General features: G+C 53.8%; 2 protein-coding genes and 1 long non-coding RNA gene across 4 annotated transcripts; 2 read left to right on the top strand and 1 right to left on the bottom strand.

Moving 5' to 3' along the window:
- The first annotated feature begins 25,447 nt into the window (after positions 1–25,447).
- Positions 25,448–78,772, top strand: CDH22 (cadherin 22). 2 transcript variants are annotated; one of them, XM_035344015.1, is made up of 11 exons: positions 26,156–26,383; positions 31,484–31,778; positions 40,444–40,563; positions 51,072–51,239; positions 52,271–52,458; positions 53,289–53,542; positions 60,519–60,655; positions 68,112–68,233; positions 68,535–68,652; positions 76,181–76,432; positions 77,737–78,772. In XM_035344015.1, exons 1-11 carry the CDS (start codon positions 26,156–26,158, stop codon positions 78,273–78,275), a joined length of 2,421 nt encoding a protein of 806 aa, XP_035199906.1. In that variant the 3' UTR covers positions 78,276–78,772. The 2 variants fall into 2 exon arrangements, with proteins under 2 accessions (XP_035199907.1, XP_035199906.1); XM_035344016.1 differs by lacking the exon at positions 40,444–40,563 and having other exon boundaries at positions 25,448–26,383.
- A 2,558-nt stretch (positions 78,773–81,330) lies between these two features.
- LOC118176785 lies at positions 81,331–89,798 on the top strand. Its single transcript, XR_004755517.1, has 2 exons — positions 81,331–84,450; positions 84,526–89,798. It is a non-coding gene; the product is annotated as an uncharacterized LOC118176785 (long non-coding RNA).
- A 23,009-nt stretch (positions 89,799–112,807) lies between these two features.
- Positions 112,808–118,065, bottom strand: CD40 (CD40 molecule). Its single transcript, XM_035344219.1, has 9 exons — positions 117,994–118,065; positions 116,319–116,400; positions 115,620–115,745; positions 115,374–115,517; positions 115,053–115,152; positions 114,091–114,152; positions 113,852–113,950; positions 113,406–113,431; positions 112,808–113,152 (listed from the first exon to the last, which is right to left on the bottom strand). The coding sequence occupies exons 1-9, from the start codon at positions 118,039–118,041 to the stop codon at positions 113,000–113,002; spliced, it is 840 nt and encodes a 279-aa protein (XP_035200110.1). The 5' UTR covers positions 118,042–118,065; the 3' UTR covers positions 112,808–112,999.
- Positions 118,066–119,825: the final 1,760 nt, after the last annotated feature.

Genomic DNA, 119,825 nt, shown 5'->3' with positions numbered 1-119,825 from the left:
GGCGGGGCTCGGCGGGCGGCCGGGCGGGCACCGCGGGGGCGCCCAACTTCCCCGTCCCTCGCCGCGCCGCAAACTTTGGTGCCTCTCGGCGGGGCTGCGGCGGGCGCTCCCCGCAGGTGAGTGCGGGCTCGGCCCTGCCCCCGGCGGCCCGGGACCGCGGGCTGCGGCCGGGGGTCCGCCACCTCGGGCCGCACGGCGCCGGCACCCCGGGGCTGCCCCGAGGCTCGTGCTGGGACGGTAGCGTTGGCTTCAGCTTCGGAGGTCAGTCGAAGCCGTGGATCTTAGGCGCCTTGGGGCATCCCTGCCGGGGTGGTTAACGCGTGGTACCCGGAGCTCTGGCACCAGCTCCGTCAGCTGCATGGCTCAGCATACCTTTCGATAAAGGGCTCGGGAGCTTAAAGCGCTGCGGCTCTTTTTTTTTTTTTTTTTTTTTTTTTTTTTTTTTTTTTTTTTAAACCGGCGGTATCTTAAAACGGCCTCTCTGGGCTCGTTCCTAGCCAAGAATGATCTCCACATTTTTTCTTAGTGAGACCAAGCCCTCCATGCTAGTTTCCACAGTGGCTTTGCTCAGAGATGTATGTGAACATGCAGCTGAGATGCTTGAAGAGTCCTGCCCAAGTCCTTTTAGCAAGCAGGGTAACACCTCTCTTTGCGGAGCACCCCCCCCCCCCCCCTTTTTTTTTTTCTAACAACAAACTCAAAATAACTGTGCTAAAACTGGCACTTTTCTAATTTAAACAGTTCCCAAATGGCTGTGCACAGGCCTTCTGGGGGCAAGTGCTGCAGCCACGTCTGCTCCTCCACAGTATTTCGCCCAGGCCCAGAGCTGCCAGTACTAAATGCTTCTTACTGAGTGTCCTAGGAGCACATCCTGTGGCAGTCAGGCTCCCACAGTCACTCTCTTTGCCAGCAGGGGAAGGAAAGATAGAGTAGACGCCTCCATTCTCCTTTTGTGTGATTTCTGACATCTGTAACATTCAGTTGTACAATCTGGGGAGATCTGTGTTGTCTTTTCGTCTAACCTCATTTTATGCATGAACAATACCAGTTACAGGGATGATGGTGTAGATAGCAGCAAGGAGAGGCAGGCTCAGAGTTCAGACATAACTTCCTAAGACAACACAATGCATCTCAGGGAAGGCTTTAGACCTGAGAAGGCTAAGAAGAATGGCTCCACCAAAGCTCTGGTTCTCCAGAGCTTGTTTGCATGGCTTGAGGAATGAGATGTGCCTCCCTCTGTCCCTGCTGCTGGTTCAGTACTGTGCTGTTAAAATACCATACGTTCCAACAACAGCCAGTACTATAGTCTTACATGCCACCAAGGAAATCTCAGGTGATGACTGTTACTTTGGGACCTGTTTCTATCCCTTCAGAGGACATAAGTTTCAGATAATGGCTGAAGCCTGCAGACTGCACTGGCAGATCTTTTGCCCAGCTCAGAGAACAGGCTTTGCCAGGTTTTCCCTTACAAGGCTGGTGAATGCTGGCCACCTTTTTTCATGAGCACTGGGTAAGGAGAATGTGCAGTGAACACTTATCAGGGTTGGAGATCATGATCCTGGCACATCAGTTTTCAAAGGATGAGAATAAATTGCTTCTCTGGCTTTGCGTATCACATAGCAGGGGAAAATGGAAACGAGTCTGAAATGGTTTTGTGTAGTGATACTGTGTTTACTTGTGTTCAAGGCCAAAAGGTGGTTCTGCTGTTCATTGATGAAATCCCTGAAAATGTTGACAGGACCCTGAGAGTAGCACAGGGTAGAGTCTACTAAAATCTGAATAAGCTGGCCCAGATTCTGTACTGACTTCTGTACTACATACATCTCTCTGCTCCAGTGAGGTGGGGGGGGTTAGAGTAAGTAAGACTTGGACTCTGAAATGCTGATTGCTGAATAAATATAACATCAAACTTGGTGGGCTTGTGAAAGAAAATGGTATGTGCTATTTCATAGGCAAAAAAGAACCAGCTTTGTTCCTGTCAAAAAAAAAAAAAAAAAAAAAAAAAAAAGAACACTTTTTTGGTGCATTGACACCTTATGATATGATACAGTGATTTCATGCCTAGAACAGACAAGTGGCTACTGAAACAATGTCAATTTTAAAACTCTTTTTAAAAAGAAGCTAGCAGGTCTCCAGGAAAAAAAATAATAAAATAAAATAAAATAAAATAAAAGACTGTTGTTAGATTAAAAATAATGTAAAATTCTATTTTTTCCTATCTCTTTATCAAATAGCATGATATTTTCATGCTTTAGAATGTAATAACATCTAAAAATCCATAGTTCCTTGCTCATGTGTAAGGATCCTCAGAATGGGGGCATAATTTACTGCATATTTTGTGTATGTTGTCTTATGAGACTTTTTCTCCTTTCACTTTTACAATGATATTAAGATATCAGGCTTTTTTTCCTAGCAATTTTTACTTTCATGTTCTTCAGCACTAGCCCATAGTAGCAAAATTTGGTTACAAAGACATTGGGGAATGTTTGTTTGAAATCCCTTTTGCTACCCATGGACTTTACTTTATTAGAAGGATTAGATTGTTCATAAAAGCTTTGAAACAAAACTGAACTTTAGATGTATTCAATCTGACATTATTCCTTTGAAATATAATTACATAATTTTCAAATAATTATTTTTATATTTTGAAAGCCCATATTTGAAGACTAAAGTAAAACACACTGAAGAAGAAATAGTGTGGTGATGCTTGTTTTCTTTTGCCATCAGGTCACTAAGCAGCATCTGTATGTAGAGTACAACCATGTATGAATGTGTCAATATCTTTTAACCATGTGGTTATGCAACTGTATTTAGGTTTACAAGGAATGACGCTTCTCTGCAGATAAGTCCACATATGTCCTGAGGCACAGGCCATTTTGAACGATCTGCTTTTTTGTAAATTTGCATGTAGAAATTTGGTAGGTGTGAGTCCCAACAAGACTCCTTGCCTGAGGTAGTAGGTGGACGTAGTGTACAGCACCTTGCTGTTCCCGGGATCACTTTTGTCTCTACCGCCACTTTATTCCACGGCATGTCCATTACAGAGAAGGGTGACTGACAAGGAGGGATGTTACCAATTTTGCCTTGGACCCAGCTTGTAGCCCCAAGGGTATCTTGCCCTGCACCCTTGGCACCTGCCAGTTTCTGCTCTCCATCCAGAGGGCTCCCCTCACGTTACCTTGTCCTTGGTGATGTCTGTGTAGCTGTGCCCTGGGCTGCAGGCAGGGGCGCACAGCTCTGCCCCTTGCATTGGGCTACTCTAGCATTTGCAGGGCTCTGTCTTTGCATGCCTGCTTGTCCCTGTGAGCCCTGTTGCTTGTGAAGCTCCACTTCAGCAGAAAAGCTGAGTCTTCCTGGGAGGGTTTGGTCAGCAACATTCTGCCTATCATTTACCCCTGATCTTGTGCAGACCTGGGGTATGGACAGCTCATTTCAGGGATTTGGACTGGGACCCACCCATTCACTTGGCATGAGTTGGGTGCCCACTACCTGCTCAGCTCTAAGGGATGCCTGTGTCTGCAGCTACATCCTGTTTGAATGTTGGTTTCCACTTTAGAGAGCTGTGGAAAGGCAGCAAGAGACCCTCTCATCCCACCAGTAGCCACTGCAGAGACCATTCCACCAGAATCACTGTTTTTGCGGGTTCTGTGGTGCAATGTCTGGATATCTTTTTTCAGCAATATTTGCCTTCACCAATCCCACACGGCTGTCTGGGATGCCTGCAGAGAGTGTAGGTTCTCTCTTTAACTGTGGAAGCTGTGGGTCTTTGTGATGTTGTTCCTGTGATGCCCTTGCAGTGTGGTTTGAGTTCTCCCTTCAAACGGACGTCTCCAGCTCTTTGATAGCATTATAGAACCTTCCTCTGAGGGCCTGTGGGACACCATTAACATGTGGGAGCTGGCAGCTGGATGTGGAGCCTGCTGATGCTGCAGCAGAGCTCCCTTTGCTGTTAATGTTGCCTGGTGCATGAAGTCATACGGGGACAGATTACACTACTGGAAGGTGGGAGCATGAGGAGGCTGTTCAGAGTGCTAAGGTTGGTCTGAGGATGCCTGTTCCTCAGCGGATTGGGCTTGGCTTTTATCTCCAAACTTCAGGTTTTGGAGTGCCTGCTCTGCCAGTGCCCCTCTGCCTCATAGTAGTGCGGAGAGCTGCTGTGGTGGTGGGTGAGCACAGTGGTATCAGATGGGGAGAGAGGCAGCCCTAGTGCTGTCAGGCAGTCTTTCCCAGAGATCCTATAAGGCTTCTTTGAACAAAAAAGTGGAGGACAGACCCTGCTAAAGTGTGGCCCCTGCAATTTTCCTCTTGAGACTGGGATAGCTTAGCCCTGGCTGCACAGGAAAGGCAGCTAGCTGAAACCTGGTCTATCCGCACTGCAACCCAAGGGCTAGGTTTGGACTGCATCACTACTGCTAAACCTACTAGCAGCGCTGAAAATCAAGGTGCTTTCCAGAAAGTGTCTCCTTTCTCCTGGGTGCCCAATCTTAGGATAGCTCACTAAGCACAAGTGAAGGCTATAAAATTCATTTAAAGCTAATGTCACTTTTTCAGAAAGAGGCAGAACTTCTCTGGATTCACAATCCTGCCCTGCTTCCTTTGCCTGTGAGAAATCTGCCCTTGTGTCCTCACTCTCTCTCTGCATGCTGTGCCCCTTACTCCTGCCCTGCTTTTACTAATTTTCTTGCCCCTCACATTGGCTGTGGCAGTGCCAGCAAGGAGATGAGGAAAATAAACCCAGCAGAGCTCATTTAGTTTTGACTGTACTCTGTACTTCACCTTCTAATTTGGGATCACTTGTAAGAGACCTGTGGCTTAGTTCACATGCTGCAGGACTGATATTCTGGGCAAAGTGCCTATTAACACTATTGTCAAACTGTTGTGTGCAGGGTCTGCTGTACATACGGGGCCTTGCTTGTCCCCCATGCTGAATTTGGCACTGACTGGCTGATAATGGGAAGGAAGCTGTGGGTATGATGGAGGTGATGCTGGGCCTGGTGCTTGTCAGCAACAGCCACAAGTCTGTGGCTGCTCTGTAGAAGCATTTAGCCAGGTGCTCACTGAACAGAACTGAGAACATCCTGGCCATGGACAGGGGAGCAGTGTGTCAGGGCCAGCCACTGTACAGGGTGAAGTGGCCCTGTGCTCCAACGCTACAGCAGTTGTGCAAAACTTGCTGAGTAGGAAATACTTCAAGGAATCACAAAAGCAGAACTGTTTGTCCAGCTCCCTTTTGTCCAGACACCCCCATCCCTCTTTTCTGCTCTTCCCTGCTACAGTACTCCAGAAGACAACGAAGGAAAACAAATGCAGGACCACTCCTCTTTACTCACAACATTACATCACTCACCATTGCTGCTACATCAGGTGGGGTTTTGTTAATTTTTTCCTAACTAGCTGTAGCTAATAGCAATAACAACTGCTGGTGATGTGAAGCTTGAGGCCCTCACCTGAAGCTGCTGATGGCCAGAAGCCTTTTTCAGCCAATGATGGGAGTCTCCATAGAAACATCCTGGGCAATAAATAGGGAGTCTCAAAAGCAGTAAGCTCCCTTTAGCAGAAGCCCATGCACAAAAAGAGGCACAGACACACAGTAGTGTGTGCATGGATATGGAAAGGTATATATACCCTGTAAAACAAGGATGTGGGACATTTGGGAACAGCAGCTGCATGAGCAAGTATAGGGTTTAAACACTGCTTTGGAAAGTCAACATTTCCATGAGATTCTGACTGCAAAACTGAGTTAGAGCAGGAATGTGTGATACAGTCCTGGTATCAGCACAGCAGGAGAGGCTCATCCTGCCTAGCCAACTGCACCTGCTACTTCACAGGATGTGGCCCTTCCCCTGTGTGATGGGCAGCAGGGAAAGCCCTGACCTGCGGTGCTCTGTGCTGCAGCACCTGGGAGCTCAGCATGGTTCCTGTGGGAGCCCTATCTGTCCCCGGTCCTTTCTTGCCCCCTGCTGCTCTTCCTTGTGGCTTTGCTTTCAGGAGCTGGGCACAGACAGACCCCAGCTGATGTGAGCTCCAAGGGCCCTGTGCCCACCTGCAAAGCCCTGCAGTTGGGTTCTGTGGGGGGGAAGTATCCTGTGTCTGTTCCCTCCTGTCCCCTCAGTGCCCCCCTTCTGCCATCCCAGAAGAGCCTGGATTCCCCTGGCTGCCTGCTTGCTGGCAGGTTGCTGGTGGGCTGCGAGCCGGGTAGGGGCTCTTGCTATCAGTTGGCAGGCTTGGGGGCAGCAGGCTCCTGAGACGTCTCCTTTGGGACTGAGTTCCCACATTAGCCAGGGTCAGGAAGGAACAGATGAGGGCTTGGCTGCTCCAGAGGCATGGAAACCCTCATGGTCTGGCCATCCCAGGACAGAAAATGTGCTGGGAGTCCTGGGCCAGGCCCTTGTTCTGTCCACTTCTTATGGCTATGGGGAGGTTGTTCCCTCAGACTGGGATTCACAGGGTCTAACACATGGTTTCTCTGTGCCTGAGGATGCTGCACTGCCTTTCCTGATCCCACTTCCTTGCATCTCTGTCACACTGGGATTATCTCCCTCTGCTCATGCTGCATCTGCTTCCTGGAATCTGAAATCCCCAAAATGCTGTTTCTCCAGTAATCCTTGTGATCAAAAGTGGCTCCTAAACTGAGCACCTCCTCCTCTCCCCAGCCAACACCTTGTCATCCTTTTGAGAGAGGCACAATTTGAGTTGGGCATGTACTAAGTGTGAGCAAATTAGATTTATATTCTGATACAGGATGCTACCACCTCCTCATCCTCAGCAACCAACCTCTAGTTATCCTCGGCTTTGGATTCCTTTGGATTCTTACTATTCATTTTTTGAAGTGTGACAATACTTTCTCTTCCCTCTTGTCATGGTCTTGGAAAGACGCATGGCTGTGGGTGACCGCTGTGTGTGTGGGAGAGGGCCTTCTCTCCCTTCGTTGGAGTCTGGAAGGTCGAGGACGTACAGGTGAGTGGTTCCTTCAGGAGCTGGATGTTGCCAACTCTCAGAGCTTGGCTGGTTTCACACTTGTGAAATACAGCAGAACCTTTTGATAGCAGGCAGGTAGGAATAGCTGAGCATCAGCAGAGTCCTTAGGAAGTTCCATCCCTGCTCAAACTTCTACAAGTCAGCTAAACACCCCTTTGCAGGGGTCCTCCTCGGCTGTTCCCCTGGGGCACGCTCTTTCCAGGACAGAACTCCAGCAGCACAGCCCGAAGGCAGGGTGCCGGAGCCGAGGCTGGGATCCCGAGGCGCCGCCGGGCCCGCGGCCGGGGGTTGGGGGCTGGCGGCGATCGGGGCCCGGGGCCGGCGCTTCCTCGGCTTTTGGGGAAGAGAGGGCGTGGGGCGCCGCGTGCCGGCAGAGGGAGCCATGCATCCTCCTTTCATATGCACAGCCTGACACGCCAATTAACGAATTAATTTAAAAGGTGCTGCGAGAGATGAAATTAGGAGCAGGATCCTCCACTGGGCAATGGTTGAGCTAGGCATGTTGAGGCTGGGAAGTGACTGTGCTGTCCCCAAATCTCTCCTCTCTGTGTCACCACCTGAGTTTGGACCAGGTAAATCTTTGGGTGGGTTTGATCTGGCACAGTTTCTTGGGGCTGTGCAAGGCATAAACGCCCTTCATGGCAGGTACAGATTGCACTGATGCTGGTACCTTGGTCAGCTAGATGTGCTGTAGGCAAGCCACACACACCTACTGCACTAGGGCTGCAACTGTGAGCCACGAGGGACTGTGGCTGACCCTGCAGGAGTAGACGAGGCCTTACTTTGCCTTGCCCAGGACTTGGCAAGGGTTTAGCAAAGGCAGACAAAAGTTTATGAGCTGGATCTGCGGTTGTGAAGTCTGATGTTAATCCTGCCTAGTCCTGGGTGCTGTGCTGGCAGACAATGCTGCTTCGTTCCTTGGTACCACAAAGTGATCAAGGCGTGAAGTGAAATGAAAGCACTGAACCATTCCCAAGTGGGGTAGCAACCATAGGTGAACATTTATGGAATTTCAAAAAGCTGATAACATTTTTGTGGCATGGGGGGACTCATGTCTGACTGCAAAGGATGCTGGAACCATCAGTTCAAGCTGGACCTGGTTTTTCATCCAGAATGCCCATGCGTTTTGGTGAAGTACAGATATGGGGGGTGGGTACTGCACTGGAAGGTGACTACAGCTGGATGAGCTGGTGGTGCTGAGCTGCTCCTCAACAGATGCAAGCTCTGACTACAGGATTGAGAGGCTCAAAGCATTGTACAAGAATAATTGTGAATTCATACTATGACATGGTTGCTGCTTTCTGGTTAATGCACTGGAAACAGGGTTGATCTGGCTTCTTCTGCTCTGGCAGTGAGCATAGCCAGTTGTGATGCTGCAGTGTGTTTTGAGACTCAAATACTTATTGCATACTATTTTGGGGTACATGCACTGTAGGAAGTTGCTTGGTGACCTTTGCCAAGGAGCCCTTTTTATACCTGTGGGAGATACAGCCTCTGCCATGGGGATCTGAAGGCAAAGGCATGCCAGTGCCTGTGATGCTGTCAGTCACATTTCTGTTGCGATTAACAAATTGAGAGAAAACTGAGCACCAGAAAACAAGCCTCAGAGCAGGGCAGCATACATGCAGTGAGTTGCTACCTCAGCTGTTGCAAATTAGCCTCAGTTAATCACAGTGGTGGAGCTGGGATGGATAGTACCTGATCTGTGACCACTCTCAGGGGTCCATGGCCACTGCTGAATCTCTCTCTCTCTTCAGTTCCTGGGCACAGTCCATCTTCATGCTGCTGAGGGGGTCTTTTCTGAACTTTCTACTGTCCCAGAACCAGGAAATCCTGCAGCTAAGGTCTGTATTAATTATGCCAAGAACTGTCATGGTTGTAAAAAGCTATCTGCTGCAAAATATAAATGAGAGGGAGGGACTGTGAAGAACTAGGCTGGAGGGCCTTTGTTTTAAAGCACAGCAGAGTTGGGCAGGGGTGGGATGTGCTGTCTCATCCTGGCTTCCACAAGGCAGCATGTGTGTTTTCCTTGTGAGTGCTCAAAGGATGGTACTAAGACTTATCTTTTTTTCTATCTGGTGCCTCCCAAGTATATTTAGAAAGAGTAATGATAGTTTTTCTTTCTCCTTTATTATCTGTTGGGTAAAGTGATAAGTTCATAAAGTTTTATGTTTCTGTTTTTGAGGTCTGTCTGTCTCTCTGTGCACCAAGATGAGGAAAATTGACTTGTGAGGCAGTGCTTTTGGTGTGCCCCACCATAAGGAGCTGAGGACTGGACAGATCTAGTGTTTGTATCTGGTTCAGTCCTGAAACTCTTGAAAGTGTAGTATCGGTGCTGCTCAAGGCAGCTGTGACTAGTTGCTTTATTCTTGAATCACAGCTACTTCACATTCAGGTGTGAATATTGGTGTCAATTCACCGTGAGATCTGATGGCAGGGAAGGGTGGCAGGAGACATGTACAGCTCCCAACTCCTCCGTGGAGGAGAATGCCTTTTATCTGGACTCTGCTTGGCTTTGGATTCCCAAAACTCCGTCAGAGGCTGCTGCCAGCCCAGCAACCTGAGAAGGGTTGTTATTTGGAGAGGAGAACACAAGCACATTTTTCTGTGTTGTAGTACTCCTAGTTGACTTCAGCCAGCTTTTACAGAGCTTGATGCTTACCTCCGCTTGTGTTAGGAGTGATGGAGGTTTGGGGACTACTGTTCTCCTGTGCATGCAGGAGAGTAGTGCAGCATGGCTGGTGTAGGGGTGTGTCATGATTTTGGCTGTGATGGAGTTAATTTTCTTCACAGAGACTCAAAGGATGCTATTTTTTGGGTTTTTCATGAAAACAGTGGTGATAACACACTGATGCTCTTAGTTGTTGCAGAGCAGTGCTTACAGAGATTCAAGGACTCTTCAGCTTCTCATGCTGCCCTGCCAGCAAGGAGGCTGGGGGTGCAATTCAGGATTTCAGTACTTTTGCATCTGACTGCTTGTGTTGGAGATGCTGGGCTCTGGGTGTCCCTATTCTTGTTTAGGCACAAACTAGGGGCTTGGGGACTTTATGCATGATTTCTACCACGACTGTCATCAAACAAGCTAAAGAGGAGCGTGGGGAAGGAGGAGGAAGTGAAACAGCTAAGGCAATAAGGGGGGGGGAGAGAGAACAAGGGTCTGCGATGTAATGATAAAGACAGCAGAATGCAAACAATGTGTGAGAATAACAAAGCCAGAGAAAGCCAAGTCTTCATTTGGGCAAGCAGAAGTGTCTGCATACATGTATGCTGGTAGTTCTCCCCCTTTCAAGCATGTCACTGCTTTGGGGAGGGGTAGGCGCTCCTGGTGAGGGTACACAGTCAGCTTTTCCTGGTTTTTGGCTGTGAAGATTTTTTCTGTCGCTGGTACAGGGTGGCTACTGGGATGTGTGCTGGATGGGGCAAAGTGGGTTGCAGGCGTCCTGTATATGCACGGGGGGGAAGCTCTACCACCAGCTCCAGGGGAGGACCCTTGCCTAAGCAGTGCAAGGCTACTAATGCGCAGTAGGTCTGAAGGACTCAGAGTGCAAATGACTGCATCTGCCCACGTGGGTTTCTGTGCCCCCTCCTGAGTGCATGTATACTCACGTGTTCCAACACGATCCTGCCTGCTCACGTGTATGCTTATCTCTCCTTGGCTCTATTCTTTCACATGCACTTTGTCCATTTGCTTTTCTGTCTTCCCCATTGCTACTGTAACGTCTTTCTCTTTCTCCCTTTGTTCCCTGGGCTGCTTTGCTGCTTCTCACCTCACCATGTCCTTCTTTATTTCTTTTGATAATAATAACATCAGAACCTACATACAAGGCCTCAAGGTCCCTGCTTTGTGCAGACACATCAGGAAAGACCCTTCAAAGCCTGTGTGCTGGAGAGAGCAGATTCCCATAGTCTTGCTGTTGCCAGGACTGGCAGAGGCAAAGAGTTTGATTGTGAAATTTAACCTGTGCAAAACCCCACACTGTGTCCTGTGTCCATCCTGGAATATCAGAAGTGAAGATGCAGGTCTCCTGTTTGATGGAGTTCAACACTAAAGCCCTGAACCCTTATGCCTGTTTGATGAATCGGCCAATTAATCTCCCTTTATCACTTGTACTGAGCAGAGTGGTTGTTCCCAGAGCTTCCATTTTGTTCCTTCCTCATTGTGACTTTGGTTTGGTAGTGACATAAAACTGAAACTACTTGTGGATTCTGTTCTAATCTGCTGTGTTCACATGTGTTGAGCTTTCAGAAATGTTCACCTTTTCAATTGCAATTTGCACATTTGGCCTCTGCTGAGAGCTGATACTTCAATGGGATGCTGAAGTCTGGCAGATGGAAAGCAGCATTTCTAGTGACACGCTGTGGCTGTCTTGTTTTGTATATGTGGTGCCCGCTATACCTCCTCTACAGAAATGTCCTATGTGACTGCTGGATGTTGGTCCACAGTCTGCAAATACAATGCTGGAAAGGGTGAAAATTTTATTTTTCACCTGACAAAGTTGTCAGAGTTCCTTGCAGAGGAAAGGCCAGTACTGTATCTGTTTTGCTGAATCCCAAAGAAAACCCAAGGTGTTTCTGTTGATTTCTCAGATGTAATGGCTCTGCTGAGCTAGTCCATCATGATATATCAATGATTTAGACTTAAGCTAGGAAAGGACTCTGAAATCAGGAAACGGCACGTCACTCTTCTCCTTTCTTTGGGCAAAGTGGCGTAGACAGCCTGAACACTCTTCAAATGAGAAACTTGGTTTCCCTTCTGAACCACCTGGGCCATGATGTCACCTGCTGATGCAGTGGCATTGGTAACTCTGCATGGGTCCTATGCCTGAAGGTTTCAGGAATCTGCAGTAGGAACATGTATGCCAGTGCTGGCAGCAGACAGCAAAGCAAGCTGCTTCCAGAGCAGGTGGCAAAGACCTCTTGATGAGGTCTCTAGTCCATCCCAGGCTCATCAACCTGTGAGAAGGGAGTGGGTGACTTGCCTTTCTCCAGTTGCTGACCTTAGATCTGTCCATGGCAATTAGAACTCTCATCAGCCCTGTGCTGATGTGCACCTTCCTGCAGCTATCTGAGAGCCCCCTAATTGCTGAGGGCAGAGGGTGGAGAGTGATTCCTCCCTAGACAAGGCATGCTAGTGGAAAAAGACTGGTGGGTCTGGAAAGGTGAAGTCTTTGTACCTGTAAGTGCTGACAGGGCTGTTCTGGAGTGGCTGCCTCTCCATGGGTCTGTGTCCCTTTGACCTTGGCCAGGAGCTGCATGCAATGAGGAGAGCAAAAGGTGTCATTCTGTTTGGAGGGGTACGTACAAAGTGTGGTGGAGCAGGGGAACCTTAGCATTCCTGCCAGTGTAGGTAGGGCATTCTCCCCAGGCAGACTATCTGGAAATGGAGTGGGCTCTTGTGACCTGTTATGGGGTTTACTGGTGTGTTTTGGAAGCACTAGGATCTTCCCTTGCTTAGGGGGAAGCAAGAGGCTGAGCGCTTCTCACCCCCGTGCGCAGCGGAAGGCAGTGGGGCTGGCGTGCCTGTCTTCAAACTGTCCTCTTGCTCCTGCTCTGTGAACTCTCCTCCTCTTGCTAGTTAATATTAGTATTCAGTTTGTGGAACGGGCTATGCAATTAACAAAAAGGTACAGTCATTCATTCTGACTAGAGGACTCATGGGATCAGATGTACTGGGGATAGGAAGCGGAGGCTTTCTGCTGGGAAAGAATGTCACAGCACAGCGGACACAGAAATGAAAAGCTATTAATAATGATCCCGGAACTTCACTTCCATCAGCTGTTTATTTAAAGGTGCTCCGTATTCAAAGCCTCCTGATTTATGTGGGCAATAACACTCACAGTCCTGGGATCACTTTTTTAAGCAAGGCTAATGGGGTGAAACCATCATACTGCGACAGTAGAGATCAAGCTGGGAAAATGATACTGGAGAGAAAAATAAACTATTGCCTCGATTATCCAGGAGCTACACTGGGCTGGGAGTCGGTGTGAGCTCCCTGCTCTTCCAGCATTTATCAAGGCTTTTATTTCCTTTTCTTTTCCCCTTGTTCTTTGTGAACAGAATTTATTGGGCATGGAAGGATATAAAAATTTGATTTTACTGGACAGGATGCTAAAAGCTTCTGGTTTTGTAGTTTTGCATTAGTGTGATTTTTTTATTTTTGTTGGCGGGGGGGGGGGGGGTTGGTCCTGTAGTGTGACCATGTCTCCTTCCTGACTCAAACTCATGCCTGTGGGACTGGTTCCTCCAAGGAAAGGGCTTTTCTCATTTCTGTTCATTGCCTGCTGTTGTTTACGCAGTGGTGGTATTGGGGCACCTCTACCTTTGTCTGGGTGCCTGGAGGGGTGGAGAGGAAAAGTCCAGGGCTGTGGCAGTGTTGGGCAGAAGGGGTCAGTGCCCCACAGCGGGCTGTTTCCCACGTGCTCTCTCTTCTCTGGGATGCGAGCCCCCAGTGTCACCAAGCCCTGCTTGGCAAGGCTGCACGAGCACTGGGCCAATGCTGACCTGGCCAATGGATTTGGCATAACCTCCTGATGTTTCCATCTTCTTGCAGCAGAGAAGTTGAGTTATGGGTGCAAGTAGGGTTTGGGTGGGGAGTGGAATGCAAGAGGGAGCTGTGTCAATCTTTTCTGAATCTGGCAAGTGAGCTTTTGGGGGCCAATAGGTGGTTTTACTAGCTCCCTCTGGACATCTGGCAGTGTGCAGGAGTGCCAAATGTCATCCATTCAGAGTGTACGTGACCTTATGGTATCTGCATGGCAGTGAACAGCCTTTGGCTAACCTTGCCTCTTTTTCCTGGGGAAGTGAAATAGCACTTACCCTGCCGAGCTGTGGTGCTGGCAGTTGCAGCTGATGTTACTCTGGAAAGGGTCTTACTCCAAGTGGTGCACATCCTCAGAAGCTGGTAATGGTGATGTAATTAAGAGACTGAAGCAATGATTCCAAATAAATAATACATCTATCATTAATGATTGAACGTAAAGTTTAGCCTATTGCTGTTTTCTGTATGTTGTTTACACAGAGGTAGTAACCTTTTAGTCTGTTAGAGATTGGAGAAAGCCTTTATTTACTGGTGAGCAGTGTGCTGTGAGGATTGCCTGCTTAGAGACCTGGGCCATTTGCTCCAGCTTGTAGGTCCCCAACAAGAGGGTCAAACTCCTCCTACCTGTGTTTTTGAGGGTGAGGTAGGCTTTGCTTTGAGTGAGTCCTTGGTGGCAATTCAGAGCCCCTTTGGAATCTGTGAGGCTCTCGTGGCCCTTGTCAGGAACACCTTGTTACTGGCCTGGTTCTGCTTGAAGTGCAAGCTGAGGCATCTCAGAGGGCTCCAGTTGCTCTGTGGTGCGCAACTGTGGTGGCTCAGTTCCCACTGGAATTCCTCCTCCGTCTTGGAGAAGCCAACTCTCAGATTTACTTTTCCAGTCCAGTCCTGATAGCTAATACGTGCTTCTCATGTATTAGATTCAGCTACCAGGGTTATCTGCCAACTGCAGTGGATTTTTCTGAGCAATGCTGTGTCTTAACAAAGCATATTTGCTTCCTGTTTGGGGTTTAAGACTGTACAATGTTCAACTTCAGGTTCCTGAACTTCTGTGGTACAAAGATTCCTTCTCTTTCCCCATTGTGGTAATTTCTCAGTAATTTCTGGAGAGCTGAAAAGTCTAGGCCTGGAGCTGCCTCTTCAACATACCAGCAAAGCCTGTGTTTAGGCAAGACAGCACTGCTCAGGTGGTGGTGGTTTGATGGCAATGGTAGTGCAGTTTGGAGTGACCCGTGGTGGTGTCAGCCCAGCTGAGCGTGGATGTTCCAGGGGCAGGTCTGGTAGATCAGGAGCCTGAGGAGTGTAGATGCGGAGCAGTGGATTTTGGCAAGTTATTGTTGCAGTAACAATTTTCCTATCTGTTCTATCATCTTGTTTCTAATTCTTATTTAATGAGCTCCTCTGAAAATAAGAAAAGCATTGGAACAGTTTTCTTAAGTGTGAAAGATCAGGGTGAAATTGGCATTGAAGAGACTAATTACTCTAATTCTTCCACCTTCCTGACAGCTGTTTACTGCTGTGGAGCTTGTCCTGAGGTGCTGAGGAAGTCCCTTACATCTTTGCAGGCTGCTTTTGGCCGGAGGTACCAGCAACAGAAAGTCAGTGCCTGCTTCTGATTTAGGCTGTGTATGACTTAATTGTCCTGTTATACTGGCAGAAAGCACTGTTAAAGGTGCAGGTGTGAGACCTGTAGTGCAAATCCCCCAAGCCTTGTTCTGCTTTTCACTGCCCTTGTTCTCTCCCTGTGACTTCCCGAATTCAATGTAGATTAGAAAGGGCAACATGCTGCTGAAGGAAGAAACTTCCCTTGTCTCATACACACTAGAAAGAAAGATCACATCTCTTATCATAAAGACTGATAGATTCCAGGGACAAAATTGCCGAAAGCATTAAAATATATAGGGAAGAAGAATGATCAGCAGCAAGACCTTCCCAAGAGTGATGGGTATCTGCCATAGTATTTATTTAACCAAAGTATTGAGTCTGAGCCTGACCTCGGACCCCAAGCAGTAAATTGAAGGAAGTTGCTTTGAACCCTTTTGGCTCAAATAATACACACTTGTTATCCTCTGTAGGAATTTGGGGAGACTTGCAGGGGAGGTGGAAAGTTGCAGACAAGAAAACTGTGAACATCTTCAATTTTCCATTTAAGCACACAATATTGAGTGATAAATAATTCATACATCTGCCAAACATTTGATTGAAAGAACCCAATTCCTTCCACATTTTTCAAAGTCTAAGAATTCCACTTAGTGTCTTTTATTTTAATTTGTCCTTTAACTCCTATCCAGATGCCCACTTGTCTGGGCTGTCAGCCTTGATTCCACTCACCCTGCTTCAGGCAGCCCGGTGCTTGCGCCTTCACTTTCTCATCACTTCTGCTGGCTTACAGGGGGTGAAGAAGTGGCAATAAGTGGGGTGTAGTGATGCTGACAGAAAGCACTCTCGCCTGAGGCAAGGGGAGTGAAGGTAGTTTCTACCTGTCTTTGGACTGTGCTTGGGAGATCAGCTCTGGTGGTGGCAATGGAGGCTTGTGGCTGTTCTCTGCCCTGCTGTATGGGAGCACTGCTGGCTCCTCATGAAGTGTAGTGGGTCATAAAAGATGGGAATGCAAGCTCTGACTCTGTACAGGGCATTTGTTAGGGGGTAAATTTCAGATGTGCCTATGATCCAGATCCTAAAATCAAAGACCTGTGCTGACCTCTGAAGATTTCTCCCCATGGTGGAAAGTAGTCCACTCCAGCAGCTGTTACAGAGATGCTGCCAGTGGCTGCAGATGTTTTCCCCGCAGCTAGCACCGCTCCTCCTTGGTCTTTGGAAGCAAAGGATCTCTGATGCCCTTTCTGCCTTTGGTGGCATGCCTAGGGCAGGGATGTGCAGGAAGCGTGGTGGCTGAGTTGATGTTCAGTGCTACAGGCAGGCATTGGAGGATCAGCAACATCACCTTGTCTTGCCCAGCTAGGGATGGTGTCTCCTTCTTGTACTCTTTCAGCTACGCCTCGGTGATAATGCCAGTTTGGCACTGGCTGTCAGTTGCTGTTTGGCCAGTCCCCTGGCTCAGTACTGTCCTTCACAAGTTTCTTGCAATAGCCTTGGCTAGGATATAGTCTTCTGTCTTTTATGGATTTTGCTTCCTACATGGGCCCCCTTGGCATTTTCTGGCAGATCATGATTGAACTAATTGCTTGTTTTTCACTTTCAATCTTTGTCAGATTTGGGCTTGTGGCAATGGGACTTTTTTTTTTTTTTTAGTGGTCGTTTGTTTTTGTGTTTACCCTCTTGGTTTCATCTGCACTCAGCCCATGAGAACTGATTCTTCTGTTCCCTCTGCTAATGATTCTGCTCCACCAGCCTTTGAGAACCTGAACAGATATGTTGTGTTTCCTTTCTCTTCTGCAGCAAATCAGTGGGTCCTAGCACACAGCTTTGCTATGCAAAGGAAAGAGTAGCTGTGCCCTGTCATAGCTGAGTGCTCAAGTGCTTTGTTTTGCTTTTTTGTTAGTACTTCAGGCAGTTTGTCAGGTTCACGGGAAAGAGTGCCTGGCCTGTGATTCCCTGAATCATCCTTTGGGATCAGCCTTCTCTCTCTCATTGGATCAGAGATACACGGCGCTTGGCAGGGTGGCAGCAGCAGCAGTGTGTGCTGCATGTGTTTTGCTCTATGCCAGTGCATGTGTGTTACACTAACGACAGCCCAGCTGTGCTGGTGCTCGATGGGTGCTCCCCGAGCTGCTGTATGCTCAGGCTTTAGGACTGCACTGAACTGGCAGAGGGATGTGGAGGCAGGGCCTGTTGGGGCTGCGTTGTTGCTCTGGTGTCAGAGGCTGCTGCTGCTGGAGCTGACTGGGGATTTGTGAGGTGGGGGAGACCTCCTCTCTGGGACGTGAGAGTGAAACACCTCTGACTGCTCTCTTCGGAATCTGTGCTAGGTGTTGTGTGCGTGACTGCAGCAAGCAGGATCCCGAGGGGAGTGTAGGAAGGTCTGGGGAGTGGGGGGACTGGTGGGGAGTTAGCAGAGCTGTGTGTAACAGATGGGCAGTGCAAGCACTTGCAGTATGCGTGCTGAATGGGGCACAGGGAGCATCTGGTGTGCTCTAGGGCTTTGGGGGTAGTGGCTGCCATTCCTGGGGTCAGACAGTTTCTAGGATCTGGATGTGGACAGCAATACTCTCTGGTGCTATGGTTTCTCCCATCCAACCTGCCTCCTTGGCAGCCAGAGGCAGAGCTTTTGCATGCTCAGCTGGGGCAGCAATTTGTTTTGGAGACTGACTGCTCTGCCTGGTTAGTCAGAGCTGGCTCTGGCTGGCTCCTTGCCCTTGGGAACTGGTGGGTGCAGCTTGCTCTGCCCAGAGTGGCAGCTGGGCTGCAGGTGCATCAGGCACAGAGCTGCTCCACACCTTCTTTTCATTCTTGGCTTAGAGGTGGTTTCTCTCAGGCCTGGGCAGAGCGAATTGTGTATGTAGTCAGGGCAACAGGAAGCTGTCTTTTGCTTTCTCCTCCTCTGAGTTTGTTTTTAAAGGCAAATTAAAAGCATTGTATTCACGTAGACAAGGCATGAAAATTCCATTTTAGAAAAGAATCGCTGCAGAGCGAGACCGTTATGGCTGTAAAACCGTCTTCCCTAAGGCAGACTTTGAGATTTTCTTTGCAATTAAAATTTCTTTGAAACTTGGACTGAAGAAGACATAGAGGAAAAAATCTCCTGAACTTTGAAAATACTTTTTTTTTTTTTTTTTCTCCAAAGACTGCATGTGTGAGAACAAACATTTAACGAATACTGTTCCTCCCAGTGTGTCTTATAGCAGAAAGTGACCGAGCATGAGCAGTCAAAGGTCATGAATAGGTCCTGCTCTGACAGTTGTTGTGCCATTTTATTGGAATTTCAAAAGGCAGCATCAAAGGGGACAATAATTAAACTTAAAGCAACTTAAAAAGAAGGGAGAAAATGGATGTTTAGTCATACGGTCCTGAGCATTGTGTAAGTAGAAATTCTTCTGGAAAAGGAGCTTTACCTGAACTGTGTGCAAGATCATCTGAGAAAAAAAGCAGAGGAAGAAGTCTCTTCAAAAGCCTCTATGGTTATTTGAATTTCTTGACCACTTATCTTTAGCATTTTTACTCAGTGCCATCCAGATCAATATCTCCAGCCATTTCTATATTACTTGATAGGTAAATATGTTGAGATTATGGAAAGGGCACTGAATTAGACTGTGCCTTGGGCATGAATTTCAGCAGAGGGGATGCTATGGGGGGTTCCAGAGCTTGCAGTGATGGCAACCTGTCTAGCCTGTAGTTCTCCCTGGTACCACATTATTCAGACATGATGTCCAGCTTTTTTTCACCAAAGTATTGGACCTTAAGTACTGTGTCACTGATGGGATCTGCGATGGAATGGGAACTTGCAGTGCAGTGGCTATGATCATATGATCATAACCACTCTTGATGTGAGTGGGCATTCTGTACCTTTTCTGTCACTAGTGTTGATGTCACTTATGGAATTTGTGATGCAAAATAATGTATTCAAGCCAAAAACACTTATTTATGGTGGCTGTAATGGTGCAGAGGGAATGGTGGTGATGTTGGTCCATAGTGTATTAAATGTGCAGAGCTGATAGGGCTGAAAATCTGTAAATCTGTAAAAATCTGTAAATCTCTAAATCTGTAGGGCTGAAGCTGATGGATGCTGTGATTATTCTGTTGTCCTGCCCAAAGGTGTACTCTTAAAGTGCCTCTTGGATGCTAGGAAGGAGCTGTGGGAAGATAAGGGCACATAGATGGGTGCTTGGGCCTGGTGCAGTGGTCTGCAGTGGGTGTGGTACTGAGGTGCATTATTATCAGAGGCAGTGTGGGGGATGTTGGAAGCTTGTATATATTTTTGTGTGCCCATGTGGCCTGCTCTGGAGTTGACAGCATCACATGTCTGGCAAGACCGACTCCTCCCTCTTCTCTGGGTTTTGAAGAGAAGTTCATAGTTTTATTTATTTATTTATTTATAAAAAAGCCTCATCTTGTCTTACAATATCCAGTAGAGAAAGTGAGCTCCAGAGAGCCCAAGTTCATGTCTTAGCCCTAGGCCTGGAGATTATGAACCATCTTAAAGCTTTGTAGCAGCCTTGCCGTGCTTGTATTGCCTCCATGCATCAGATAGTGGAAGTATGCACTAGCCAGCCTGTTCCTTTTCCCAGGAAAGGGAGCATTAAGTGGATTTGAATCCTGTTTAACAGGAGGAGACACAGTTACACGCTGTGTGCTGCACTGCAGGCAGTATGAGAAAAGAATTTGCTGGTAAAGTAATTGCAGGCTTTTTGCTGTCCTGTATCCCGGAGAACTGTCTGAGGCTGGACTGGCATGCCACCCATGCTCAAGGTGTGAGGCAGGTGGGGCTCCATGTGGCCAGGGATGCTGACTCTGAGCTGGCACTAGTGTGGACCCCAGAGCTATTGTGCTTATGCTTGTAGGAGGCCTCAGCTCTTCCCTCGTGGCTGAAACAGCTGGTGAGTGTGTGTGGTGCTGGGCTCTCTGCTCTCTGCCATCGTCGTTGTGTGCAGGAGATGGCAGAGCTGCCCTTGAGGCTGGCCTGCTGAGCTCCTGGGTAAAGGCATGTTTGATTCAGGAGGTGCTGGGCAAAGAATGGAAAGGTCTGCTTGGTGCTGCAGGTCTGCTCCCCTCTTTGGAGAGGGTCTCCAGCTGGGCTAGGGAAAGAAGCTGTCAGTGTGTGAAGCTGTACTCTTCTTGCCACTCCAATGCTGATGCATGTCTGGCTGGTGGCTGGGGAGCCTAGCAGGAATTTTTGTCTCTCTGACTCCAGTCCTGGGTTGTCTGCAAAGGTGCTGTAGTCCTGCCTGCTGGAAGCATCACTGTGAACTGCTGACAAGGCTGCATTTGTGCTCTACATTTGTCTCCAGCCTCCTCCTTGTGTCTTCCCATGCTCTTCTATCTGCTTTCCCTGTGTGGCAGCTATACATGATGCCAAAGCTGATGGAGCAGTGCTAGACCAACGTGGCTTCTTCATGAGTACTGAGGTACTAGCTCCAGACCAACATGACTGGGATACAGGAATGCTGCAGCTCTTCCACAGTACCTTTGTCCTTGCCATCTCTGCCATTTGGAAGCCAGTGGGGAGCAGAGTATGAGAAGTTGCCAGCATGAGAGTCTACAGGCTCCCAGTCTGCAGCAGTGAGGTTAGGTGTCCACATTCCTGTGCTAGAAGCAGCAGCCAACCATCCTGCAGGCTGTCCCTGCAGTGCTGTGGTCTGCCCCTTCAGTGTTTGTGGGCTGGCTAGAGCTGGGTAGCTGATGCCCTGTTTGAATGAGTCCAGCCCATGGCTAACTGAGCCTTGAACGCCATGTCTGTGCTCCAGGGGATGGGGGCTGAGCTGTCGTTTCTGACCAGCCACCTTCCTGCTGTAGCCATTGCTTCCTCATGTCCACCGGAGCACGTCTGGCACTGGCACAGGCAGGTGATGCTCTGCCACAGGGCATTGAGGAGCTGAGTTCCTCCAGGCATGCACACTCTCCTGCCTTGCTGCATCCTTCAGAGCTGATGATAGGCTCTGGTTTCTGATTATTGTAAGGGCTTGTCTCAGGAATGATGCTAGTGTCAGACCTTTCAACATGGCTGCAGGCATGGGGAGTGCTGTGAGCTCCCAGGGCACTAAGTGGCTTCTGGCCAGATTGGCATGCTCTGGGCTAGTGTGGCACCACTCCCCCAGCTCTGGGACTGCAGCCATGTTGAGCAATGTTACAGCACACTGCAGGGCTGTGATGCATCAGGCAGTGCTGCTTTCATCTGCTATTGCCTGCCAGTGTCTTCCTCTTCCCCTGCCTTCTTTCCCCTGCATCAGACTGCATTTGTAAAATGAAATAAATATTGACACGGACGGGATGCTATTCAATTTGTCCTGATCACTGGGCTGCGGTGAGTTCTGACAGTGCAGAGTGTAAAACATAAGCTCAGGATGTAATTTCTACTGTCAACATGATGTACAGTACGACTGTGCCAAATACACACCGACAAACTGCACAAGCTCTTGCAGGGAGGAGAAGGGAAGCAGTGCTGATAATTGGGAAGTGGGGATGACAGAGCAGCAGCAGCAGGAGGGAGGGCATCTCAGGGTGGTGCGAGAGCCTAGTGCTTTGCTGCGTGCATGAAAGCCTGTCTGGCACAGCAAGAGCCCAGGTGTGCGGCCATGCGGGTGCCATGAGTGCTGTGCACCTGCAGCTGTGGGCTGCTGTCTGCTCAGGATGCTGTGCTGGGGGCTGAGTCTGGCTGCAGCAGCTCCCACTTAGTTATTTATGGCTCTGCTGCTCACGTGTGGCAGCAAGAAGTGGCACCTCCAGCTGTTGGTGAATGTTCTTGAATAGTGTGAGGAAGTATATGCTGTGCTAGTCTTGGTCCCTGTGCTCAGAACTTTCTGTGGTGCTATGGGGGTACCTTGAATCCTGCTGCAGCAAATACACAAGCAGGGCTTGGGGATCTGGGCTACTTTGCCTCTGGTAGTGACAGTCAGAAGGAAAGGTGTGTGCGCTGAAAAGTGACTCAACACTGACCCTAGCTGTGGCCTGAAGCTTTGACAGAAGAGAAATAGGCTGAGAATTTATGGGTGGAGAAGAATCTAGTTTGTGGCATTGAGCCTAGCCAGAGATGTGTCTCTTTGTCTGTTTCTAGGTGGCTCTGGGTATCAAGATCTGGAGCGTGCATTGGGCTGTGTAGAATCTGAGACCCAAGTGCTTGGGAGGTGTATTAAAAGAGCCTGGGATGCGCCGTGTCTGTTGCAACCCACAGGAAGAGCCTGCAAACAGCTCAGCTGAATGTAGCTGAACTTTGGCAATGTGAGACAGCCCCTAGCAAACCACGTTAGCTCAGGCATAGCAGTAAGATGAGAAATCTGTTAAACGTAACAAGCAGCATAATGGCTGGGACTCAAAACACAAGGTTGTGGTTCCCACAGCAACGGCAGCCCAGCCCATGCGCGCTCAGCGGGACTCTCCTCTCCATGGCAGTCGCAGCTCGGCAGAGTGCTGATATGCAACAGGGCTGAGCAAGTTGCCTTGGGAACTGTGGGCCAGCTCCTCTGCCAACTGGGGAGTGGCCCCGCTGGAGCTGTGCTCGCCTACTGCGGCGCCTTTTGCCCTTGTGTACGCTTCTCTGCTTCACTTTAGTGTGTGCATTCAAATTGCTGCTTTTACTGGTTTATTGACAGTGTTTTGGATTTAGTTTCTTCCATTTATGTGTTGTAACTCTGGTGAGACTGAAAGAAAATGCATGGTGGCTGTGTAATGCCATCCCTGTATGCATACAGGGCTAGTCTCTGTTGTATGGCTCAGGTAATCAGGTCATGGAGGGGACTGTGCAGCTTGGGTGGGGAATGGTGTGATGAGAGGGACAGGGGTGGCTCCTACCGCCCTAGCTGAGCCAGTGTTGGTGCTGTTTGCAGGCTAATGTTACTTATCATGCCTGCACTTCATTGTTGTGCTGGCTTTCCTTCAGCTTCGCCACAGGCTCAGGAGATCTTCAGTGATTGCAGAACTGTTCTGTCTAGTAGTGGGTGGCATTGCTGCCCTGTAAAGCTTCTGACAGCGTAGCCTGGATGGCAAGGAGAGGGTCTTATGGCAGGCTGCAGATAGACAGCTGGTGACTGCTTCTCCCTAAGGCTCTGCTTATGTAGTAGACCTTGAGAACATGGAGAAATGGGCTATTTGTTAAGTTCTGTTTCTGGCATCTGCATTTGTCAGCTACAATGTACTTGTACAGGGACTTTGGACACATCTGGAAGCATTGCCTGCAAAAGTACTGTAGAGTAGTAGGGGCAGAGATGCTGGCTAGGGGGTTCTTCCCAAACTTATTGCATACCCTGGATGCTGGCTTGAAGCTCTTGGTCTGGCACGACTTGTGCTATTCAGTTTATTGACATCTCTCACTATCTGGGGAACTCACTCTAAAATAGCTATAAATTTCCCAGATGTGAGAAATTGGAGAGATACTTTTTGTGGCAGCGATGCTCTGTATCTTGTTTTATGTATCTTCTATATATCCATGCAAGAACGATAAAACAGTTTTGTATGTGTCCTGTTCCTGTCATTGTGAATCTCCTGCTCTGAAGTCTGATGCAGGTGGGGCAGCTCTAGAGTAGGGACTTTTGCATCTGTGTTTGATACATGAAAGGTGCAGTTGCTTTACCCTGACAGACTTATAACAGTGGGAAGGAACAAGCCAGTCCATCTGTATGCAGATCATCCTACTCCCCTGTATGTAGCTTGCCATGTTAAATATTCTGTCATGTTTGATTATAGGGATTTTTGCTTCTATATTGGCAAAGTGTAACTGGCCCTTCTGGAGCAGTGCAAGAACTGCTCCTGTGTGGGGAGGCCTGACTGCAAGAGGGAGCTTTGCCATTGCCAACAACCTTATGTGGTTGGTATGAAGATGTCTTAATAAGAAACTGCCCATCAGGGCAGAGAGGTGGGAAGGAATGCTAGTACTTCTGCACCATGATTCCTAACAAAGAAATACACTGGAGAGTCTGTGCTCCTTGAAGCATGAAGTGCACAGAGCTTGCACATGTGAGATATGTGCATGTGTACGCAGAATACAGCATGCATATGTTGAGGGAGAACTGGCACGTGTCCACGCAAACAAGGCACAAATATGGACAAAAAGGATTGACTGTGTCCATGAGTGCTCTTAGCTGTGCATGTGACGAAGTATGAGTGTGAGCCCTTGTGTGTGAATATATCTGTGCACATTGCATGATACACTCACTACATGTGAGCCATTAATAGGCAGTGTTGAATGGTGTCAGGCACTTCCTCAGGTCAAACGCCATGTGCTTCTCAGTGTTTGCCCAGACAAGGAAATGCAGAACAAGTAGTGCAGCTTGTTGGATGCTTTGAGAATTTGCCCTGTAGCTGTGGTCACAATAGGGGAATGGCAAGTGCAAGGAAGGGTTATTTGCTAGTTTTCCCTGCTCTGAACTGCTAGGGCTGAGTCATGCAGGGGGCTGTGCAGAGCATGATCCAGACAGCTGCCCAGTTGCCCTTCTCTAGGGAGCAGATGCCTATCTACTGCTTCACGCACGTTGTCCAGGATAGTCCCTCCTCTTTTCCCTCTCCTATTTAGAGTAAGAGATGACAGGAGAGTCTCAGCAAAAGCAGTGAAGGTCCGCATTCTTCATGAGCAATTCTGGCTGTGGCTGGTGTTGCAGAGCTCTGGTGGAATCTCAGGAACCTCAGGGTATTGGTAGAGGGAGAGATGGATGCTGCATACCTATCCCCCTCTCCTCATTGAGCTCCCTCTTCCTAGTTGCTTGTCGAATGCGGTTTACCCTTGATCCCAGGTCTCATGTCACTATCCTTAATATCTCAAGTGTGGCTTGAAACTTACTGCAGAACCCTTTCTTAAAAAATATTTTCTTTACTGTCAGCCAGGTGGAGAGCCCTTGAACAGGTGCTTTTCTCCTAGCCCTCAGGTACAGAAGTGAGGTGTCTGGAAAATGAGACAGGGGCGGGGGCTGGACAGCCAGCATGTCCCACCATCAGGTGCTGGCATCCCTCAGAGCAAGCTGTGCCTTTGCATGCAGCCCTGTTGAGCTCCGACCCTGTGCAGAGGCAGCAGTGGTGAGGCTGGCAGCAGAGCTCATGCCTCCTTGGCGAACGGGGCAGCATGGTGAGAGGCACTCTCAGAGCTGGACCTTCTTGGTCCCTGCTGAAGCAAGCATCTGCAGCAATGAGAGCTCTGCTGCTTGCTCCCTGCACCCACCCCCACCTGTCAGCCCTGCTCTGGCAGGGGTTGCAGGGCCAGGCACTTCTGGGGCCTGGGAGGGTTTGGGTTTTTTGGTGGGGAGGGGTGGGGGGCTACTGACTGAGGGTGCAGGGGCAGTGGGGGGAGACGGAGCCCCGCTCTCACACCAGCACTGACACCTTGGCATTTTCCAGGCTCCTGGGGATGCTTCTGGCTGCTCTTCGCCTCCCTGTGTGAGCTGGCAGAGGATGGAAGCGACTGGCGTCAGCTGGGCCAAGGACCCTTCACCAGGTGCTGGGATGTCGGCCCCCTGAAGACGGGAATTACAAATGGGCTTGTGAGCGGAGCACACAGCACGGGTCCCTGTGCTGCCAGACCCCTTGGGCCACCACGAGACAGGCAGAGGCTGGCCACAGCAGCTCATCCTAACTCCTCTGGGAAACCTTGTATGGAAAAGCTGTCCCTTGCGCCCTGTGGATGCTGGTCCTGGGCAGCTGTGCCCCATGCACAGCTGCAGAGCTGCCTGCCTGTGGTGGGGCAGGCAGCAAGCTGCACATGACCCCGGTTCCTGGAAAGGCTGCAGGCAGCTGAGCTCGGAGCTGTGCGGCCCTGTCCCTGGGGACAAATGCCAGCTGCCAGACTCTTCTTTGGAGACCCAGGAGCAGCTTGTGAGGCAACAGCACTGACTGTACTCATGCTAGCAGTGGGTGGTCTGGAATGCCTGCAGTTGCAGATGTGACTCTAGCCTGCTGGACGGGAGGGCTTCAGCTGCAGGATGTGGTGTGCAGCAGGGATGGGGATCATCTGCAGTGACTGGTGAGCCCAATGCTGCTGGTGTGGACTTTCCTCCTACTCTTCCCCTAAGGATGCCAGTTACCTGTCCAAAAGCCTCCTAGAGTGCAATGGCAAAGGGTCTGCAGGGCTTCTCGTGGACCATGCTGCTGCTGCTGCTCTGTGCCATCCAGGAGCTGGGGGCCTGGGCCGTGCACACTGCAGCAGAGGGTCCTGGCCTGGGGCAGCCAGGGGACCCCGCACTGCTGGTCAGCGGGCGAGTGAAGCGTGGCTGGGTCTGGAACCAGTTCTTTGTGGTGGAGGAGTACACGGGCACGGAGCCATTGTACGTGGGGAAGGTAAGGTAGCCTTATGTGTCCCTGAGGATGATGAAGCCTGTGCAGAGCAGGGCACGCTGGCAGCATGGTTGAACCTGGTGGGGGGTGAGGGGCCCTGCATGAAGGCTGCTCACAGAGGCAATACCCTAAGGACTGGGTTGGTAGGAGCTCAGGGTGTGCAGCATTGGGTGTTGTGGGGGCAGTGGGGAAGGCTCAGCCCTGTCTCTCGGAAGGCAGATGTGCAAACCATGCTGGGCTGGTGGGATTGGCATCTGCTCACACTGCTCCCTGCCTTGTTTGGGAGCTGAAGTGCTGCTGGAGCACCAGAAACTTCCCGCCCAGGTGGTTGCTGCAATAAGCACAGCTTTGACTTCCCGGAGTTTTTCGGTTCCCCATCTTGTAGTCCCTTCAGCATGGGGATGATGTGCTGTTTTTGTTTTGTTTTGTTTTTGTTTTTCTTCATTCCTCCCTGAGGCTCCCTGCTGGTCCTGGAAGGACTGTGCTCTGTTGGACCTGCATGCTACAGCTGTTTCTGAGCTAACCATCTGAGCAGACTGGGGCTGGCAGAGCAGATGTCCCACTCTAGTTGTGGCATGGAAATCCAGCTCCTGCAAATCCAGCTCCTGCATGTGGCCAGAGGGAGGTTATTTCAGGATTGGCGCATCTCAGGCTGGCCTGCACAGCGCAGTGTGGAAGGTGCTTGGTGTGGATGTGCAGGTCTTGGAGGGGCTATGAGTGCCAACACTGGTGATAGAGCTTGCCAGGGGTCTGCCCATCAGGCCTGTGGGTGGGTGCTCCTTAGCACTGTCCAGGGGCTGCACCGTGCTGGTCTTGCTGCCCTCAGGGCCAGTCTCACACTGGACTTTGCACAGGCGGTGGCACCAACGATCTTACCTAGGGAGGTGCTGGGAATATTCAAGCTCGTAATCATCCTGCTCCGTTGTGAGAAGGTGTGATAGCAGGCGCTGAGCATTCTGGTCTCCCCACCTGGAAAAGACCTGGTTGTCCCTCACCTCTCTTCAAGGGAGTGACTCTTCATGCTGTTCTGGCTCTTACTGTTGCTCACACACCCTGCAGAGGGGCATGCTGGTAAACCCAAGGCAGCCTTTGCTGGCAGAATACAGTGCTGTGCAGGGCAGGACTGGATCTGCCACTGGGAACTTGTTACTTGCCTGGAGCGTGACCTCCTGGGGCAGGAGGATGCTCATTATGGACATGGCGTCCTGAGGCTGGAGGAGTCAGGCTGAGAGACCTGGATCTGTTCAGCCTTGAGAAAAGAAGACTGAGAGGGGATCTTATTAATGTTTACAAATATGTTAAGTGTGGGAGATGGAGGGATTTGGCCAACGTCTTTTCAGTGGTTTGTGGGGACAGGACAAGGGGGCAATGGCAAAAAAAAATGGATCACAGGAAGTTCCGCACCAATATGAGAAAGAACTTCTTCATGGTGAGGGTGATGGAGCACTGGAACAAGCTGCCCAGGGAGGTTGTGGAGTCTCCTCTGGAGATACTCAAGGCCTGTCTGGATGCCTACCTGGGCAAGCTTCTCTAGGGAACCTGCTTTGGCAGGGGCATGGACACGATCATCTCTTGAGGTCCCTTCCAACACCTAAAATTCTGTTATTCTGTGAGCCATTCACCTTGGGATTGCTGGGCTTTGTCCTTTTCCAGGAGCTGTGGAGAGGCTACCATGTGGCTCTCGGGTATTTGGAGGACACCCTTCTTATACTGATGAAGGCAGTGCTATCGGCTGGGACCAGCCCCAGGGGAGAGCTGCTCCTGTGGGGACACGGGCTCTCCTCAAAGGAAAATGCACAAGAGCTCATGCATCAGGGCTGTCTGATGGCCTCGGCTGTCTGGTCATGAGTCTGGAGGAGGCTTGAAAATGGGCTTCTTGGCTATGGGCCAGGTGGAATTTCAGCAGTGATTTGTGTCCATTTCAGCAGACACTCGAAAGCCGCACTCCTCCGCCAGGACGCTCAGTGCAGTTACAGTTAATTCACAGCTCCCCTGGGAGGTGACTCGAAGCATCAGGCCCTGTCAAACTCCAGAGGTAGCCTAGCAACAGCCTCATCTCCAAAACGAACCCAGGAACCTAAAACTAACCCATTTTACAGTCTCTTTCACATCATTCAACGCATCACCCGCCCCACTCAGAACAAAAACCAAGCTGCACCAAAAACAATTCCCTGTTGGTATTGCTCCACAGGGCTGAAAGCAGTCTGGGCCAGGCTCTTCCTCTGCCTGGGAGCAGCTGTGGTGCCTGCCTGAGGAGGCTGGGACTGGGAGCCCCCAGCCCTCTGGCTGAGCCAGCTGAGGAGCAGGGCTGAGTGCGGAAGCCTTGCTGACATGGCACTGTGGCTCCCAGTGGCGTGGCTAGGGCTTGCCCTCCATGAACGCCTCTTGCACACCTCCACGTGTTCTTCAAAGGGCCAATGCCATTTCCATAAAATCTGGGTTCTCTAGTTAATCCTTCTTCTGAACTGTAATTTCCCCTGAGGCTACTGTCAGTTTGATGTGGATATCTTTTTTTTGTTTTTTTTTTTTAAATAGAATTATGGGGTCAGCACTAGTTACAAACTTCTGCATGTGGACAGATCTATTTTAGATAGAGGAGGGGATTAAAGGGAAAAAAAGGAGATTTAATTAAGTTGCTAATATTTAAAGAAAATTGATGAACTCAGGCTTTATGAGTTGGAGCAAACAGAGTGCGCCTTCATTACGGGCTAGTTTTTATTTGATTTTCTTTCTTTTCCAGCCCCAAAGTCATTTTTATTTGTGTATCTATGCTTCCTGTTTAATCGCTTTTAATAAGGAATGTGCACCTCTGTTCACATTTAATTTTGTTTTAATTATTAGCAAGTAATTAATGGCTTCATAAAATTCTTGGGTTTAGCCCTTTAGGCTAAGGGAACTATTTCCTGTTTAACAAACTGAAGCACTCTGTTGTGGGCACTCTTGTCCTTGGGCAGAGGAGCTGAGCTACGGGGGGAGGATTCCCTCTCAGAGGAGTCGAATGGGGGTGGAGGTGCGAGGGGATTCTGGGCACGGCTGCCCCTGAGGTTCAGGGTCTGTGCTGTACCATGGCTGCCCAGCTTTGCTCGCCTGTCCTGCTTTGTGGTGGCATGGGAGCATGGCTCTCTGTGAGCCCAGGCAGAAGTGAGCATCCCTGGGACATACTCTGGGCCTGCACTCTGTGGCATCTCCCCCCAGATGCCTGTAGTCAGTTTTCCAGCCCTCCCCCATTAGTTGTTGTTTAGCCAAGCAGCACAGATTTAGCTCTTCTAATCTTCCCTTGTAAATCAATCTCTACAGCCCCTTGAGCCCAGGCTCCATTTTTCTTCCTTGCTTTCCAGTTTGCAGGGATGCTGATGTCTGCTTCAAGCAGTCAGCACTGAGCAAATACGTAAAGAGGATGTGCTGAGAGCTCAGTGTGGTGCTGGGTGGTTGATCTCTGGCCTAATTTTTAATCATGAGGCTGGTGTTCAGCAGAGAAATGTGGGTTTCTGTTACCTATATTGAACAGACCAGGCACACCTTCCATCTGAACAGCTTGATCTCTGATGGAGTAATAGTGAACGTTGTGGAGATTATACCATGGAGGAAGCAGCATGCTCTCCAGCAGCCAGAGGGCTGGTGCAGGATCTCCAGGGCAGGATGCTGCTGCAGACCAGGGCAGACCATCCCTGTGGGCACTTTGAGAGCCCTGGCAAGTCTGCGACCAGATCATCACAGTGGTCCCAGGACGCTTCTGGGCTCATGGCTGTACACACTAGCTGAGCAAAGGTCCACATCCTGGGCAAGCCTAGGGAGGTGTTTCAGCATGGAAAATAATAGGAGAATGTTGTATAAAATGCATTAAATTGTCTGATGTGTGGGCACCTCGCTCATGAAATAAATATATAAACTGTATCTAACAAGACAAATATAATGAAGGCATCGTAAAAAAAAAAAAAAAGCAGCTCTGGTATAAATTCTTGCTGGTAGAGCTGTATGTCTAAAAGGTGGATTATAGAACTGCAGTTTGGAAGATTGAATGGCCCATAAACACTTTCATATTTCATTAGCCAATTAATGGACAGCTTTTCTTTTCTTTTCTTTTCTTTTTTTTTTTTTTTGAGGGGGTGGCGAACTTTGCTGATTCTAAGCAGAAATTGCAGGTACCAAATGAAGACAGCTGATGAAACCTTTCAGGGGCCCTGTCCTGTTATGGATTGTCCCAATTAATGCCCGTGCTGCTCTCTGTCAAGATGCATTCTGCCTGTCCAGTTACTGTTAATAGATTTCTCATAAGTGGCTGGATTGTAAAAACCTCGTAACTCAGTTTAATGCCACCAATAAAATTACCTCTGGACGTCTGGCCTGGATTCCAGTCAGCTCCTAGTACTTGGGGAGCTGCTGTTTACCCTTTCTTTTCCTAATTCCAAACATCGCCTTAATTAGAAAATGAAGTGGAGATCGACTACAAAAGCACCTTTCCCAGGGTCTGCTTTTCATCCTGAATGTAGGCTTGATTTGCCTTGTTTCACTACAGGCTTTGTCCAGGCTGGCTCTGGGTGTGATACTCACAGGCAGGGGGGCCTGCCAGCACCAGTGCCTGGATGGCGAGTGTGGCTGTGGTCAAAGCAGTGGGCAAGGAGGGCGGGCTTTTGGGCAACTGGCCAGGTAGGTGGGTGCTGATGCTGGTGCTGAGCTACCTTTATAGCCCAGTTTGCTGTGCAGCATGAGAGAGGTGACCTCACACTCTGTCTTTGACCACAGGAAAGCCTCTTTTTTGAGGGCTATTGTTGAGTTGTACTTCCCTTTTTCAGCATCTCTGACCCATGTTTGGGGGGGAGGGTGGTTGGCACTTGGCATGTGGTTTGATTGGGTACCAGCAGCATTTGTGATCTGCCAAGCTTATAGTGGCAGAGGCAAGACAGATGTTGTGGTGTGTTTCCCCACCACCACGTGCATCAGCATCCATTGTGGTGCTCTGTGTGGTTCTCCAGGCCAGTGGTGGCAAAGTGAGTGGATGGGGTGTCACACAGGGGCTGGGGACACCTTGTGCAGGGGCTCCACACCCGTGGGGCATGAGCATGGCCCCAGCATGCTCCCACTCTCTCCCTCTTTCCCTGGCAGATCCATTCAGACTCAGATGAGGGGGACGGCTCCATCAAGTACACCATCTCCGGGGAGGGCGCAGGGACCATCTTCCTCATCGATGAGATCACAGGTGATATCCATGCCACCGAGCGCCTGGACCGGGAGCAGAAAACCTTCTACACACTGCGGGCTCAGGCCCGCGACCGGCAGACAGACCAGTTGCTGGAGCCCGAGTCCGAGTTCATCATCAAGGTGCAGGACATCAACGACAGCGAGCCGCGCTTCCTGGAGGGGCCCTACATCGGCAGTGTGGCTGAGCTGTCCCCTGTTGGTAGGTCTCCTGGGCAGCATGGGGGAGGGAAACCCGAGCCTCCCCTGTCAAGCCTTGAGCCTGCTATACCCCATGAAACAGGCTGCAAATAGCATGGATTCCAGCAGAGACCAGAGCCGAGGAGCCAAGAGGGACAAATAAATAAGGTAGCTTAAGGAAAACAAGTGAATAAATCCTCTGAGCTGATTGCCAGCCTGTGGCTGTGCACTCAGTCTCAGCCCTAAGCTCTGGGAGGATCTGGGATCAGGGAGGTGCTGGCTGTCCACTGTGCCTTTGCCCTGCCTTTGCTCAGCCTCTGGCTCCTGGATGCTGTGGACAGGGGATGGGAATGAGCCCTTGCATGCCAAGGGGCCCACAGCTGCCTGTGGTTTGGATTAACCTGAGTGCCTTCTCTCCTGCTCTGCCTGCCTGTGCCCTAGCCCCTCCTCCTACACAATACAGCTTTGCTGCTCACCCAGAGTCCCTTGGCTGCCTGGCTCTTCCCTTGAGCATCCCTGTGCAGTATTGCTGAGCCCTCTTGACTGATTTCTGGCTTTCCTCCAAGGGGCCAGGCATTGCTGAGATCAGGGAATTCATGCCCGATATGATAGAAGAGTGGCTTCCTCTGTGCTACTGCTAGCCTGCCCTTCCCCCTGCTGCCAGATATCTTTAAGCCTGCTGACTATCAGCCTGGGTGGCATGCTGAGCAGTAGCAGGCTGGGACAGGTGCTGTGAAGCTGCATGAGTCCACCCCCCAGTGACGGTGGTAGGGGCAGTGAGTTTTGCGCCCTCCTGAGCATTGAGAGGGATGCAGGGAGGAGATGCTGTATCACTGCCCTCCCAGACTGCTGAGCACAGCTGGGGGAGGGGAGTGTCGGACACTGCCCAGTCCCAGGATGTCACTCTATTCCCTGCCCTCATCAGGTTGTTATTCCCCATTGATGAGCCAGAATGCATAGCAGGCAGTGTGTGCAGGCATGCACTTCAGCAGGGAACTATAAATCACTATTCTCTGAAGGCTGTGTCAAGGTAAAAGGCAGCCTGCAAAAGACTGACTGGCATCAAAGATAAGGCAGGTTGCCCAGCATTACCAGCAAGGGATGGACAGGGGACTGATGGTGGTGAGAAGGCAGCACACAGCAGAGAGGAGAGCCCCTGGGGAGCAGAGCTGAGCTGTGCAAGGAGCTGGGCAGGTTGCAGGTTGCATGAGTTGCCGGGTGCTACTGTATGCTAAGATCTGGTCAAGGAGGTGTCCTGGAAGCTGAGCTCAGGGGGTGCTGCTTGGGTCTGTACTACCTCAGGACAGAGCTCTGGCTCTCCATGGTTAATGTACGGTATATTGTGAGGCTGGTGCGTGTACTCCAGCAGCTACAGAAGTACAGGAATTGCCCACACCAGGAGCTGCTGTTGCCTGGGTTGCTGTTGGTGGATGGGAGAGCATACTCTCATGAGGCATCCCAAGCTCTCCATCCTCTTCCATTTACCTGCACAAAATCTCTCCTGAGTCAGATAGTGACCCCTTGAACTACAGCCATGTGCTGCCGGAGAAATGAAAGACAGCATGTGGGCAGCAAAGCAGGAAGCATCCTGTTCCCAAAGGGAAGAAAGAAATTAAATTAATCTATTTTGCTTGAACAACTTTTAAAAAGGAAGGAATTCTTGACTCTGAGTATTAGACAAGGATCCCAATTCTTTTAAAATCACTAACAATTATGGAGCTGCCTGATCACAGACTGATGTGAACAAGACATATCAAAGGAGACAGTTTCTATGCGAAATTGGAGATCAGAGCAAGAAAGAAACACGGTTTCACAACATGAAAGGAGGCAATTCCTTCAAATTAAAATACTCAGAAGTTAAAAGTAAAAAGAAGTGCTATGAACGGCGTGGGATGTGCTTCCAAGCTTCATGCTCAGAGAGGGGAGCTGGAGCCAAGCTCCTGCTTACCAAGCTGATGTCTCTCTGCCTGTGACAACCTTGGAGCTTTTTGTAGCCTGGCCAAACTGTGGAGTGTAAGGGCTGCAGCAGCCTAGCCCTGGAGATGGCCCAGCTAAAAGGGCAGGAAAGCTTCACACAGCATCTTTAAATGGTGCTGCTGCACAGTCTGCAGTGTGAATGCAGAGCTGCAGCTGCTGCTACAAGTGCCTAGCTTCCTCCCATTTTTCCTGCAGCTTATCAGGGCTTTGCAAAGGAACAGGTAGCACAAGAGATGGGACAGGCATATTCTGTGAATATTCAGAGACTGGTGTGGTGCTCTGCAGTGGCCCTGGTGCAGAGTATGAGGTACGGGGCACAGCAGGAGATGGGGCTGGTCATGGACCTGGGTGTGTGAATTTCAGGAAGGTGTGCAGATGCAAAACATGGGATGATGCCTAGGGCTGGGGAGGTAAAGTTGCCTCCTTGCCACAGTGGGAGTACTCCTTTTGTGGTATTAAGGCTTGCTGCAGTTGTGATCATGGCTTTTTTTGTAGTTGGTATTGGTAGTTACATTTGCTATCCCTGAGCTGGAAGGATTATCTCCACTAGACCCAAGGTGTATTTTAATGAGAGTGAATGGGGTGCATGCCTTTACTGCCTTTCTGGATGTGGATGAATGCAGTCTCCTGCAGTGGCAGAGTAGGGCCAGGAAGTCTGGGAAGCTTGAGGACAGCTTGGGTTGACTTATATCAAGGTCAAATCTTGGGGACCTGCTGGCAAGCATGTCTGGCCTCTGTTTCATTTCCCCAGATCACCAGTGCCCCTGGTTCAACTGTGCTTTCTGCTGGGATGGCGCCAACCCAGGAAGCAGGGCTATGCTTCAGCTCCGAGGTTTGTAGGGAGCTGCTGTTCATTCCTCATCTCTGCTGCTCTGCCTAGCCTGAAAAGTGAAAGGTGTGACGCCCTTCTTCTTTGTGTCATGCTCCTGTCTTCCAGACCTCACTGGGGCTTGTGCCAGGGGGTGCCCAAGTGGGTGGTTTTTCCTCTCACTGGAGGCAGCAATCAACCACAGCTTCCCACTCCTTGCCGGAAGCATAGTCCCAGCTCTCAGAGGTGGGTACCTTCCTGGAGCATAAAGAGGAGTAAAACAAATACGGTCAGATCCGCTCTGTGACAGCAGGAACAGATCAAAGGACATCATTTGCATAATGAAGGAGTACTAATTGGGAGGGAAAGTCATTTGATTTCCCACTGCCTAAGAGGGAATAATAAATAATGAGAGAATTGCACAAACTCTCGAACTGTAGCTGCGAGTGCTTTGCAAGACATCTGTCCTGTGCTCTGCACTGGGACCAGGGCAGTATAATTTGCTCTCCTCTGTGAACTCACCGACTCACTGTGAACTTCTGCTTGAGACTATAAGACTACCTCAAGGTGGATGGAAGGCCTCTTTGTTCTAGGATCTTGTCTTGACAGTGGCCAAAAGTGGATGCTTATGGGAAAGCATTGTTGTCATGGATCAAAAAATGGGAGATGCAAGTTGGCTAGGATGGTGAGACAAGAGTTTATGATGTGTAAGGGCAAAGGTGGTAGTTGGAGCTAACCCCAGCCCATGGAGCCAGGCTGAGCCTATGCTATGCTCCTGGAAAAGATGGTGGTGTTTTCTACACACACACCTGGACAGGCCTGAGGCTGGCTTGGAGCTCCTGCACTTGGAGGAAGCACGTGCAAAATGGAAACTGACCCAACAGTCTTACTTAGGCTCCCTTGACATGGCATGGCAGGACCAGCTGCAAGAGCAGCTTTAAATGACTTATCTCCAGAAACCTCATCTGCTCTGGGGTTACTGGGTGTCAGAAGAGAGTATGCAGCTGTTCTGCAGGTGGCAGGACTCTGCCCCTTCCCTCAGAGGCTGTCACAGACACCAACCAGCACAGTGCCAGCTGAGGCGGCTGTCGGATGCTGCTGTCAGGGTGCAGAGGATACAGTCTGAGCTGGTGGAGGCTGTTCAGGAAGGGGAGAGGGCTCTGCCTGTCAGGCTGTGGGCTCTTCCCATGCAGTCCCCAGGGGAGCAGAGCCCTGTCCTGCCTCCAGGCTGACAGCAGTGGCTGGAAGTGATGCACTGGGCCCACCTGGGCAGAGGAAGGCAGGGGCTCATAGTGCTGCCTGCGAGCATTTCTGCTAACTCCCCCCATGTTCACCACTCAGTCACTTTGGGCAGATGCCATGTGTACATCAGAATTAGCCAAGTACAGTCCAGCTTTGGGATGGGACCTGAGCTGCAAATCCTGTTGCAGTCCCATTGCTGTTCTGTCACCTCAAGAAGGAACCGTGGGCTGAGAGCTTGCAGGCTGCTGTGTCTGATATCTGAGGCTCAGCCTCTGCTTGGACACCCTAATGCTGATCACTCCAAAAGGCCTGGGTTGAGCAGAGTCTGGTCTTGAAGGAGAAGACCTGCAGCTGCAGAGGAGGTAGGATGGACCCAGCCAACTGCTTGGGAACTACAGGAGCTTCACCTTGTAACAGAAGATGCTAAAATTAGCTGAGTTCTGAACTCCCTTCCTGAGCTCCCTGGGGTCTGCTTAACAGCTGTCTGGTGCACGCAGGCATGAGCCCAAATCCAGAACATGCTGCCTCCTGCAAGACACCCCTGCTGCTTGTACATGGTGGGTATTGTAGCCCGGAGCTCACTTCTGGGCTGTCTGGGGAGCATGCAGAGTCTGTAGTAGATGACATGCTAGGAAATGTGCATCCTTTCATTGGAACAGAACTCCTCCCTTGGTGCATTTTGCTCTCCTTATTTCTCTGTGTAGCACCAAGATTAGAGATGATTTGGCTGTGCAGACAGAAACTTGGGGTCAAGCCCTGGCTCCAGCACAAAGCTGGCTGAATGCAAAACTGATTATTGTGAGGAGAAATTGCTTAATCTCCACACTGGAAGCAGAGGAAAAGACTTTGCTTAACATGCAGCCAGAACACTTGCAGGCAGTCTGATGGGTTTTTCTTAACAGAATGTGCTCAAAGCACTTGTGTGCATCTGACAGTGGCTGGGGCCGCAAGTGGGCACGAGCTGGGGTAGTGAGGCAGTGCCCTGCCTGCTGGTCCTTGGTGAGAACACCCCTTTCCCTTCAGCACCTCGCTCCAGTCATGGTGCAAGCTCTCTGAGCCCTCTGATCTGCACCTCTGTGCACCTGCTATACCCTCTCATCCGGTCAGCATGGGCTGAGCCCCTCAGGGAAACTGTGCCCCAAAAATTTGATGTGTTGGTTTACTCCCCAAGACACCATGCATACGGCTGGGTGCCTTGTTCCACAGTTTTCTCGGGCCAGAGACACCCCAAAGGCTGTTTCCCTTAATGTATGTTTGAATAACTGTGCCACAGCCAGGGCTTTTCCTGAGGGGTGAGGGCTCTGCAGTGAATCCCCCCTGGGACAGGTTTGGCTTTCTACCAATCAGGGCATTCCTGAGACTTCCAGATTCTCATTTCTGCTCCAGTAATTTTTGAACTCCTCTGGTTTATTTTCTCCCATGATGTTTTCCTGGCTTGCTTCTAGGTTGCAACAGCCACTGCATGTTCTGGGATGAGGTGAAAGCTGTAAATTGTAGTTTATAGAATTGGAGTTGCCACTTTTAGAGCATACAGGTCCCTCAGATGGGAGTGCTGCCCTCTGACATCAGTCCCAGGGTATGGGGGATGACATGGGCATGAGCAAGTGTTCTTCTCAGGGACCTTTCTATTCTGTATGGCAAGATCTGCACAGGAAAGGTGATCGTGGCATGGAGAGGAGCACGGGTGAGCTGTCACCTGGGCCTGGAGCCTGGCTGTATGTCTGTACCTGGGGAAGTGGCAGGTTCCTCCAGCTCACTTGGGGATTCTTTGTGGGACCTCTTTACTCTTAGATACGTTTGGAGTCCTGCCGTTCAACACTTACTTTAGATAAAAGTGTATGGAGTGGCATAAGAAGTGGTCTGGAGCCATCAGCAGCCGTCATGCAGGACTGCACCTCCCTGGATTGCTGAGGGGAGACTGAGGCAGGGACTGGCAGCTTGGCTACTCAGCCCTAACCTGTTGGAAAGAGGTCCCAGCCCGTGCAGGGTGGCTGCAGTGGTGGGAGGCCTCCTGTGCTCAGTGTTTGTGCTCTGTCTTGCAGGGGCCAGGCTGCGCAGCTGCAGTGCTCTGCATCAGAGGCTTGGAGCACCGCAGGATGCTGATGGATGCCAGGACAGGCCTGTGTCAGTGCCTCAGCAGTGCCATGCAGTGCTCAGAGCTGTGGAGCACAGTGTGCCCAAGCCAGAGCACTGAGCTGCTGTTTGTCAGGACAGCCCTGAGCACTGCCCTGCCTGGCCTGGGCTGGCTGGGGTCCTGGGTGGGTCTCCATGTGGGTGTAGGAAGGGGAGCCGCCCCGACAGGCCTGCGGGACCGGAGGCTGGTTCAACCATGTGCTCCGCCATGGGGAGGTCTGTCCCTATGCCACTGTAGATGGCCCTTGGAAGTGAGGGTCTCAGCCCCTTGCTGGGGGAAATGCAGCTTGGTCTGCTGTGCCAGACTGCATCTTTGCAACAGGAGAGTAGGAGACAGATGCTATTCAAATAATTAATTTTTATGTAAAATTGTTGGTTTCCTCTGGTTCCATGGGATGAGAGAGTCAGGAGAGGAATTGAGGTCTTTATCTCACCTTATATGTTTAATTAATTCTCTGGATATGAGTTCAGGATTCCTGCTTATGGGATGTGGGTTATGCAGTACTTGATGGATGTTTTGATATTTTCTGTTGTTGTTGCATCTTTTATGGCTAAGGAACATGCCATAAAACTAAATAAGTTGTACACTCTGTACCTGCTGTGGGCAGTGCTATGCTTGGAGAGCAGGGGTGGGAGCCAGTGTCCTCCCTGGGTCGTTCCCCTCGGGAGCGAGCGGTCAGACCTTAGTGGTTAAACTGGAGCTTCAGACCTTTGTTCTTGAGCTCAGAAGAGAAGGGGAAGAAAGGAACAGAAAAAGGGTAAGTGGGGGTTAAGAGAGGGTGCTCGAAAGTCACGCTCTTAGATTCCCGATATCCTGTGAGTGACCTTGAGCAGGCTGCATTGCACCTTTGTGCCTTGATTTCTAGTGTGCCAAGTGGGGTTGATGTTACCTAACTGTTCAGTATCACTTGCCTGTTAACGAGATGCTGTGTAAGCAGGTAGGAAAGAGCACAGCCTTCATCACCTTCAGGGCTGCTGGCTTCAGCTCAAGGGCACCGTGCCATGATCCTGCTGCCTCTGAGCTGAGGGTGCCTTCCCACAATGCTTCTCATGCTGCTTGGCTTCCCCTCACGCTAGTGTGGAAAGCACAGGTCCCAGATGTGGTGCTTGTGCAGCAGACTGGGCAAGCCTGACCTGCTGCCCTGTGGCTCCAGTGCTTGGGAGCACCCAGCAGTGAGAGGTGCTCCCTTGAGCCAGGAGCCTTCTGTGCTGGTGCTGGAGAATAGAGAGCAGCCCACCTGCCTGTCATCTTCATGGCCTGGCTTAAAACATAGAAATGAAACCCACTTCTGGGTGGGCATGGATGCACCACTGATTCATTGAAGGCATCAAAGCATAAATAAGTCAAGTCAAAGCAGCTTGTTGCTGAAGACTGATTAGGGGGGTTCTCGTGTTATCAGCAGAGTTTCAGCTATGAGAAGATGGCCAGAGAGGATGAAGAGCAGCAGTAACTCAATATTTTCTTCAGTTAAACCCTTTCCAGGGTATCAGAAGTGAACTGGACTGGGGGGAGCATGTGCATCCCTGCTGCTCATGGCAGCTCTTTCCTTTTAGTAGCTCAGGGCACTTCTCCCCATCCTGCCTCTCAACCCACCAGAGAGGTGACTGGTGCCAGCGCTTGTACTCCTGGGCAGGGATGTGCTCAGTCAGGTACTGGAGGTGGAACATGAGTAGCTTGTCCCTCACAGGTCTTCGGTCACATCATCTCCTTTCTCAGGGGTGTCTGTAGCTAAGATTAGGCTTCTCCTTGTTCCTTCCTTTTGTTGCCTCTGAAGACCTTAGCTCCTTTGCCCCTGACCCAATTCTCATGTCCTGGTTCCTACTTTTGTCAAATTGATGTCAAAATAAATTAATTACAGGGGCAGTTGAAGTGAAGTACCCAGTTTAATGAGGCAGGGTTGAAAAATCAATAGCTTAATAGCAGACATTTGAAGGGCTTTTTTTCAATTTATGGTCCTTCTGCCCTTCTACATGTGGAGAATGAGGATGTGCTGGAGTGTCTGGTTCTGGTTCAGCAGACCCTCATGGGTCTGTCTGGTGCAGAGATGTGGCACTGCAGTGGGGACCAGGGCCTGGCCAGAAAGTTCCTCCATGGGCTGGAGGTGACTGTGTTGCTCAGTAGTGACAGAAAAGGGGAAGCTGTGGTGATAACTTCTCATACCCAGCTCTTTCCCAGATGGCCCAGTAGAGATGTCTTCTGGGAGAAAAGCTGCCAGGTGTTCAGATCAGTGATCTGGAGAGTACATCCTGCCCAGACAGCAGCCCTGAGGTGGTCCACGGTCCAGTCCCTCCTGCTGCTCTGCAGGACAAAAGGGTCCTTTCTAGAAGGGTCCAGATTTCTGGATGTCCCTCCTCTGGGGGGAGGTGGTGCTGCCTTTGCACTCAGCTGTTCTGCTTGTTTTCATCAGAACACGTGAGTTGTCAGTGTTGGCCCCCACTCATATTCTGCCAGCTCCCTGGCCCCAAGGTTTGTGCTGCTCTTCTCACCTCCTCCCTGACTTTGTTTTTGTTCTTGTCCCTACTGCAGGCACCTCTGTGATGCAGGTGATGGCATCGGATGCTGATGACCCCACATATGGGAGCAGTGCCCGGGTAGTCTACAGTGTGCTGGAGGGCGAGCAACACTTTACTGTGGACAGTAAAACAGGTGAGCAGCATCCAGCAGCACCCAGCTGGGAGACCCAGCTGAGAGCAGCAGGAGACCCTGGCCCTGTGTCCTGCATTGCACCATGCATAGTTGTATGCCACCAGGCTGAACCTCCATGAAGGCTGTTGGTACTGGGGTACCCATGCACTGGCGTTTGCAGGTGTTGGAGAGGGAGAATCACCAGCCCAGCCAGCTGGTGCCCAGCTCCATGCAGCACCCACAGCAGGCAGCTCTGTGCCATCCCAGTGTGCCCTGCCTGTGCCTGCACCAGCCACAGCTTCTCTGTGCTCAGTGCACAGAGCAGAGTATACCTGTAGGCATGTAAAATCTGCATGAAGGGTTTAAGTACTACCAGAGGGGCCTTATCAAAGGCAGCGTTGTTATCGCCAGGGCTTTGATTAAAGGTAACACTTTAAATTAAGGATCGTTTTATAAATGTTCTATTAATATTTAATGAAAGAACAGTGGAAGCTGATCCATTCCTTAATAACTTATAATAGAGCCTGTTGTAAAATGCATCTCTAATAAATCCCTAGCAGATGATGCTCTGACATACTGGTTAGAGTAGACCATAACCAAGAGATGTTGGGGTATATATTCTCCTTGCCTCCCAGGAGTGTGACTCTCATTACCCTTAATGGGAGCCTTACAAGCTTGCTGAGGAGGGAATATACTCAAATGCTAATAAGAGGTATTTAAGGCACAAAGCATGCAGTAAAGTACCCACAGTTTAATGAAAAATTGTCAGAGGACAAGCAGGCTGAGTAGCTGTAGCTCTGGTTGGAAAGCTGGACAGCAAAGTTCCCCCACCCTGTTGTGGTTGAGATCAGGCCCTTGCCTGAAATGCTACATCTCTGTTGTGTTGAGCTGTCTGTACTAGTAGAGATTTTCTAAGGCTGTTTTTATAGGAGTCAGAGTGAAATTTGTTCAGAGATTTTGCCATAAGGGAAGCGTAAGGAAGGTACGCATGCCTAAACCTCTGCAGGTGTGAAACCCAGCATCTCCTGAAATCCATCTGGTGTGCATGGGCCAGATAGCCAGAGCCCATCTGCAGCTGGAGGATTGCTCAAACCTGAGCAGTGCCTAAGCACAATGGACAGCAGGCAGGGGTCTGTCGTGGCAAGTGTTATTTTCTGAGGCCAGGAGAGTGCATGAGCTAGGGCTGCACCTGCTGCTAGCCTGGGAGCTGCTGCACCTGGGCGTTCTTCTCTCACAAAATTTCTTTTTCTTTTTAATGGTGTGTGTATAGAACAATGGACTAAACACTGAAAACTCATGTGCATGTGGGATCCTGCTAGTCTGAGACAGTTTTATGTGAGTGGAAGCTGAGAATCAGGCTGCTAGAATGAAGAGAGACCACTGAGAGCAAAATGCACAAGCCAGGACGTGCAGAGGCTCAGCTTCCTGCAACAACATTAATGTTGCTATATTAAGGCATAAACTAAAATGTGCCCTGTGGGACTGTGGTGAGAATTAATGTCACTCTAGGAATCCAAGCTTCTTGATTCCTTGACTTTTTGTATCTTAATTCTCAAACTGGCTGTTTCTTACGCTGGCTGTTTCATACACCGGGTGGGTTGATTTACCATTCTACTTGCTTGTGACTCATAAGAGCAAAACTGCTGACAGTCTGCAGAAGCATCCTTGGCCTCTTTTGAGAAAGTCTGTTTCCAGAATATCTGACCACTGAGTATGTACTGGGACTGACTCTTTCATGATGTCTGAGCTGTGAAAATCCTCTTGCAGAGGCCTCGCCTGGGTTCCAACAATGCTCTGTGCAGCTCTGGCTGCTGGGGATGTGGTTGCTGTCTGTCCTGCACTGCCTGTGGCTTCATGGAAGTACAAGCTGTCTGCCCTTCTGTCAGTGCTAGCATGCGTGGCTGCACTGCTGGAGGAAGCAGGGACAGGACTGACTGTGCTGAGCCAAATGTCTCATCCTGTCTGCCTTTGGCACCAGCCAGGAGACAGAACTTCCACCTGAGCAAACCCCTTCCTGCTCCTGCTCTGAACTTGAATACATTTTTAGTGCTCCACTGGGGAATCCTGGCCTAACCACTTTGGGTGGCCAGGCTTCTGACCTAATCATAAGATTTAATTATTCATAACAGCAGCCTAACTCTCAGAATCACCATTGTTATTAATGGCTATTCAAAACAAAACAAAACCCCCCCACACAACACCCTGGAGTGTTACATTTCTTATAATATATGATAATGAAGAGCAATTTGTTTTCCCCTTTTGATTTTGACCTCCTCCACCTTTTTTTGCAGGTCCATACATGTATGTGCTCCCTTGCACCCTGCATAAGCCTCTGATTCCTTCAAACTCAGGTTCTCTTTTCCTTCCTTATCTTTGCAACCAGCTCTTCTCATGCTGCCCTTCATAATGTAGGTGTTGCATGTGTGAGTGTGGTTTGCACACTTTGCGATACGAACTGTGTGTGGGTTGCTTAGTTTGTCTTCCGTTCCTGGATGTTACTAGCTTTAGGATATGTCTGGTGTTTCAGATTTGACAGGGCTTTCAAAGGCAGGACCAGAACTGCCTGGATGCCCAGAAGAGCACTCTATGTGAAGTCCTGAATTCCCTCAGTAAGCCCTGAATTCCTGTAACCTCTCAGAATTCTTTTAGGAGGGAGACAAGAAACTAAATGGCCCCACTGGAATAGGGGACACTGAGGCATGGTATGTGCTGGTGTCTGCAAAGCTTCAGGGAATGATTCTAATTCCTGCAGTGGCAGGAATGGTGAAGAAAAAGCACAAATGATAAATGAGCTTTTTTTTTTTTTTTTTTTTTTTTTTTCCCACATACCTAGGGCACTACCTCTCGTGCTCTGAGAAGTTTCAGCTATTGAAACTGTCTCCAGGTTTGTGTTGTATATCCCATATCAGGTCCTAGAACTTACATGGAAAGTGTTAAAGATCTAGGCTAGCTTTTTTTGGTGTAAAACTGGGGATCTTTGTATGCACAAACTTCAGAGGCACGATCTTCAATGTTGGCTATGAGAATATCCCTGTGGCTCCTTGCAAAAGCCTGCAGGCATTAGTCATATTTAGGCTTTGTGCTGCCTTCACTTCTCATTCTCAGTTTGCTGATAGTGTGCAGCTGATCCTCATGTGCTTTTTGTCAGAGGAGAGCTGTATTACACTGTTCTGTGGCAGCTGCATTCCTGTTGGAGGAGGTTGCACTCTTAACAGTAGTCAGCACCTGTATATGTGCTTTGCTGCTTCTGTTGGGAAAGGGTCGCTTCTGCTGTCGGAGGAGGGTGTTGCTCTCAGCGTGCTTCAGTGTGACTTCGGAGAGCCCCTCTCCTACTCCGCAGCAGGCTGCTGTTGCACTGCAGGGGCTGGGAGCCCAAGTTTTGTCCAGGAGGACACATTGTTGGGAGGCTGATGGTAGATCTTGTTCTATCTCCAGGTAGCTCTCCCTTGCCCTCCTCTCTCTTTTACTTATCAAATGCTGAGATGGGCCCAAGGAGCGCGTGGGTTGCAGTACATTTATGTGAGATGAGAAATCAGCATGCATTAAAATTTGTAGGCCAGCTTTTCCATATTGCTTTATACCACACTGCGCTCTCTGTGCTTCTGTAGATTATTCACATTTGTAGGGGCAAAGCTCTTCTGTGGCATGCACAGCTCCTGTTCATCTGAATATCAGGAAAAGGCTCTTCACCAAGAGGGTGGTCGAGCACTGGAACAGGCTCCCCAGGGAAGTGGTCATAGCACCAAGCCTGCTGGAGTTCAAAAAGTGTTTGGACAACATTCTCAGACACATGGTCCTTTGGGTCTTTTGGGGTGATCCTTTGGGGACCCAGGAGTTGGACTTGATGATCCTTGTGGGTTCCTTCCAACTTGGATATTCTGTGATCTCTGTTCCGGTGTTTCTTAGCAATGCTCTTGCTCACCTCTGGCCAGTGTGAGTGCAGACTCACTGCAGCTACTGGTGTGCTTGGAATCCCTGCCCACAGCCTCAGGAGGAAACATGGGAGCACTCAATGGCAAGGAGAGGAGCACAGCTGGGTGCCCTTGGCTGCAGCAGTCATGCTCATCCCTTTGCAGAGGTATTGACTGTCACAGAACAACCACAGTGGGTAACATCGCAGGCCTCATGGTATCTGTCGCTTTCTTAAAATCACAGCTTCTCAGTACAGGAGAGTGCATGGGAATCCAGCTTTTTACTGGAAGTAAGAAGCCATTCTCAAAATCTGCCATCTTATTACATGCAGAGAAAAGGCAGAAGGATTCGGAAGGCTAATTGAAATGCAGACTGGCATTTCTTATTATTTAAAACAACTCCTGAGTTCTAGAGCCTGTCTCCTGATTTAGAGACTTAGCTGGTAAGGGCTCAGAGGTACTTGAGCCAGGGAGAGCAGGACGAGAAATACCGGCCTGCTGGGATGAAGCTTGTGCGTGTGTGTACGTGCACAGTCATTAGTTGTTTCATCCTTACCTGTCAGCTTTGCCCTGTTGCTTGGAGACCCTTGGAGACCACAGCCTCAGTCCTGGGGTAGTAAGGGTAGACTGGGAGCTGAGCTGGTGCTGGGAGAGTGCTGAACTGGGCTGATGGGCGTGATGCAGTGGTGGGACGGAGAATGTTTCTTGCTGCTCTTTCTAGTTTAACAATGCTCTGCAGTGCCTGTGAATACAGGTTACCAGTATGTGCATGTCTGTGCACACTCATGGGGTTTTTCCAAGTCTGCGCCCTGTCCCAGAAGATTATTCAGCTCTGCACGTGGATAAGGGACTCTGATGGTGAGTCTTCAGAAAAGCCACCTATGGGCTTATTTAAGGTGATTGCTACTATTAGTAAGACTGAGTGTTGATAGTCCCTTTCAGAGGTTGATGCTTTAAGTAACTTCAGTTACTTTGGGACATATTGCATGTTTCGTCTTGGGGAAATTAGGGTGTATTTACTAATGTGCAGTGGGAATTAATATTGAATGATGAGAGGAGTTTAGCTGGTAAAGGAAGGGTAAGAGTGCCAGGCCCATCTGTCAGAGCTCACTGTAGGAGCCTCCCTCCAGGGCAATGCTGCCTCTGTGCTGGATGTGCAAGGCTGGCCCGAGCCAGGAGCAAAACCCTGCCAGGTGCTCCTCCCCCAGCAATGGCAGCAGCCCTGTCTCTGTGGTGCTGTCCCAGGAGCTGTGGGGCACACAAGTTTGAAAAGAGTTGGCCACCTGCTATTAAAGGAGCTGTGTTAGGAATCCAAGTGGGCTTCAGCATCCCTCAGCCACAGTAGCCGTATGGCTCTGTACCCTTCCTATTGACACTGCTGTTTAGTTCGGATAAGCTGATGCAGCTATATAGCTTCCATTTCTGGGTCTCAGCTCCCTGCCATATTTGAAGAGCCGTGAGCCTCCTGAACCTTGTGTCTGCTGCCTTCCTCAGACTGCATGTAGCTTCTGCTTCCCAGATCGTCCTGAGCTGAAGGCTAGTTTTGGTGCTGGTGCCTGGGGCTGGGGTCCCATCTTCAGTGGGCTGACGTCCTCCAGGATGTGTGCTCCCGACAGCACTTCTGTCTTGGCAGATACATTGGTTTTTCCCAATCCCTGCAGGTGGGTGTGGGCAAAGGTGAAAGATCTGGCAAGTGCCTTGCCACCTTGATCACTGCTGAGGCAGTGACCTGTTTGTTTTAATGACATTTGAACAATCTTTAGGGGCCCCTTCCAACCCAAACCGGTCTATGAAGTTTCAGGGAGGAGTGAATCTGTGTTCTCCAGGGATCTAATATGAGCAGTTAGAGGAGGCAGAGCCAGATTCTTCTCAGACATGCACAGCAACAGGAGACAAGTTGCAGGAAGGGGAATAGCAATAGGATATAAAGAGAAAATGTGCCACCATGAGGGTGACACTTCTGTCTTTAGAGATGGTCAAAACCTGACTGGATGTGGCCCTGAGTAATCTGATCCAGCTTTGATGGTGGCCTGCTCCGAGCTGTGGTTGAAGCACAGACCTCCTGAGGCTCCTTCCACATGCATTACTTCACAACGGTTGTGTCTTTTTACTTTGTGGCAGGGGACATGTTAGTCCAGACTGCCCTCAGATGGAAGGTGCCTTGCCCAGAGGGGCTCTGAGGATGTGAACATCTGAGCTAGAAGTATTTCACAGCAGAGTAAAGCCCATGATTATTAGATTCCTGTAAGGCAGCTACCCGCTGAGTTCTTTGTCCTGCTTTGGTTTTATCACCCAAATAGTGCCGGCTATTGAGCAGATTTGGTGGTATTTTATGTGCTGTTGTAAGTGTCCCCTTGCTGGGTAATTACACTGATTAATTTGGATCATGCTAGAAAGCCACATGTGCCTTGTACCCGAGGGTGTGTCACTACATGTCTGTATTATTCAAGTATAATAAATGCTGACAAGAACTAGGGAGAAGAGTCTGAGATGGAGGTTGTCCTTGCTTTGTTGGCAGTGTCTGGGAAGGACGATGTTTGGCAGTTCTTCTGTCTGGAAAGAGGGTGAATCTCCACTTGCTTGGTCCTTGTCTCTTCTGTCTCTGTGCCTTGAAAAATGGGGTATGCCATCATCTCTCACTGTTTCTTCTGCAGAGACCCTGGGGATCGTGTTTGGGGAGCACAGGCTTATCTGGCTGTAGGAGATGAGACCATATAAGTTTGATGCTCGTAGGTATTTGTGCCAGCATTCATGGTGCCATATGCAAAGAGTTGGTGTGGAGTACATTTGGAGCCCCTGATTTGCCAAGGCTATTAGCATGTGGTAAGTGGCACCACAGCACAAAAGATAAAACCAGCCTGATGTGCTAGTAGTAGCCTGGTGTGGCCCGTGTGACTTTACGGGGAACAGCTTTCTCAGTGACAATCCTGCTGGGGTTCGTGGAGGCTTGGAGGAAGGGGAATTCAGCTACATCAGACCCCCAGTTTTACAGGATGGACTGGATGAGATGAGCACTGCACGTCTTGGCAGGAGGTGCTTTCTGCTGACAGTCTGCACCCCTGGCAAAAACAAGGATTTTGTCTTCCTTGTGCCACTAGAAGGACCAGTGCTGGTTGGGACAGTTTGCTGTGCTCTGCACATGCCAAATGGCCCAGACTTGCTCCGTGCTGGGACAGGCGACCTTGGCAGTGTACTGGGAAGCGCCTGAGCACTGCTCCCATCTTGCATGGGGTATTATGAGCTATATCGTTATGAGCAGCTCACTTAAGTCATTACAGCCTTGGTGAATACATGAGCTTTTTCCCTCTCATCCCAATTCATCACTATTGTGCTGACATGAATCATTTTCATTATAAAATGCTTCAGACCCTGTTAATTAACAGAATTGCTTAAATTTCAATGAAATGGTGCTTGCCCAGAAATAGCGGCTTTATATTCATAGCAGAGTGACAGAAGAAGCCTATAAACACGACCAGCTGAGGTCAGTCCCATGCAGCCCATGGGGAATGGGCACCTGTGTAGGGCCAGGCCTGCTGCTTGCAGACTGCAGGTTGCAGTTCTGCCAGGATGTCTGCCTGGAGGTGAATTAACTAACCCCTTTGTTTGAGGCAGGGTGGGACTCCTGGCCAAATGACTCCATCTCAGCAGACCCAGGAGGAACTGGGCAACCAGTATAGACCATTGGCCCATCACGAGGCAAACACCCGCTACGTCCCTGCAGAGGGGCTGGGATGTTCACTAGCAGGAGCTGGACAGTGCCCTGAGCCACCTCTGATGGGTGTGCTGACCAGGAGCATGGACCTCATTGAAGGAGCAATAGTAGGGAAGAGGATTACCCCAGAGTGTGAACTGGCAGTTGCTGGAAGTGCCCAAGAGATGGTGGGTGAGGTAGAGCCTCCCATTGATTCATGGGGCTCAAGGCAGTGACAATCCAGGCAATTACAGAACTGACATGGCAGAGGGACCGGAGAAAGTTGGGTGAAATTGTGCCTGTCCATGAGAGCCAGCGAGCTGCAAGGATCCAAAACAGTGGTGATGTCTTTATAATAAATCCTAACAATGGTAATTGTTGGAATAATTGCTAGTTTCAGAAAGCAAGGAGAGATAAATGTCTACAGAACAGTGTTGCCAGCTATTGCTGTACCTTTAATGTCATGCAGAGGAGGAGAAAATATACTTTCTTCCTTCCAGCTCAATGCTGTTTGTTTGACTACCTTTGGGCCACAGCACCAGTGGTTCCTTGGTGTGACCCATCCGTCTGCAGCCTTTGTCAGGAGGTTGAGTTCATGCTGGACACGTGAGCAGGGAAGCTGTGACAGCCTGCTGACTGCGGTGGGCTGATGCATAGAAGTCTCAGGGTACGTCCCTGAGGCCTCGTCTTGCCTCCTTGCAGCTTGCTGTGTGGGAGCTGGGTGCTGGCACACAACACTCCCCTCCACCCTGCAGGGGTTGTGCTGAAGGCTGCCCAGAGAGTCTTTGGTGAGGCAAGTGGCTTGGGCAGCTGCCATGCTCTGCCATCGCTTGCTTTGTAGCATGAAGCAAATGTCTTGCAAGTCGCCATGAGGATCTCGGTGAACCTCTGCTGTCCTCATGGCACAGGCAGAGCTCCTCAATCCCACCAGGATGCACCCCATCACTGGAGGCTACATAGGACACAGCTGGGCATCCCCATCCCACATCATCCCTGATGCCAGGCAGGGTTGTTGATGAAACAAAGCAACGAAGGATTTTGCAGGGTTCATAATAAAAGGAGGTAAAGCTAATAGTTAAATGGGAAAGCCTGGAAGAGAGCAATTACAAAATCAGAAAGCAGTGTCTAAATCTGGGGGAATGTTACGAAACTGAGCTGGAGGGGATTTTAGGCTGATTTCTAGCTGTTATGGGCTGTTGCTGGGGTAGTTGGACTGGGAATGTACTGCTAATAACCTTGTATTCGTGTACACATTCATGTGTGCCCCTGGTGCCACCCAAGGGCAGTCACTTCTTTCTTTCATTCTCAAAATGTTTCCTCTGTGCTTTGTTTCCATGTAAATGAAACATCATGGCTGACATAAGAAGTTGTCTTCTGCCATTCTCAGTATTCTCTGGGTTTCACTATTCCTTCCTTTCTGTTTTACATTCCTGTATATTTTGATCATGGTCACTTCTCCAAGCCCAGATAAGTGACGACCTATAAAGACTTTTTTAGATTTCATTTCATAAAAAGCACTAACATACCATACATATTTTTTTTGCTTCAAGGTCTCTAGTATGTTCTCAGCCTCTGGTACATAGGGCATGTAACAGTAGCATCTCCAGCCTCTTTAACTTAGAGGGACACTTCAAAATGAGGGGTTTTGTGCAGCCATACTCTCGGGAAATACCCTGACTCTGATTCTCCAGCTATCCTATTTTCTGTTCAGGTGTTGTCCAGGCATGCTTGGGCAATTCAGCACACGTGAAGTGGAGCCAGGTGCTGCTGTTCTGTAATGAGCCGATGACTGTGAGTGCCCTGAGTGCATGCACGCCACCTGCACTACTGGGGACCGGCATGCAGCCCCTCGGGCTGTGGCTGTGGCAGGAGCCATCTGCTGCCCTCAGCCTGTCCCGGCAGCTGCAGGACCGGTGTGTAGAGCCCACAATATGGGGAGAGTGACTGGGGTGGAGGCTGGCCAGGCAGGCAGAGGACACGGGGCCAGCTCTGTCCTCATTGCCCTTGTCCCATCCGTGCTGCTTTGCTCTGCAGCAGCTGCTCCTCCCGTGGCTCCAAGCTGTGCGCATCTTCCTGTGGCTCCTGTCTGAGCAGATAAGGATGAGTGGACTGCTGAGGATTTGTGCCAAAGGGGTTTTATGACTCAGCTGGGGCTTTTACACAGCTGCATTCTGCAAACCTTGCAGCTGGCCCCAGCACCTCTGGCCCCTGCCACTCCTTCACCCTGCTCCTGGCCTCCCTGGGGGGAAGCAAAAACTTCATCCAAATGGAAGCTTAACCCTGTTGGAGCTACTGGCAGCCCACTGTAACTGCAGCTAGGCAGGGACCTTGTGTGACAGGAACCTGTGATCTGGCCATCGAGACTTGTGGGGATCAGGTTGGTGGCCCATGGAGACCAGGTGCCAGGAGGGTGTGTTCAGTTTGTTTCTGCCTGGCTGCCAATCCCCTATACTGGTCCTCTCTCCAGAGCACATTTCTCCCCTTGGTCAGTTTTTGCTTGCGTGATCTCTGAAGGCTGCAAAGGAGTTTGCTTGCTCCAGGGCCCGGCAGATGCTGTCTTTAGCAGCAGATGCTAAACGTGTCTTTATGGAAAAGGCAGCCAGCAGCACCTGGGGCTGCCTTATGAAGAGCATCACCAGCAGTCAGGGGAGGTGTGCTTTCCTTCTACCCAGCACTGGTGAGATTATGTGAATGCTGTGTCACCTCCAGGGCTGCCAAATACAAGAGAGACAGGGGTGTACTGGAGTAGTCCAGGAAAGGGCCATGAAGATTAGTGAAGTATTGGAGAATCTGCCACAAGAGCAGAGGCTGGGAAATCTAGCTGGCCCTGCTTTGACACAGGGTTTGGACTAGGTAATCCTCCAGCAACCCCTTATCTGTGATGCTCTGTGATGTGCCTACACTCATGCTGTCCTGCCCATTTCCAGGTGTGATCCGGACAGCTGTGGCTGACCTGGACCGTGAGACACAGGACCGGTACGAGGTGGTGATCCGTGCAACAGACATGGCAGGACAGCTGGGTGGCCTGTCCGGATCCACCACAGTCACCATTGTGGTCACTGATGTCAACGACAACCCACCACGCTTCCCTCAGAGTAAGTCCTGACAGTGGTAGGGGCAGAGCACTGGCCCTTGACCTGATCCCAGTCCTTGTGGGTGGTGGGACAGAAGTTTGGCTCACGGCACAGCCTGGCACGTGGCTGCAGGTGAGCTGACCCTGCTGCCTGGGCTGTTTGCAGGGCAGCAGCACCAAGGCACTGTAGCGTGCAGAACTGCGTGCCTGGTTCTGAATGCACCCCTGCCTAACAGTGTGACGGAGAGGCAGCTCCCTTGGCTGAGTCTGTCCAAGGCCTCAGGAAAGAGCCAGGCTGCGTGGTGGGGAGAGCAGGGATACCCCCTCCTTGACCCTCTTTGGGCAGTGCTGCAGGAGAGAGCAGTGCTGGGCCACTCTGGCAGCCTGATCTGTCGTGCTGCTTTCTCCCAGGTACTTGAGTATTGGCCACTGACCTGACCCCTCCTGGCTGCTGCCTCAGAACTTGGCACATTCTGTTAGAGCAGGAGGCATCATGACACTGCCTGACTCCCTGAGAGCAGTATGGTCACTAGACAGCCCTGTTATCCAAGTCATGGCCAATGGCCTGTGGCTTGTTCTTGTCTTCCCCTGGGACCCCCCAAGTGAGTTGGTGATCCTGCTGCGAAGAGTGGGTTGTCCAATTTCTACATTGCACAGCAGCCACAGAGGGTGTGAGCACAGGGCTGACAGACTAGAAAGAATGCTGCAGTTGGAGGAAGCTCAGCTCTTAGCTGCTGCTTATAGAAATTAGAAATGGCAAGGTTTGCAAAGAATTGGAGAACACCGATTGCAGGGCAGTGCAACTGGAAAGAAACTGAGAAATCAACCCTTTCCTTACCTGGCTCTTCAAAACATTAGTGCTCTCCAGTTATCTTCCTGCAGGCCTTGTTTTTGACTAGGGTTTATGTTTTTGCCTGGTAGGGCATTATGGACTATAGATACTGGTAAAGTTTGGGCAGGCCTTGTGGCCCCAAGCAGGCGTGCAGATGGGCATACCAGACTGGAGAGGGCACAAAGGCAGGAGCTGTGACCTGGTGCCTTTCTCTCCTCCAGAGATGTATCAATTCAGCATTGTTGAAACTGCCCCTGTGGGCACCGCCATCGGGAGGGTGAAGGCAGAGGACTCTGACGTCGGGGAGAACACAGATATGACGTATCAGATGAAGGATGAAGAAGGGGTGGAGATGTTCAAAGTCACCACAGACAGCAATACCCAAGAGGCTGTTATCACAGTACAGAAGGTGAGAAAGAAGGAGAGCTGGTTGGATAGGGAGGGCAGGGATCTCTAGGGGGACTTTTTCCTTTGGGGCACTCCTGCTGATTCATTTCAGCTGAAATAAATGCTCTGCTGAGTGTTGCTGTAGAAGTAGCAGTTGCATTTTTGTGCTTGCAGATGTAGGGAGAGACCTGTTCTGCCTGGATGGCAAAGCACAGACCTGTGTCTAGGAGGAAAGGCTGAAAAGGAGCAGCAGTGCACTGCCTGCTGGAGGCTGGCACAGCACGGCTCCCAGCGCCGCAGTGAAGCGAGCAGTGTTTGGGTGAAGCTGTGCTCAAGGCAGTGAAGACCAGTGCTTACAGCTGTTATTGATAGCACCTGTTAGGAAGAGGAATATGCCCGCTTAATTCCCATACCTGATCAACAGGACTTTGAGTTTATCTGCTTTGGCAGCAAAAACAATCAAGCAAATACTTGTTACAGGCAAGAAAAAATTATTATTCACCAAGGCCACTGCACTCAGCTCGCTGCCTCTGTAGAAATAATCACAGGGTGATTAATGATCCAAAACCACTCACTTGCCAATGTGCAGTCTGCTGTCTTCTTGATGAGTTTTGTCTGGGCACCGAGTGGGGTCCCTGGGAAGCAGGCTGGATGTTTCCTCTTTTTCCTGCTGCCTTTGGTGTGGGCGCAGCTGGTGGGAGGGCAGAGTGTGGGTCCAAGAACTCAGGGGCCCTTCCTGGAGAGCAGACTCTAGCGCTGCCACAGTGTCTGTGGAGCAGCAGCCTGTGAAGGAAGGGGCAGTGACAGGGGCTCCTTGACCTGAATGTGGCTAATTCTCTCCTGTTGTCTCAGCCTCTTGACTATGAGTCAAAAAAAGTGCACACCGTCGTGGTGGAGGCCCTGAACAAGTTCGTGGACCCACGTTTTGTGGACCTGGGCACCTTCCGGGACCAGACCATTGTGCGGGTGTCTGTGCTGGATGTCGACGAGCCCCCTGAGTTCCGCCCCCCCTCCAACCTGATGGAGGTCCAGGAGGACGCACAAGTCGGCTCTGTCGTGGGGGTGGTCACTGCCCTTGACCCTGATACAGCGAACCACCCTGTCCGGTAAAGCATCTGCCTGAACTTCGTATCCTCTTCCTTTCCTATTAGCAGCAGGCATAGGGTCACCTGCAAGGGATGGTTGTGGCTGGAGGGCTCATGGCCATCACTGGGGCAGCGGGGAGGCAATGCTGGAAGTGGAGGGGCAGCATAGGTGAGGGTGATGTGCACTGTGCATGCGCGGGGCTGGCAGTGAGTGACAGTCCGCACACAGGTACAGGCAAGCTAGAACAGCCATCTTGCAGGTGACAGACATGTCACTGGCAAGTGACAGGTTTGCAATTGGCAGGGGAGCGTCAGGGAAGGTGGTGGGGTGATGCTTGCATGTCCTTGCTGCTGACAGTGAGGCATCTGCAGCGCTGCCTGACACTGGCTAAGCAAGCGACCAGAAATGACAGGCAGGCAGCGATGAAGAATGATAAATGAGGTGAAGCTTGGGAAGTGCAGAGCTAGAGCTTAGTTCTGTGCGTGTGTGCATGTGTGCACAGGGATGAAAGATCAGAGGAGTTTATATTTGGGTAGGGGACATAATCCAGGCAGCAGCTTATCTGCACAGGACATTTCCCATTTCCATTTAATTTGTGGCTAAAGAGATTGTTACCTTGTTAAATTGTTATTACCTAAGGCACAAAGCAGCCTTCTGGCTCTGCCAACTGGCCTGAGTCATGAGCAGTTGGGATGAAAAGCTGGTGTTCTGAAAACATCCTCAATATGTGGAAAATTTCCTTGAAATGTGTGTTCTCATGCCAGGTGATGGTGGGGCTGCAGGCACTTTGTGTACAGCCGCTCACTTCAAATGAGCTGCAGTGGCTTTGCATTTGAGAGCTCTGTATGGAGCCTGTCCCTGTCAGCGATAAACTGGGACATGTTGGGGATTTGAGATGGCCAGGGAGGGCTTGGGTACTGTACTGATCCCATTGATGATGTCCCTGCATGGCTGCTTGGGGTGTTGTGTTGACTGCAGGGGAGCGTGTTGGTTCAGGGTGGGCTGGGGGGCATCTCCAGGTCTTCAAGGAAATTAAGATCAAGATATATAGAAAGCTCAGAGAGGATTCTGCAAATGGAAAACTGCTATCTACAGATGCCTGGCAGCTAGCAGAGGGCATTGTGTCAAAGCTGGGTGCTGCAAGTTTTCTTTGGGGTAAGGGAATCAGCCTTGGCACAGAATGAACTGTGTATGTGATCAGGCAACGCTTGCACTGTTGGTGCTATCTGTTGGACGTGTTCTCAAAGCGCCTACAAGCACCTTGGTTTATTGGTTCCCTTTCCCTTCAGGCTGTGTCTGAGTTCTTCTTTCTTTGTGGCCTGCCCTGAGCACGTGGCTGTTAGCTTGTGCTCATTAGATGCGTGTGGTCTTTCTACATATCTGTGTGTGTACACATGTGCCTGTACTTTTCCACTGGAGTGTTTCTAGCAGTGCTACAGAACATAGATTTTACTTTCTGATCTGTAATTGTGGGAAAAGTGCCATGGAGACAGAACTATCCTTCTCGTTTTCTCTTGTTCTTTATGCTGTTTCCCCATGGAGTTTGTTGCCTTGTTTGCAGACAGAACAAAAGAAAGCAGAGAGGCTTTCTACCACTGTGCAGAAGGTGATGAGGACTTGGAGCAGAGAGAAGCAGATTCAAGTACTCAGTAGGAGCAAGAGTGTTACAGGCCAAACTTTACTGTACATGCATCTCTGTCTTACAGAAAGCGTAGTGCCAGGCAAGGTAATGACTTGTGCTGAGGCATGAGGCATGGCCAGCAGGACCCCTGGGTATCTGCTGCAGCTTGGGAATTGCAATGTGGTTTTCCTTGCATGATGCACTTGAATCTGTGCCCCCCACCCTCTAGCTGTCCCCAGGCAGATAGCTCATCCTGCATCCCCCCAGCTCCCTGGTGGCACCAGGGAGCACCCACCTGGTCCTTTCCCCACTCACCTCTGTTCTGGCAGTGCCTGCTGTCACGAGGCGTGGCCAGTCCATCCTCCTGTGAGGCTCCCTTTGCACTTGCGTGGGTGGGTGACCATTCCCTGCTGTTCCCACACGTACTGCGTGGAACTGCAGGTTGCTGCTGGTGCAGCACCAATGCAGGAGGAAGGTGCTGTTTGATCTCTCCTGCTTTCCTGTCCCCTGGCTAGCCAGGTAGATTAATAAAATACTTTGCCACATAAGCAGCTGCTCATAGCTTCAAAGTGGTGCACAAACATTAATGCAAGCATCCTGCCATGCCCTGCCAGGATGTGACACTAGCACATCAGCAGGAGACAGCAGTAAGTCACCTCACATTTCAAGTGTGCTACTCAAAGTACAGTCGCAAGAAGCCAGCACTTGTACTTCACCTCTGTTACATTAGAGAGCAACCGGTCCTGACAACATGGCCAGCGTTTGATCCTCAGCTGCTTGAAGTTGGTGTGAACCCTTTCAACTCTTTTCAGTTCAGTGGATCCCTGTAACTTCCTGATCCTCCTCTGCTAGAGGTGGGTGGGAGCAAAAACATGGTTGTGTTTCTGCAGAGGCTGCCGTCTCCTGGACTCTGCTCTGTTGGCTCTGCCGCATGAAGAGAGGAGGGCCACCACCTTCTGTCATGATGAGAGGCACTCTCCCCTTGAGGCAAGAAAGAACAAGGATCACCAGAGACAGCTGAGCAAAAATCAGCTCTGTCAGCATTTCCAGGTCCTGCTGACACCAGGCTGCCAATAACAAGGTTTTGGAAGTATTTTTAGCCAAATGGGACAGGACGTGCCCTTGGCTCTTTGTTTCCATCCGCAAGTGAACACAAAGAGGGCTCTGTGGCTCCTGATGCGCTGACTGGCCTGAAGCAGCTGCTGGAGGCAGGCTACAGCCCCCCTGCCAGTTCGCTTGTCCCATGAAGATGTGGCTGCTCGGTGTGAGAACACATCCCTCCCAGGTGAGCCGGGTTGGATCCTGAAGTGACCTGTTATGAAGATGTGAGGGCTGAAGTAGTGTCTGACTCCCCTGTGGTGGGAACCGTCCCGGGGACACTGCTTGCTCGCCCTCTCTGGGGTGCTGTGTCCCAGCTGTGTGCGGATGTGGCACCCGCTGCAGCTGCTTGCCTGGGCTGGAGGATTGCTGGGGCACCCAGAGGGCCCCAGCTTGCAGCGGCTTGGAGAGGTTCACGCACCCTTCGGCAGTGACACTGTGAAGCAGGGAGTTGTGCTGAAGCTCAGCACAGCACAGGCTGCCCACTTCCTCTGGGGCACATGGAAACCCACAACGGGGCAGGCAGAAAATGCCTTTCTCAAGAATGGTGCTTTTTATTTTATTCCATCCTAATTTGTTGCCTAACAAAAGCTGGAACCGCTCTTTTTAGAAAACATTTAGTTTCCAGTTGGCTTTTTGGCTTTGGCTGTGTATTTCCTGCGTGTAGTGTGATGTTTCTCAGCTGAGCCTTTGTATTAGGTAAAACAGTGATAGACTGCCTGCGTACGTGAGGCTGTTTACATGGAAGCTTTCTGTTTTTCTCTCTGCAGTGAAAGTCTGTGCTCTGATTGTGTGCATTCCAGGCTTTATCAGCACTGGGAAGACGTTGCTTGGGATTTAAGGTTCTCAGAGATACTCTTGTTTGGCTTTCACCAAATCCAGAGGCACATGTTGGACATAGGCATTTTATAGACTCCAACAGCACAGCAAGAACTACAACCTGCTTTAACACAAAAGGGAGAGGAGGAAAAAACAAACATAACAAAAAGCTTTTCACACAGTGCTTGAAAAGCTCCCTATTAACAAAACACATGGCATAAAATGTACTCCTTGTTGCATTCAGGGGGAGAATTGAAACAAACTGCTTGAGAAATGCATTCGTGAGAAAGATGAGCACCAAAAAAGCTGTCTAAATTAAACAGTCACTTGTAACATCCAGACCAACAGGCAGTGCCAGCAGGAAGAGAGGAAAATGGATTACAAGGTCTGCATCCCAATCAGAGCTGGGGACTGCAGTTCCAGATATGGAACAGCAGCAGGCTTTAGGAGGAATAAGCATATATCCTACTTCTGCATACATGGAGGACCAGGGACTAATTGGTGCCACTTCCCAAGTTTCACTTCGGTGGAACAGGTGAAGGTGAAGCTGGATTACTAGTGGTGGAGAGGCTTGTGATGGTCAGCATAGCATTGGTTGGTAAAGATCATATTACAAAATGATATAAACTGAGCATACTAGTTACCTTCTCATTGGAAGCCCTGGTCTCCACAGGGTTGGCTGTAACCTCTTGGAAGAGGAGGTCTATGGTCATGTAGAGTGCTGTGGAGCAGATTTTCTGAAGATTTCTGAGTTGGCTACGGGGTTGCTTTGTAGGGAGCAGACTGACATCCTTGCACCCCTTGGTTCCCATGTCCAGTGCCAGCATAGCGCTCCAGAGCCTCCACAACACTTTGTGCAGATGGAATTATAGACCCACCTGGACTGGCCACATCCAAAATCACAGAGCATAGAAACAATCTTAGCCTTGCTTTGGTGGCAAATGCAGGCAGCACCCAGAGCTTTGTCTTCTTCCCATGGCACAGCACTGAGAAGGTGGCAGCTCCCTCTGTAGCAGCAATGACAAAGGGATCAGATTTCCATGTTGGTTTGTGCCCTGACACAGAGTATGGGTGATCAGTCCTCACCAGACAACTCAGAAATGATGGAAGACAACCTTAGCAGCAAAACAATTGGAAGCATAAGAAGAGGTTATGTGTGACATGACGCAGAGTGTCACGTCTCCCCCCCAGCCTCCCGCTTCCCTACCAGCCTCCCACCCCCGTCCATGCAGGCAGCTGGTACAAGATGTTTTCAGGCACAGTGGTGTCTCCCATCACTAACTGGGTTTTCCTGTGTAGCTTCTATTTTTCTTTTGAAGACATCTTTGTCTATGCAGTAATTATATGAGTGTGAACAAAACAGGCATGGGATTAACCAAGAAGCAAGGAGGCATATGGAGGTGAAGTACCATCCTGACCTCTGACAGTAGTAAAATCAGAACAGAAGAGGATGTGGTGGAGGTCAGGGGATGCAGTAGAACCATGGAAGCAGTTATGCAAACATCAATTATGCTATTGGAAGGATATTAGGTTTTGTCATCCCAATTTCTGTTCCTTCTTCTAGCAGAATGTTGTACTGATTTGTACTAGTTGGAGCAGCCAGATCTCCCTCTCCTTTCCCTTCGCAGTGGGAGAATGCAGAGTGGATGAGAGGCTGCAGTACATGCCAAGACAGAGGAAGCCAGCCACACAGGTGCAGAACGTGATAGTTTATGCATGTGCACCAATGAGGTTTAGATAGTGATTTTTGAATGTTTTCCCTTAACTACAAGTAAGTGCTGCTGTACTTTCTCATCCCCATCTGCCTGAAACGGAGGGAGCTAAGGAATGCAATCTGGTGCTGTATAACAGTAGGCATTCTGTAGGCATAAAGCCATTTGTATTCTGTTTAGGTGCCTCCATCAGGTAACGATGCTCTGCTGTGTGGATGATAGGTGCCCCTGGGAGGCAATCCACGTGCAGCTGGCTCCCTCCTGGCCAGTGTGGGAAGGCACGGGGGCTGCCAACAGCTCTGTGCAGGGCAGCTGTCCCTGTGCCCAGGGCTGGTGCTCTGGGCCATGCAGGAGGCAGGCTTACAGAGCACGGCTGGGCTGAGTGAGGAGCAGAGACTTTTGTACAGCCACTGTGCAGCATGCCTGCACCATCCTGAGCGTGCTGCCAGTCCGTCCTGCTCTGCTCTGCCTGTCTGGCGTGCCCTCAGCACTGTCTTGTCTGTCAGCTTTTCAGTGTGCTTTGTCTCTGCGTTTATCTTCCTTCTGTTGTTGGACATGTGACTGAAGGTTTTAATTTATTCACAGCCCTCCTTTTGGTAATTTATCCTTTGTACTCTTTGCTGTCTTGTATTATTTAATTCTGTAAAGCACTCTGGGATGCAGTCTGTATGAAAGATGCTGCACACAATAACATTATGCTGAATTGTTTGTGATTTGTAGGCCTTCTGGACTTCTAATTCTGATAGTGGTGGTGGTTATTTGTGTTATGGCTGCACTCAAGGGCCTCAGTTGGATTGAGCTTCCTTTCCAGTCCCTGCCTTCAAGGAGCACACATCCTAATTGCACCTGATTTAATGTTAGCCTGCTTTATTCTGTGCACAATGGTTGGAAATGCAGGACATGCCACCAGGACTGGCTGCCTAGGCTCGTGGTGTCACGGCTAAAGCCTGGGGTTAAGCCTAGCTGTTTGCCTTCTCACGAGCTGTGACAGAGGTGGGAACAGCACTCCCGAGGCATGGGGAGCTGCTGCGGAGGCATGGAGAGGGATTTTAGGGGTTTGTGCTGGAGCAGCCCCAGGGAAGGAGAATGAGCAGCTTGCAGCAGGACTCTGCTGGGTTGGAGCCCTTCAGCCTGCCCTGGTAAAACCAGGCAGCCTCAGCAAGTGCAGGCTGAGGGGCTGCAGGGGATGATGTGCTGCGCCGGTTGCAGGGGCACTAGCTGTTGCCCACCCCTGTGCTGCCGGGGTTCTTGCTCTGGTTGCAGGGGTTCCATCTGTGCTCGGAGGAGACTTTGCCACTTGCACCTGCTGTAGCTGCTGTGCTCTCATCGGGGTCCTGTGGAAGGGTTGGGAGGGAGCGGTGGGTGAGGGGGGCTCACTTTTGGTTAATGTCTTTCCTGAAGCCCCTGAGCCTACAGCTCAGCAGCTTTCTAAAGTCATGGCTGGAGTTACAGCCCATGATTTCTGTATTGCTCTATCCTGAACACGAGGTTCCCATCAGAGCAGGTTTTACCCCTTGTCCACAGTCTGCATTTGGTTCTGCTTTGTACACCAAAAGCCACACTTTAATTTTACGAGAGCACTCTGGGCTGGCAGCCTGGCAGAGACACGGCCTTCGTGTACCCAGCTGCAGCAGAGGAGCAGTGACGCAGTGCCTGCTGCATAAGACCCTGTACCCCCAGAGCTGACTATGAGGTTGGCCTTGGTACGTCCAGTTGTTCATGGTTTTCCCTCTTGCCTGGTCTCAGGTATGCTATCGACCGCAGCACAGACACAGAGAGGATCTTTGACATCGACGCCAACACAGGTGCCATTGTGACAGGAAAGGTCCTGGATCGGGAGACAGCAGGGTGGCACAACATCACTGTCCTCGCGATGGAAGCAGGTGAGATGGAGGAGCGCTGTGCGGAGCAGGCAGTCTGTGCTGGACCGTAGCAGGGGCAGAGGGAGAAATACAGGCATATTCACTGCAAAGGTGACCAAGGTGTAACAGTTAATTAACGCTGAAAATAAATAAATAAATAAATAAATGCAGCATTACATAGTCTGACATCTCCCTAGACAACCTAAAAATACTCTTCCTGACTCAGTCATTAATAAGGGATCGTGGTCAAATAATAATCAAATCTGTGTTATCTATGCACCGGCTCTAGCAGTCATCCCTGTGCAGCTTGCTCCCTGCGTTCACACCTGGTGAGCAGCTCAGGGGGCTCTTGGAGATCTGCGTTCATGTCACCAAATCCTCCCAGTCAGCTGCATGCTGCGGGTGGATGCCCCCTCAGCTGGAGCCCTGCAAAACGGAGACTGCCAGCACTCACTGCTGCTGGGGGCTCAAGGTGGTGGCAGGCTGTACCTGCACGACAGGTATGTTGCTCTAGATGCCTCCCGTGCCCTTCCTTCTTGGCTCCAAGTCTTGCCAGACCTGCATTTGCACCCCCCCACTGTGGGCTAGAAGGCTGCAAACTGGGAAGAGCCCCCAGAAGTTTTCTGAACCTGCCTCTGATGCTCCCCTCCTGCATGCTCTGCTCTGCCCAGTGAGAGGTGCTTTTAGTTGGTGAAATAAATAGCATAGTGACAGGCAGAGCGTGGAGCACCTGCCTCATGGGACAACGCAAGTGAGGTGGAGGGGGAGCGATATGGCTCTGTGGAGGGAGCATAGGCAGGGGGATGCTGGGGAAGGGGATGGGGGCGGCAGCAGTAGAGCTGCCTGATGGCTTCGGTGCTGCCAGGTTGCTTGAGCCCCAGCCACAGCACTCAGCTTCACCCCGTGGCCTCCCAGACAAGCATCATGGCAGAGGATGAGGGGAAGCTCTCTTGTCCTCTTCTGAAATGAACTCCTTTCTGGCCTCCCTGTGTGACAGTCGTCTCCTTCCCCCGTGGCTGTGCTACCCCAGCGCCTGTATTTGCAGTAAGTGCCAAATCTGTGCACACCCAGCTGCGAGAGCCAGGAGGGAGCAGCATAGGGGCTGTGCACGGTTTGTTGGTTGATCTTTCCTGTTTGACACTGGGGTGGCAGAGCCTGGCTTGGATGTTTCCAGCAGAAGTTGTGTGTGTCTTCTTTACTCCAGGAGAGAACAAACCTGGGTCCTGCTGCTCAAAGGAGCTTTGAATAAGCTCCTTTTGAAGAATGAAAAGAAAATAATAGCAGCAAAGGGAAGGCTTTGATTCCCTGTAGGTGCTGCACCGTGGGTAGGAAGAGGGTGAGACTGCCCTGGGTATCCTGCTGCCCTCTGTAATGTTTGCACAGTGCAAACATTGGCTCACGGGCTGTGCAGGTTCCCCTGCAGGATGGTGGATATTGCCCAGGGGCCCCAGAAATTGCTCATCTTCTCCGTGTTCTTCCTTTTTCTGAGCCTTAAGATGGAGATGGGCTTCAATCCCAGGCACCATGCTGGGAAGCAGGAAAGCATTGCCATGTTCTTCAGTTTTCTTCATTTCTGATGTACAAGTCACCAGGTCTGTCTGGGACCTGCTGTGCTCTGTCACCCCATGGCAGCTGATACCAGCGAGCCGCTTTGGCTGCGAAGCACCTCCCCATTCCTGCGGATACTTGCCAAGACCTGCTTGTTAGACTCTGTGCAAAAGCTTTCCTAGGTTTTGCTTGGAGAGACCCCATGGGGTTCCTGGTTCTTTGCTTTTTTTTTTTTTTTTTTTTTTTTTGAATAGGAAGATGCCAGTCAGATTCAAGAAACTGCATCAGGGGCCTGAATGGGGGCCCAGAGGCTGGTTTCTGCTGGATCATTCTGGCTTCAGGAAGGCCAGTGCTGCACTGGCAGGGATCTGCACACGTGGGGCTGGGGCACTGTCATGCCCATGCTGCCCTAGGGAAGGAAGGGCAGTGCCCTTGGCCAGACCCCAGCTGCCCCAGGCTGGGACCTCTGGCTCTGTTGCCCTGCACTGATGCATTGTGCCTGCTGGCTGGGTGAGCGCCACGCGCCCGGCTGTGGTGCCCCACTGCGCACGTCCTGCCTGCTGGCTGTGGGGCAGCCCCAGGGCTCTGCAGGGGAAGCTCTGCCAGCGCTGGCCAGGGAGGAGGGCTTGTGGTGCAGCCGCGTAGCTCAGCATCCAGAGGAAATGTGAGGTGACAAGAATCAGAAGGAAAATATTTATACGCAGCATCTAAGATTTCAGAGCAAGTCAGTAAATGCTGCGGATACCCTCCGGCAGGAGAGCCTGTCAGGCTGCATTGCTTCAAAAGCCGGGGAGACTCTTGAGTGCTCTGACTTCTCCCATCAGCAGGCTCTGACTCATCTGTTTTAACTGCCCAGACATTCCTCCCAGTGACATTATCCTTAACGTTTTGTAATCATGAAATATTAATGACTGATATTGAATTTAGAGTACAATTTATGTCTGAATCCTCTGGCAGAAAGGGCAGTTGTAAAGGTAAGGCCTTCAAAGTGACAGAGGGGCTTGGGAGTGGGGCCGAGCAGCAGCTGTCATGCTGTGCTTGGTGTGGCACTGGACTGGCTGTGGTGGTGTGAGTGCAGGGTGGCTGGGAGCCTCCGTGCTGGTGTTGGTGTGCCTGGTGCCTTCATTTCGCAGGGCTTGCAAGGCTGCCCAGTCCTGCACTCACCGAGGTGCAGGCTGTCTGCCGTTGAGTCTGCCTGCAGCCGCAGGATGGTGTCAACTCCATCAGAGGTAAGTAGTAAAATATCCTTCCTGCTTCCCCAGTGAGATGCAAGCCTTGCAGAAACAATGAAGTGAGCCTCCCAGGTATCTCACCACCCTGGCTCTGGGTATGCTCAGGGCTGGTGGGAAGCTGTTCCTGTGCAATTCCTGTGGCGTGCCCTGGATCACACTTCCCTGTCCACCGGCAGCACTGCCCTGGGAATGGTTTAATGAGCTGCAGCTGATGGAGAGCATGCCAGCTGACAGCATATGCTCCTGCAGGCAGGCTGGATGTTCAGCTCCATGCAAGCGCCTGTCCCCACACCTCTGAAAGCCTGTCTTAGGACCAGGTGCTCCAGCGACTGTGTTTAGGGGTGCATGCCCAACCTGCAGAAAACTCAAGAGACTGTATTTGCATCTGAAGAGCAGTAAGAAAAGCAGTAGAAGGTTCCTGGCATGCTGGTGTCTGTGTCTGGGCTGTGTGCTGCTGGGGAGCAGGGGAGGGCAGGGCCCCTCCCAGAACAGGCTCTCCCCAGCAGGAGCTGCCTGTGCCAGCTGCTGATGAGCAGAGTATTTGGCCTTGCAACAGTGCAGCCAGCAGGAAACATGGGGACTGTTCAGTAAATCTGGACTGGGACCAGGCCAAGCTTTTCCAGACATAAATCTTCATCTCACTCACAAGCTGTTTACCTTCCTTGGGCTAATATTAGTGATTCTCTTCCTGTTTTCCTCTTTGCTCATGTAAAATGATGAGGCCTTGACTGCTGTGTCCACTGCTGGTAATTGAGATGATAAATCTTCCTGCTGGAGACCGGCTTTAATCAGAGCATTGTGTTTGGATGCGATTTAATGACTCTCATGCTGCTGAGTCCGGGCAGGACTCAGGAGAGGTGAGAGCCATTTATACGTTACTTGGCTGATCTGCTGCTTCCCCTTTGCTTCCCTGCAGCTTGGACCCACATTTTCAGCTCCAGCCTCTGATGTGGCCACCCGTGTCCGATGAGCTGTACCCCTGGCATGCCCCTGTTGTGTCTCTGCCATCGATGCTCTGCTTTGCAATCAGCAGCTGTGCTGACATCTACAAAACCACCCTGTGCCATTGTGCGGATGCTGGAAAGCAGAGTGGCCCATCCCAGTCTGCTAATCTGCATTTTGTTCTGCCAATTTGCTGAGATAGTGAGGATTAAAATTCCACCCCTGGCTCTTATGGCTTCCCAACTAACGTAAAAATTCTGAATTCAGTATTGTACCAATTTGGTCTTGATGCAGAAGAGGGTGGATTGTGTGCTGTGCCTAATGCCATGGTGGTGAGCTGTGTTTCCTGGGAGTGCTGCAGCCACAAACGGCAAGACCCGGTATGCTGGGCTTTCCTCAAATTGTGCTTCAGGCCCCAGGAAAGCTGCACAGCACCTTTGTGTGCAGTGTGGCTACACAGCTGAATGTGCAGGTAGCAGTGCAAATGGTACAGCTGCTTGAGCAGTGCTTAGAGTTGGAGCTTCACAGCAGAGGTTTGGTTGTAAAAATGCAAAGTACTTTAGTGTGACCTTGTGTGAAGATCTAGAGAGGCAAGAGCTGCATCTCAGCACAGCTTAAGCAAGGCCTTCCTTCTTCCTGCTGCAGGGGGGAAGTCCAAGCATCTCCACAGCCCTTTCTCATAGCAGCCGGCTTCAGCTGCAAAGCTTCCAGTATTTGTTACGAGCAGTTGCCTGCAGCTGCTTGGTGTCCCTCTGTCAGCCGTCTGTCTGGGAGTTTCTACACAGGGCAAATCCTCGGTGCTTTGCATCTCAGTGTTCTTAAGCCAGAAATAGTGTCCTGTTCAGGTTACTTTCAAGGTTAATTGTATTAAAAATAATAATAATAGTTGGGGGTGTAGCTGGGAATTCATCAAGAGTGTGAGTCTCGGCCTCAGCATGGCTGTGCAGCAGGAACATCTTGGTGAGACCCAACCTGGGGAGCCCGTCCATGCACAGTGCTCCCCACTGGCACCACCTCAGTGGGGACTCAGGGCCCTACATGCTGCAGCTTGTGGAAGCAAGTTGAGCAGAGATGCTGCGGCATAGGAGGGCTGGGGCAGACCTTTGTCCCTGGGCTCCAGCATGTCTGCAGTACTTCAGCCCATGTTGGCAAAGGCAGCTGCCAGTCATCAACCTGGAGCTCCCATTCTGCACTGCTGTTTCCAGTATCTCCCCCTTGTTCTGTGTGTTTTCCATGTCTCTTTCCTCAGTCTTTTCAGATTAATACTATTCCAACTCCTGGAGGAAATGCAGAAAAACTGCATGTTTAATTTTAATTTAGGAAACCGTTTAGGTAGCAGCCTAGTTTCCTTGCTGCTGTCAATCAGGTTTTCTCAAGGCTGACATCAATTAGTTTAAAAATATTGAATGTAATTTTGCCTGACACAACATATTGCAGCCACTGCAAAATATAATTTATTTTAGAAGAAGAAATAATTAAACTAATTTGCATGTCAGTCAGCTGAGCTGGAATACCAAGGAGAGGGACTGCAATGGAAAATGACTTTTTTCCTCCCCAGTCGCACTCAGCCTGGCACAGCCTCCACAGCCAGCTGCTGCTTCCCAGAGCCCTTCGACAGCCCTGGTCCATGCCAGCAGCGGTGCCTGCCCCATCAGCTGCTCTGCCTGGCAGTGGTAAATGCGAGCACGTGGAGGGGTGGGAGCGTTTCTGCGCATGCGGATGCTTTACAGGGAGGAAGCACGCGTCAGAGCTTTTGGATGTGCAGATGTGATGTTTGCAGTACTGCTGGGTGCAATGTGCTTTTCATCACAGATGTACGATCTTAATCACACTTCCGACCATTGTAAATTCAGTTTATGCTTCACAAGTTACAGAAAACAGATTTCATAGATGTTTTGGAGATATTTTTATTCACTGTATCTAAATATTTTTCTTACACTCAGATACTGACTCAAACTTACATTCAGGTACAGACTCAAAGGACGTTTATAAAGAAAGCAGTTGAGGAGCTTTCACGTAGATCATGATGTAACTGAAATAAAAGGAGTGGACATATGCATTGCAGGAAGGATTGCCAATGATGCCATGGTCACGCTTCTAAACCCAGTGTTCTTGGAGATGTCAAATTTTAATGCTGTCACACAGCCAGGACTAAGTGTGAGCCTCGGGCTTCAACAATGGTGGAAGGGGCCAAAAGAGACCTTTTTTATGATGGGGCATGTTCAGAAGGGATGACGGCTTTGGGCTGTGCTCAGGGAGCGGGCTGTGAGCTCCGTCTCTGTCAGGGGCCTGGCCCTGGTCCAGCACCCACTGTAAAGCGCTGCCTGCTGCTGTGCGGGGCTGGGGAGAAAAGGGCAGATTTAGGGCTCTGTCTGATTCTCAGAACAGCCTTGCACTCATTGCATCCCTCTTGGTGAGGCTGAAACTGCATCTGGAAGGGGAGCTGCTGTGCTCAGGCTCATCCGTGTGTCTCAGCACCCACACAGGACCTGGCCCCACATGCCCTGTGCCAAAGGGGCTCAGGGGCATTCAGCATCCCTAGGATCAGTTCCTGCACTGGGGGTGCCACAGTTGGGAAGTGGAACGGGGGCTTCAGGCAGCCTCCTGCTGCCATCTTCCTTTCTCTTTCTGCCTCCTTTTCTCTTTTTCTTGGCAGTGCCAGGTTGCTTCAGCACCAAGTGGCAAGAAAGGTTTTCCATCTTAGGGTAGGGTGAGCAAGCTGTGGAGGGGGCGATAAGATGTTGTCACCCTGCATCTTGCAGGAATTGAATCCTTTTTCCTCCTGCTCCTCTCCAGTCCCGGTGGGCACTGGGCACTGCCCTCTATCACCCCCAGACTCTCCATTCCCTTCTTACCCTGCTGCCTCCCGTTGCCTTTCTTCCTGAAAGCAATTGCAGTTTATTTCACTGCACCAACACACTTTTTAAAATAACACATCGTTCCAGGCTTTTAGTCACGACTTCTGCCTCCCTCCCCCGAAGCAGCCATCTAATCACCAGAGCAGCTGGTCTGGGTGAGAGGGAGTGATAACGCGAGAACAGGGTGAAGGCAGCTCTGGGAGGGGGAACACGTTCCTGGCTAATTATGGAGCAGCACTAGATCTCCTCTCCCCTGGGTCCTCCCCCACCTAATACACTGGGGACAGCATTAATTTTGTAGACAAACAGACAGCAGAGCTCTTGTCCGAGTGGAGAGAGAGGCATCGGGTCTGTCGGAGTTACCACCTCTGGGGAAAACAAAGGAGATGGAGGGATTTTTCATTTCTGGAAACACATGAGGAACTCCAGAAAATATTAGGCCCTCCAGAGTGATTTGCGGTGTTACAGAGAGGGCTCAGCACACCTCTGGGGCACAAACCGCAGGGCAGAGCGGCACTGCAGCAAGAGGAGCTGTGAGTGCAGCTCCCTGCCCTGCATGCCTCAGAGCAGCAGCATCAACTGGACTGGCCCCTGCCCTGGGGGCTTGGTCTGGGCTGCTCAGCTTCTCCATGGGCAGAAGGGGCTAACAGTGGTTCCTTGGGAGTCCTGGACATGAAGCCCAGCAACTGGGCTTACTGACTGGGAAATGCAGGTGGTGAGGTTGAGCAATGCTCTACAGGATCAGCCAGCCCACAGAGGCGGTCATCGAACCCTCTGTGCTGGCAGCAGCTGCAGAGGCCACCACAGCCTCTAGACAGGCAAAAACCATGGAGGGCCTGATCCCTGCTATCAGCAGATGGCACTTCCGTCTGAAGCTTTGCTTCTCTTTTGTTTCAGATAATCATTCACAGGTGTCAAGGGCCTCTCTGCGCATCCGTATCCTGGACGTGAATGACAACCCGCCTGAACTTGCCACCCCCTATGAAGCTGCTGTGTGTGAGGATGCCAAGCCAGGCCAGGTATTGGGCAACCCCCAGGTCTCCTTCAGTGCCTGTGGTGGTCCCATGGCACCAGCAGTGCTCTGGACTGGCACCAGCCTGCCCAGCCTTCACCTCTGCCAGAACATCTCCCTGTGCTGCTGCTGCCATGCTGGGAACCACTTTGCTGGTGTCCTGTCTCTAAGCTGGCCCGCGGGGTAGAGGCTTGTTCCTGGCTGCGGCAGGAGCCAATGATGCTCTGCTGGTTTGGACCCTGTGAGCTGGACCCCAGGGAGAGGCTGCAGCCATGGTTCCAATTCTCATCTCTGCTCTCTCCCCACAGCTGATCCAGACTATTAGTGTTGTGGACCGCGATGAGCCTCAGGGCGGCCATCGTTTCTACTTCACACTGCCACCTGAAGCTACCAACAACCACCACTTTTCTCTGCTCGATATTAAGGGTAAGTGCCTGCTGGGCTGGCTTTGCAGAGGGGATGGGGCTGTGCAGTACAGTGGCTCACAGCCCTGTGCTTTCGCCTGTCCAGGGGTCACCGTCTGGCTGTACTGATAGAGCTCAGGAGCCTTCTTGCACCCTCACGGCTCCTTGCCCACCTGTAGCTGTGGGACTGGCCAGCTGACTATTTGGATTTCCTCAAGAAGGCTCCACCAGCTTTCTCCTCTGCTGCAGACAGCTCTGCTGCTCCTAGCGCACTGTCTGGGTAGCCTTTGTTGTTTCCAGGGCTCTCAGTCTGTTCCTTGATGTGCAATCTCTAACATCAAGGAGGTGATGTGGATTTATAGGTGAACGCACTCCATTTTGAGCATTGCGATTTATCCTTCTCCGATGCATGGCCCTGAGCATGGGTTGTCACTGGGCTGCTGTGCAGGCAGGCAGCCCCATGCCCCCAGACGGGAGCAGCCCATGGGTCCTGGAGGCAGCGGGGCTAAGCAGTAGCCGGCCCTTGGCTGTTGTGTCCAGCTGAGATATAACCAGCAGAGCCAGATTCCCATTAGGTGGCCTGGGGATGAAACTCCACCAGATTTCCCAAGGCTCGCCCTGCCCCTTGGGCCCATCTGAGAGCCCTGGATGCGTCAGGGCTCTGTGAACTTCTGGGCTGAGCTGGCTCCTCAGTACATCTCCCCAGCCTGCAGCTGTAACCGATGAGCTGCTCTGTGGGGTTGGTTGGCTGGGCCCTGGCTATTTGTACATCTCTGAGGGCCACGAGGTCAGGCTATGTTTGTCTGATGACTGTCCAGAAAAGTAGTTATTAGGCTGCTTCCTATTTTTAACTGGTGTCTTTGAATTTAGGTGCTAATTGCAGTGGTAAAAGCAGCAGAGACTGTTGCAGTTATTAGAATTTTCTTTAGCCAGATGTGCATATATTTGTCAGAGGCCAGCCCAAATGGAAGCCAGCGGACTACATTACAGTACATTGAAATGCTTTCTCCTTGTTCGGTATTGATCGGCATTGTTAGGATAGTTCAAACTGAACTTGCAGGAAAACAAACAAAAAAAACCTTCAGATGTAATTGTAGAAGTACTGACATCACTTTGTGCCCTAAAAAGGGCAGCTGTCCCTGATCCAAGCCCCCCCGGGGGGCCCCCCCCCCCCCCCCCCACACCCATGGGGCAGCTGTTCACAAGACCTTATTTTCTTATCATGTACACAAGCTTTAATCCTCTGCATGAGTTTGTCCCCACACCCAGCGATTAACTTCTTTTGCTGTCTCTGAAGGACCTCAGGAAAACACGTGAGAGAACTCTCTTACACCCTGGTGCCCGTCCCTGCCCACACCCTGCCAAAAGCTGGGGCTGTGGTGCCTCAGAGCAGGCTCTCCACTGCAGCTGGGCAGGAACCTGCAGCGATTGCTGCTCCTGCCCAGGACACGGGCCTGGCTGAGGGGCTGGAGCTCAGCGGGGCCGCTTGGAAGCGCTGGGGTTGCCCCTGCTCCTGCAGGAGGGGCTCATCGGCAGGGACCCGAGAGCTGGTGCTGCGGGAGGGGGCAGGACGCAGGCTCTCACTCGCTGTCTCCTCCAGAGCTGCTGCTCTCTTGAGTAGGATGAGGCGCGCTCATCACACAGGGTAATCCTCTGTGCTAAATGATCCCACAAACCTTGCATGTGGTGCAACACTGCATAAAATGAGTAAAAGCTGGCATCACCTCCCACCTTCTGCTCTTGGTAAAACAAATGCTGTTGCTGCAGGGTTATTCCCAGGGTGTTTGGAGACCCTCCCAATTGCCAAGCAATGCTCTCTTCCACAGCGAGAGGCGGTGGCTGCCTGTGCAGATGGAGACACTCCTCACTTAGGCTGTGTGCTTGCTTTAGTGTCATCTCCCTTCCTTCAGTTTCTCCCTGCCTCAACTTTTCCAGTGCATTGAGTGTCCTGATTGTGCTCACCTTTGCCCCTTGCCCTCTTTGATTCCCTTGCTGCATCCTCCTTTGTTCCCCCTGCTTGCCTCCCTCTCGTGTGTTCACCCCTCTTCCACTCATCTCTCCTCCTCCATGTAAATATCAGTGGTGACAAACTGCTACCACCAGCCCATCTGTTTCTTTGTACAAATTTGTAGCCGGTTTTGAAACGTGATTTATAAATATTGCTTTTGCAGCCAAGGAGTGACACTGATGGATGTCAGCACAGATGGATTCACTGAGCTCTTGCTTAAATCCTTCTTCTCTTTTTCCCTTTGCACCTACTTCCCTCAGCTTCTGCAAGGCAGCAGAAAGCCATCTCAGGAGGGTAACTTGTCCTCAGGGACCGGCATCCTCTCGGGACCGCCCTCGTTACTGTCCATCAGGCAGGGCATGAGCCCGGGCAGAGGCGCCCTCCCGCTCCACACTCCAGGCACAGCGTGGAGCGGCTCCCTCGGGAGGGCTGCGGTGCTGCTGGCTGTGCTCCCGGCTCAGGCAGGCACCTCGCTAACAACCCTCGCCGGAGACTGGGAAAGCAGGAGTGAGATGGTGGATGGTGAACGGCCCTATCGTGCATGTGGGGCCAGGGCCAGCCAGGGCAGGAGAGGACACTGTTCGTTGTCCAGGCTCTCCTATGGCTCCTCGTGGGCAGCGTGGATGAAGCCTCTGAGGACTTTAGGGAAAGCCCAGGGTGACAGGGCAGCCTGTCTAGCTGATGAATAGCTCGTAGAGCACCTGCTAGCAAATAGGTATATGGCAGCGGTCGCAGAACACGTCTGCTGCAGCCTGATGCTGCCACAGTTCAGCAACGATACTGCTGCTGACCTGAACCATGCTGGGTCAGGCCCCACTGCAGATGAAGCTGCCCAGAGTGGGGCTGGTCCTTCAAAAGTGCCTGAAGTTAACACCTGCAGCCCTGCTCATCAGCTCCCAGCAGCACACAGAGCTGCCTTGGCTGCCAAGAGCTGCCTTAGCACCAGGTCAGAGATAGAGGAGCAAAAGGTCACCCTGCAGGATGCTTTGCATTAGCTGAATTATAGCTGAAGCAGTTTGCAGGAATCAGGCTTTTAGAAACAGTGCTATTTCCTACTGGCATTTTGCTTGGTCTGTCTGAGGGAGTGCTCAAGCACTTGCTAATTTATCAGACATGAAATAAAAAGTCATTTGTGATAACAGTGGACCCAATCCAGAAGGAAGATGCCCAGCTAATGAAGTGCCCAAAGGAGAAGATAGCATTGGAAAAGCTGACCTCACCCCCGGCCAACTGGTACCTTTCCAAAGGCATTCACCATCCTGTGACTCCTAACTTGCCTTTTGCTGGGTCTTTCTGGCCTGAGAAAACTGATTAGAGAAGGATCAAAGGCAATGAAAGCCTGAAATCATGTTCTCCAAGAAATGCTAATTGTGTTGGAAGGGATGGTAGAAAGCATCTAAGCACAACAACCTGGAAGGGGTGGTAGATAATATGGAGCGCCACATGGAGCTACTGACTCCAGAGCTCAAGGGCTAGGCAAACAGATGTCTGAACTCTCTGCAGGTCTCATTAAGAGCACGTAATGGGTGATAGAAGATCTGAAAAGTGTTTCAATCTCAAGCAAAAGGTTAGGATTTGAAGATTGCCTCAGGATAGACAAAGCCTCTTCCAGCCCTACAGGGATGCTGCTCTCAGCACGAGTAGCACAGATGCTGATCTGATGCGGGGTGAAAAAGGGCACCAAATCTGTCTGGGCTGAGCCAAAGGCAAGTGAGCAGCAGTGGTGCCAAGGCCTGGCACCCAAAGAACTTGGGAGAAGAAACACACAAAAAGGAAAAAAACGGATTCTTCTTATAGCAGCTGCAACTGCCCAGGGCTGAAGGAAGGAGATGTTTGAGGAGACCTTCAGGTCAGCAGTGTGGCTGCAGGCGTGGCAGTAGCTGCCTGCACTCTGAGCTGGCGGGTGCTGGGGCTGTGGAGCAGAGGCAGAGAAGGGGAAGGCGGGTGCTTAGTGGGGTCCGGGCACGGGAGAGGGCAGACATGTCAGAATCCAGGCTAGAGGTGGGTTGCTGTCCTCTGCCCTCTTGGTGCTGATTGAGACTGAGTTACGAGAAGTATTTATGAGCTCTCTTTCTGAAGCTGCCAAGAGCCTCTTTGGAGAGGGAGTCTGAGAGAATTGTTTTATTATTCCTAGTGATGTTATGCATCCAACAGAGTATATTGTATTCCTAAACTTTGCTCTCTCAGCGGTATTGACTGGTCCCTGCACACTCGACTCCCATTGGTTTCTGCCATTGGTGAATCGCTTCTCAAGCAGATAGAGGTGCTGCTGCATGAGGTGGTATGATGTGGTACAGGATAAAACCGCTGTGTGTTTGTGGAGAGGCTGGCACAGGAAATCTGCCAAGGAATATAAGGTGTCAGCTGGTGTAGCAAGATGGCGCGGATAGCAACTGGTTTGGCTTCGGGCCTCAGAGCAAACCTAGCACAGCCTTTGGAAGCGGTGTGACCATGTCACAAAGTACAACTTCACTGGATCAGGCAGCAGAACTCGGGTGTGAAGGAGGTCCAAACTCATTTGTGCAGGAAAGTTGTGAATTGACATCTGCAGAAATTTCAGTACCACCTTATGGGAAGCACTGCTCCCCAACCTCATGACCCCAGAATTGGATTTAGCAGAAAGCTGCTACATAGGAAGAGATAAGAGAGGCTGCAGGGCCAGGGCCTGTCTGGCTTTACTCCACAACCACTCAGGCTGTGTTGGTGCAAACAAAAGGATGCCAAGACACACGTCCTGGCAGCAACTGTCACGAGTCAGCTGCGTGTGAAGACACAGCAGTACCAAGAGAAAATACATCGTTATGTGAGAGGCTGCTTTGGATATGTTTTCCAGGGTATGTTTTCCCCCGGTCTAGGCAAAATTTACCTCACTTCTACAGTCAAATAGACTGCATCGCAGGGCAGCAGCACTGCCTTTCTGGAGTGTCTTGTTCTTTGGTGTGTGACTGGAAGGGAAATGCAAGAATCTTGTAAATAACGGGTGCAAACTCCCAACAGGGACGGCAGGTCCCAGGGCACCAGGGAGAGAGGGGCACAGCGGGTTGGCAGCAGCCAGGAAGGAGGCTGGATTTGGCTCTGAGCCCAGGGGCCATCGCTGGGGCCTGAGGTGGGGGTCTGGCTGTCGAGCCTTGGTAAGCTCTGCCTTTGCTGTGAACATGAAATTTCTTCCTCCTGTCCCAGCAAGTGGCTGGGGCTGCTCCCTCAGACCTGCATGCATGGGAGAGCATGCGGGGATCTGGCCACAGTCTTCGGCTGGTTACTTGGCTCTTGATGGCACCAGCGAAACCAACCCTCCCTGGTTGAGGACCGGATCCTCGCTCGCTCTGTCCTGCGTTTGTGTCTCTACTGGATCCAGATGCCCAAGGCTCGTTTAACTGGGCTAGACAGGAGTTAGTCCCAGTCTCTTTCTGTGATAGCATCATTAATGTTATTTATATCTCCCAGCTATGCTGCAGCAAGCTGAGGGAGGGGCACCAAATGAGATCTTGTTACCTTTGTGCAAATGATTAGCATAACAATTCATTTTTCCCTAGCTTATCCTTGGTAGGGAACAGGAAGCCTCTCTCCTGCTCTCCCTGGCAGGTCAGCTCTGTGCTGGGGCCACCTGTGCAGCTCCCAGAGTTGCGGCCCTGGTGGCAATGTGCTGCAGCCCAGGTGGCTGCCCAGGCAGGGGATGAGGTCCCAGCCTCATGTGCAGGGAACCAAGGCAGCACATGGGGCATAGGCAGCCTCTGCTCCCCTTGTGGGTAATCCTCTCTACAGGCTGGCAATGCTGCAGCACTTGGATCCTGCCTGATTTAGGAAGTGTGGGCCAGTGCTGGGTACTGCAGCCTTGCAGGCACAGTGCTGACACTGCATGCATTATTGCCTTATTGCTGTCTCCTGGTCCATGCGCTGAGGTTGTTGCCTGCCTGAAGTGTGTTGTTGCGAGCAGGGATGAATGAGGTTACCTAGGAAATTCTCTTGAAGGATAAAAGGTGCTACATCCAAAGGAAGAGTTTTTCTAGTGAAACCTGCAGCACAGTTCTGTGTGCAGGGAGAAAACTTGGTTTTGAATACTGGCCTTGTGGCATTCAGTGCAGCCCTGAATGTTGGCTGGTGTGGTCTTCTGTCTGGTGTTCAAGCCTTTCATGAGTCAGAAGGTGAGCTCTTCAAGGCAGACCCTGTGCTCTCACATAACCTCACAGAGAGACGATGTTTTCCTATCTCCTTTATGCTAAAATCCCAACTCTCCCTAGATAAGGTGCAAAAGGCTCTGCTCTCTGCAGCAACACAGCCATATTCTGAAGCATGGAAGACTCTGGAGGACTGAGTACAGAGGCTTAGGGATGGGAGCAGCAGCCTGGTATGCAGCACTGTGGCAGCTGAGCCCTCTGTGCTCTGCTCTGCTCCAGCTCAGCATGGTCCTGCTGCGACCTGCCTGCATCCTGCCCACCGGTGCCTCTACCCCAGCCAGGTGGGCACCTGCTCTGTGCTTGGCTCCCATCCGGCCCCTGCCGTGCCCTGGTGCTCTCGTGCAGCGCCCGATCCATATGGCAATTTCCGTGGTGGCAGGCGGCCCAAGAGCCAAGATTAAAATAGATGTCTTTTCCAATCGAATTGCTGATTGATACAGAAAGGGGCCAGTCCAGCATAAATCAGGAGCAATGAGGAGAGAGTCTGTAGACAACAGCACCTTGCTGTGTCCAGGCCAATCTATGTTTTATTAGATAAAGACTGTAGACAGTCGGCAGCAACTTCTGACATCTGGTCACAATTGTCCAGCTGCTATTCAGTCCTTTTCCTTCCACCCTGCTCTGCTGCTGGCTGGCAGCAAGTGGCATGCACGAGCAGGCTCCAGAGCTGACTTTCAGTCCCTTTCCTTAGCCTCCATGCTCCAGGTTTTGTGCAGCTGCTGCTCAAGCTCATCTCTGACCCTGGGGCACTGGCAGGTACCATGCAGTGGCTGTGTTAGTGGTACTGAAACTTGAGCCAGCTAAGCCCTTGAAGCAGCGGGATTTGAACAAACAGGGACAGCCAGCTGATCTGGCAGGCTTGAAGAAGCTCTGCCTGCTTTTTTGGAAGTCTTACAAAGAACCCTGAGGGTGTTGGGCTCTGATTGAGGCAGGACCCTTTACCCGTGGCTCTCAGGTTTGGGGGCAATAACCACTCCTGCAGGCTCAGCACCCTCTGCAGAGCCCCATCCACTCCAGACTGAGTGGGCCAGGTTGGGTCAGGATGGGTCTCCAAGTCAGTGACCAGCTCTTACCCTGATTCCTATTCTGTGCCACTCAGAGCATTTTCTGGAAGGTTCTTCCCCTCTGTCCTGTGTCAAGTTTGCTAAGCCCCAGCTTAGCAAACAGCCCCAGCGGGAGTCCAGGGCACACCATTCCCTGCTCGGCTGATCTGTTGTTGGCTGGAGTTAGCATCCGTACAACTGAAGTGCGTGTGGTAGCAGCCCACCAGCACCCTGAGGGTTTGTCCCATGTATAGAGGAGCTCACACTGGTCCTGCTGCTCTGTGATGGGAGTGACTTTGCTGTCGGTTTGCTTCTTTCCTGCAGACAATACGGCTGCGGTGCACACGCAGAGAGTGGGCTTCAATCGCCAAGAGCAAGATGTGTACTTGCTGCCCATTTTGGTGGTGGACAGCGGCCCCCCACCCCTCAGCAGCACGGGAACCCTGACCATCCGCATCTGTGGCTGTGACAGCAACGGGGCCATCCAGTCCTGCAATAGCACAGCCTATGCCATGTCAGCTACGCTGAGCCCAGGCGCCCTCATCGCTCTGCTGGTGTGTGTCCTCATCCTGATCGGTGAGTGCCGCTCAGCTCCTGCTGCCCCTGGCCACCCTGCCTGCAACCCTGCACCAACCTGGCCCCTTTGCCACCTGACTCCTTGTTGCTGGCTCACTGCAGAGTGGAGTGCAGGGGGCCAGGGCTGTTGTGGGGGCTCCAGCTTTGTCCCTGCTCCCCACGTGGCGCTCTGGGGTGCAGCTGAAGCACAGCTGCCCTTGCCATGGGTGGGTGGGTGCCAAGAGCCATGTACAGGCTGCCAAGCTGTGCTGGCAGCAGGCATCTGGCTGCAAAAAGGGCGTATGTGTGTCCCAGCACAGAGGCCAAGGGTGGTGGGCATGGGGTGTTCAGTCACACTTGTAACACAGAGATGGCAGGGTCAGAGTTGGAGCAGGCAGGCGGGATAGAGATGGGGTGCATGCAAACCAGAGTGTTGTCCAGGACAGGATCTGTGCACCCAGCATGTTGCTATCAGCACTAGCACAAGCTTATGCTGGAGAGACAGGACACGACATGAAGGAGCAGAGAAAGTGGGGGCTTATTTGCATATGGGAAGGGAATGGGGCTTGGGGCGGGGGGGGGGGGGGGGGGGGACGACACTGCAGTGTCCTCAGGTTTAGCACTGTGCAGTTAGTCACTGCTGCTGAAAGCCCTTCAGTATCAGTGCTGGCTTGCAGCTGGCTCCTGAGGGCTGTCAGGACTCCTGTGGATGTCAGTGCCTTGCTCAGTGAAGTCTCCTCTCCTTGGCATGTCTCTGCTCCCCATCTCCCGCTGTGTCTCCATTTAGAAAACCCTTTCCCATAGGGTATACTTCACACTGGTTTCATTTTCAAACGCAGCACAAACAAATTTCTGCCTAATTGCCCAAATGAATAAAGTGCACATCGGTGCTCTAAAGGTGATGGGATGAATGGATGATGATCCAGGACACATCTGTGGCTCGTTGCTCAGGCTCTGTGCCATCTGCTCCAAAATCACCCTCCCAACATTTGGCGGCTGTCGTGGTTCACGCACCCCCTTTCCTATTCATCTTCAGCAGAAGCAATCCGTTTGTCTGTCCAGCCGTGTGTTCAGCCATCTGTCCCACCTGTCACAGTGGTTGTGCTGCATGGAAAAGGAAGCTCCTGTTCTGCTCTGGAGCCCAGGCCAGTCTCTCTCCCAGCTAGTGCCACAGCACGGCTGCTACTTAACAAGCTTGGCTGCTGGAAGCTGGATGGCAGCTGGGGTCCGAGCTGCTGGGGCGCCCTGTGCCACAGGGGCCTCACTGTTGTGCCCAGGCACCGTGAGACTGTTGCATGTGCTCTGACTGTCTCTTCCTTCTCCAGTGCTGGTCCTTCTGATCCTCACGCTGAAGCGACACCACAAGAGCCACCTGACATCTGAGGATGATGAGGACATGAGGGACAATGTCATCAAGTACAATGACGAAGGAGGTGGCGAGCAGGACACGGAGGCCTACGACATGTCTGCCCTGCGCAGCCTCTATGACTTCAGTGAGATCAAAGGCGGTGACGGGGGCGGGGGGCTGGGAGAGGGGGGCCCGAGTGGAAACCCAGCCTCCGAGCGCCATGCCCTCCCACAGTGGGTGCAGAGCCCGGACCTGGACTTCTCTGTGTTCAGAGACTACATCTGCAGGAAGGTGGAGCAGGCAGATGAGGACCTCTCTGTGCCACCCTACGACTCGTTCCAGACCTATGCCTTCGAGGGCTTGGACTCCCCTGTGCCCTCTCTGAGCTCCATCAACACCTGGTCCAGCTGCTCAGAGCAGGACTTCTCCTACCTGGGGGGCTGGGGGCCACGTTTCCGGCAGCTGGCAGCGCTCTACGCAGGGCGCCGTGGGGAGGAGGATAGCGAGGAGTCCTAGCCATGCCAGCCAAAGCCCACGAGGCTCCGGGCGCTTCCAGGGCCAGGACTCTGGCCATGGCAGGGTCCAAGCGTGGGGGACGGTGGGTGCGGGTGGTGGCTGCCGGGGGGCTGTGCCGCGGGGGTGGGCCTGAGCTGGGAGTTCCCCGCAGCTGCCTCCTGGTCAGGACTGTGTTGCACCCGCACGGCCAGGCTGGCATGCCCGTAGGAGCTGCTGGGGCCATCGTAATCTCCTTAATGCTGATCTCTGTTAAAGCACTGCGCATTAATTTAAGAAAGAGAAAAATCTAATTCAAGAGAGATTGGAGGGGTTTCTCTCCCACAGATTATCATTTAAATAGATCTGTTCAGTGAGCCCAGTTCAGGATAGGAAGAGCAAACCGGGAGCCTTTTGTTGTCTAAATTGTTTTTGTCACTTGAGTCAGAGCATTTGAAGTGCTTTGATTTCTTTAAGAACTTTCCTTGCAGAGGGAAATAAGCTTTTAACTTCTGTTCTGCTTTTTCTGCTTACATTTGCTCACTTTTTGGAGTCCTCCTTCCTTCTGCACATGGGCTCCCAGGCAGTGCCCAGGCTGCTGGCGCGGAGCCAAGCCACGCACACTGCCATGCTGGGGATGCTCACGCTGGCTGCGGCTCCACAGTCACACCCTGAACAGAGTGACTGCTGCACAGGAGTTCACTTCAAAACACACTTCTCTGCTAAGCTGCAATTGCTGTGCGTCTCCGCTCTTAGACCTTTCCTATAGTTAAAATGCCGGTGACTCAAAGGGGCTTCCTCTTGCACTCTCTGCGCACTGGGCACTGTCTGTGGCATCCTGGTGTGCTCCAAGGCCCTGGTGATGGACAGAGTCATCCTGCCTGCTGCTGAAGTGGGGTGGCAGCTCTGTGAGACACCTCAGTGCACCCGGGTGTCCCTGCCCTGGCACCCTGCAAGAAACCTGCAAAACACCCCTGGGTGGCACAGCTTCCTTTGCATGAGACCTCTGGTTTTAACAGGTGGGTCAGGAGGCAGCAGGTGGGGTTTACCTTTGTTCCTCAGGCTTCCTCCTTACTAAAGGGAAGTGCTTCTCAGCCCTCCTGGTATTGCAGCTCCTTATCTGTTCCCGTTTAAAACAATCAATGATGTATTTGATAGGTAACTGATAAGGTTTCCCAAGGCCTGACACATCCTGGGCTTGTCACTGGGTTTGTCCTTTTAGTTTAGCCACAGACAGTGTTTGCTATCCTCAGAGAAGGCTTAAATGTAAATGTACATGCGTGTTCATTTTACGCTGTTTTGCTTCTCGGCTGCTGGTGTTGGCCCTTTGGCCACAGCGTGAGTCCTGATGGTGGAGAGAGGCAGGATGCATCTTTGCCATGGCTCCTGCCCCTGGTTGCTCCTCCCCACTGCCACCATGCTTGGCTTTCTGCTGGGACCAGGAGCTGCTCATTTCTCAGGGTCTCTCTGGTCCCTGCCAAGGAGGCTGCAGGCACCCATGCCCTGGCGTGCCACTGGTTCACTGTGATGATGCTGGAGAGGCAGCAGGGCCAGTGGGAGGTGATGCCCTGAATCCCAGAGCAGGAGAAAAGAAAGCCTTCTCTTTCCTCAGGAATGTGTATGTGTTTTCCCTCTGGGCTGAAGTGTCAGAATCCCTCTGAAGAGGGCCTTTCCTCTAGCAAAAGTGTTGTGCAATAGTAGGGCTCTGTCTGTAGGAGATGGGGTCTGACAGGGTACATGTTTAGCCACCCTCCCACTGGGTTTCCCCCTCCCCGACCAGCCAGTCCTCCCCACTGCGCATGCACGCACACTTGCGTTTTAATTTCCATGCCCCCTGTAAATAGGGGAGGAGCGCAGTGCCCAGCGAGCTGGCCGCTCCATGGGCACTGCCCTGCGCTCCCTGCCCTCCTGCACCCAGGGAGGGGCTGGCAGCTGCCACAGTCTTCTCTATTAAACAAAATTAGGAGGTTGATTTCCTCACCCTTGTTATTTTTTTTCAAGGTCTTTCAAGGACCTCGAAATAAATGATTTCCTTGTCATCAGCCTGAGTCTTATTTACCATGTCTTGTTTTGTTTCATAATGCTGCGCTTCTAATGTGGTCCCATGAAGGCGTGCCCAGAGGGCAGGGGGCCGGCACAGCCTGGGCTGGCACGTTCCCTGCCAGTCCTGGCAGCTGAGCCAGGCAGGGTTCCCAGGGCAGGGTGCTGCTACTCTGGCTCCTTCTCATTTTTCATTGAAATGCTCATCAGAAAAAGTATCTTCATGAGCAAAGTCAGTTTTTTTTTCTGGCTGAATTTGAAGGAAATGATGAAAAAACAATATGCACTTGGCTTCCTCCATCTTTTCAGAAAAAGAAAGCCGGGTTGTATTGTGAGCAGCGGGTTGAGGTGCTCAGCGTGTGCTCCAGGCCCCCTGCAGTTCCTGCCTCCTGCTCTGCTCCCCCCAGGAGCCACACACCACTGGGGTCTGGAGTCTGCAAGGCCACAGCTGGGCACAGGCTTCTTAGCACCATCCCTGAAGCAAACTGCATGCTAAATGACAAAAGAAAGTCTGATAATGCATCCTCATCGTTATCCTTTCTTAGCCAATGGAGTCCTTTAATATTCTTTAAAACATGAATCTTTAGTGTTGTTTTCCTGAAGTCACAGACAGCCTCGTAGGTGTCCAGCTGCTCACTGACAAGCATGGATCCTGATCATGTTCTTCCCAGCTTCGGTACCATTGGGCATTGATAACAGGTTTTGTTGCCATGACCAATTTTCATATCGGTAATGGCATGTATTAGTGCAGTGTTCAGTTATCAGCTGCAGAAGGAAAAAAAAAAAAAAAAAAAAAAAAAAAAAGGAAAGAAATTAAACCACAGTTTTAATACTGAAATGATGTAAATAAATGGCACTCCATCCTGGCCACAGATAAATCAATTGCTGGTGGTTTTCTTGATAGCAAGGGACTGGGAAACGAGCAACATGTTAACGGCACACAAGCATGAATTTCCCTGGTTCAGAAAGCCTCGTCAGGGTGCACAGCTGTGGCTGCTGCGGCACCCGGTGGCAGCGGGATGCTGCCTAGGGCTGGGTGTAGCACAGCAGCTGGCCAGCACTGGCAGAGGGGGACGTGTGCTCAGCTCTGTGGTGGCACCAATGTAGGTCAGCAGATAACACAGGCAGAATTTAACCTCCTCAATAAAGTGACAGTCATTTAAATAGCATCTTGCAGTCCTTGCTCAGAAACAGGCTTATTGATCCCTGAGGTCTTTAAGCACTTCCATATCCTTCACCATCCCCATGCCTCCACCGCCATCCTGGTCCCTTGGTTATTCAATTAATGGTATGGAAAAAGCATCTGGTGACCTTTGATGACAGCAGTTAGTGGGATGCTGTAACAGAAGGGAGGAGTCTTGAGGCCAGAGGGGTTTCCAGACACGTGAGGTGTGCTGCCAGACCTCAGTGTATACAGTTTTTCAGTTGCAGTGAGTGATTCTGTAGCTGTAAACCTTGAGGAGGCCTTTTTACAGGCATTATTGTTAATTGCCTGCACACAGCAAGTGTGTCAGCACTGCACTCACAGCTGTACGCTTTGACAGTTTGGACACATCAGCCAACTGCTGTTTGCAGAGAGCTGTTGACAGTTGCTGTGTGTTTGCACCCTGGATTTTCAGTCCAGGTCCCCAGCAGCCAGAGCTCTCACGTTCCAGCTGCAGCAAGCACGGACTCCAGGCACCTAGGCAAGCAGTCTAGCTATCGCAGAACTTTCTGGGGATCGGGTTGTCCTAGGAGCTCCTGCTGGCAGAGGAAAGAGCCTGAAGTTAGTGTACTCCTAACAAAGGAGGTAATAAGTGCCTAGTATTGAGTGTGATGAGTCTGGGCCGTGTAGAAGGATTTGTGTCTTGATATTGTGGAGGAATGGAGAGAGCTCAAAGCAACAAATTGCCAGCCAGAGCCAGACCCTTAACTACAAAAGAGTAGGATTATTGAGAGCTCTGATTGCAGAAGCATTTGTGAAGATGTTTTAAGAGCTCCATGCAATGCCCCCTCAGCACAGACTGTTTTGAGGAAATTTTTCTATAGGCACTTCTCTTTCTTCAGCAGTTGCACAGCTGTCCCTGGCTCCTACAGGGCAGGGCAGGGGCAGGCTGATCTTGCTTTGCAGGAGAAGCCAGTCCTTCTCTGCAGATGCATCCAGCAACAGGACTGGTTCAGATCTAACATCTGGGTGCTCTGCTGGTGACTGTGGGCTGAAGATGCTTCTAGGTGTGTCCAGGGCTGCAGGCTCCTGGCTCATTAACAACACCCACACTCGTCTGAGTGGAGAAGGGCAGTGAGTGCTCAGAAATGGCACGTTCTGGGCAGCACAGGCTCCTCTAGGAGCAAAGAAGCTACCTGCAGATGCAACTGCTGCATGCTGATGGGTCAGGAACCTGGCTGGTGCTGTGCCCCTACATGCTGGCACCTACATGTTGGGATATTTATTTGCCTGATGGAATGTAGTCTGTTCCATCCAGCTGATCCATCCAGGGAGCAAGGCAGGTCTTTGTCCAGTGCTTTTGCCAAAGAGCAACAGCCCTTCAGGGACCCTACGAGCTCACAGGGGGCTGAGAGTCACTCCCGCACCTGTGGCTCTGCCGCTGGGGATTGTGGCATTTGCCACGGTCTCATTCTGAATGCGTCCTGTGAGATTTGTGCCCCTGTGCTTGCAGACCACAATGGCAGCTGGGCGCTGCGACTCTGCTCTCGGCCCCAGCACAGAGATGCTGCAGCAGCATCACCTTTAATGCCTTTGCTCTGTGCCACAGTGAACTCCAGAAGGCAAGGTGTCCAAGCCTCCTCCAGGGAGTTATTTACAAAAGATGGATGTGATCCATGGGGATCATTAAGGGGAAATGAAAAAAGGCAGTGATATCTGCACCCCCAGGAGAAAAATACATCTCTGGTAACTAAGTGCAAGCAAGTCCATGTAAGTCACTGCCTCCCACTTGCCTTGGTAATACACTACCTGTATTACCTTTCCCCCAAATCCTCCAAGAAGCTGCTCCATCACCACCAGCAAGCTGGCTGCTTTAACCACATCTGCCATAGCTAATACCACTTCTCCCCACATCCTTTCATTTATGAAGACCTAGAGTGTCCTTTAGGGTAGGTATATCAGATTTTTGCAGCTCAGAATAATCTCAGTTTTGTATCTGTGCTCTTTGTGTTCAGTGCAAAGACAGCAGCTGTGACTTGCCAGGGGTTTCTCACTGTGCCATGGTGCTCCAGTTTGTGCTTTCTCCTTGCTGCAGCTCTGCTGCCTGCCAGCCTGTCCCAGGAGTATTCCAGCATCCTGGAGGCGACCTGGGCTTGTTGCAGCAGCAGACACCCCTCCTGGCTCACTGACAGGGACAGGAGCTGAGTTTCCAGGCAGCTGCCACAGCTACGTGCTGCCACAGCCAGAGAAGTTACAGAAAGAAACAACAACATTAAATTTCCCTTGGCCTTAGAAGCTTGCTCCTGGGCAGTCACTTGGTGGGGCTGAAACCCCCCCTGTTCTTACCGAGAAGGGGCATTCCTGCTGCCTACCCTGCCCGCACCCTGCTCAGGGCCCAGGGCTAGCGATGGGCTGCTCCCGAGGGGGGTCACAGAGGGCTGTGATCTGGGAGGATCTGCCTTGCACCAGAGAGCTGAGGGAAAAGCTGCGCTCACTGCAAGCACCTGGTCTGCGACACAAGTGTTGCCCACAGGGTACCAGGCCAGGACTGAGTCCCCAGCCTTGTCAGCAGGCAACCCTGGGATCCTCATGGCATCTGGAAGACCAAACCCTGGATGTGCTGTGCTTCTGTGCAAGGGACCTGCAGTCCAACCCCCCCCCCCCCACACACACACACACACAACTGTGATGTTCCAGGTAATCCTCCTGCCTGATGCCAAGGCACTGTGAGGAAGAGAGTTGGAGATCAGTGGATGAACAGAGCAGATACACAGATGGCCCAGCAGACTGCATTCCAACAGTCCTCATATGTGTCTTCCTGCAGGTAATTAGTTCCTTGGTTTTGAATGGCTTTTCTGAGGACGTGAGCTGGAAAGTGAATGGTGCTGCTGAGCTCCAGAAGGCAAGCACGCTGCACTGGCCTGTGGGGACCCGCTGGGCTGATCTCGCCCCTGCAGCTTTAAAGATGTGTCCCAAGCCACGCGCACCCCGGCCCAGCGCAAGAGGAGCACTCAGGTGTGGGTTCTCTCCTGGCTTTGTGATCCTTTTCTAGAGCAGTGCAGATTTAATGGCTATCCTTGAAATTCTCAGGGAAAGACATTGGGCTTTGCAAAGCTGGATCCAGGATTCAATGCAATCAGGATGTGCAGCCATTGTACCAATACAGCAAAACAGAAAGAGGGGTCACTGTACAGTAACTGGACAGCCTTGGCTGCAGGACAGACCTCAGCCCAGCCTACCATCGCAGCTGCTGGGTGCTGGGCAGCACCTGGCTCTTCACGTTGTGGCTCTGGGCGGTGAGGAAGGGTAAAGCAGCAGTGTGAGCTGAGCGCCCCAGCGTTTGCCTCTTCTGAGATGTGTGCAGCTTGGCATGCCACCACCTGCCTCTTCTGCTGGTGCGTTTGCCAGTTGTTTCTGGTTAGGATGCCAAGCACTTGTTCTTAGGCATCCCTCATCTCTTGCTGGGGACAGAAAGTGTTTGTGGCGCTGGGATAATAACTGCCTTGTCTAGCCACACTGCACTTCTATGGACATACATTTTTCATCTGCCTACATCTCTGCTATAGAAGGGCTGCTCAGGTGAGCATGGATTAGTCCAGCTGTTCACTGTGGGGAGCAGGCACCAGCCATTTCTAATCAGGATGCATTCCCTCAGTGAGTGTTTTAACCATGGTAATTGGAGAGGTTTTAATCCCTCTTCTGCTGCGGGAAGCACGCACTGCTAACAGAAGCGATCCACCCTGACTTGTCCCCAGCTGAGTCAGCCCACAGCAGCTTCCTCTGTGGTCAGAAGCCGCTCACCTTTAGCCAGGAGCCAGGCAGCTGCTGAAATCCCTTCACATTGCACGCAAATTAGGCATTGAAAATACTCATTACAGCCAACATGACACACCTTCATTATTCCAAAATAATTGTCTGAAAGGCTCGGCTTGCTACACAGGCTTCACTTGGTGCAGAAATGTGATAAAAAGAAAACAGGAAGTGCAATCAATGCTTGTAATCCTTTTAAATAAAAAGGTACTTGCTAGTAGCTGCCAACATCTTTAAAAAGCTGTGATTTCCCTGGAGAGAGCCCTTATCAGCTATGACTGCATGTCATTCTGGCTGTCTGTCAATCCATCAGAATCCAGTGCCACTGACATTAAGAAGCCAGGCGTTAAGATTATCACATTTAGCCGTAATGTAGCACAGATTGTGTTGACATTTGGAAAATATTCCACCACAGGAGCCATTTGACTTCTATGCTTTCTTCACAAAGAAAAAAATGCTTTGAAACATTTCAGGGCGGGAGCCTGCCCTGCCCGGGGGCACTGGGTGGCTGTGCCCCGCCGCTGCAGTGAGCGGGAGGGAGACGAGGGCATGCAGGTGCCGTGACCGCATGCGGCATCAGTGCAGGGGCAGCCCCGGCTCCATGTCGGATGCCGTGTGGATGAAGCCTCACACTGGTGCTCACAACATTGCCCACAGCTCTGCTGGCATCCTGCGCACCCAGGCAGTGCCTGCTGCAGGCATGCTTCCTGGGAGCACTGCTCTCTAGGCCAGCCCCAGCTCCTGCACCACACTCGTGTTTTCGCTCCTTGAGGAAGTGTCCCCTGAGCACACACGGGGCTGCCGCGGTGCAGCTCAGGCTTTGCTGGCAGGGACAGGCAAGCAGCACCGTGGGAACGTGCCGCAGGGACACGGGCTCCTTCCGTCTGCCTGGGAAGGCCTCAGATCTTCCTGCGTTGGAGGAGATTCCAGGCCATGCACTGGGGAGATGCTGAGCCATAGAAACAATGGTAAACGACCTGAAATGAACTGATTAATCTCTTTAAATAACTGTGAAACCATTTTCCAGAAAAAGTTAATCTACTCTAAATGGCTCTGGTGCTTTTTCTGGTGCTCCAATCAATATGTGGTCGCTTGCTTTTCATGTGTAATTCACAGTAATTGCAAAAGAGCTTTTTTTCTGAAGAAAATGACATTCTGCAAGCAGAAGTGCAAAGAGAGACTAGGACCAATTAGCTTTAAATCCCAGAACAAAACTTGCTGTCGGATGCACGGCAGAGCTGAAGATGCCGCAGCATCAGAGCTTGGTATCCTGGGTTCCTCTCTGGGAAGGCACCAGCAGTGCCGAAGCGTGCCATGGCTGGCGGCGTGCTCGGCAGCCTCTGGTGCTGCCAGGCAGGCACTGGGAGCCTGCCCTGCGGAGCCTCAGCCACGGAGGGAAGGTGGGTGCAGGACTACAAGGCTGGGCCCATCCTCTCCAGCCTTTGCAGGTGAACATTGCTGGGTAACACTCAGAAGTTAGCACAGCGCTAGCTTCTAATGGTAACACTCAGCATGGCACAACTCAGAAACCATCGCTGGGGCTGCCTTGGTGCAGGACAGCCCTGCCTGCGGAGCTGGCACGGCCCAGCCTCAGGTCAGTGTGGTGCCGTCCCGCGCCCTCGATCTCCCGCTTGACTTCCTGGTTCCCTGGTTCTTCCCATCTTCTCCCAGCCCACTGGCATGTGCCCACACAGACAGCTCTGCCCTGCCCCAGCCTGGGGCTGACGAGGGCCAACATGGGGCAGATGGAGAGGCGGACAGAGGGAAGGGAGGATGGGATGGTGTCCCCAGCAGGGCTGGGCTGCCAGGGGAGGTCCTGCAGTCCTGCCCTGCAGCTGCCTGAAGGGAGGATGGGCACCCCCTTCCAAGGAGCCCATTGCTTTCTGTCATCTGCTGTAAAACCAGAACATAATTTTCCAGGATGTCATTCTAATTCTAGTGGGAAAGCTTATTACTTGTGATTTACCCATAAAAAAGCCCAGTGACTTACGACTGTGTGTCTGTGGGCTTGCCCATCAATCCATCATGGGTGCTGCAGGTGGTTCTCTGTAGGGCAAGGGGAGCAGATATGAGGACCGAGGTGAGTCTGCTGCTGTGATTGACATGCTGCTTTTACCATCTGTAAAGTCTCTGACATATTCCTTTTGGCTCAGCGCAGATCCGCACTGCTGAGCTCCAGCACAAATGTCATTAAAACATGTTCTACCCATGGTACCTATAAATAATTGAGGCAGCAGGTCTGCACTAAGCTCTGTGCTGCAGCGCTCTGTTCCTACACTGAAGGGGGGCAGGAAGATGACCTTTCCTTCTCCCATTTTCCACTTTTGAAATTAGGGGGTGTCTGGTGCTTTGTCCCTGCACTCAGCACACCCATTTCACTGCTGGACCATTTCACTGCTTGGGGTCTGTTGTGCAGAGGAGTGGGCGCAGACTGGTTGGTGGGAGCATCCCATTTCTGTGCCAGACCCCCAGGCAGTACAGTCCTGCCACCCCTTCTCTTCACAGGATGGATGACCCACAGCCTTTCGGCATGTCCTGGCACAGGGCAAAGGGTAGACGCTGTCCCTGATCCAGCCTCCTGCAGGTCAGCAGGGACTGGCCATAGGCAGGCAGATGAGCCTGCAGGCACGGCAGCAGCATGGGGCACCAGCGAGCTGGAGCTAGTCCCTGGCGAGAGGGCCTAGCTCACACCCTCAGCATCAGGCGCCCTCGCCGCCCCTGCATGGTTGGCAGCTCACCCTGTGCCCACGAGCAAGTTGCTTCTTTTCTGCCTTCTCATGACAGTTGCCAGCTGCCCTGTGTCAGGGGAGTCGTTACCAAGCCTCATGTTGGGAACATGGGGTATAAATACCAAGCTCTAGCAACACCATTTCATGGTGCTGACAGCAGTAATCTGGCAGTGACACCGGATGCTGTCCTCCCGCTGCACCGCCAGCCTGCACCAGGCTTCACCACTGCCATCCCAGGGCTCCCTGGGCACAGGTCAGTGTGCCTGTGGGGTGCCGGTGTCACTGCTGGAGAGGCCACACGCAGGAGAATGCAGGGGGCACACCCTGGCTGCACACGTGGTTTGGGAATGTAGGAGCACCCTCCTTCCACAGCAGCAGAGCCTTGCCCCCAGGCCCTGGACCAGGCAGAGGGGCTGAGCGGGGTCCCTGTCCTGCCCCCTTGCCCCCACACACGCCCATGCAGTGGTGGGCACGTGCAGGGGTGGGCATTGACTGTGAGTGGAGGTGTGCAGCCATGCAGAAGCATGCGTGTGCTGAGGCACAGATGTTGTGCTGCGCAGCGTGCATATGCCCTGATAGATCAAGAAGGTATATTAAATAGCAGCTGTCGGGATCTTTCTGAACACAGCGGTAACACAGCTGGGACTGTTGTGATGTCTTCTTAATTTAAACTCCTGTTGTCTTTCAGCCACGTGCTAACGAGGGCTAATGGGGAGATCAGCCTGCTGTTTGCCAGCATGGCTGTATGCTTTGCCACAGCCCTGTTGCTCCTGCGAATCTGGCTCTGCTCACCAGCCGGTGCCTTTCCCTGCCTTGCTGCTCAGGACACGTTCCTGTGGGGAGGGTGCTCAAGGTTTGTTCCCTAGGGAGCAAGCTCCAGCTCAGTGCAACAAAAACTGCTCCATCTCACCATCTTTTCTGACTGCAGAGCAGCAAGACTCTCTCAGGGAGCTAAGCCTCCTTGTGCTGCTCAGAGGCAGCCCCTGCTGTCTTCAGGGCTCCCTCGTATTCCAGCATTGCCAGCCCCAGTGAGACCCTGGTGTGCTTGGGGTGCAGTGGGCGTTGGTGACTGGAGGAGCGATATCCCTGTCTGGTTTGGCCACAGCTCAGTGGCTTTCTGTGACCTGCCTGCCCTGGCTTGTGCAGCTGTGGTGCTGGCGCTTGGGGATGGGGCAGCTCTGCACAGGAAATCTGCTCCGCAGGGCTGCTGCAGGCTCTTGGGAAGGATGGGGCTCCAGGAGCAGCCCCGGGGGCCCATCGCCTCACTCCCTGCCTGTCCCACGCTCCAGCACTGCAGGCTCTGCCCTTTCCATGGTCGCAGGTGCCGGGTGCACAGCATGACCTTGTCCTGGGGGCTGCGGCAGGCGCTGGTCAGTGGGAGCACCAGCAGCATCTCTGGAGCTTCTTCTCCCAGCCCTGTGCAAGCACTAATACACATATTTATCAGGATTAATGAAGCATACAGCAACTGTATAGGAGAGGCAAAGCAAGCAGCAGAAAGACAAAGCCGGTGGATGAGAGCAGGTGTGGATGAAGAGAAGTCAGGGCACTGTGCAGACCTGGGGAGCTGTATGGGTGCGTGCTGGTCGGGGCTGTGTGCACGTGGCATGCACTCCCAGCGCACACACTCCCAGATAACTGCATGGACACTTGGAAATGCTCATGTCTGCTCACCATTGCGTCTCTGTGCACACAAGCATAAAGAACAAGAGGGACAGCCTTACTACATAGCAGCCATAAATGTTAGAAAAAGTCCTCGAATACTAACACATCACACCATATTTGCATAGTTGCTTAATAAAAAATTATGACTGTTCAAAGCCCCATCATTAATTACCCAGCATATTTTCTTTTAACTCCCTCCCTTTTTTTTATTACGAACTAAGCTGTTTTCCTGCTTACTCAGCAAAAACTCTTCACAATTCCACCAGGATGAGACATGCAATAAATATGTACTTATTAAGCGTGCATTAAAACTACACAAGCTGGGAGAAGTAATAACAGGCCTAACATAAAGCTGAAGTATTTATGCATGTACCTAGGGCCACTTTAGCTATTTATTTTCACAAAGAAATTAAATTAGATAGTTTGATAGCTCTCAGAGTAATTATGGTGGGAATTTACATAGGCCCCAGCCTGTCAGGTGGAAAGGCGTGTGAAGGAATGAGCCCGTGCTCAGGACGGGCTGTGAATGTCCTGCCACGCCGTGTGCAGGGCTCTCCTGCCAGCTCCTGGTGGTGGTGCGGTGCCCCTGGCACCTGGCTACGCTGCCTGCTGCCGCTCCGTGAGCCGCGGTGGCAGCAGGGGCGTGGTGAGGATGCTCACCACTGGCACCACGCATCCACGCTCTGTAGGAAACGCTGTGCTTGGAAGGAAACTCTTGGGAAAGGGAAGAAGAGCAAGTTTTCTTAGAAAAATGGCCTTTCAAAAGTAACTTTTGGCTGAAACAATCAAGATGTCGTTGTGAGTTTTTAACACATTCTTTGTAAATGTTTTTGGAAAAATAAATGACATCAGTTTTGGAGGAGAAGCAGCCAGGCACTGAAGGGAACGGCTGCTGCTGGCCTGGGGGCACGGGGCTGTGTGGACAAACTGGAGCCAGCCTGGAGCCAGCCGGGGCAGCCAGGGCATCCCACTGCGCACCCCCTCTGCTGGGCACGCTGCATCCATCACCTCCCCGCAGGAGGCCCAGTAATTATTTTGCTATCTGATTAGTACTGATTGCACACCCTGCCTCTCCAGGGTGCCGGCAGGAGGATTGGGGCTGCCCCCCCGTCCCCAACCCGGTGGGACCAAGCGGTGCCAGCGGTGCTGCCGGCTCAGCCCCCCCCGGCCCCGCCCCCCCCCCCCCCCCCCCCCCCCGCCCGTGCACCAACCCAGCCCTGGGGCACCCAGCCTGGAGCTGCCCCGTCCGCCCCGGGGCTGGGGCCTCCTGCAGCCCCTGAGACATCTGCCTGTCTCTCCAGGGACCAGCTTCCCCTTGCACTTGTCCCTGTCATGTCTGATGTCCCTTTGGTGCCTGTCCTGTGGGGTTCAGATGTCTCTGAGTTATTAAAGATGGGATTTTTAAATAGCATGGAGGATGTTCAGGTTCTGTGGAGTCAGCACAGGGGAATGACAGGGAGCTGCTGGGAGCCAGCCCAGCCCTTCCAGTGACAGTGTCCTTTAATTACAATTGATAACCTGGCATTTCTCCTCCTTACAGCTCGGCATCAGCTGCCTGTGGGGCAACGGGCACCCCAGGCTCTGTCCTGACGGCCCCTGCAACTCAGGCAAGGTCTGCTCTGCTCCTCTGTTTGTTCAAAATTTATCTAATCAAAATGAAACATTGGCAAGATGCCTTCCCAGGGAGGTCTCCTGGAGGAGTGCCCTGGCAACTGCTCACCCGTGCCCCCGTGGCACAGCAGTGCCTGGTCACACTCCAGCAGCTGCTTCCAGTGGGGGCTTGCAGAGGGACCAGTGGCTTCCAGGCACTGGAGATGGCAGAGGGAGCGAAAGGAGAGCTGCCTCTGCCTGGAGGCACAGCTGGGGTGGGAGCAGGCAGGCTGAGCACAGGGGCCAACCACGGGATGTGCCGGCTTGCCAAGAGGCGCGTAAGAACTGCCGCTCTCTGGTGAAACAGGAGGGAACACAGCTCAGCAATTACAGCACAATTAGCTCAAACAGCAGGTTGATTGTAAATTGCAGCTCTGTGCCAGCTACAAGTATGGAGCGAGCGGCAGGCGGGAGCTCTCCCGCAGCCCTGCTGTCTCTGCCCGGGGCCTGAGCCAAGCTGGAGGCGTAGGGCCGCAGCCCCCAGCGTCCCCCGTGAGGTCTCCTGGCACCCAGCCGCACCGCCTCCCCCATCAGGCTGCTGCGGTCCTGGCAGAAGTAGTGTGGAGCCCTGTGGGCTTGCTGCAGCACGGAGCCTCAGCAGCAACATGGCCAGGAAGGGGCTCTGCAGGCACCTGGAGCAGCCACCAGTGAGAGCTGGGAACCCTTCCTGGAGCCCCAGGAGCCTGGCTACCTGCCTGAGTGCATCCTGGGCCCCGTGCAGGGCTCCTGGGCAGCCCCAGTGCTCTGCTGGGGTTCTGGGACTGCCAGGATGCCTGCACCGCCGCTGACTTGGAATGAGCAATGCCACTGGTTTCCACTGAGCCCCTAACCAGGCTCCAGCGTGCAGCAACCTTGTTGGGAATCTGGAGGTTTTAACACTCGTCCTGCACTCAGTGTGGGAACAGCTGGGGAGGAGAGCACCTCCTGTGAGGGCAGCCCCCCCCCACATCCCTGTGAAGCCAGGGAGATGGGGCTCTGAGCGTAGGCTCACTTTGCAGGAGCTGTTGCAGCTGAGCAGAGGAGCACAAGTGTTTTGCTGCTAAAGTGACGAGTGGCAATTAACTCTGGCTCCTCTTCTTTGAATGACCGTGTCTCAGAGCAGCCCTTTCCCTGCTGTCATCTTGGTGGAGCCGTGGGTCTGCAGGCTGCAAGAGCTGATCTGCTGAGGAGTAAAAGGACAGCGATCACCTGGTGAGAGGGAGGGAGCCTTCAGCTGGGCTGTTTCCTGAGGGCAAGCACGTGTCCACCCAGGCCCTCCTGTGGAGCGGTGGGGCCCGGTGCTCAGCCCTGCAGAGGGGATGGAGCAGGCTCCTGGGCACCGGGTGGGAGCTGCCCACACTGGGACATGAAGGGGGGAGCTGGGCTGGCAGCAGCCCCACCTCTGGGAGTGCCATGGGTGCCGCTCCTGGCTGGCCTGGGGGTGGCTGTGCCTCCTGGTGCCCTGCTGGCTCTATCCTGTGTGTTGTGCTGCTGCAGGGAGGCTGGTGCGAGTGCTGAGCGATGTGTGTGGGGCTGTGGGTTGGCAGGAGACAACTGCCTGTCACCCGCCTGCACCAGGCAGGAAGGGTTTCTCCTGCCCGGCTGTCCCTTCTGCCTGAGATGCTAAGCAGGCCAGGGGCTGGCAGGGAGGCAGTGCCCTGTCAGGCTGCTGAAGCTGATGCCTTTCATCTCTGAGTTACTGGCTCGTGTCAGGGCAGAGCTGGAAATGTCAGGGACTGCTGCAGGGTGACCGTGCGGAGTGGCAGATGGTCAATGATGGATTTGTCACTTCAGATTCAGGCAGTTTTTAAATATTCAGCAGAATCAGAGGTGACAGCTCATGGCAGCAGGCAGAATTTCTGTGTGTCTTGGCAAGACCTCCCGGTCCCCCAGGAGGGGAGCATGGCAGGACAAATGCTGGCACCCTGTGGTGGTGTCTGGGGACGCTGCCACTGGGGATGGAGTGGCACGGGGCCGGGGCTCTCTGCACTCCCCACTGCTGGTGGCTCCTGAGCTGTGCGAGCACGAGGATGGGGGGTGCCCACCCTTCCCCTGGCTGCTGCCAGCCCACGCACCCACCCCGCTTTGTGAGCAGCAGCCACCCTGGTGGGCCTCTCGGGTGCCGGGGGCTCTCGTGGCGCCGTGCAGTGATTTGGCATGCCTGAGCCAAGCGGCACCAGATGCGTCCCGAGGAGAGCTCCAGCCAGCAGCGGTGCATGGGAGGCCAGGGCAGCGGGGGCCGGGTGGGCTGTGCTGGGGTGTGCCGAGCAGCTGGGTCACCAGGGGAAGGTTGGTGTGGCACGGTGCAGCTGTAGAGCCTCTGGAGAGATGTGCCTCCAGACAGAGAACCTGGCTGCCTGTCAGGCACAGACAGATGCTCTGCAAATTCACTGTGGCAGTGGCATTATGCAGGAGTCGGCATTACTGTGGTGCTGTGCAGAAGTCGGTAGGGCTGCTTGGGGCCAGAGAGGAGCAGGTTGTCAAGAGAGATTCTCCTTCAAGAGCTGCTGGCAGCAGCGCCAGTCCAGCTGACTGCTACGGGGAGCAGTCACCAGCCACTTTGCCCTCGAGATTAGGAGAGCCCAGTGACACAAGCTGTGTTTGTGCAAATACTGCTTTGTGCCCAGCCAGGGTCGTTGTGGGTCCTGTGGAGTAGGATGTGTGTTTGTGGACTACCCAGAGCATGCCCTGGCTGCCTACAGTACTGCCTAGCTTTGCAGAGCTGACTCCCTTTTGTTGCTGTTGTCAACAGCTTGTGCCCATCTTCTGTGTTGTTGTCATGATCGCAGCAGTTTCCACCAGGGCCAGGTCTGCAGCCCTGACTGGTGCCCAGCTCCCCTTCCCATGTTAGGTGCTTCTCTGATCAGCAAGCAGAAGGCAGCTCTCTGGCCAGACTCTCCTGGAAGAGCTGAGCTTGGCTCTGGATCCAGCATACACTCAGAGCAATTTAATAGCAGCAGGAGTGGATGGGGAATTAATTCTTGTTGCTGCCACCCCTTCTGGGTGCAGCTCTGGGTGTGTGCGGCTGCCGCGTACTGTGATCTGCTTGGCAGGGGCAGCCTGGGAGGGGTGCTGGGGGGGAGGGATGAACAGCTCCCTCCTTCCTGTGCACTTAGAGCTGCTTGAAATTCCTTGCCCTGTCTTCATTACTCATTGCATTAACTGTTTCTTGGCTATCAAACATCGAAACAAGTGTGGTTTGCTCTGCCCAACAGGCTTTTCCCTTCTGCTGAAGGTAAAAGCATGAAGATCTTACAGAACCCACAAACTATAAATCAAGGGCAAACTATAAATCAAGGCCAGCCTCTTGGCTCTGGAGAGGCAGCACAGGACTTCCTAGCAGAGCTGAGGTGCCTGATGGTAATCCTCAGTCTGGGGCACCCTCGGTCCTGAGGGACTTGGAAGGAGTTGCTGTGGGACTCTCAGGTGTAAAGTCAAGGCTTTGCTGCAGAGCCCGGCAGTGCCAACGCCAGCCCCAGGAGCAGAGCAGCAGTGTGCACTGTGCCGCCTCCTGCAGCACCCCTGGGGGCAGCCGAGAGGGCAGGGCTGCGGGCAGCTCCGCAGCGGCCGAGTACCAGCCCCACGGCGCTCCCCAGGGAGCAGCCCAGGACGTGCCCCAGCGCGGGGCCGCTGCAGCGCTTGCTGTGCCGCTGCAAGGGTGCTGCTCTGCAGCAGGGCAAGCAGCTCCAGCTGGCTGTGAAGAGGTTAAATCTTCCTAATCGTTCAGTAAGACCTTCTCTAAGAATTTATCTACTTTCTGCCTTCCAAGAACATATGGATAAAATCCCCCTGAGCAGGACTTACATTTATAGCATCTATTACTGAGATCAAGGTTAATCCAGAGTAATCTAATGGGGTGAAAAGGACTTTATATAAATCTGTTTTAATCTACAGGACATGATAGCCTGACAGGGCCATCAGAAACCTCGCACACCACAGGCCAGGGTAGGGAGAGGTGCCAGGGTTGCTTGGACAGTGTATGAGGGCAGCCTGCCTTGCACAGTGCTGCGGGGCTATAGTGTGCTGAGGGGGGCCCTGCTGGCTGCCCCAGTGCATACAGAGCTCATGAGGATGCTGCAAGGCCCATGCCTGCCTTCAGAGAGATTTATTGGCTCTGTCCCTGTGGGGTTGATGTGCCGCAGGACAGGGTTGCTGTAAACGCTCTTCCCACTAAGTTATGAGCCGTCCCTGGTAGGTGTAATTTATCTGCGCTTAGAGAAGGGTTGTTCAGCAAGAGGGACAGCAGGTGAGCTTCACATGGCTCCTGGCACTGTGGCTGCATCCTGCCCTTGTGCCCTGCGGCAAAGTTTGGCTGCTATATTGGGGTCTTTGCATGGGCCACTGCCAGGCAGGGAGAGGGGAAGGGTTCCCCTGCGGGATGTCGTGCTGCGGCTCCTGCAGCATCCTGCACCCTCTCTTAGCAGTCTGATGCTGAGCTCTGCTCCTGCTTCCTTCCTTGCTGCCACCCCTGGGCTTGCAGCACTGCTCCTCGTGTGGTGCCCAGGGCATGGGGATGTGCCAAGCTACTGCTGCTGTCTGTGCCTGCTCCTGGAGCTGTGCTCCAGCACTGGGCAAGTGCCAGAGTGAGTCCCAGGGACACAGGAGTCCAAATCAGATGGCTCTCCAGAGCATGGCGTGTCATTTTACATCTGCTCAGATGGAGACTGAGTTACCCAGGTCCCTGAGTCCCAGACCCGCCAGAAGACAGTATCTCAACTAAACGATGCAAAAATGATTTAATGGAGGGAACTAATCAAGGAATCCAAGAGAGACTGCTCACCAAGGGCTGATGCAAGATTCAATTAAACTGCAGCCTTTGTGGGCTCACCATTTTAATTTTCCACAAATTAGCTTAAAAAAGGTATGGAAATGAAGATATTAGATTTTTTTTTTTTTTAGTCAAAAGGAAAAATCCTTTGAGGATTATGTTAGCTATTTCCCTTTAACAAACATCATTTCTATACTCATTTTCTTTTTTTAATCGCGGCTGTTGAGTTGCTGTTTCCATTCTGGCTCCAGTGTGTGTTCTCAGAACAAGATGGGGAAGGCTGTTACCTCTTCCAGGAGCTGGCCCTGTAGTCTGCAGAGCTGGATGGTGCGAGTGTACAGCCCGAGCAGCCCAGCAGCATGCACACATAGTGCCAGCATGGGACTGCCCGCTGCGCCTCCGAGGGAAGCCTGGCTTCCTGGACCCACCAGCACTACGGCACCAGTGGACACAGCTCAGCCCTGCGGTGGGACCTGGTCTGCTTGGGGCTTGCAGGGTACAGATTTGCCCCCCGATGTGTGGGCACATCCCTGGGAGCTGCAGGGGATATCCCCAGTGCCCACTGGCCACAGACAGCCTGGCCCAGTGTGAGGACAAAGCTGTGTCCAGCCCTACCTGCACCCGGTGCTGGGGCAGGGGGCTGCTTGGGGCTGCAACAGCTCTGGGCACACAGCTCCAGGCATACAGTCTGCTGTGAATTCACCTGTTCTTGCCCTCGGGCAGCTGGAGATAAACACGGAGTAACCGTGCTGTGCGTCAGCTGCTATTTGTCTTCTGCAAGAGTGCGCCTTGTGCCAAGGATCTCCCGTGGACAGGAACGGTGCAGTTACGGCAGTGTCTGTGCTGGACCTGCTGGCCTGGTGCAGCGTGGCTCTGAACCAGCTCTGTGGTGCAGACTGGGGCTGGCCAGAGGCTGATCCCAGCCAGCATGGGCACCTCAATAGCAGCTGGTGCTACCGCCTGCTCCACTGGGCTTGGCATGTTGGGGAGCCGGCTTTTCACCCTGAGGAGCAGCGTGTTCCCATCCCTGGGCTCACTGCTGCTCAGCGAGAAATGAGCTCCCAGCGGTGTCAGCGGCTGCCCCAGGGGCCTCGGGCAGGATGGCAGCGGGGCAGGGCTGGGGAGGCACAGCCACAGTTCCCACGTGGCAGCACCGTCCAGCTCCTGCGTGACCTTCAGCGAGCAGCTCCTGGCAGCAGCTCCCTGCCCCTTCCTGCTGTGCCTTGTGAGCTGGAACAGAGCTTCATTTATCACTGTCTCTTTTAAAAGGTCCAATTTCTTCTGCGGGGTCACCTGGCTGCTTTGCCAGCAGCATCTCGTGCTGGCGTGGCTCTGCTGTGGCAACTGCCAGCCCAGAACATGTCACTCCCATTCCCTTACCCTTGGGGGGGCCCCTCTCTGTCCCCCCACAGTGCCTGGGGGGACGAGGAGCACTTGATGCAAGTGCCCTGGGGTAGCTGCTCCCCACCATTCCTGGGGTACCCGCTCCCCTCTGCCAGCAGAGCCCAGCCCCGGAGGCGGCTTGAGCAGAGCCCTGGTGCAGCAGCAGCCCAGGGGTAGCTCGGGGGCGGTGGGGCCAATCCCCTTCATGCCCTGCAGCTCCATGAGCCCAGCTCCTGGCCGGGGGCTGTCTGCACCATCCTGCAGGAGCTGCTCCTGGAACAGCAGCCTGCAAATTCCCTGTTTCGCCCCATTGCCCTGATTGGGCTGGTGGGAGGCTGCGGCTGGGACTCGGCCACTCCACCCAGCCCCTCCCCGCCCACTGCACACTGAATGGAACTCAATGCAGAATTAATTTGTCATATTGACACTGATCATTTATTACGGAGCAGAGTGGAGCCCATTCATTTGAACAGAAAACATTTCATCTTATCTCCTGCCTTTTCATGCCTCAGCTCTCACTCTTTAACCTTGGACAACGAGATTTTCATAATTTCTTCACTGACTCTATGGCTCCTTTAGATAAGAAACTTCTTTTTTAATCTTTCTTTCTATTGAATTTTAAGCATGTTCCATTACAAAACCTGATGCACGTAACAACGCATTTTGCCAGAATTAATGTGGCCACATTGTGCTGCACGCTCTGGTCTGGGCAAGGCTGCCGTCCCCACGGGGCTGAGGGCTGGGAGCAGCGGCTCTTGGGGACGGAGCCCGGGATGCAACCGGGCGCGGGGCTGGCACGGGGCTGCGGGGTCAGGGCCACCTGCACTGGGGTCTGCAGCAAGAGCAGGCAGCCAGAAGTGCTGGAAGGGAAGGCGCTGTCACAGGGCAATCGCTTCCAACAGGTCACATTTCCTCTCACCCAGTCTGAGCCCGGGGAGCGTTTGCTGCTGGGGCACAGCTCTTGCACGGGGAGCAGTGTGACCGGGAGCCCCGGCAACCCCACACGAGCCTCGGGCACGCAGAGCTGGGGCTGGCACAGCGTGGGGCTGCCCGTGGCTGCGGAGGGACCAACAGCATCCCCGGCCCGCATGGCCGCCACTCTGACAGTAAATAGCCCTGTCAGGGCCTCTACAAGGAGAGGCCAAGATTGCTTTCCAAGTGCAGGAGAGCTGCACAGATAAGGCTTTCACCTCCAAGGCTCTGCTGAAAAATTAGGGAAGGGAGGTGGGAGGGAGCAAATTGAGATAAATGAGTGTGCTCTGTGGCATCCTGCCCACAGGATGCTGAAATAAAAAATCAGTAAATAAAAAATCACCAGTCTTTATCTGGTCAGAGCCAGAATGGGCTGTGTGATAACTATAAAGGATGAGCATGCTGCAAGAGCCTCAGAGAGGAGCCTGCTGTCCCTCATCGCCACGCGGGAAGGTACCTGCCGGGGCTAGTTTGCCAGCGAAATTGCTGCTGCGTGATGAGCACCAGGGCGAACAGCTCTGCTGCGGTGCTGCCAGGCCTGTCCCCACCTCAAGTGCCACACTGGCTGCCACACTGGTCCCAGGCAGCTCTGGGAAGTGCTTGGCTCCTTCCTTGGCGTGAAATGCACTTTTCCAAGTCGTCCTTCACAGCAAGGGAAAAGGCAGATCAGATTCCGAATTAGCCTGCAAGAGCCGTGTTCCCGTCTCCCTTATCTAACTCACTGTAACAAGCTCTTTGCATTTATTCTACCAAATGTGCTGCAGAATTGCGTTACAGCTCATGGCTGCGAGCCATCTGTGGAGAGAAATCCAGTTATACCTTGTATAATAAGTTCCTGACAATCTTACAGAGGACTCCAGGTCATAAAAGTCTCCCAGTTTTATCGCCAGTAACAGACACGGAGAGAAATTAAGTTGTCTTATCAAATTTAGATAATATATATCCCTCTGGAGTGGAAGGTTTCTGATGGATCTTTTACAGTATTAGAACATTTAGAGGGGTGAATAAAAATGCACAGCAAGGGTGGGGGAGCAGAAAGCCGTGGGGGCACCCAGAGAGCTGAGGTCCAGGAGCTGCGAGGCAGAGTCAGGTGTTGGGAAGCCCTCCAAATGCAGGACAAGAAAAAAGGTATTTTCGCAGGGCAGGAGCAATGCTGAGGCTTGGGCTCTCCTCCCATCACGCTTACCTTGAGCGCTTGCATGCCATCTATTTACAAAAGCAGTAACCTCTAGCGGTCCTGATTTGCAAACTACTTCCCTGCTGCCTCATGCACTAGTCATTACGGGAAGAAGGAGCTACGAGATGTTTGCTTAGTTTCTAGGTCCCTGAGCGTGGTGAAAACCAGCAGGCAAGGCCTGCAGGGAGGCTGGCAATGGCTACTTCTGCAGCGTGTCCTTCCCTGGGGCACGTCAGCTTCAGGTGCTGCGCTGAGCCCCCCGCCACTCCGCGCTGCAAGGTGGCACTGGCAGGAGGAGGTCCCTGTCCCCTCCCAGCCCTGCTCTGTGCCCTCCAAGGGACAGCCACCCGCAGAGCAACCCATCTCGCTTGTCCCGCAGCTGCTGGCAGGCAAAGCTCTGCTCCGTCCAGACGTACATTTCCAGCTGCCCAGAGGAGGGTCTCCTGCCCACCTTGTCACCTCAGCTTGGCCAGGTCCATGCCCCACGTGCCTCTGCCACCCAGCTGCAGCCACAGGGGCTGTGGGCTGCCCGTGGAGACGGCACTGATGGCTTGGGAGGGCTGGGATCCTCCACGCACCTGCTCTTTGTTCAATATTTAGTTTTCTATAAAAGCAGAGTGCAGTAGTCATGGTAATAAAGCAGGCAGGCCCAGCATCGATGGCATGCCATTTATTAAGAGCTGTTCAGTCTCAGGCACTGGGAATGCAGACGCATCTCTCCCCTGAGATTCCTGTGCTAATAAAAAAGTGAATCCTCACTTACTGATCTCTGTATTTTTAAAGAGCAGCTACTCGGTCTTTTCCCTTTTTATTCACTTTTTAAAAATCTATTTTGCCCTTCAGTGCAGAATTATCTCTGCTTAGCACCTTCGTTATTTTAATCACAATTAGCTTTCCCACTCCATTAATAAGACTCTAAATGGTGCTAGATCATGGGAATGGGCCTTCACAGACATCCCGTCCCACCAGGTCTGATGCCCGGTGTCTCTGGCTGCCAGCTGGCGCTGCTCCCCGTGCCCTGCCCCAGGGCTGCGTGCCCAGGTCCGGGCATCTGCGGGGCCGGACCCTGTGCTGCGCACCCCTGGGACACATCCAGCCCTGCTGCCCCGGCAAGGCAGCCCAGCGCAGGCTGCGGGGAGCGGCTGGCGGTGCGTGTGTGGCACATGGGGCTGGAGCCCTTCCCACAGGAGCAGGGATGCTAGGAATTAGGATTTAACCACAAGAGTGGGTCAACAGCCTGCCTCGCCTCCCCAGATCTTTTATTTCAGAGCGTTTGGTGAACAATGCATGCAGAAGGCCTTTTATTTTTGTGTAGAAATGTGTGTCTAATGAATTAGCCACGGATTGGAGACTAACATGGGTAATTTACACTGAACATTCGCTCGCTCAGAATCATCCATCAATTTCTTACCACATTAAAATCGACAACCCACTCTGGGAGTGCCTGGCTGGCACTGCACCCTGCATCTCCCTCTCCAGGAGCATCCCTGGGTACAGCGGGACGTGCGGGGCAGGCTCTGCAGAGGCCAGGCTGCTTTCCTTGGACCAGACCTGAACCCTCTGCTCACTGGATATGGGTGCTGCAGGGCGGTGCTCAGTCAGGGGATGAGACCCCCACGGGCTGCCCATGAGTGGACCAGAAATGGGGCCTGGGCAGCCCACAGGGCTGTCAGCCTGAGAGGGCCAGATGTTCGAACGGGCACACAGCCCCTGCCTGTGGGGTGTGGAGGAGGGGGAAATCAGCTGCATCTCCCCTGCTGCTCCCACGGGCTGGTCCTTGGCATGCCACCCCCAAAAGCAGTGGGGCAGATGATGTCCCAGGGCAGACTGACTGTGAGGAGCAACGCTCTGGCCCTAAAGCCAAGCACAGACTGGTGCCAGCAGAGGGGAGCACTACTGCTGGTTTGACCCCTGCCCACCTGCTGAGCCTCTCACCGAAATGGCTTTGGCTGGTAGCCCTGCTGGAGCTGGGTGCAATACGGTGCTGCTTTGCTTGTCTGGGGACCAGGGGCCAGAGCTGAAGGAGAACCCTGTCATGGGGAGCTGCAGCAGCAGAGCTGAGTTGCGATGGTGTGGGCAGGGACATGGGGGGGGGGGGCTCTGGGGCACGGGGCAGTGCCTGGGGCTCCTGTGGGGCCATACCAGGGCACCACAAGCCAGAACATCCTGCTCTGGGGCTGCTCAGAAGGGAAGGATCATGCAGGGGATCCTTCAGAGCAAACCTAATTGTTGAGATAACTGCTGATTGTGGAGTGTGTGGACAAAAAATACAGTAGATGAGGTCAGTGATAATTGGTAAATATTTGTCCATCTAATCAAAAGGCCTTTTAATTAACAATTTTGTTCTTGCAACTGGTTTAATTTTTTTCTTAAGAACTTCTACAGGAAGTCAATTAGACCTAACAGATGGTGAAGAACATCCCAGCATCAGCACATCCTGCCATCTGCCACTAGTGGAGAGCAGGATGGCCCTGCCAGGCCCACACTCTCCAGGGACAGGGCCTGCAGGGCTGCTCGGACCCGTGCCCTGTCCCCAGTGATGTGCTCAGGGAGGTTCCATGCTCGCCACCACCACTGCAGGCACAGGGGGTGAGCGGAGGGGCTGGGACCAGCTGAGCCCCATGCACTGGTGCTCTTGGGGCTGCAGCCCTGCCCCAGGCGGTTTTGCCTCTCTCTGGCCAGCACTCGCATGACCCAGCCCCAAGAGAGGGGGTCACCAGGGTCAGATCTGTGCCCTGCTGTGCTTCGCTGTGCCTCTGCCTGCAGCCACAGCTACATCCCTGGCAGCACCAGTGGCTCACATGGCGTGGGGAAGGTGCAGCTCGTGCTGTCCACAGGCTGTGCTCAGCCAGCCAGACACCTCAGCCTTGTGCTCCTACAGGGCTGCCTGGCACCCCCAGCAATCTGTCCATGCACAGCTGGCACAGCACATGAGGTCCATCAGACCTTCTCTATATGCACACATGTCCCTGCCCTCTCCTTGCCCTTCCTTCACCCTTGGCAGGCAAGTCTGTATCTCCGCAGGTGAGCTGGCAGCACCGCACCTGCTGCTCTCCACAATCAGGAGATTGCTTTGCACAAGAGGCATCTGATGCATCTCTTCCTCAATCAGCTGCTCTTCACACCCAGCTCCGTGCCACTCACTGCTGATTGCCCTTTGTTTCCTGCAAGGCCGTGCTCTGCGGTGGTGTGTGTAGAGGGGCCGTGGTGCTCCCACAGCAGGTGTGGCACTGCTCCCGGTGTGGCTCTGCCCTCTTCTCCCCGTGTCCCCTGTGGCTCCCGGCAGGGAAAAACACTGTGCCTCTCTGGGGACTCATCGTGGGCAGGCTGGATGAGAGGTATTGGTTCACCCAGAGGTGTGAGCCCAGCCAAGGCAAGTGGTGCCACTCAGCCCCAGACACGGCTGGGACACTGGCTTTTTCCCCACGCAGTGCAGGGCCCTGCTGATATGCCCAGTCTGGCTCAGCCCAGCCCTTTCCCCATGGGAAACTCTGCCCTCAGGGCAGGGAGCGGGTTCTCGAGGCTGTCCTGCAGCAGGCAGGGGCAGGCAGCACCGGCAGCAGCGCCCATGGAGCTGGCACAGCGCGGGGCAGGGCACTCGCTCCCAGCAGCAGCGCTGGAACACGGCCAAGGTGGCAGGGAGTAGCGCACCTAAATCTCTCCTGCCAGTCCCTCCAGAGATGTCCCCCTTTATTCACAACTGCTTTTTAATTGCCTTTTGTCAATTACAGCGAGATGGATCGGGTTCCTCAGGGAGGCAGTAATTAGCGCGGGGATGAATGCCGATGCAGCCAAGCTCCCTCTTCACACAGCAATGGTGATTTGTAAACCTGTCACCAAGCCACTGAACTTGGCTCGGCATGAGCAGCTCCCTCTTCTGCAGCATGCTGGGCCCACGGTGCAGGTGCTGCCTGCGCTGCCTGGCGCTGCTGGCCTCCTCGCCAGCTGCCCCTGCTCCTGGTGGTCTCACTCACCGGTCAGCCACAGCGCAGTCCAGGCAGCGGTCACCTTGCCTGCGCCCAGAGATGCAGCCTGCCAGGGACTTGCTCTTGGTGACATCGCCAACGTGCACAGGCAGCACATTCCTGGTTCCAGTGCTGTACAGTATTTGGGCCCCAGGGGAATGTGGCCACCAGCCATGGGCCATGTTCAGGCTGCCAGGACAAGCCAGCGGCCCTTACAAGCCCAAAGGATGCTGCAGCCGGTAGCATCACCCAGCCAGCAGTGGGATGGGGCCAGCCTGTAGCTGTGCTCCCAGAGAGAGGGGCTGCCATGCTCAGCAGTACCGCAGCACTCAGCACTTCAGCCTCAGCAAGTGCAAGGCGCGTCCCCGGCCCCATCCTCCCAGAGCGAGGTCAAGCTCTGTGGAGCCAGGATGATGGGACAGGTGGGGACAGCCTGCCCCGAGCACTGCCTGCCCTACTGGCTGTGGGGCCAGGAGAGCCTTGGCAATTCAGGGCACAGCCAAGGCTTCCACAAAGGCCGGCAGAGGGGAGGTAGCAGAAGAGCCCCAGCGCAGGCTGTGCTGGCCCCATGGGCTGGGAAGGAGGTGGCTGCAGGACGGGTCCGGTTCCCACGCGGGGTTTGCCCTGCCCCAGCTGCAGCATTTGCCCTTCCTGTCCTGGGGCTGCCGTCAGCCACTTCTGCTCTCCCTGACTCCCTTCCACCCTCCCACTCTGCTTCATGGCTTTTGTCTAATTCCCTGTGCCCCTCTCCTATTTTTCTTCTTGACAGAAGAAGCAGGCTCATGCATCTAGAGACTCTACAGCCCTTTCTTGTAGCTGTAGATTAAATTTCCTTGCTCAGCGTCTGCTGGCCGCAGGCTGAGCCAGTGTGCATGGGTATACTCCCCATCCCCAGGAGGAGAGGCTCTGTGCAGGGCCATCGGGACATCCCTACTGGCTGCGTGGGCATGCAGGGCAGGGCCGAGCAGAGCTGAGCCCTGCCAGGCACCAGGTGTGGGAGAAGAGAAGGGACAAACCTAGCGTGAGCCCGGTAGCCAAATTCTGCCAAGCATCCCCAGCTCCTGCTTCCCTTGCTCTGCTCTGTCCTTGACCCCGGGGAGAGTGCAGCATGCGGAGGGAGCCTGCCTGCTCTAATTAAACCATGTTTGCCAACTCCCGTGGTAAGCATCACTAATTATAATTAAGGAAAGCAGAGCTGCCTTCCCTGCCTCCTGGAGACGTGAACAAGCTCCCTGCATGCTGACCAGCCTTGGAGGGCTCTGAAGGCTGGCATGCAGCACTGCCTGGGGCCAGGACGTGCCTAGCAAAGCCCCACGGGGCAGCAGGGTGACAGCCCCACTGGGGCCTTTGGCCCTGGGTTGCCTGGCCTGGGGTGCCACAGGGGGGCTGGAACCGACCCCTCCATCCACGTGCAGCGTGACTGCCGCCCCACTGCCTCGGCATGCTCTCTTCATGCTTGAACCACTGGCCTAACGATTTCACGTTTTTCCCCATTTTCCTGTATTATTATTTGTCGTTGTTCCTGTTGCAGTTCAGTGACCATGAATTATTGAATGTCTGCTTGTTCCGTAACTCTTTACTTCCACATCAGCACACTGCAGCCTCGCAGCCTGCGCAGGATGGATGCCAGTGCTGTTCCCAGCCTGGCTGCTCAACGGCTCCCCTGCCCCACGGCTCCCCTGCCCCACGGCTCCCCCTGCCCTGCTGCACAAGGGGCCATGCCCATGGGGTGGCGAGGCGCCTCTCCCCAGCTTAGCTTCCCAAGCCAGGGTGCTCCTGTCAACCTGGTCCCTATGGGCTGGGGAGCACCAGGAGCTGCTTGACCCACAGGAGCCCCAGAGTAAGACACGGGTGGCACTGAGCCCCACCAGGGGGCTTGCAAGCAGCAGAGACATCTGGCATGGAGCTCTCTCATGCCTTGACCAGGTGCAACCAAAGCCATCATGTGCACATGGGGCTTATCAGGGCAGTGCTCAGCACTTCCCTCACAGGTGATAAAAGGGGAGTAGCCTTTGCTGCTGCCCCCCCTACAGCTCAGCCCAGGGTCAGGAAGCACCAAAGCTGCCAGGGGCACCTCTCAGGCCAGTGCCCAGCCTGCAGGAGGTGCTGAGGCTCACGGGGCAGTGCTCTGCAGGGCTGCTGCTGAGGACCTAGGGGAGCTGAGGGTGCCTGGTGCACCAGCTCCCTGCCGCCATCCGTGCCTTCTCTGTGCTGGTCCTGCTCCGGTGAGTGTGCTCATGCTGTCCCCGCTGCTGGCAGTTGGCCCCAGCTGGCCCTGCAGGGTCCCTGCACTGCTCCGGGTCAGGGCGTGCTGGTGCTCCCTGAGCTGCACGGTGCTGCAGCCACGCTGGGGCCTTTGCAGGAGCAAGGAGGCTCTTGGCTGGGTGATGGACATGCACGGAGGGCTCGGGCAGAGCCCGGCAATGCCTGGGGCTGTGGGCCAGGGCAGCACCACGAGTGGTGTGGGGAGAGTGAGGGGTCCCGGCGGCGCTCGTCCTGCCTGGCACTGGGCTCTGCCAGGGTGAAGCAGGCACTGAACTCCCGGCTGCTGCAGTTGGCAGCACTGGGGGTGTTTTCTGTGGTTGAAGGGGAGCCCACGAGTCCCCTGAGGATGAGGGTGATGTCAGTGCCAGGCTGAGCTGTGCCTGGGGTGCTGCTGGCTGGAGTCAGTCTTACCAGTGCTGGGCAGTTGGGATGTGCTGTGGCCAGGAGCTGGCTGCCACTTCAGCCCTGAAAAGCTGCTGCTTTCTCCATGGTGCTTTTGTGCTTAGGGCAGAGCTGAGAAATCTCTGCTGGTATTGTGGGATTTCACAGGAATGAAGAATAAAGTCTCTGAACTCCCTACAGCTGCATTTTCTGAGCATTGCAACACTCTGATACCTCTGAAACACTATTAAGCACCTGGTGCTGGGTTGTCTTTGCAACCGTGTGTCCTAAATAAATCCCTTCCCCATGCTGAGCTGTGCTAATGGCCTATTGTTAAATGGCCAGCCAACACACTATAAGATGAAGTTATTTTTTTCCAGTCATACCAGAAAAAAAAAAAAAAAAAAAAAATCTCCCCCCAAATCTCCCCCCAAAAAAATCTCCCCAGTATCTTTCTCATAAGATGAGACTGAAATTGGGAAGGTGCAAATCCCCATGCAGCACAGTCACTCTGGTGCACACCGGCTGCCCCTGAGCATGGGGTGCTGCTGGGGGCTGTCCTCACGGGTGGGTGGCCCTGCTGCCTCCCAGCAGCCGCTCTCCTGCGGATTGCTGCCTGTGCGGCCTTCAGCACGGAGCAGGGCACTGGGAGGGCCTGGTGCTGGCTGCTCCGAGGGCTGTGCCAGCCCGTGTGTGCCTGGCCCTTCACACGTGTGTGTGAGGTGCAGCCTCCAGCCTGTGCCCTGGCTTGGCTGTTCTCTCCCCACTCCCTGGCATCCACGTGCTCTCTGTCTGTGTTGCTGTCTTGTACATAAGTGGGCTCCCTGGGAGACTCGCTCCATTTTTTTCCTTTAACCTTGAAATGCAATTTCCTCCCCAAAATACCCCTTTTCCTGTAAACAACATCTCTTTAGTGAGATTACAGCAAAAATCCCAGAGCTACTGGGTCCTGGTCGCTTTATCACCCGGTGAGCCCCATCCGTCACAGCTGCGCGTGTGTTCGTGGCACCCCGCCCTTGCTGCCGGGTGATGGTCTTTTCATCATTTTTACAGATTTATTTTACAATAATTTAATTTCATCCTCAGCCCTGGGAAGACGAATTGGCCCCTGATGTGACTGGGGATTCAGAGCCAGTCTCATAAATTTGCTGCCTCTACACAAAGCTCTTTCTGGAGTCCCCACTGCAGCTGCGAACGAGAGTCTTTAAACAACGAGGGGCAGGCTGTAAATCTCATGGGCGCTGGCAGAGGAGCTTGCAGCTCCCCAGGCCTCGGCCGGGTTCCGCAGCCCTGGGAGGGTGCATGAGGGCAGGCAGGGCTCCAAAGGCAGCTCCAGCCCCTCTGTGGCCACGTCTCCCCCCGAGCTGCTCCCCACCAGCTGCCTGGCAGCCAGCACTGGGGCTTGGGCAGGGCGCAGCCAGCTGGGGGCTGCCTCTGCTGGCATGTGCCTGGCTCTGGAGCTGCGTGGGGCCAGGTGTGGGCTCTGGAGTGATGCTGCCAGCCCCGCTGCAGAGCTTGTACCCGCTCCCTCACATCTGCACTCTCCGCGTGCGGGACTTTCACCATGCTTTTGCTGCGAAAGGCTTGCCAATGTAATTAAACTCGAGTGACTCCCCTGCCCCCAGGCACAGCCCCTCATTTCCCTTTGATTTATTATGTCTTCTTAATTTATTTAAATGAGTCTCGGTGTTTGCACAGGCTGAGAGGGTGCTGGCGGGAGCTCTAATTGCTGGAGCGAAGGGAAGGCGGCAGGAGGAGCCCTGCAGGGGCTCGGGGCTGCTGCCCAGGCTGGGCAGACACGGCTGTGCTCCTGGTGCCCTGCGGCTGCCTGGGCATGGCGGGGGCTGCAGGAAGGCGTGGGGGGCACGGCAGGGGGGCTGCAGCCAGACCCCTCGCTGTGCTGGGCTCCCGGTGCTGGGGACAGTGCCCTGGGCTCTGCCTCGGCAGGACAGTGACAGGTGAGGCTGGGTGGGCTCAGGGCATCTCCACAGGCAGCGGCTGCCCTGGCTGCGAGCAGGCAAAGGCCAGGGGTAGCAGAGCCCTAGGGGGGGTCCTGCTCAGACCCACTCCCCCTGCGTGTGGGGTGAGGGCCAGGGGTCAGTCTGTGCTCGTGGCTGGAGGAGGCTCATTGCTCTCCCTCTGTCCCTTCCTCCTCCTCCCGCAGGCCTGTGCTCGGGTTCCCAAGGGCTGGCCCCCTGCCCACCAAGCGCCTGCACAGCCTCATGCCCGCTGGGCTCCGCAGTTGCCAGCCTTGCTGTCCCCGGTCTGTGTTTGCTCAGCTGATTATTCCCGTCTCGGCGTAGTACCTTGCACTTGTCCCTGTTGAATTTCATCCTATTTTTTCCAGTCCATTTCTCCAATTTGTCAAGATCGTTTTGAATTCTAATCCTGTCCTCCAAGATACTTGTAGTCCCTCCCAGCTTTGTGTCATCTGCAAATTTAATAAGCACTTTCTCTATTCCATCATCCAGGTCCTTAATGAAAACATTGAGCAAACCAGAACCAGGGTGAACACTTGGCCATCCAGGCAGTGCAGCACCCACCCCTTTCACCATGCTTGCTGTCCAAACTGTGCCTGGAGAAGCCGGAGCTTTGCCACGTTGGCTGTGCATCGCTGCGTCCCCCAGCTCACGTGGGAGCTGTCCCGTTTGCTGCCCCGCAGGGATACTGGGATCACGGTGTGCTGCTGGGTGTGCAGGTCCCTGGCCCACGATGGTTATGGGGGAGGCATGGAGGGCCCAGGGCCCGTCCCCAGGAGGGCCACAGCCAGTGGTGCCAACACCTGAGGCCAGCCTGTGGGGTGTGGGGCACAGCCAAATGAGGCTGCTCTTGCCCCAGGGCTGAGGGCAGCAGCCCACATCCTTTTTGGCTGGGTGTGGGTTCCCCCCAGCGCTGCAGTCTCCCCGTGCTGAGGCTGCTGCCTCGGGGCTGGGGTTGCTCTGCTGGGCTGTGCGACAGGTGCTGAAACAGAAAGCTGCTCTGCCAGCCCCAGGAGCAGCACCTCTGTGTGCCACCGTCAGACATCGCTTTTCTGTAATTGATTGTAAAAAGCAATTTACAAAGCACAAACTGCTGCCTATGCCAAGCTCTGTGTGTCCAGGCATAGCTTAATTTCACAGTAAGATCTCAAACACAATGAACAGCCTTTCCCATCACCAGCCCATGTCCAAGCCAAGAGCCTTTCTAGCTCTGTGGGCTGCACGGAGCAGCCCAGAAATGGCTCTTGCGCTGCCCCATAGAGCACACAGCTCCGCAGGCCGGCTCTCCCCACGGCTGCAGCAGCCCTGCTGGCACTCCCCTGACTGATGCTGCTTGGGCTCAGCTCGGCACAGCCTGACCCACCAGGGCCCCAGCCCACTCCCTCCGTACTGCGAGTCAGCACAGGCTGTGCTGCGGGCATCCCTGGCAATGCTGCCTCCACGCAGCTCTCAGCATCCTGCCAGGGCCAGCCCAGAGCTGGCTCTCCCGTGCTGGCTCCTTTCATGTCAGAGTTATAATTTCATGACCAGGGTCTAGGAGGTTTGTACACACAGATGCATTAGTTCTGCATTTAGTGATACTTGAATAATTGGTGTCACATCAATTAGATCAGTTCTTGGATACCACGGCGATAAGTGCTGTGCAAAAGCCTCTGGGCTGCAGGACTGGCGGAGTGCTGGTGGCAAGTGAGGCTGGCCGGGGCGGCTGAGGGGAGCCTGGTGGCAGCGGCAGGCCAGGGGCTGGCAGGCGCCGTGGGGGCAGTGGGGTCGGGGGGCTCGCGAGGTGCCGCTGTGCCGGGGCGTGCCGTGAGCAGGGGGCCCTCGCTGCATGGCGTGCCGGTGCTGGCGTGTCCCCAGGGACGTGCTGCTGACCTCCCACGCCTCTGAGCACCTCCCCAGGAGCACCATGCCCCAGCCATCCCATCACGGTGCTGCTCTGTGTCAAGTCACCCGCTCGGTACCTGCTCGGTCACCTGCTGCTTCCCTCTGCCCTCTGTGCTGCCCGTGGCGTGCTGCCGGGGTCGGAGCCGCACACACGGTGCTGCCCGCCCTGCCGGGAGGTGGGGAGGAGGCTCCGCTGGGCCTGGGGCAGCACAGAGAACCCCAGCGCTCACGTGCCCGTGATACAGATCGGCACTGTCAGCGCTATCCCCGCTGCGGATTGTAGGCAGAGGTAATTTGCAGATGACAAATATCCCCGGCAGTAAACATTTTTCCCACCCTCATCTTTCTACAAGCAGATAAGGTGGCAGCACTGTGGCAATATGGTTCCTGGAGGGAGACAAACTCTTTGGCAGTCTTAAAAGTCTATTGTGTCCCTGCAATTATTTATAGATAAACTGAAGAAAGCCAATGAGCGCAGAATGGAGCTGCACAGCTGCATTTGTTATGATGATGATGTTATCGCTCCCTCACACCCACACAGTGCATGGAAACTCGCTGCTGGCAGCAATCAGATCCCCGTCCAGCACGAGGCAGGACAGGCTGGAGGTTTTGCTCCCGCAAACCACAGCAGCCGTCTCCTCGCTGCAGAGCCGTTCTGCCCCGCAGAGGCCCACCAGCACAGCTCCTGCAGTGGTTTCCCACCCGTTGACTGAGCTGGGGGGCCCGGTGCTGCCTGCGGGGAGCAGGGGGCTGGCTGCTCCCCACCAGCCCATAGAGCAGGGGAAGGCCTGGAGGCCGGCGAGCCCATCGGCGTTCCTGCACTACTGCTGGGGACAGGAACGGGCATGTTTGAAGGAAGTTCTGCAAGGGATCTGGGATTACAATGATGTGTCAGGGAAATGATGGAGAACACTGCTAATTAGTGCATTTCACCAGCCTGTAGAGCAGAGTCACTGGGGAGTGAGAACTATGCTGCCTCCTGCGCGGGAAGGAGGTTGGGAATCACCGTGCTCTCTTGGTTCGATGAGTTCATGGAACTGCTTCTGAGCACCTTGGGAGCCTGCAGAGAGGGGACAGGGCCTGGCAGGGCTAGACCCACTGCAGGGAAGGGCAGGAAAATTGGATCCCTGGGTCCTGGCACAGCACCGACTGGCTCCTGCTGGCCCCTCAGCATCGGCTCTGGCATGACCATGGCTTTGGTGTGACCATAGCCCTGGCACAGCCGTGGCCCTGGGCTGCTGCCCGCAGCATCCCCCATGAGAACCCAGCTGAGTGCCACACACAGGGGTGGCCACAGCCGTGCACTGTGTGAGGGTGCTGGGATCTGCACCAAGAGCACCGGTGTCCGGCAGCGGTGTGCATTGCTGTCGAGTGCTCATCTCAGTGTTTGTAGTATCACTGTCTTGGAAAGCGTTGGGGATGAGCTATCCAGCTGCAGAGAGCATCAGAGACAGCAACTGGGGGCCCTTAACTGGACTGGAGAATGGGATGATTTTTCATTGCTTCCTTGTAATAAGAGGACAGAAGTAAGTGACTAGTACAGTTCGTTCACTCGGTAAAGATTTATACAATCACTTCATCCAGTAATTGGTATTCTGGGGAGAGAGAGAGCTGCAGCTCCAGCATCCGCCTCTATTTGTTTTCTCTCTGTCTTTCTCTCTTTCCCCTTTTCAGAATGAGTAATTCTGTCCCTCACAATCCCATTTAAACAGAGCATTTGCAGAGTGAATAATTAGTTACATTCAATTAGGTCTCACGCGCTCTCCCTTCTCACTTTGGGGGACAGACGCACTAATGAGATGGCACATGTCTGACATGCAGGAGCAGGCATTAAACACTCTGCGTGCCAGCGGGGAGAGGTCAGCCCTGGGGGAGGCAGGGAGCCAGGGCCAGCCGGCTGCTGTGGGGCAGCTGTGGGGAAACAGTTCTTTGGGGGGAGTTTGGGGCCAAAAGCTCTATGTTTGGGGCCAACGGCTCTGTCTGTGTCTTGCCTGATGCCAGCACTTTGTGCTGGCAGTGCCAGAAGGAACTGGGGCCACATCGGTCCCCAGGGCAGGGTGTTCACTGGGCTGGTGCCAAGGAGATGCTGGCACCGCTGGCAGCACAGCGCCCTGAGTGGGAGAGCTGCTGACATGCTTTTATCTCCCTTATTAAACCTAACATTAGGTTTTAAGAGGAGCCTTAAATAACGTGCCTCTGCCTTTACAGTAAAAGCTGCTCCGAGTTCCAGCTGCTCCCGGCTCTGGGATTTATGGCCCTTCTTATGCCATGCTGCACACTCAGGTGGCGGTGGCCGCGGGCTGCAGCCGCTCCCTGCTGCCTGCAGCCCACGCTGGCCCTGCCGCTGCCCTCAGCCTCGCGGGGCCGGGACCGCCGCCCCTCCGCCGGCCGCGGCTGGAAGCCCCCGAGCTCCGGGACCCGGGCCGGGAGCCGCCGCCCCCGCGGGGAGGCTCGGCCGCCGGCTGCCCCGCCCCGCCCGGTGCCGGTGGCGGTGGCGCAGCTCCATCTCCTGGCGGCGCGGCGGTCCCGCACCCGCCCGGCCGCTGCCGCCCCCGCCCGCAGAAGCCGTGTCGCGGACACGCGTGGGTCCGGGGCTGGCCTTTATTCACCCCGAGCGCGGTCCCGGGGCCGCGACCCTGCCCCAGCCGCTGCCGCCTGCCCGTCCCGGAGCCCACGGCCCGGCTCCGGCGGCCGAGCTGGGCGCAGCCCCCCGAGGCTGCCCGCCTGCGCTGCTCCACGGCCCCGCCGTCCTGCACCGGCCGCCGGCCCCCTCGGCCACGGCCCCCCCCCCCGGCGGCTGGGCCGGGCGCCGCTGCGGCCCCCTCCCGGGGCGGTCGTGCCGCGGCCCCACCGCGTCTGCAGCCGGCCGGAGGCTTCACCTCCCTCCCCGGCTGGAGAGGGGGCAGAGCAGAGGGCGCTGGCCCCGGGCTGTGCTCTGTCAGAGGTGCCCTGCGCCCTCACTGCCTCTCCTGCTCCGAGATGCGGCTCTCCTTGCCGTCCTCCTGGGCCACAGGCTGGCCCCCGAGCAGAGTCTCCTGCACAGGGAAGATGTCCTCCCCGTCTTCCTTGGGCTCCTGTCTCTCCATCTCTCGGGGCACCCCGGCCTCGACCTGCACGGGCGCAGAGCAGGGGTCAGGGGCAGGCCGTCACATCCCGGCTGCAGCCATCCCCAGGCTCCTGCCACGCTCCCACCTCCACCAGGGCCTCACCCTGTGCTTGTGCTGCATCCCTGGGGTGCCCATCCCTGCAGGGCAGCCATGGGATGGCCCCCACCCCTGCCCAGCCCCTGCTCTGCAGCTCAGCTGCTGGCACACCCGCGGCCGTGCCAGAGGGACCCCAACCTGCTGCCAGAGGCTGACTCACCTGCTTCGGCACGCGTCGCCTCAGGTCTGGAGGGAAAGAGGAAGAGAAGGCAGCGGTCAGGGAGCGCTCCCACGCTGCCCTGACAGCGAGCCCTGCACTGAGCTCTGGGGTCAGAGCCGGGCCCGTGCTGCTGTAGCGCAGGTCCTGCAGCTCGTGATGCCAGCCCGGAGGGGCCGCATGTGCCACGGAGGGGCCCGGCTCTGGCCCTGTCCTCTGGCAGCCAGCCTGGCTCGGGCTGCAGCAGCACAAGTGTGCCTGCAGGCAGGGCACTGCCAGACCCCAGGAGATGGTGCCCACTGACCGGTGGCACATGAGGCTCGGGGCAGCCACGCTTTGGTGCTGTCCTCAGAAGGGCTGCCCCAGTATCAGCTGAGCTGCCGACATCCTCCCCACCTTGGCCCAGCCTCTCCGGCCAAGGCTCCGAGGCCCCAGTCCCAGCTCCTCACCTGTGTGGACCAGGCAGTAGATGCAGATGCCCACGAGACAGGTGACGACTGCAGCCGTGATGGGGATCAGCACGGACAGCGAGGAGCGCCTGCTCGACTCTGCCAGGAGAGATGGGATCAGCGGGGTGCCGCCAGCGTTCAGCCACACGGGGCTCCCCCGAAGCCCCCGCCTGCTGCCCGTGGCCATGGCAGGAGGTCCCTGCTCCACACAGGTCCAGCGTGCGGCACCAGGCACTTACCGCAGATCACATCCGAAGTGTTTGTCCCTTTCGCCTTCACCATGAGCCCCTTTTCCTCACAGCTGCAGGCAAGAATGAGACATCACCTCAGCAGGAGCCTGGGTATACAGAGCCCCCAAGGAGGTGCACGGAAAGCAGCAGGCGGTCGGCCTGTTGGGCTCGGGGGGTGGTGGCTGGGGCCCCACCCGGCACTGGGGCCCATGCCGTGGGACGGGGATGCCAGGCTCCTAGCACGGTCCTGCTCCAGGGTCCTGGACAGGACCAGAGGGAGTGCAGATTTGAGACCTGCACTGACAGAGACCCTGGGGCTTGGGCACTTCAGCTGTTGCAGAGCAGCTCAGAGATGGCCTGATGACAGGCTGCAAGTGGCTCCATGGGGAGGTAATTTCTGGCCGCAGATATAAGCAAAGTGAAATCCAATGGCTGGCAACTGAAGCGAGACTAATTCAGTCCAGAAGTAAGGCTCACATTTCTACCAGGGAGTGCAAGTAACCCTCGAGCAGCTTTCTACAGACGGGCGAGCTGCCAGCCCATGGCATCCTCAAACCCCAGCTCCCCTGCAGGGAGGGCTGGCACCTCGGCCAGGAGCCATGGCCAAGGAGCGTGCTGAGGCAGAGCCTGTGCAGGGCTGGCACGACCCTGTGGCCCTTGTTCCAGGCTCTGCAGTGCAGAAGGCAGCGCAGACACCCCTGGACGGGCTGACACTCTGTGCACGCACTGGAGATGGTCACAAGTGCCTGGACACCTGCCTCCAACTGGGCCACACCAGCCTGAGCCTCACTGCACTCACAGCTCTGCTCCCCTCGCTCCTGCCCTATGCCATCCTAATGCTGCGTCCCTCACAGACTGTCCCAGTGTTTGGTCCACAGGTCCCCTCCAGATGCTGGCAGCAGGGGACATGCCAACAGGGACGTGGCACAGCTGGGTACGGGATGGGCACAGAATGTGGTCAGCACTCAGACCTTGTCCAGGGGTAGCATGGTTCCGTTTTGGAAGAAACGTTGGAGAAGGTGCCTTCTGGACAGGGCTCGCAGGGGGACGACATCCGAGCCACGGCCTTGGCTGGAAAGGAAGAGAGGTTGCGGGAAGTTTTGGAACAGGCTCTGGGGGTCAGCGAGCAGCCTCTCCTGTGGCGATGCTGCCGGGCGCAGCAGCAGCACAGCTCCCCCGAAGCTCTGCTGGGAGCCCCGTGCCATGAAAGCACCCCATGCATGAGAGGACCTGAGGCCAATGCTGGCAGTACCTCGGTCCCCAGGGGGATGGTGGGAGTGTCTGGGTCTCACCTGCCACAAACCCAAAGCCCTGCTTGCAGGGCTGGTTCTCCACACAGGTCTGGCAGCTGGTGTCTGAGCAGTGCATGCCGGCCTGGCACTGGCACACCGTGTTGTGCGTCGCGTTTCCCTGCGTCTTCACAATGAGGCCAGTGTCTGGGCAAAGGGGAGAGGTGAGGCACCAGACAGGTGAGCCCGGGCAGACACCAGCCCCTGCGGCCCCACATGCTGGGGCCAGCATGAGCACAGAGCACTTACTGTCTTCACAGATGTCGTGGGGGGTGCAGTGCCGCTCCTTGGTCCAGCTCTGCTGATAGTGTCCGCTCTCACAGCGGATGCAGACAGAGTCTTCTGTAGCATTGCATTCAGAGACCAGCTTTTCCCCTGCAGGTGAGGTAGGGGCAAGTAAGTGCTGGTGAGGCAGGGGCAAGGGAGCTTTCCCCCTGCATGCAGCAGCTCTGCCAGCAGGATGCAGCAGCGCCGGAGGCTGTGGATGCCAGGGCCGCTGCAGCACATTTGTTCAATTGCTGGATGCTGCTCCAGCAGCCAGGGCTGCAGGGGCCAGCCCAGGGCTGGGCAGGAGGTGCTGGGGGCTGCAGCAGAAGAGTGGAGCAGGTGTCCACTGCCTCCAGCATGCCAGGGACTGGGAGCCAATCTAGCCATGCCAGCAGGAGTAGCTGTCCCTGCAAGCTGCCTGTGCCATGGGATCGTGCAGCTGCAGGAGCTCAGACTGTGCAAGGGAGCCCCTGCAGATTTGGTGAGGTGCAGGGGGTCTCAGGGCACCCACGAGGTCCCCAGCTGCTCCAGCACTAGGTGACAGTGGGAGGTGAGCCTGTTGGCACTGCTGGCAGGCGGGGCTCACTCGCAGCAAGCGGGGCTGGCTCCAGCCGTGGCCACGCAGTTGGCTCTGGCACAGCTGGGCCTCAGGGGCCCAGGAAGGGGAAGGCGTCTCCGTACCTGGCTGACAGCGGTTGCAGCACTTGCCCTTGTGCTCGTACTGCTTATCAGAGCATCTCACGGCATCACCAGGACCCCAGCACTGGAAGAGATGAGACTTATGAAATGACACTGCTCCGCCACGCTCCTGCACAGCCACGTCTGCTGGCATGCGTGTGCCAACTCACGTGCTCACCCACGCCCCGAGGTGAGGTCTTCCCTGCACCACGCTTCCCATGCCTGCACTAACCACAGACCGCAGCAAAGCCGCCCGCGCTGCCTGGTGCTACCCGTGCTCTCTTTGAAGTGGGATGGCAGCAACTCTGGCAGTGTGGCCCCATGTTTCCCCAGATTTTCTGCCACGGTGTACATCACCTTGGGCCCCTGCCACTGCCCACAGTGCTGCAGCACTGGCCAGGGGGAGCAGCATCAGCTGAGACACCCGACCCAGCGGGGCATGGCCAGCCCCTTCGGAGGCCAATGCACCAGCCCCGAGGGGCAGGAGGCCCCCAGCAGGTATGTCATCTCTGCACAGCTGCCCACAATCCTTCCTTGCCCCCCTAGCAGGGGGACTGCTTGCTCAGGGAAGGGTGGGGAAGGAAGCAGGGAGCTGTCCTTGTCCTGGGGGCTTGGATCTCAAGCCAGTCCGGGGGTAGGAGGACACCTGTGCCATTGTCCCTTGTGAGGCGTGAACCCAGCACTGCGCATCTCCAGCAGAGTGGCTGCACCTGGGGAGTCTGCCAGGCCCAGGGAGAGGGATGAAAGCCCAGCGGGGCCCTGGAGCAAGAAGGCTGCGAGGACTCGTAGTGAGGGAGGGCTGGGAGCCAGGCCTGCAGCAGCCCCGTGCACTGCAGACCCCTCGCGGGGTCCCGCGGGCAGCCCTGGTGCCACGGTGCTGCTCTGCCCGAGGAACAGCAGGGCACCGGAGCTCTGGTGTCAGGACACCCGAGGCTGCAGAGGGGAACTGACCCTGCCACCGTGCGTTTGTGACTTCGGGCAGGAAAGGGAACTGAAAGAGGTGCTCAGACACCCGGCCCTGCTCCTGCTCACACCGCCCAGCCCCACAGGGCCCGTTCTGTGCTCCGAGCCCTCGAGACCCCGCGCCCGGGACCCACGGCCAGGCTGCAGCCCCCGCCCGAGCCAGCGGTGCTCAGCTCTGCCCCAGCCCCTCCGGCAGAGAGCGGACCTGAGCCGGAGGGATCCGCGGGCGGGGACCAGCCGGCCCTGCCCTGCCCTGCCCTGCCCTCTCCCCCTCCCCAAATTCACGGCCGCGTTCCAGACACGGGTGACGGGGGTCCCTGGGCGGGGGGAGGCAAAGGGCCGCGGGGAGGCGCGGATAAAGCCGAGCCCTCGCGGGGAATTCCCAGCCGCAGGAATGAGGAACGGCGAAGCTCCGCGCCCGGCAGCCAGGCCCGGGGCGCCCGGCCAGGGTCTCTCCCCCGCAGCCTTCCCGGCACGGGGATGGGCGATGGCCCCGGGCCCGCTCCCGTCGGGGCCGCAGCGCCGCCGCGGGGCCCGAGCGAGACCCGCGGGGCCGGAGCGGAGCGGGCGGACGGAGCCGGGCACTGCCCCCCCCGGAGAGCCTCGTCGCCGCCGGGCAGCGCGGGGACCTCGGTGCCGGCCCCGCTGCCTGCCCCGCGGCAGCGACCGGCGCGGCCCCGGCCCCGCTCCCCGGCCCGCGGGACGCCGCACTTACACCCAGCAGCAGCGCGCAGAGGAGCCCCAGCAGCTCGCGCCGCCCCATGGCCCGAGCCGTGCCGAGCCGAGCCGAGCCGCGCTGTCCCGTCCCGTCCCGTCCCGTCCCGTGCCGTGCCGTGCCGTGCCGTGCGGTGCCGCCCCGTCCCGAGCCGAGCCGAGCCGAGCCGGGCGGCGGGGCAGCCCGTATTAACGCCTCGGCCCGTTTCCGCCCAGGAAGGGGCCGCAGGGGCCGCCCATCCTGCAGTCACCGGGCACACGCTCCCGCCGCCACCTCCCCGCGCCCCCGGGGACTTCCCCGCGCCGCGGAGCGTGGGCAGCCCGGGGCCGAGGGCAGCGCCGCGCGGGGGGCGGCCGCGGGGACGGGGACGGGGGCCCGGCGGAAACCCCCGGCACCGCGCTGCGGGCCCGGACCCGGCCCTACGGGCGCCAGCCCCGCGGTCCCGGGCCGGCCGTGCCCAGCTCCCGGGCTGCGAAGCGGGGCGGGCCGGGGGGAGCTGGGGCAGCTCAGCGCGGCGCACCACCGGCCCGCGTGGACCACCGGAGCCTGTCCCGCGGGACAGCAGCCCTGCCCCACCACGGCACCCGGCCCCGCGGCGCCCAGCCCTGCCCGGGGTCCCGGCAGAGTGGCTGGGGCTCGCTGTCCCTGTGGGGTGGCTCCAGGTGAGTGTAATGCAGCAGCTGGCAGAGCGAACCTGCACCTTGTCAGCTCCCTGCCAGCCTCCAGTTGCTGCCTGGCCTGCGCCTTCCTGGGTGGATGGGGTGCAGGCCATGGGAAGGACTCAGCTGTGGGCAATGGCAAGGGAAGTCTTTGTGCTGGCCCCAATAACTCATTTCTGAGGCAGAAGTTCAAGGTTTCACTTCATTTTCCCAATGAAAGATAGTTCAGAGCTGTGACCCTGGAGAGCCCCTCACTGTTCCCCCAAACTCTGGCGTCTGTGCGGAGTCCCCAGAAATACGTCAGCCAGAAAGGGGAAGAGGCGGAAGGCCTGCAAGGCCCAGCTGTGCCTCTGGCTGCCTGCGGCCTCCGGCTGCATTTCCCTGGGGTCCCCAGAGCAATCCCCGGGGAAGTTCCAGGCTTCTCTGCTCTTGGGAGACTTCCCCGTATCCAGCCTGCAGTGCGTGCCTGGAAGGGGGGGCTTCCAGCGTCCCCCTGCACCCTGGTCACACAACACCGCTGCCCTGTCCCCTCCTGCAGCAGTGCCAGCCACCCAGCCACGGCCGCGCCGCCCCAGCCCCAGCCATGAGTCCATCCAGCACCAGTTGCGCATGCAGCGCGGCTCAGGACCTGGTGCCACCACTCCCCACGGGCGCTGTTGCCGGTGCCCCGCGGTGCCTGCTGTGCCACTGCCCACCCGCAGCCCCTCGGGGCGCCTGCTGCTGCCGAGGGGGCTGTGTGCCGGGGCAGCTGCAGGGCCGCATGCTCTGGATTCCCCCCTGCCGTCATTTCCCAAAACCGATTTGCTTGAGAGCATGAATGGTCCCAGGGGAGCCTTGAGAGCAGAGACAGAGCGGCAACGGCGCAGGAGGGGATTTCTGGGCTCGGGGCTCGCCCGGGAAGTCCCCCCCGAAGCCCTGAGCGCTCGGCACGCCAGAACAGGCCTGCGGGCTGCGGGCGGCACCGGCTCGGCGCCCCGGCACCGGTGCCCTGTGCGCCAGCGGGGACACGGCACCGGCGGCAGCCCCTGGCCACGGGGCCGGCGGCAGCTCCCGGGGCACCGGCGTCGGGACGCGCCGCGCTCCGGCTCGGCGAGGCCTCGGGGCGGGCTGGCCGCGGCTGCCGGGAGCGCAGGGCCGTGACAGCCGGGCCCTCGCGTGAGGCGCTGCCGCTCG

This window comes from Oxyura jamaicensis, chromosome 20 (genome assembly GCF_011077185.1).
Source record: "Oxyura jamaicensis isolate SHBP4307 breed ruddy duck chromosome 20, BPBGC_Ojam_1.0, whole genome shotgun sequence".
Lineage (NCBI taxonomy): Eukaryota > Metazoa > Chordata > Aves > Anseriformes > Anatidae > Oxyura > Oxyura jamaicensis.
This window is presented reverse-complemented; position numbering and strand designations above follow the sequence as displayed.

Coding starts and splice junctions, on each gene's coding strand:
- CDH22 (XM_035344015.1), top strand. CDS start 26,156: ATGGCAAAGGGTCTGCAGGGCTTCTCGTGGACCATGCTGCTGCTGCTG. Junction 31,779..40,443: donor GGCTGAGCTGTCCCCTGTTG/GTAGGTCTCCTG, acceptor TCCCTACTGCAG/GCACCTCTGTGATGCAGGTG. Junction 68,234..68,534: donor AGGATGCCAAGCCAGGCCAG/GTATTGGGCAAC, acceptor CTCTCCCCACAG/CTGATCCAGACTATTAGTGT.
- CD40 (XM_035344219.1), bottom strand. CDS start 118,041: ATGGGGCGGCGCGAGCTGCTGGGGCTCCTCTGCGCGCTGCTGCTGGGT. Junction 115,518..115,619: donor CCACGACATCTGTGAAGACA/GTAAGTGCTCTG, acceptor CCCTTTGCCCAG/ACACTGGCCTCATTGTGAAG. Junction 115,153..115,373: donor GGGCTTTGGGTTTGTGGCAG/GTGAGACCCAGA, acceptor CTTCCTTTCCAG/CCAAGGCCGTGGCTCGGATG.